Below are 106183 nucleotides of genomic sequence, written 5' to 3'. Positions count from 1 at the left end.
TTTAAAGAAAAATAGTTCTCCTGCTCAAAGGAAGGCAATTGGGGCCAATTTCTGTTGTCTGGATTTGCTATGGTCTGGCACCAGTCAAGTCCCAAGGATGACAGACTAAAGAGTTTTAACCTGTAATTGAACTCATCAAAGGACTTCATTAAAAGTACAACCAAACTTGGATTTACATAGCTGTAATTTTCTTCACACTCAAATAAAGCTTAATGCCCAAATAACCCATTGCTGGGCATGTCATTTCTTTCAGAAGAATTTTTTGGCTCAAGTCCTTGCAGCACAATTTTTCTATACAACATTTTCACATGGGTACCAAGCTTTGCGGTATATATAATGCACTGGTTGGCGTTAGATCAAAATAAATGTAATCCATTAGCTTTAGACTTCCTATAGTTTTTTTTAAACACTAAACTGTTGCTCCTCACCAATAATCAAAATGAAGGATTATTTACAATACATCACTGGGGAGTGTATAATTTAAATTGTTATTTTAATGCATATCTGTCAATACAAAATAGTCCATTACTTGTTTCTAGCGTTCTACATATTGCTGCACTTTGTGGACTTCTGTTAATGAGAGTTGCAAAATAATTGTCGCTGAAATAGTTTGCATGTTTCATTAAGATTCTGAAACCACCCTCAGCATATTACTGTCCTCTTTATCCACTAACAAAAGATTTCAGTAATCTGTGTTAAATAAAAATAGCATCAAAAGAGCAGATTTTGCAGCATGGGAAAAGATCCTTTAAGATTTGCAAGTGCAGTCTTCTCTCTGTTTTAATTATAATGTGGGCTAGAAGCAAAATCTTAAAGGTGATAAAATCAAGTTAAAGAGTACCTTAAGGGAGAGACAGATGTTGATATTGTTAAGGAAATAGGAACATGCATACACCACAGATAGATACCATTTCAGCCCATCGAATCTATTGCAGCCTACAGAACAATTACCCTCTCCATTACTTCCCCTGTAACCTATTCTCCATCCATTCCCATCAATCTCCACCCCCAAATTCACACATTGATAACAAGTATCAATTTTATTTTTATATCATCAGGATGAAATTCTGTCGGTCTGTGATCTTCTCCTGTGATAAACTGTTACAGGTATTGTCATTTATATCCACTTTCTACAACAAGATTTTTTTCTTTTCCCTGCATTACAATTTCTTTTGCTAATTAGGTCACCTTTACATCTGCTCAACCAGTATCTTGATCTCTGTCTTATTCACCTACGAACAGTCATTCAGGGGAATGATGAAACAACAGAGCACCTTCCGGATCTTTGTAACAGAATATAGCAACATCTTCATGTTTAAAAGTGAAAGTTTAAACCCCAGTCAGCCATCACAGGTACCTAACCTCGCAACATCAAAAGAGTGGCAAGAAAAGAGGAAAATTGAACACAGCAATTTAAACATAAAGCTGATAGTTAAAATTAGAGTCATACAACACAGAAACAAGCCCTTCAGCCCAACTGGTCCATGCCAACCCATTCAAGCTAGCGGCCTTTTCCAGCATCTGGTCTACGAGGAGTGATTAATAAGTTCATGGCCTAAGGCAGAAGGAGTCAATTTTAGAAGACATTTATTTTTCAACATAGTCCCCTACTACATGTACACATGTCCAGTGGTCGTGGAGCATACGGATCCCTTCTTTGTAGAAGTAGTCTGCAGGGGTGATTGATAAGTTTGTGGCCTAAGGTAGAAGGAGATGAGTGACACAGCTCTTGTTACATGCACGTGCAGTTCAACTCTTTGAGTGAAAATCAGTAAGTTTGAAGTTAATAACTCATCTGCTTCTACCTTAGGCCACTAACTTATCAATCACCCCTGTTGTAGACCACTTCTGGAGGTCCAAGACATTGACCTCTACAAAGAAGGGATCCGTATGCTCCATGACCGCTGGACTAAGTGTGTAAATGTAGGAAAAATAAATGTGCTAGGTTTTCTAAAATTGACTCCTTCTACCTTAGGCTACGAACTTACCAATCACCCTTCGTATAACCTTCTAAACCTTTCCAATTCACGTCCAACTGTCTTAAAAGTTATTCTTATACTCGTGGCACAGCTACTGAGCCCAGCAGAACCGTTTCTACTGACAGAAGGGGCAATGGCTGGTTACTGGCACATAAGCCAGTTGCTTCAGGAAGAAGAAGCTCGTCAGCCGTGGTTGGTAGTTCATCTAGGAGAAGGAAGACTCTGATTTCAAACATCCACTGCCTTACAGCTATACCCACTTATGGGGAAGGCATCAGGAGTAAACCCCAATGGGAAAATCAGGAGCTGGAGTCCCTAAGGCAGGCCTAACGTTGAGTTCAACGTTGACTGGCAACTACTGTGACGCTGCCGGTGCCAAACTGTTACAGTCTCTATCATCCTTTTATGTTCATCAGTTACGTGGAGAGGGGGCGCCTGTTACATTGGCATCAGCTTGCTCTCCAAACCATATTGCCCTGACTTGTGTATACACAGACAGCTAGGAGCAACAACTGTAAATTTTACTTTTGCATATTCAGTTTTAAGAACAGACAAAATAAATCATGGCAAACTATTATGAAATGATGTTAAATAGTATGCATACATAGAACATAGAAATCTACAGCACATTATAGGCCCTTCAGCCCACAATGCTGTGACCATGTAACCTACTGTACAAACTGCCTAGAATTACCCTACCACATAGCCCTCTATTCTTCTAAGCTCCATGTACTTGTCTGAATCTCTTAAAAGCCCCTATTGTATCCGCCTCCACCACTGTCACTGGCAGTGCATTCCACGCACCCACCACTCTCTGTGTAAAAAACTTACCCTGACATCCCCTCTGTACCTACTTGCAAGCGCCTTAAAACTATGCCTCCTCATGTCAGCCATTTCGGCCCTGGGGAAAAGCCTCTGGCTATCTACACAATCAATGCCTTTCATCATCTTATATACTTCTATCAGGTCACCTCTCATCCTCAGTCACTCCAAGGAGAAAAGGCCAAGTTCACTCAACCTATTCTCATAAGGCACACTCTCCAATCCAGGCAACATCCTTGTAAATCTCCTCTGTACTCTCTCTATAGTATCCACATCCTTCCTGTAGCGAGGTAACCAGAACTCCAAGTGGGGTCTAACCAATGTCTTGTATAGCTGTAACATTACCTCATGGCTCTTGAACTCAATCCCACGGTTAATGAAGGTCAACACACCATACGCCTTCTTAGCAACACTGCTAACCTGTGCATCAGCTTTGAGTGTCCTATGGACGCAGACCACAAGATCTCTTTGATCCTCCGCACTGCCGAGAGTCTTATCATTAACACTAAACCCTGTCTTCAAATTTAACCTACCAAATGAACCACTTCACATTTATCTGGGTTGAATTCCACCTGCCACTTCTCAGCCCAGTTCTGCATCCTACTAATGTTCTGCTGTAACCTCTGACAACCCTCCAGACTATCCATAGCACCCCTAACCTTTGTGTTATCAGCAAATTTACTAACCCACCCTTCCAGGAGGGGTCCCAGAACGGATCCCTGCGGAACACCACTGGTCACCGACCCCCATGCAGAATACGAACCATCTATAATCACCCTTTGCCTTCTGTGGGCAAGCTAATTCTAGATTCACAAAGCAAGGTCTCCTTCCTTTCCGAAGGAGCCTTGCATGAGGAACCTTATCAAACGCCTTACTGAAATCCATATACACTACATCCACTGCTCAACCTTCATCAATGTGTTTTGTTATATCCTCAAAGTATTCAATCAGGCTTGTAAGGCACGACCTGCTCTTGACAAAGCCATGCTGACTATCCCTAATCAGATTATGTCCAAATCTGATCATAAATGCTCCAAATGCTCATAAATGCTCCCTCTCAGGATCTTCTCCAACAAATGGCCCACCACTGAAGTAAGACTCACTGGTCTATAATTTCCTGAGTTATCTCTTCTCCCTTTCTCGAACAAGGGAACATTTGCAACCCTCCAATCCTCCGGTACTTCTCCCGTCCCTATTGATGATGCAAAGATCATCGCCAGAGGTCCCTTCTAGCTCTCCTAATTTCATTCTTAAGCCCCTTCCTGGCAGTCTTGTAATTTTCTATCAGTACCAAGTTTCTTGAACCTTTCATAAGCTTTTCTTTTCTTCTTAACTAGATTTTCCACATCCTTTGTACACCATTGTTCTTTCACCCTACCATCCTTTCCCCGTCCCAACAGAACATACCTATGCAGAACGCCATGCAAATGTTCCCTGAACGTTTGCCACATTTCTGCCGTGCATTTCCCTGAGAATATCTGCTCCCAATTTACGGTCCCAGGTTCCTGCCTAATATCATATTTCCCCTATCCCAATTAAATGTTTTCCCAAATTCTCTGCTTCTATCTCTCTCCAATGCTACAGTCAAGGAGATAGAGTTGTGATCACTACTTCCAAAATGCTCTCCCACCAAGAGATCTGACACCTGACCAGGTTCATTTCCCAACACCAGATATATAAAAAATGTTTATCTATTTATCGACTGCAACAATAAATCCTAGGAGGCTGCATGTAGTGAAAAGACTGCCTTTTGCATCCCTTTAAAGATGTCTCCAAGTGCTTTACAATCAGTGAGATAAACCTGTTTAACTCCTAACCTGTTTCAGTAGCCACTGCAGAACAATCTCACAAAAACAGCGAAATTGCTTAAGTAACACAAAATGCTGGAGGAACTCAGCAGGCCAGGCAGCATCTATGGAGAGGAATCAACAGTCAACATTTCAGTCCAAGATTCTTAATCAGAACTGGAAAGGAAGGGGGCAGAAGCCAGAGTAAGAAGCTGGGAGGTGGGAAAGCAGTACAACCTGAGGAGAGATGCTCCCGACTGAAGAGAGTCCGTGGTTCAAGCAGGATTCTGGAGGGAAATGGGCAGTAACATTTCAGGTCAAACTCCTCCCCTTTAGCGATGAAATTGTTGCTCCAGATTCAAGCATTTCCAGTCCCTTGTGGCTCCTAATAGTCTGAACTGAGTGATGAACTTGCAAGAGGAGTACTTACGTGCTAAGCCACATAAAGACAGAATTCTGCAGCTTAGAGGCCAGGCAGCCTCTCCGCTGTCATAAGATTATTGAGTAGTCCCCTAGTATGATAAAGTGGACTCGAAATCACAATTTGCAATTTGCCTACCGGCACAATCGGTCTACAGTGGATGCAATCTCACTTGCTCTCCACTCGATCTTGGATCACCTGGACAATCGCATTGCCTATGTCAGGTACGGTTTATTGACTACAGCTCAGCATTTAAAGCAATCATACCCTCAGTTCTAATCAACAGGCTCCAAAAACTGAGCATCTGCACTTCCCTCTACAATGGGATTCTTGACATCTCACGGGGATAGCACAGTCTGTGTGGATTGAAAATAACATCTTCACCTCACTGATAATCAACACCAGCACACCTCAAGGTGTATGCTTAGCCCATTGCTCTACACCCATGACTGTGTGGCTAAGCACAGCTCAAACGCCATCTATGAATTTCCCGATGACACAACTATTGTTGACAGAAATTCAAATGGTGACAAGGAGGTGTACAGGAGTGAGACAGATCAGCTGATTGATTGGTTTTCCAAAAACAACTTTGCACTCAATGTCAGTAAGACCAAGGAATTGATTGTGGACTTCAGGAAGGGGGAAAAAGAGGGAACACATAGGTCATCATTGACAGATCAGCAGTGAACAATTTCAAGTTTCCGGGTGTCAACATTTCTGAAGATCTGTCCTGGGCTCAACATATTGACGCAATTACAAATAAGGCACGACAGCGGCTATATTTCATTAGATGTTTGACGATACTTGGTATGTCTTGCAAACTTTTACAAGTGCACTGTGGAGAGCATTCTGGCTGGTTGTATCACTGTCTGGTATGGAGGGGCCTCTGCACAGGATTGGAAAAAGCTATAGAAAGTTGTAAATTCAATCAGCTCCATCATGGGCACTATTCTCCCCAACATCGAGGATACCTTCAAAAGGCAAGGCTTCAAGAAGGCAGCTAGAATCAGTCACCCAGGACGTGCCTTCTTCTCATTGCTACCATCAAAAAGGTACAGGAGCCTGAAGATGCCCATTCAACATTTCAGGAGCAGCATCTTCCCCTCCACCATTAGATTTCTGAATGGACAATGAACCCACCCATGAACACTATCTCACTATTTTGTTTTTGCTCTATTTTTGCACTACTTCCTTTATGTAATATATAAACATATATTTCTTATTCTAATTTTTAAATAAGTAGTGCAAAACAAGAGCAAAAAAACAGAGGTAGTATACGTGGGTTCATTGTCCATTCAGAAATCTGATGGCAATGGAGAAGAAGCTGTTGAGTGCGTGCTTTCAGGCTCATGATGGGGGTCCTTAATGATGGATGCCACCTTTTTGACGCAGAGGATTTTGAAGACATCCTTGATGCTGGGGAGGCGACTGCCCAGGATGGATCTGATGAAATGCCCGCTATGGCTGGCATGCGGCTTGCAAAACAAAGTTTATCACTGAATCTCAGTGCACATGAAAATAATAAACCAGGGACACACACAAAAAAAAATCAACTGCTTTATCTCCTTGAGACTGCTAGACCTGATATGGGTTACCGGTTGTTTGTTTTTATTGCAATTTTAATATTCTGCAGCTTTTGGCATGTCCCCATTGACCCTCACCAATTTTTACAGAGTCACTGCAGGAAGTATCATATCCAGATGAATCACAGGTTGGTACAGCAAGCTCTGTCCAAGAGTTCAAGTTTAATTGTCATTCACCCATGTATTCAGCCAAACGAAACAGCGTTCCTCCAGGACCAAGGTACAAAACACAGCACCAACAGTCATACACAGCACAAGGCACGTATAGCACACACAGGACAGTAGTAACCATAGAGTCACAAAAAATATACAGTCCAAGTCCGTGAAGGTCTGCAGTCCAACACAATACAGTTTGTTTTCTGCTGACTGAACACTGGAGGGCAACACCACCTCCACTGACTCGGACAACTCTCACCTGGACAGGTGCCAACAGGCAACACTGCAGCTTGAGGCCTAGTACTCTCTAAGATCAAGGCTACGCAGCTCCCCCACCGTTGGTGCCACCAATAAACCAGTGAATCAGACTTACAGCATTCCACGTTACAATGTCCAACAGGGTCTTACGACCACAAGAAATCGATTGAGGCTATCACTCATTGTTAGAGTGGATACCACCTCTGAGAACTGACTCTGATGCTTTCCTGTAGCAGGCAGCAACACGGTCTGGACCAAGTCCAGCTCCTTCAGTTTCTCTGCCAGTTAGCATCTCACTGATGGGGCAGACCTGCAGTACTTTAAGTTCTTAATGTAATCTCCTCACCGTAGGTTCGTAGTGGGTTAGCTATTACTGTGAATTCAACCTAGCTGCAATCTAACTCTACAATGCATGGGGAATAATAATGAGGAGGTCATTTCCAATAGTTAAACACGTCCAGGGTAAGTATCATCTGGGTAAACACAACACATAGAAGATTGAATGTTAGGTGGAAGGAGAGGAGAGAGAAACACAAGGTGATAGGTACCAGGAGGGGGAGGGATGAAGTAAAGAACTGGGAAGTTGGTTGGTGAAAGAGATACAGGGCTAGAGAAGGGGAAGTCTGATATAAAAGGACAGAATAGCTTCCCTCTGGTGCTCTTCTCCCCTTCTTTCTTCCATGGCCTTCTGTCCACTTCTATCAGACTCCCGCTTCTCCAGCCCTGTATCTCTTTCACCAATCAACTTCCCAGCTCTTTTCTTCATCCCTTCCCCTTCAGGTTTCACCTACCTATCACCTTGTGTTTCTCTTTCCCTTCCCCCACCTTTTAAATCAGCTTTTTTTTTTCTCCAGTCCTGCCAAAGGGTCTCAGCCCAAAACATTGTACTTTTTTTTCCCCATAGATTTTACCTGGCCTGCTGAGTTCCTCCAGCATTTTGTGTGTGTTGCTTGGATTTCCAGCATCTGCAGATTTTCTCTTGTTTGTGACTGTTGCTTGTATGAATACTGACACACCCATGCAAATTTACTGTTCACCAGGAGGCAACAGTTCAACTCACACCAATATTAGATCAAAATTATAGGCCCTTTTCTTTGTATTATATAGCATTATTTTGTTTGTTATAATTTAAAATATTTTGTCAAAACCATTTTGATCTAATTCTGGTGTATTAAACTATTGCTTCCTGGCGAACAGTAAATTTGCATGGGTGTGTCAGTACATATATATTTATCATATATCTATAATGTGCATGTAATCATTGGAGCTCATTGTTGCGTAATCAATCCAGTTTGCTTCACTTTGTTTATTCATGGTACTGAAACAATTTTGCCTGAAAACTCTCCTTCTTCCATCCCTCGCTCTCTCTAGAAAATGGCTCCCTGTTCTTTTTTCCTGCACTCTCTCTAGAACGTTCCCATGATAAATCCTATTGGCTAATTCAAAAAGCCTAACTAATCAACTGAAATTTTATTTTAAACAGCAAAATGAAATACCCAATTGTATAATTAAAGGAACATATTGCATTTTGAGAAAGTATAATACCCAGCAACATAACTATATTAATATTATTTTAAATCTTAAACCAGGGTGTTACATTAATGTCCAGCAGTCTTGCAATCATAAAAAAAGTTTTAAAAAGCCAGTTAACAGCTTTGGTTGGTTCCTGAGAAGCTGCTGCGTCCGAGCGCGCCGCCATCATACTGCTGACAGCACAGTTGTGGACTTGGCTCAGACTGTCAGGAAAATCTACGAAGTCTATCCACACATTTCTCTCACTCAGTAAAGCACCCAAAATAATCAAAGACCTCACCTACCCAAGTCACTTTCCCTTCTTCCCCTTCCCATCAGGCAGAAGATATAAAAGCTTCAGCACAGACTCAAGGGCAGCTTCTACCCTGCTGTTATCAGACCTCCCATACACTACATGACCGTTTAATCTGCCAGTCTCGCTCAAGGTGGCCCCTGCACGTCAGTTGCCTGCCTGCACTTTATCTGTAATACTTTATTCTGCATTCTGCTATTGTTTTCTTTTGCATTACCTCGGTGCACTGATGCAATAAAATGATCTGTGCGGATGGCTATGCAAAACAGAAGCTTTACACTGTTTCTGGAACATATGGCAGTAATAAACCAGCTTCCAATTGTGCATTTTTATAGATTTCCCCTCCACTATGACCTGCAGCCACCCAGAACTTTGCTGCAAGGGGCTTCCAAGGCTCGGACTGCAGCAACAGGCCTCCTTCGCCAGCCAACCTCTGGAGGACTCCATTTGGCAAAATACAGACCATTCTGACAGGAAAACCAATGGCTCTTTACTTGAAGAAATTTGGAGAATAAACGTGTTCAATTTGTCTCAATTGCGTTTTGATTCCTCGCCGTTTTCTTTTTGTTCGAACCAAAGCTGCCGCCTGTCCCGTGTAATGCTTAGGACTCACTTTTTCCGACTATTGTCATTAATTTGGGGATGTTTGACTTTCAGCACCGCCGGGCTCCCACCTCGCGCCGGCTAACAACACCCCACCGACCCAATTCCCGCCCAAACCCAGCCAGCCAATCAACGGCGGGGTAGGACCTAACCATTAATAGCCAATGGCGATTGGTTAGCTCTAAAGAACGTGGGCAGCTGCGCCGCAATCCTGATGTTTCATTGGATAAGAAGAACATCGCTCAAAGGCAAATCTTATAAGACTGGATAGATGAAATGTCGATTGAGAATGGATTTTATTTCATTTGCTCATTTTATTGCGCTTAACTACCTTTAATCTATATTTTTTGATTAGGTTCGTTAACGGTGGTTTATAAACGTAATCTTTCTTTTATTTGCAAACGCCATTTCATTTAAAGAACTACAAGTGCCAGAAGGCAACGCGATTAATGTGCTAGCGTAGTAACTCATTTCCATGTCAACGTGGCGATTCCTAGCCAATCGGAAACCACTTAGTGAATTCTAAAGATATCGACCAATCGTAGAGACCGTGACATATTTGGGAGCCCAAATACTTAAAGTAACGTAACCTTTAATTGGATTGTTTTTGCAAGCTCTGTTCTATTTGCTGTACAAGTTTATTCAGGAGCGGTGTGTGATAATTCCAACATCTTATCACAATTATTGATAAAACTGGTAAGATTGTTTCTTTCGATTAGACAACGAGAGCTTTTAACGTATTACGAAGGTTTTGGGTTTATTTTCCTCCAGAATTTTGTAGAAAGTTCTGAAGTTTGCAGTATCATTTTTATTTATTAGTATAATTGGGATTATGCTTTTCTATTGATTATGTGAAATTCATTCATTTTCTGAGAGATATCGGGTTTTGATTTTTGTTGTAACTTATAAAGTTCGTGCACAATTCAGTGAACTTGTAGGATGTATATTGATAGTGTTAGTTTTGGTTAAAATTCAAATTAGAGTTCTGGGAGAACGCAGAATTCTTTTCAAAACTTTTCGAAGAGTTGTGTTGTAACGAATTAACTGATTTGTGGTGTTAAAATCGAACTGAGAATTTGCAAAACCCTCCCAAGTTTGCAAAGGCTTCGTTTTTACATACCCCGAGCGTTTGCTCTGAGTAGATGTAGATTTAAGATAACAGATTTTATTATAAAGCCAATGACCTCAGAGTTGGTTAATCGGTTCTCATGAACAGTTATCTTAATTTAAACTGGCAACAATTTTCCCTTATTAATCTTCATGGCCAAGTTTTCAAATCCGAGTGGGTCATAATGACTTTTTAAATGGTCAACCTATTTGCTATATTTAGCAACATTAATGTAGCATTAATTGCAAATTAATGTTATCTGTTTTTAGACTTACATCTCTGTGGACGAGAGGAGAGAGGAGGCGTCTATTGATTATTCTTGTGGGAAGGGCAATCTTAAATTTTGGAATCCAGATTTCTTATTGAATTATATATTCCGTGTTGTTTTTGCGTTAGCAATACAAAGCAAAATTACTACCAGTTACAAGAAAGAAAGAGCTTTGGTGGCAGGTTTTCTGCCGTGTGGACAAGGAGATTGTTAATTCCTTGATATACCTGGTATGGATTTGACATATTGACCTAGTGACATTTAAATCTTTAATCGGGGAGGGGAGAGAAATCTGGACAAATAGCGACAAAATGAGACATTTAATCGTCCCTACTGCAATACAATTTGCAATACAAGCTTTGATTTATTCGTTAAAAGAGCCAAGTATAGGAAAGAGAAGTATATTTTATTATGCATTGGAAGTTGTTGCCTGAAATGTCCAGAGCTTTTAATGGTTTTTTTTAAGTGGCTGTAGTGAATCTCGGGGTAGTATATAGTGACGTAATCTCACTTTTATCATAAATTTACTTTGATTTTGAGTGGAAGCCTCACGGGTGCGTTATCAATAAAGTTGTTGATATTGGCAAAAATGTATCTGTAGAAAATGTAGTGAACTAGGCAGAGGACTGTGACCAAATGGCCATTCTTTGTGATCCGGTGAGGTTTTCAGCCTGGGCTATCTTGTTTCCCGCAGTGATAATGAGGTCCCTGTGTCTGCTGGCGATGTGTGCCGTCGTGGCACTGAGCAAGCCCACGTCGGAGAAGAAGGACCGGGTGCACCACTCCAAGGATCTGGACGAACGGGAACACCAGGATACCAAAGGATTCCAGTTCGATCACGAGGCCTTCCTGGGGAAAGAAGGGGCAAAGACCTTCGACGAGCTGACTCCAGAGGAGAGCAAAGAGAGGCTGGGGTAGGGAGGAACATCGGCGATCCGACCCGTGAACATCGGCTACACGGTCCTGGGGCGACCCCTGAACTTCCTTCCCCCCCCCCTCCACCGTTACAGTCCTGGGGTGACCCCTGAACTTCCTTCCTCTCCCCCCTCCCACCGTTACAGTCCTGGGGCGATCCCTGAACTTCCTTCCTCTCCCCCCTCCCACCGTTACAGTCCTGGGGCGATCCCTGAACTTCCTTCCTCTCCCCCCTCCCACCGTTACAGTCCTGGGGTGACCCCTGAACTTCCTTCCTCTCCCCCCTCCCACCGTTACAGTCCTGGGGTGACCCCTGAACTTCCTTCCTCTCCCCCCTCCCACTGTTACAGTCCTGGGGCGATCCCTGAACTTCCTTCGCCCCCCCCCACCACCACCGTTACAGTCCTGGGGTGACCCCTGAACTTCCTTCCTCTCCCCCCTCCCACCGTTACAGTCCTGGGGTGACCCCTGAACTTCCTTCCCCCCCCCCCCTCCACCGTTACAGTCCTGGGGCGATCCCTGAACTTCCTTCGCCCCCCCCCCACCACCACCGTTACAGTCCCGTGGTGACCCCGAGCCGCTAGCCCCCCACCCACCCCCACCGTTATGGTCCTGGGTGCTCCTACCGCTGGTGTCCAAATCCATAACACATCCCACTACCCCCCCCCACCCTACAACTCTCTGAAGACAGATTGGTTTGATGTACATCGGAACTCACGGTGAGATGCATCGTTTGCGTCAACGACCGACGCAGACCGAAGTTGTGCTGGGCGCAGGCCGCAAGTGTCTTCACCGTTCCAGCACCGACATCGCCTGCCCGCAACTTCCAACCGGTCCGTCTTTGGGAGGAAACCCAGTCAGACACAGAGAAACCGTTCAAACTTGTTACAGCAACAGCCACAAACTCAGCCAGCCAGGCAGCATCTGTGAATGAAGGATCCTGATGAAGAATTTCGGCCCGAAACACCGACTACTGTATTTACTCTTTCCCATAGATGCTGCCTGGCCTCCAGTATTTTGTGGGTGTTGCTTGGATTTCCAGCATCTGCAGGTTTTCTCCGGTCTGTGTAGGCGGCGGGAACTAAACCTGGATCATTGATTGCTGGCACAGGAGACGGTTTTGCTAACCGCAGTGCCAATGTGCCCTCTGAACCACCCCGTCTCTTTCGCAGTTCCCCAACTACCTGCCCTGCAGCACCGTAGGGTAACACTTTGTAGCACCGGAGATCAGCGATCAAGCAATGTCCGTGAGGAGCTTGTGTGTTCACACTGTGACTGCGCGGGTTTCTTCCGGATGCTCCAGTTTCCTCCCGAAGACACACGGGTCAGGGTTTGAGAGATGTCGGCGTGCTATGTCGGTGCCGGAAGCCTGGCAATACTTGCAGGCTGCCCCCAGCTCACCCTCAGACAATGTTGGTCACTGACGCAAACAAACCATGTCACTGAGTGTTTCAATATTTCAATCCACGTTTGGCAAACAAAGCTCATCTTTCATCTTTTCTCTGACTTAGCCAGCTTGCATTCCCACCAGCTCGTTAGTCTACCTCTTTACTAAACAATAAATAGTTGCCGATAACATATATTTGTTTTATGAGGATGTAATGACAACTAATAGCCGTGTTCTTGATTGAGCTGCAGTGCATGATTTCAGTGACTTTTCTGGCATTTTTCAACCCTGTCGCTCCTATACTGAGTGTCACTTTATGTTCACACAAGCAATCTTGTGTATTTATATTTATTGTGTCTGTGTTGAATCAGTTCCGGAGTAACAGTTATTTCGTTCTCCTTTACAGCTTTGAAATGACATTAAACAATCTTGAGCAATCTTGAATTAAACACTGCATCTTCAACGTGCTAAAAGATTGCTTCCCACTGCAATTTCCTACATTGGGAATTGCGACCTTTGTTTTCTACAGAAAGCTAGGAGTTGGCGTCTTCCTGGAGACTTTGTATTAATTCCAAATAATCCCTGGGTGCTTGGGCTAAATCAGCAGCATCTGGTTAATGTGGCCCTCTCCTCCCTTTTCATTGTTCTGTGAACGGGGCTGTTACTTCCTGTCCTTACCCTCCCCGAGCGGAGTTGGTAGTGAGACTGTTCTTCCCACCCCGACTCCCGAACAAACCAGGAGAACGAGAGATGAGGTGTGGCAGGGAAAGGACCCCACCAGGCACGGTGTGGACCAGTCCAGACCAGTAATCTCTTGCGCGTTTCTCCTTAGCTGTTTCTTGCCAACAGCACTGCGCACGCTCTGTTACCTGGAGTGGTTGTGCGTCGTGTCCGCGATGACAGGGAACCTGTGCGGGAGAGTTGCTAAAGTGGAAAAGCCGTTACACTGGGTCAGTTTCACTCTCTCGACCTCAGAAGTCCGGGTCCAGTGGTACGAGTGTTCGTCACAAACTGGGGTCTTCCCTGGTTGCAGTGGATGACCACGACGTCTTCTGTGCCTTGTCATGCCCTTCGCTCTCCTTGGAGCGTTGTAGTTCTGTCTTCCTGGCCGTTGGGGCTTACTGTAGCTCTCATCCTCCCAGCCCGCCAGAGCTGACTTCACAGACATGTCTCCATCTCGCCGGGGTCTGAGGCCACCGGCTACCCTCACCTGGTTTAGCCGGCCTGTCAAAGTGGTGTCCCGGGGTGTCACCGCTGTCTCATGCAAACGGCTACTTGGAGCCACAGCTGAGAACCAAGTGTCCAGTGAGGACCAAAGATGAGGAAGCTGCCCCAGAATGGACATGACAAACCTCTTCACCAGAGGAGCTAACCCTCCCTGGACACCCCAGACACCCAGAGACTGATTTTTAAAATCCCACTGTTTTCCTTGGATTACCAGATACATGCTATATCAATCATTACAGCAGGGTGTAATACTCACTGCGGTGGAGACGCCAGTGTCGTAGGCACTTCCAGCATTTATTATGAATGATTCTAGGAATGAAAGGGTTAAGGTATGAGGCGCACTCACCAAATGCTGGAGGAAGTCAGCAGGCCAGGCAGCGTCTATGGTGGGGGAAGTACAGTCGACATCTTGGTCCGAAACATCAACTGTATTTTTTTTCCACAGTTCCTCCAGCATTTTGCGTGTGTTGCTCGGATTTCCAGCATTTGCAGATTTAGTCTTGTTTGTGAAGGTACGAGGAGCGTTTGATGGCTCTGGGTCGGTACTCACTTGAGTTTAGAAGAATGGGTGGAACCTGTCAAATATTGAAAGGCTAAGATAGAGTGGATGTGGAGAGGTTGTTTCTTATAGTGGGTGAGTCTAGGACCAGAATTCAAGGACGCCCCTTTGGAACTGACATGAGGGATTTCTTTAGCCAGATGGTGAATCTATGGAATTCATTGCCTCAGACGGCTGGTAAACCAAGTCATTGGGTATATTTAAAGTCCGAGCTTGATAGGTTTTTGATTAGTAAGGGTGACAAAAGTTATGGGAGAAGGCGGGAGAATGGGGTTGAGAGGCATAATAAATCAGCCATGATTGAATAGGGAGCAGACTCGATGGGCCGAATGGCCTGTTCTGCTCCTTTGTCTTATTACTTATCTTTAATACCCCGAAGGTGGTGGTGAGCTCCCTGGGAGTGCCAAGTCATTTACACCAATCTCACTGCCCTGAGATTCTGTCTCTCACCTACAGTACACCCTTGACTGTGCTGGTTGACAACACAAATGGTGCATTTCGATGGACTCGTGACCAAGTTGAATCTGAATCACTTGTGCTGTCAGGAGAGGTCTGGACAAAGTAGGTTGTTTTCTCCAGAACAGTGCAGATCAGAGTGACCTGATAGAGCTTTACAAGATTAAGGCTGAGATAGATTAGGCACCAGTATCTCTTTCCCAGCTCAAATCTAGGCGACATGCATTCGAGGTGGTGGGGTAGGTTCAAAGCAGATGTATAGACAGGGTAAATGCAAGCAGGCTTTTTCCGCTGAGGTTGGCTGAGACTAGAACTAGAGGTCATGGGTTAAGGGTGAAAGGTGAAAAGTATAAAGAACATGAAGGGGAACGTCTTCTCTCAGAGGGAGGTGAGTGTGTGGAACGAAATGCCAGAGAAAGTGGTGGATTTGGCTTTAGTCAGCATTTACTGGGGTGGGGGGAGTGCGGTCAGCATTTACTGGGGTGGAGGGCAACGGTCAGCATTTACTGGGGTGGGGGGAGTGCGGTCAGCAATTACTGGGGTGGGGGGAGTGCGGTCAGCATTTACTGGGCTGGGGGGAACGGTCAGCATTTACTGGGGTGGGGGGAGTGCGGTCAGCATTTACTGGGCTGGGGGGAACGGTCAGCATTTACTGGGGTGGGGGGAGTGCGGTCAGCAATTACTGGGGTGGGGGGGAACGGTCAGCATTTACTGGGGTGGGGGGAGTGCGGTCAGCATTTACTGGGCTGGGGGGAACGGTCAGCATTTACTGGGGTGGGGGGAGTGCGGTCAGCAATTACTGGGGTGGGGGGGAACGGTCAGCATTTACTGGGCTGGGGGGAACGGTCAGCATTTACTGGGGTGGGGGGAGTGCGGTCAGCAATTACTGGGGTGGGGGGGAACGGTCAGCATTTACTGGGGTGGGGGGAGTGAGGTCAGCATTTACTGGGGTGGAGGGGAACGGTCAGTATTTTCTGGGCTGGGGGAACGGTCAGCATTTACTGGGGTGGGAGGGGTTTGATCAGCATTTACTGGGGTGGGGGGAATGGTCTGGGTGCTGTTCAATGGGATTAACAGATCGGAACCACTAGAGTTTAGAAGAATGGGTGGAAGAGCCTGATTCTGTAGTGTGCTATGACTGTGGGGTAAGGTTTTTTTTAATGGAGTGGTGGGTCCCTGGGGTGGTGGTGGAGACAAGTGCAACAGAGGCGTTTAAGAGGTTCTTAACTCATGCAGGTCTGTGAATGTGCAGAGAATAGAGGGATATGGACATTGTGAGGAGATTGGTTTAGTTCGGAATGTAATTAGTTTCACACAGCACGCGCTGAAGTGTCTGTTCCATATAACCATAATAACATATAACCATATAACAATTACAGCACGGAAACAGGCCATATCGGCCCTTCTAGACCATGCCAAACTCTTACTCTCACCTAGTCCCACCGACCTGCACTCAGCTCCTAACCCTCCATTCCTTTCCTGTCCATATATCTGTCCAATTTAACTTTAAACGACAACATCGAACCTGCCTCAACCACTTCTGCTGGAAGCTCGTTCCACACAGCTACCAGTCTCTGAGTAAAGAAGTTCCCCCTCATGTTACCCCTAAACTTTTGCCCTTTAACTCTCAACTCATGTCCTCTTGTTTGAATCTCCCCCACTCTCAATGGAAAAAGCCTATCCACGTCAACTCTATCAATCCCCCTCATAATTTTAAACACCTCTATCAAGTTCCCCCTCAACCTTCTATGCTCCAAAGAATAAAGACCTAACTTGTTCAATCTTTCTCTGTAACTTAGGTGATGAAACCCAGGCAACATTTTAGTAAACCTCCTCTGTACTCTTTCAATTTTATTGACATCTTTCCTATAATTCGGTGACCAGAACTGTACACAATACTCCAAATTTGGCCTTACCAATGCCTTATACAATTTCAACATTACATCCCAACTCCTATACTCAATGCTCTGATTAATAAAGGCCAGCATACCAGAAGCTTTCTTCACCACCCTATCCACATGAGATTCCACCTTCAGGGAACTATGCACCATTATTCCTAGATCCCTCTATTCTACAGCATTCTTCAATGCCCTACCATTTACCATGTATGTCCTATTTTGATTAGTCCTACCAAAATGTAGCACCTCACATTTATCAGCATTAAACTCCGTCTGCCATCTTTCAGCCCATTCTTCTAACTGGCCTAAATCTCTCTGCAAGCTTTGAAAACCTACTTTATTATCCACAACTCCACCTATCTTAGTATCATCTGCATACTTACTAATCCAATTTACCACCCCATCATCCAGATCATTAATGTATATGACAAACAACATTGGACCCAGTACAGATCCCTGAGGCACACCGCTACACACCGTCCTCCAACCTGACACACAGTTATCCACCACTACTCTCTGGCATCTCTCATCTAGTCACTGCTGAATCCATTTTACTACTTCGATATTAATGCCTAACGATTGAACCTTCCTAACTAACCTTCCGTGTGAAACCTTGTCAAGACCCTTACTGAAGTCCATATAGACAACATCCACCACTTTACCCTCGTCAACTTTCCTAGTAATCTCTTCAAAAAAATTCAATAAGATTTGTCAAACATGACCTTCCACGCACAAATCCATGTTGACTGTTCCTAATCAGACCCTGTCTATCCAGATAATTATATATACCATCTCTAAGAATACTTTCCATCAATTTACCCAGCACTGACGTCAAACTCACAGGCCGATAATTGCTAGGTTTACTCTTAGAACCCTTTTTTAAACAATGGAACAACATGAGCAATACACCAATCCTCCGGCACCATCCCCGTTTCAAATGACATTTGAAATATTTCTGTCAGAGCCCCTGCTATTTCCACACTAACTTCCCTCAAGGTCCTAGGGAATATCTTGTCCAGACCCGGAGACTTACCCACTTTTACATTCCTTAAAAGCGCCTGTACTTCCTCTTCTTTAATCGTCATACTTTTCATAACTACCCTTCTTGTTTCCTTTACTTTACACAATTCAATATCCTTCTTGTTAGTGAATACCGAAGAAAAGAAATTGTTCAAAATCTCCTCCATCTCTTTTGGCTTCGCACATAGCCATCCACTCTGATTCTCTAAGGGACCAATTTTATCCCTCACTATCCTTTTGCTATTAATATAACTGTAGAAACCCTTTGGATTTATTTTCACCTTACTTGCTAAAGCAGCCTCATATCTTCTTTTAGCTTTTCTAATTTCTTTCTTAAGATTCTTTTTACATTCTTTATATTCCTCGAGCACCTCCAAGCTGCCTATCATTAACTCCAAGCTGCCTATATTTATTGAAGATCCCTCTCTTTTTCCGAACCAAGTTTCCAATATCCCTTGAAAACCATGGCTCTCTCAAACTTTTAATCTTTCCTTCCATCCTGTGTTGTTCTGTGTTCTGCACAGCAGGGGCAATTTACACCGGCCAATGCATGTCTTTGGGATGTGGGTGGAAACTGGAGCATCCATGGTTTAAAACCCATGAGTTGACAGACCCCACACCGGGTTCAGGGACAGTTATTGGCCTCCAACCATCAGGCTGCTGATAACTTCACTCACCTCAACTCTGAACTGATTCCACAACCTGCACACTCTTTACAACCTGTGTTCTCAGCTTTATTCTTTATTTGCACGGTTTGATGTCTTTTGCAGATTGGTTGTTTGTCAGTCTCTGTGTGCAGCTTTTCATTGGTTCTGCTGTATTTCTATATACTGTGAATGCCTGCAAGGAAAGGTAGTATGTGGGGGCAAATGTACTTTGATAGGAGCAGGGCCTTCTGGCCCTTCGACTCTGCTTCACCATTCTGTCATGGCTGATTTCAAAGTTCAAAGTGAAATTTATTATCAGAGTTCATACATGTCACCACATACAACCCTGAGATTCTTTTTCTGCGGGCATACTTAGTTACTGTTCTATAGATTTGCTGTAAGCAGGATCTGTAAACTGTGAACAAACTGTGCAAATGCAGATATAAATAAATAGCAATAAATAATATGCATGAAATAACAATATAACAGTCTTTAAATGAGTGTAGTTATCCCCTTCTGTTCAAGAGCCTGATGGTTGAGGGGTAGTAACTGTTCTTGAACCCAATGGTGTGGGTCCTGAGGCTCCTGTACCACCTTCCTGATGACAGCAGTGAGAAGACAGCATGGCCTGGGTGGTGAGGATCTTTGTCATAGTCATACTTTATTGATCCCGGGGCAAATTGATTTTCGTTACAGTTGCACCATAAATAATAAATAGTAATAGAACCATAAATAGTTAAATAGTTACATGTAAATTATGCCAGTAAATTATGAAGTAAGTCCAGGACCAGCCTATCGGCTCAGGGTGTCTGACCCTCCAAGGGAGGAGTTGTAAAGTTTGATGGCCACAGGCAGGAATGACTTCCTATGACGCTCTGTGCTGCGTCTCGGAGGAATGAGTCTCTGGCTGAATGTACTCCTGTGCCCACCCAGTACATTATGTAGTGGATGGGAGACATTGACCAAGATGGCATGCAACTTGGACAGCATCCTCTTTTCAAACACCACCGTCAGAGAGTCCAGTTCCATCCCCACAACATCACTGGCCTTACGAATAAGTTTGTTGATTCTGTTGGTGTCTACTACCCTCAGCCTGCTGCCCCAGCACACGACAGCAAACATGATAGCACTGGCCACCACAGACTCGTAGAACATCCGCAGCATTGTCCGGCAGATGTTAAAGGACCTCAGTCTCCTCAGGAAATAGAGATGGCTCTGACCCTTCTTGTAGACAGCCTCAGTGTTCTTTGACCAGTCCAGTTTATTGTCAATTCGTATCCCCAGGTATTTGTAATCCTCCACCATGTCCACACTGACCCCCTGGATGGAAACAGGGGTCACCGGTACCTTAGCTCTCCTCAGATCTACCACCAGCTCCTTAGTCTTTTCCAAATTAAGCTGCAGATAATTCTGCTCACACTATGTGACAGAGTTCCCTACTGTAGCCCTGTACTCAACCTCATCTTCCTTGCTGATGCATCCAACTATGACAAAGTCATCCGAAAACTTCTGAAGATGACAAGACTCTGTGCAGCAGTTGAAGTCCGAGGTGTAAATGGTGAAGGGAAAGGGAGACAAGACAGTCCCCTGTGGAGCTCCAGTGCTGCTGATCACTGTCAGGCACACAGTGTTGCAAGCACACGTACTGTGGTCTGCCAGTCAGGTAATCAAGAATCCATGACACCAGGGAAGTATCCACCTGCATCGCTGTCAGCTTCTCCCCCAGCAGAGCAGGGCGGATGGTGTTGAACGCACTGGAGAAGCCAGAAAACATGACCCTCACAGTGCTCGCTGGCTTGTCCAGGTGGGCGTAGACACGGTTCAGCAGGTAGACGATGGCATCCTCAACTCCTAGTCGGGGCTGGTAGGTGAACTGGAGGGGATCTAAGTGTGGCCTGACCATAGGCCGGAGCAGCTCCAGAACAAGTCTCTCCAGTGTCTTCATGATGTGGGAGGTCAATGCCACCGGTCTGCAATCATTGAGGCCACTGGGGCGCAGCGTCTTCGGCACAGGGACGAGGCAGGGCGTCTTCCACAGCACAGGAACCCTCCGGAGCCTCAAGCTCAGGTTGAATACATGGCGAAGTACTCCACATAGCTGAGGGGCACAGGCTTTGAGCACCCTGGTACTGACACCATCCGGTCCTGCAGCCTTGCTTGGGTTGAGACATTTCAGCTGTCTTCTCACCTGTTCAGCCGTGAAGCCCACCATGGTGATTTCATGTGGGGAAGGGGTGTAGTCATGAGAGCAGGGTGGGAGACTGTGAGGAGGGGTAGGAGGGGAGAGTGGAATATGTGTTGGTTGGGGGCCAACAACAGATGGCTCATGTGGGGGATGGGCAGAGGTCACAATGTCAAATCTGTTAAAGAACAGGTTAAGTTCATTGGCCCTGTCCACACTGCCTTCAGCTCCTCTGTTGCTAGTTTGCCGGAACCCAGTGATGGTCCTCATCCCCCTCCAGACCTCTCTCATGTTGGTCTGCTGGAGTTTCCACTCAAGCTTCCTCCTGTACCTGTCTTTAGCCTCCCTGATCCTGGCTTTCAGGTCCCTCTGTATCGCCCTCAGCTCCTCCCTATTTCCATCTTTAAACGCCCTCTTTTTAGCGTTCAGGATGTCCTTAATGTCCTTTGCCACCCATGGCTTGTTATTTGAATAACAAAGGACAGTTCTTGTCGGAACATTGCAGTCCACACAGAAGCTGATGTAATCAGTGATGCATTCTGTGAGCCCATCAATATCCTCTCCATGTGGCTCACAGAATGCCTGCCAGTCTGTCACCTCAAAACAACCCTGGAGCTCCTCGTAAGCCTCCTCTGACCATTTCCTTACTGTCCTCGAGGTTGCAGGTTTACTCTTCACCAGAGGCACTTAGCAGGGTTTTAGATGCACCAGGTTGTGATATGACCTTCCCAGTGGGGAGAGGAGAGAGGAGCTGTATGCATCCTTAACATCAGCGTACATCAAATCCAGAGTCCTCTCCCCTCTGGTTGTACAGCTCACGTACTGCGTGAAGTTGGGCAGTGTTCTAGCCATGGTAACCTGATTGAAGTCACCTAAGATGGTAATGAGGGCACTCGGGTGCTGGGTTTGTAGTCTGGCTATGACAGTGTAAATGATGTTACATGCCAACGTCGGGTTGGCAGAGGGAGGGATGTACACAACAACCACAATTGCATGCGAGATTTCCCTTGGCAAATAATATGGCTGGAGTCCAACAGCAATAAGTTCAATATCCGGGCTATAGACACTTGATCGTAATATGACCAGGATTACACCATCTGTTATTTACCAAAACCGCCAGCCCCCCTCCTTTACGCTTACCGCTCTCAGTGCAATTCCGGTCAGCTCGAACGGTCTGGAAGCCCTCTATGGAAACGCTTTGATTGGGTATGTCCTCGTGCAGCCATGTTTCAGTAAAACACATAACACTGCTCTCCGGAAATGTTCTCTGACTCCTGACAAGCGCCATCAATTCGTCCATTTTATTACCCAGCGATCTCACATTGCCCATGATGAGAGAGGGGAGACACAGCTTATAACTTTTCTTCTCCATAAGCCTCTGTTGTCTTGACCCGGTCCTCTTCCCTCGCCTTTTTGATCCCCCTCTGCATCCACTGTGTGTTTTCCTCCAGATTTCAGCTGGGGTGTCTGCTGCTCTGTTCACTAAACCGGCCAGCATGAGCACAATCAGCTGGTCCCTGGAATAAACAATGTGACCATCCTGCTGCCCTGCTAATGAGACGTGTCCGAATGTAACTATTCCCAGCGCTAAAAACCCAAATAAAACTCTCCACCAGCATGTTAGAGAGGGTGCAGCTTCAACGTGTTACCGTGAGAAAAAAAAATACAACATAGGTTTAAAAGTAAGAAATTACGGAGCAACTGTAACAGGGCGGCATGCAGGGCCGGGGCATGCGCACAATTGAACGCTGCTTTTCTGCAGCAACATTCATGTAGATGTGCTCAGTGATTGGGAGGGTTTTACCTGTGATGCACTGGGCCAAATCCACTGCCTTTGGTAGGATTTTCCACACAAAGGCATCGGTGTTCCCATCCCAGGCTGTCATGCAGCCAGTCAGCACCCTTTCCACCACACATCGATAGAAGTTTGCCAAGGTTTTTGATGACCGGCTGAATCTCCGTAGACTCCTGAGGAAATAGAGGTGCTGTTGTGCTCTCTTCACAATTACATTTATATGATGGGTCCAGGACGAGTTCTCTGAGATAGGAACACTCGGGAATTTGAAGTTACTGACCCTCTCCATCTCTGATCCTCTGATGATTACTGGCTCATGGACCTCTGGTTTCCCTCTCCTAATGTCTACAATCAGTTCCTTGGTCTTATGGACATTGAATGAGAGGTCGTTATTACACCACTCGGCCAAGTTTTCAATCTCCCTCCTGTTTGCTGACTCATCACCACCTTTGATGTATTATCCCTTTCAACCCCATTCTCTTGCCTTCTCCCCGTAACCTTTCGGCGCCTATCAAGTTCCACTTTAAATATACCCAATAACTCTGCCTCCAAGCTAAATGTTGCAATGAATTCCACAGATTCACACCCCTCCCCCTGCCTGACTGGCTTTATCCTAGTCTGTTCATTCACAGCATAACAATAAGTTCTACTTGACGAGATGGTGCTGACAGAGCTGATAACATGGAGACGTGGGGGTCAGGGCAGCACGTAGCGGTTAGCATAACGTTCGCTACTTTATCGCCAGCTGTAGGACCCGGGCTTCGGCCCCTGCTGCCCGTAAGAACTCTGGACGTTCTCTTCAAGGTTATCTGGTTTCCTTCGGGTGCTCTGGTTTCCTCCCACATTCCAAAAGATGTACGGGTTGGGGTTACTAAGTTGTGGGCATGCTATGGTGGCAATACTTGAGGGCTGCCCCCAGCATATACTCGGACTGTGGTTGTTGACACAAACAACACATTTTACTATATGTTTCAATGCCCATCTGGCAATTAAAGCTACCAGGAAGTAGGGAGTGAGGGGAAAGATCGGCCACCTTACCGAATGATGGAGCGGAGAACATGCAAACTCCACACAGACAGTATTGCAGGTCAGAACTGATGCTGCAAGGCAGAGGCTCCACCACCATTGCTGGTCAAATTCAAAGTGCACGTACAACCCTGAGATTCAATTTCTTGCGGGCATTCACAGTAAATACCAAGGAACACAATCAAATCAATGAAAGACCGTACCCAACAGGACGGACAACGACCAGTGTGCAAAACAAGGCGGGAGGAGAGAGAGCAGCGTGCCGCGTGTGCGCAGCCCTCCGGTGAAAAATGATATTGTATCTGTTAAATAGGGGCCGTGGACAATTCTGACTTGATGGAGATGGACGTGAAAGCACAGAGAGAACATCTGGAGAAATTTCTGAAACGCCAGTTTGCTGCTGTTGTTACTGCGCGGTCGGGAATCTTCTGGAGGGCAGGCCTCAAAATCCCCGGCTTTGCCTGCTGTTGGTGACCGAGATTGAGGTCGAATCATTTGGACAGAGATGGTGCTCGGTACTCGGTGTTGGAGAGCTGATCGGAGGCTCCAAGTTTTTGGATGACTCAGAGTCAGACTGTGGTCGGCATGGCAGGGAGAGTTTTTCTTCCTTCTCCCGTCTGCATGAGATGTGGGACATTTGAGAGACTTTGAACTTTTTACTGTGCTCATGGACTTCTTCATCAAGTTATGGTATTGTTGCACTGATGTAACTATAGGTTATAATTATGTGGTTTTGTCAGTTTTTTCAGTCTTGGTCTGTCCTGTGTTTTTGTGATATCACACTGGAGGAATATTGTATCACTTCTTAATGCATGCATTACTAAATGACAATAAAAGAGGACTGTGTGTCCTCATAATCAAAAAGACGACAAACTGCGAATATAAAAAGAAATAATAACAACATGGATGGGAGGCTCTGGGGGTCTATGATCCGGGAGCAGGTCGATGGGACTAAGCAGATTAATAATTTGGCATGGACTAGATGGGCCGAAGGCCTGTTCCTGTGCTGTGGTGTTCTATGATTCTATAATAGTAAATAATCAATAAATATCGGGAACACGAGATGAAGAGTCTGAAAGTGAGTCCATGGGTTGTGGGAGCAGTTCAGTGTTGGGGTGAGTGAAGTTATCCCTGTGTCCCTCGTCTCATCATCAGCCCTCTGTTCCCTCTCCCTGACCCTGACCCTGCAGGAAGATCGTGGACCGGATTGACCAGGACCAGGACGGACTGATCACTGCCGAGGAGCTGACGGCGTGGATCAAACGGGCGCAAAACCGCTATGTCGACGAGAATGTCAATAGACACTGGAAGGACTACGACCTCAACAAGGATGATAAGGTGTCGTGGGACGAGTACAAGAACACGACTTACGGATACTATATCGGTAAGAATGTCACCCCCCACCCCCCATGCCTCTCTCCGCAATGTCCCCGCTTTGCTCTCACTGCTGTGACACCGGTAAGCCAACACACAGAACTCAGCAAGTCGGGCAGCGTCTGTAGAGAGGAGTAACCAGTCAGCGTTTGATCATGAACGGTCTCTGGCTGAAACATCGACTGTTCATTCCTCTCCGTTGCTGCTACCTGACCCCCAGCGTTTCGTGTGTGTCCCTGAGGGCCAAAGGCTGCTCCCCTGTCGGGCCGAGGGGTCAGCTCTGTTTTCCTCCCCCCTGTGATCACTCGGGCCGGCATTCCCATTGGGTGGCCGGTGGCGGGTGTTGCATGTATCTAGTTCTGAGGAAATTGTGAGCTGCTTCCTACGCCTGGTAACCTCTTGTTGTCGGTGTGAGCTCCGAGTTTGTCAGGAACAGCCCCTTTGGCCCACGAGGTCGGTGCTAGCCATAGTGCCTGTATGTCATTATATCCCCCTTTACTGTCCGTTCAGTAAGTGTCTGCTCTGCCGGCGATGTGTTTCAGGCACCTAGTTCTCTCACTGTTTATACAGACCATAGAATAGTACAGCACAGTGCAGGCTCTTTGGCCCACAGTGAGGTGCTAGCCCTTTAACATACTGTAAGACCAATCTAACTCTTCCCTCCCTCCTGCATAACTCCTATTTCTGTCATCTATGTGTGTATCTAAGAGTCTCTTAAAACGTCCCTGATGTATCTGCCTCCACCACCAGCCCTGGAAGGGTGTTCCATGTACCCACCACCGTGTGAGTGTGTGTGTATAAGTAAAACTGCCTCCTGACATTTCTACACCCCCACACACCCCTACTTTCCTCCACTCACCTTAGAAGTAGCCAGTTCCTCCCTAGGAAAAAGTCTCTGGCTGTCCACTTAGGGTATGCCTCTCATCTCGTACACATCTACCAAGTCACCAACTACCCTCCTTTACTCCAGAGAGAAAAGTAAATTTATTATCAAAATGCATATGTCAGTTGGTATAACTTGTAAATCTTTAAGCTTCTCCTCTCCTTATGCCATTGCCCACTTTGTTCTGTCTCAGGACAAACCCCATCTGCAACTCTCAGAAGATAAACCTGATAAACTTGTATCAGATCCCACCCTCAGCCTCTGCCACTCCAGCAGGCTTGTCCAACCTCCCCTCGTAGCTCATGCCCTCTGCAAAGCCCCCACACCCCTCCCGTGCTGCAGTGACCAGAACTGCACGCAACACTCCCAAGTGTGGTGCATCCGAAGTTTTCCGTGAGTCCAGTCCAGCCACTGGGTCGCTGTACTGGTTCACTTATACTTGTGGAGGATTTTGTGAAGGACATGTTTCTTGTCTCTGGTGCTGAGAGAGGTCCATCTCCCAAGCCGGGAGGAGGGAGAGCAAACCCTCAACTCTGCAGAGACTCAACACTCTAGGGACAGATTCTGCCCCTCCATCAGATTTCTGAATGGGCAGTGAACAGTGAACTCACTTTTTTTTTTGCACTACTTGTATATGAGTGAGTGAAGCCTCCGTTGTCAGAGTCAACCATGGATTTTGCATCCTAGCTGTGCAGATACGCAAGCCAGGGCAGTACGATATGCAGAGCAAGCTGTTGCCCGTGTAGCAAGCTCCCCCTCTCCACACAGCTGATGAACCCAAAGGAACGGCAGAGACCGATACAGTTTGGCACCAGCTGTGTCACAGGAGTTGCCAGTCAGCATTGAACTCAATGTAGGACTGCCTTGGGACCCCAACTCCAGATTTTTCCCTCGGGGTTTACTCCCGGCCTTCCCTATGAGTGGGTATAGCCGCAAGGTGGTGGGGGTTTGAAAATGGTTTTCCCTCTCCTAGATGAACTGCCAACCAAGACTGACAAGCCCCATCTGCTCGAAGCGACTGGCTTTAAGGTTGCTTCGAGCTGTGACCCACCTTTGCCCCTTCTCTTGTCGGTAGAAATGGTTTCGCTGGGCTTAGTAGCTAAGCCACATGTGAAGGCCGGGAGCTGGACTTTGGTTGTCAGAGGCTGTTTGAGGCGCGTGCCATTGGGAGCATTTAGTAGGTAGTGGGAGCTTGATCCCTTTACCACCCCTGGCTATAAGAAACCTATATTATATAACATTTTTTATTGTAATTTATAATTTATTATTGTGTATTGCAGCGTACTGCTGCTGCAAAAGAAACATATTTCACAACAGATGCTGGTGATGTTAAACCTCATTCTAATTCTGACTGTGCCGCCGATCCTGGGAATTTACAGTACAATATTGCCCTCTGGTGGCGGATGTCGACATGTGCAACTGGTTTCATTCCAGTTATTATTTGGATAACTTGACTTTTAACTTATTTGTTTTATCTTTTTATTTGGATTTTTAATTAGCAATAAAGTCTCCTTGGCCCAATATTGCCAAAGTCTATCTTAAAAAGGACAAATGATGTTCCTTCTTTGCAAATTCTATTTGTGAATAAGGTAACTGGGAGAATTTTCATTTAGAATGCTTGAACTTTCCAAACTTATCCCCATATCCAAGTTCAAAGTAAATTTATTGTCAAAGTACATGTATGTCACAATATTCATTTTCTTGTGTGCATTCACTGTAAAGACTAGTAACACAATGAACCAGTGAAAGATTGCACCCAGCACATCGGCCAAACCAGTGTGTAAATGACAACAAACTGTGCAAATTCAAAAATAAATAAATAGGAAATAATCATCAAGAACATAAGATGAAGAGTCCTTGAAAGTGAGTCCATAGGTTTTGGGAACATTTCAGTGATGGAGAGAGTGAAATTATTCCCTTGATTCAAGAGCCTGATGATTGAGGGGTAATAACTGTTCCTTTCTCTCTTTTTAAATCTTTTTATTGAATAAGTATACAAAAAGGTAAGCCATATAGGCACTAATACACTGTTAGAATATAATAAAATTACAGAAGATATTAATACAAAAAAAAGATACAAACAATGTAATTTAAACATAACATATCAAGGTAACATAACAGTATACTAATTTTTATATATATCAATAGAGAAAAGGGAAAAAAAACCCCAAAAAAAACCCACCATGCAACTAACTAAAAGCAAAGCAAAGCAATGGGCTAACTTGAAACCAAACAGAGTTAAAAAAAAACAACTTAAAATCACGCCCTCAATCCCGACCTCCATTAAAAACAGTAAAAAAAAACAAGAAGGGTATATATTACATTAAATGAAAATATTGAATAAAAGATCTCCAGGTCTGTTCAAATTTAAATGAGGAGTCATAAAGATTGCTTCTAATTTTCTCCAAATTCAAGCATAATATCGTCTGAGAAAACCAAAAAAAGGTGGTTGGAGCATTAAGCTCTTTCCAATGTTGTAAGATACATCTTTTTGCCATTGAAGTAAGAAATGCAATCATTCTACGGGCTGAAGGAGAAAGATTACTGGAAATTTTAGGTAGTCCAAAGATAGCAGTGATAGGGTGAGGAGAGATATCTATATTCAATACCTTGGAGATAATATTAAAAATGTCTCTCCAAAAAGTTTCCAGAGTAGGACAAGACCAAAACATATGAGTTAAAGAGGCTATCTGCCCCGGACATCTATCACAAGAAGGATTAATATGAGAATAAAGGTGAGCTAATTTATCTTTGGACATATGTGCTCTATGAACAACTTTAAATTGAATTAGGGAATGTTTAGCACAGATAGAGGAAGTATTGACTAATTGTAAGATCTGCCCCCAGTCATCCACGGAAATAATAGATCCCAATTCTTGTTCCCAATCTGACCTAATCTTATCAAATGGAGCTATCCAAAGTTTCATAATAATATTATAAATCATAGCCGATGCACCTTTCTGACATGGATTAAGGTTAATTATAGTATCTAAAATATATCTAGGAGGAAGCATTGGAAAGGAAGAAAGTATAGTACTTAGGAAATTTCTAACTTGTAGATAACTAAAAAAATGTATTCTTGATAAATTATATTTATTAGATAATTGTTCAAAAGACATAAGGGAACCATCTAAAAATAAATCCAAAAACCGTGAAATACCCTTAGTCTTCCAAATTTGAAAAGCACGATCCGTAAAAGAGGGAGGAAAAAATATATTACCTAAAATAGGAATCGCTAACCCAAATTGATTAAGATCAAAAAATTTTCTGAATTGAAACCAAATACGTAAGGTATATTTAACTATCGGGTTAGACACCTGTTTAAGGCGTTTCAAATCAAAAGGAAGAGAGGAACCTAAGATAGAGCCAAGTGTATAACCCTGAACAGATTGTAATTCCAATGCTACCCATTTAGGAATAGATAGTATATCCTGGTCAAGTAACCAAAATTTCATATGTCGAATATTAATTGCCCAATAATAAAATCTAAAGTTAGGTAATGCTAAGCCTCCATCTCTCTTAGCTTTCTGTAAATGTATTTTACCCAGTCTCGGGTTTTTATTTTACCAAATAAATGAAGAAATTTTAGAGTCGACTTTATCAAAAAAAGATTTTGGAACAAAGATTGGTAATGCCTGAAATATATATAAAAATTTTGGCAAAAAAAACATCTTAACTGCATTAATACGACCAATCAAAGTTAAATATAAAGGAAACCATTTAGATGAAAGTTGAATAATATGGTCAATTAATGGTAAAAAGTTAATCTTAAATAAATCTTTGTATTTACAAGTAATTTTAATCCCAAGATATGAAAAATAATTATTAATCAATTTAAATGGAAAGTTATGATACAAGGGAAGTTGTTTATTAATCGGGAAAAGTTCACTCTTACTAAGATTTAATTTATAACCTGAAAAAAGACCAAATTGTGCTAATAGCTCTAAAACAGCAGGGATGGATTTTTGAGGATTAGAAATATATAAAAGTAAGTCATCAGTATAGAGTGATATTTTATGGGACTTTAAGCCCCAAGTTATCCCAGTAATATTTGGAGATTCTCGAATGGCAATTGCAAGAGGTTCTAATGCAATATCAAATAATAAAGGACTAAGAGGACAACCTTGTCGAGTACTTCGAAAAAGAGGGAAAAAAGGTGAACTTAAAGAGTTAGTACGGACCGAGGCCACAGGAGAATGATATAACAGTTTGATCCAGGATATAAATTTCGAGCTAAAATTAAACATTTCAAGCACCTTAAATAAATAAGGCCATTCTACTCTATCAAAAGCTTTCTCAGTATCTAAAGAGATAACACACTCAGGAACATTTTGTGAGGGGGTATAAACAATATTTAACAGTGTGCGAATGTTATAAAAAGAGTAACGACCTTTAATAAAACCCGTTTGGTCTTCCGAAATAATAAAAGGAAGTACTTTTTCTAATCTATTTGCTAATAACTTAGAAAAAACTTTAGAATCAACATTTAATAAAGATATTGGTCTATAAGATGCACATTGAGCAGGATCTTTATCCTTCTTTAATATTAGAGAGATTGATGCTCTATTGAAAGATTCGGGAAGTTTACCAAGTTTTAATGAAGCCTCGAAAACCCTACAGAGCCAAGGGATTAATGAAGGTGCGAAACATTTATAAAATTCTACAGTAAACCCATCAGGGCCAGGAGCTTTCCCCAAATTCATAGAGAAAATAACATTCTTAATCTCATCCGTGGTAATGGGAGTATCTAACATAGAAGACATATCCTGTGAAATCTCAGGGAAGTCTAGATTATCTAAAAAATCATTCATATATTTAGAATCTCAAGGAGACTCTGATTGATATAAGGAAGAATAAAAATCACAGAAGGTTTAATTAATCCCCACGTGATCAAGTATCAGTCGGTCATTTTGGTTATAAATCTGATTAATTTGAGATTTAGCATAATTAGACTTCAGTTGATTAGCCAGCAGTTTGCCAATTTTATCACTGTGTACATAAAATTCACTTCTTGTTTTCTTTAATTGGTTTACAATCGAGGACGAAAGTAATAAACTGTGTTCCATTTGAAGCTCAGTTCTTTGTTTATATAACTCCTCAGAGGGAGCTGTAACATATTTCTTATCAATTTCCTTAATCTTGTCCACAATTACCAACTCCTCCTGCTTCAGCTTCTTCCTCAAAGCAGCAGAATACGAGATAATCTGACCACGAATATAAGCTTTAAAAGTATCCCAAAGAATGTTCACAGAAATATCCTCTGTATAGTTGATTGTAAAAAAAAGATCAATCTGTTCATTCATAAAGTTAACAAAGTCCGAGTCCTGAAGCAACAGCGAATTAAAACGCCATTGTCTATTATTTTGTGTATTGGCCTGAATTTTAATAGAAAGCTTAAGTGGAGCATGATCCGAAATGGTTATAGAGTCATAATCACATTTAATCACTGAAGAAATAAGACGAGAGTCAATAAAGAAATAATCAATTCTTGATTAGGAATGGTGAACATGTGGAAAAAAAAGAAAAATCTTTTTCCTGAGGATGCAAAAAACGCCAAATATCCGTCAACCCAGAATCAGAAAAGAATGAATTAATCAAAGTTGCAGATTTATTAGGTAAGGTCCGTAGAGGAGCCGAACGGTCCAAAGCTGGAGATAAACAGGTATTAAGATCTCCACCCCAGATCAATGAAAACTCATTCAAATTCGGGAACTGATTGAATAATGATTTATAAAATTCTGGACAGTCCATATTAGGAGCATAAACATTAACCAAAACTACCTTTTTATTAAATAGTAGACCACTAACCAATAGAAATCTACCATTCGGATCAGAAATAATATCATGTTGTATAAAAGTAACTGAGGAGTCTATAAAAATAGAGACGCCTCGAATCTTAGCGTTGGAGTTCGAATGAAACTGTTATTACTTCCAGAATTTAAAAAAACGTAGTCTGTCCCCCCTCCGCACATGGGTCTCTTGTAAAAATAAAATTTGTGCTTTAAGTCTCCGGAACACTTTAAAAACTTTTTTCCTTTTAATAGGATGATTAAGACCATTAGTATTCCAGGAGACAAAATTAATAATAGACTCCATAAACCCTAAAGTCAACCCGCAACAAGGAGGATTGACGATAGGCTCGACCCATGAACCCGGAAAGGGAACAGAACAAATAAGAGATACCGGGAAGGAGAACGCAACCAATACTTCAATAGTGTACATAGCCCAAGAAGAAAGAAACTAAAACGTGAAGCCCCTCCCACCACCCCCCACCCCATGAGCCCAAGGCTAAATCTAACACAGACCAGACAGAAAGAAGCAAGCACTAAAACTACCCCCATGACTTCCGGTATACGCTCCCTGAAAAAAGTGTAAATATAAAAAAGATCAGCTAATTATAAAACAGTAAAAAAATAAAAAAAGGTAAATCAATTAAAACAAACACTTAATATAACAGAGAAAAAGCCAGAAACTATTAAAAAAACCGCAACAAACCCCAGACCCTATGAGTAAACAAAAAAAGAAATGAAATTATTAACATAAACTAGTTATGAAAACCTACAAAAAGAAGTAGATTTAAAAACTACAAAATTTAAGGCCTCAAAGGAAATACGTAGAATGACGCTGAGGGAATAACCACCCAGAATCCCCTGGGGAAAAAGAAAGGAATGACGCAGATAGAAAGAAAGTTTAGCAACCATATTAAATAATCAAAAATAAACTTTTCTGCCCATATAGGGCAAAAAAAAATTAAGACTGACAAATTCACAACCTCCGATCAACGGAGATAGTTAAAAATTACGATTAAGATGTTGAGGGTGAAAATTGATCCAGATAACTCTGGGCATCCGATGGAGATTCAAAAAAACGGAGGGCTCCATCCAACGTATGAATCCTTAGACGTGCTGGGTAAAGCAGCGCTGGTTTTAAATCCATCTTGTAGAGTTCCGACATCACAGATCTGTAACGAACCCGTTGATCCCGAATTGGTTTACTGAAATCCTCCATGAATCGGAACTTAAGATCCAAAAAATCAATGTAACCTTTAGATCGAACGAAACGAAACAGTTTCTCCTGGTCTTGAAAGTAATGAAAACGTAATATAACATGTCAAGGTTTATCTGACCTAAGCGAGTATGATGGAACTCTGTGAACACAATCCAATAACGGTGGTTGGTCAGGAAATACAGTAGGAAATGCAACTTTTAAAAGTTGAGAAAAATACTTCATAGGGTTATCAGATTCAACAGCTTCACGCACCCCAATCATTCGAAGATTCTGCCGTTGCATTCTGGATTCTGAGTCAGAGTTTTTAAAGGTCAGAAAGTCGAGTTTCTTCTTCATTACATTAATTGTTTCTTCGATTTTCTCCATCTTGAGCTCACTTTGTTGCGTGGATTTTTGAAGATCAGATATAGCCGACTGATGTTCCGTAATAGATATTTGTATCTTCTCGATTGAATCGGCAATTTTCTGGAAACTACTTGAAGTTTCCTCAGGAATTAGCTCCGATATAGCTTTCAAAGTCACCGGTGGTTCAGTCGGAGGGAAATCGGTACCTTTCGATCTACCCGGAGGTTTGCCATCCTTCCCGTTTTTTCCATTCTTAGACATAGCAGACCTTAAACGCATCCGATTATCGAAGAGCCCAATTTGTTTCAAAGTATTGTAAAAGTTGATGCCTTAATGGTTAATTAAAATATAGCTGATCATAAGAAGAAAAACTCAGAGGTAATGGAGCGAGTCAAGAACACGACTTCACTCCATGAGCGCTACCGGAAGTCCGTAATAACTGTCCCTGAACCTGGTGGTGTGAGTCCTGAGGCTCCTGTACCTTCTTCCTGATGGCAGCAGTGAGAAGAGAGCTTGACCTGGGTGGCGGGGGTCCCTGATGGTGGACACTGCTTTCCTACAACATCATTCCATATAATGTGCTCAATGGTGGCGAGAGCTTTACCCATGATGGTCTGGGCCATATCCACTACTTTTTGTATGATTTTCCATTCATGGGCATTGGTGTTTCCACCATCAGGCTATGATACATCCAGACAGCATGCTCTCCACCGCACATCTACGGAAGTTTGTTAAACTTTTAGATGTTATGCTGAATCTTTGCAAACTTTTAAGGAAGTAGAGGCGCTGCTGTGCCTTCTTCATAATGACGCTTAACATGCAGCGCCTGGGACAAATCCTCTGAAATGGTAACACCAAAGAAGTTAAAGTTTGACCCATTCCACCTCTGCTCCCCTGTTGAGGACTGGCTCATGGACCTCTGGTTTCCTCCTCCTGAAGTCAATAATCAGCTTTTTGGTCTTGCTGACATTGAGTGAGAGGTTGTTGTTGTGGCAACACTCAGCCAGATTTTCAGTCTCCCTCCTATATGCTGATTCGTGATCACCTTTGATCCGGTTAACAACAGAGGTGTCGTCAGCAATGACATTGGAGCTGTGCTCAACCTCACAGTCATAAAGTGCAAAGCGAGTAGAGCAGGGGGTTAAGCACACAGCCTTGGGGTGCATCTGAGCTGATGGAGATTGTGGAGATGTTGTTACCAATCCAAACAGACTGGGGTCTGCAACTGAGGAAATGGAGGATCCAATTGCACAAGGAGGTATTGAAACCAAGACGTTGAAGCTTATTGATTAGTTTGGATGGAATGATAGTATTGAATGCTGAGCTGTAGTTGGTAAAGAGCATCCTGAGGTATGCATCGTTGCTGTCCAGATGTTCCAGGGTGGAGTGAAGAGCCAATGAAATGGCATCCACTGTGGATCTGTTGTGATGGTAGGCAAATCAGAGTGGATCCAAGTCGCTTCTCAGGCAGGAGCTGAGGTATTTCATCACCAACTTCTCAGTGGATGTAAGTGCTACTGGACAATAGTCATTAAGGCAGGGTACCTCAGAGTGCTTAAAGATTTCAGCGAATGCTTCAGTCAGTTGATCAGCACATGGCCAGGTACCCCATCTGGGCCAGATGATTTCTGTGAGTTCTCCTTCCTGAAGGATGCTCTCACATCTGCCTCAGAGACTGAAATCACAGGGTCATCGGGTGCTGTTGGAGTTCATGAAGGTTCCTCCGTGCTTTGTCAGTCAAGGCGAGCAGAGAAGGCATGGAGCTCATCTGGGACCGAAGTCTTCCTGATTTCCCTTTGTAAGTGGTAATAGCATTCAAGCCCAGTCACAGCTGCTAAGTGTCCTTCAGCAAATCAAGTTTGGTCAGAATTATCACCACATGTGAGATGGCTTTCCAGAAATCGTACCTGGACTTCTTGTAACTTTCTTGGTCACCAGACTTGAATATCACTGATCTGACTGTCAGCAGATTGTGGTCCATCCAGGGCCTCTGGTTCAGGAAGACAATGAACTTGTGGGGACACACTGATCTACAACTGTTTTTATAAAGTCTATGACAACTGCAGTGTATTTATTCAGATTTCTCTGAGTCCTTGAACGCTGCCCAGTCTACCAACTCAAAACTACCTCATAGCCACTCCTCTGCCTCCCACGACCACCTCTTTGTTGTCTTCATTCCTGGAGCCTTGCTCTTCAGCCACATCAGAGCATCACATAGACTTGTGCAGACAACAATAAACTAGACTTTCTTCTTCAGAGTGAAGACTTCAGTCTGTCAGCCTGTATCTGGTCAGAGTTAACATTATAGGGTTTCGACCTCCACAGCCCTCCTTGACCCACTATGTTACTCCAGCAGATCATTTGTTGCTCCAGGTTTCGTTCTGTAATATTAACTGTTTCACTCCTTGTAGACCCTGCATGACCCACTGAGTAATGTCAGATCAAAATCAGGTTTATTATCACTGTTGGGAAATCTGTTGTTTCACTGCAGTAGTACAGCCCAATACATAATAAATGTTTAAAATTAAATAATTGGTGGGAAAATCGTGAGGAAGTGTTCATGGGTTCATTGTCCGTTCAGAAATCTGATGGCGGTTGATTATGTGTCTCCAGGGTCTTCCTCCCTGATGTTGGAAATAGGAAGGTCAGATTCAATTTGTATTGTCTATTTAATGGCAATAGTTGGGGTTGATAGAGTCTCTGCTCAATGCTTTGACATATCACTCCAGATTAAACCATTTTCTGTAAGCATTCTCAACTACTGCAGGTGGCACAATTAAACACACCTCCTCATCAACCCAACCCGTCCTCCAACCATCTTGTTTTGCCTTATTCTAGCTCAACGTGCTAGTCAAGCACGTATCACCAGGCTTCTGTCCCGCTGTTGGCAGGGTCTCTCTTGTACGACAAGGAGGACTCCACCTCATTATTGGGCACTGCAGTAGCGTAGCGATTAACACGATGCTATTACAGCTCGGGGCGTCAGGAGTTCAAATCCAGCCTCCTCTGTAAGCATGTTTGAACATTCCTTCCCGTGTGTGTATATCCTCACACAATCCAAGGATTTACCGGTTGGTAGGTTAATCAGTCATTATAAATTGTCCCATGATTAGGCTAGGGTTAAACCAGGGGTTGCTGGGCAGCACAACTCAAAGGGCCGGATGGCTGTATCTCTGAATAATATGGAATAAAAATAAAAGTTATTTTGACCTTTATCATTTACCTGCACAGCACCTTTTCAGTAGCTTTTACACCTTATCCTGCATTGTTATTGTTTCACCTAATTCTAGCTCAGTGATTTGATCTGTTTGAACAATCTGCAAGATGAGCTTTTCACTGTATGCTTGACAATAATAAGCCATTACCTCCAGCCATTCTCTGTCTTCCCCAATTAACTCTGCAGTTTCTTTATTGAGGTTGACCCTGCAGTGATCACAATTGATTCTTTCATAAGCCGTGTTCCTTGCCCGCTCCCTTCTTGCTGAGCAGCTGGTCTGGCTGTCTGGTAGCCACCAGGAAGTGTCGCTCTCCTTGAGGAGTTGTGGATACAGCCTCTGGGATGTACAAATACCTTGAGCGTTTGTTGCCCTCTCTGTTCCACCAGGTGAGGAGTTCAGTGACGTCAGCGATAGCGAGGACAGGGCCAGCTACAAGAAGATGTTGAGGAGGGATGAGCGAAGGTTCAAGAACGCGGACAAAGACGGTGACCTCATCGCCACACGAGAGGAGTTCACTGCTTTCCTTCACCCTGAGGAGTTCAACTACATGAAGTCTGTTGTTGTGACGGTAAGTTGGCACGGGGATGCCAGAAGTAGTTGGGTTGCCCCCTCTCTCTCTGGGATACAGCGTCCTTACTAGGACAGAACCTCGGACAGGTACCTGCACCTATTCCCTCTGAGTGTAAGTGGTGAGTGCAATCCAAAGGAATCCAATCTTCACACCACCCGATGCACCTCCCCCCCCCCCCCCCCCCGGGACTGTTCAATCCAGAGTGATGGACAGGAAGATCAGGCTATACTGAGACAGATTTGGTAATTTGACCAATGCCTGACTGACTAGAAGACATAGGAGTAAAATTAGGCCAGTTGGCCCATCAAGTCTGCTCCACTATTCGATCATGGCTGATTTACTATCCCTTCTGTGTCCTGCCTTCTCCCTGTAACATTTGGCACCCTTGTTAATCAAGAACGGATCAATCTCTTCTTTAAATATACCTGATGATACAGACTGCATAGATTCACCATCCCCTGGCTAAAGAAATTGCTCCACCTGTTCTGAAGGGATGTCCCTCTATTCTGAGGCTGTGTCCTCTGACCCTCGGCTCCCCCATCCTCTCCATTCACTCTCTCTCGGCCTTTCAATATTTGATAGATTTCAATGAGATTCCCCTCCCCCCCCCATTCTTCTAAACTCCAGCATGTACAGGTCCAGAGCTATCAAATGCTCCTCGTGTTGAATGATTCCTGGAATCATTCTTCTGAACTTCCTCTGGACCAGGGGCTCCCAGCCTCTTTCACACCACGGACCAATGCCATTAAACAAAAGGTCTGTGGCCTCCAGGTTGGGAACCCCTGATCGGGACCCTCTCCATGCCAGCACATCTTTTTTTAGATGAGGGGTCCAAAACTACCCCAAATGTGGGCTGACATGTTCATGAGGAGAGGGGATTTGTGGTTAGACATCCAGCCTCTTGAACCTACTCCAGTGTTTGATCATGAAGACCTTCTGACTCAAGTCTGTGACCTTGACTAATCAAGGTGTCCTGTAATAAACTTGTGGACACCAGGGGAATCTAAAGCAGCTTTGAACAGCGCATGCCAAATCCGTGAGGTGGAGTATCATGGGGATGAAGGGGGGGTTAATCTGAGTGAAATCATTAAATCATTACTTAACTTCTCTTTCGGCAGGAAACCATTGAAGATATTGACAAGGACGGTGACGGCAAGGTGGACCTGAATGAATATATTGGTAAGACCAGTGGAATAACATTTCGGATTTGGGACTACTTGCTATGGGGAATAAATCGTCGTTTGCCAGTGGAGTGAATGGGACAGGCAGCTGCTTAGGAAATTAACCATGAATATCCACCCAGTGGATATTTTATTACACACCTGTAGGTAATGAAGTGGCCACTGAGCGTTTGTTCATGGTCTTCTGCTCTTATAGTCCATCCACTTCAAGGTTCAACATGTTCAAAGATGCTGTTCTGCACGCCACTGTTGCCTCCGTCGATCAGGGTCGACAATAGACTTTGTGTCCTAGCTGTCTAGATGTGCAAGCCTGGGCCAATATGTGTCTCATCAGCAAGGACGATGAGTCAGCATTCAGAGGAGATGCTGCAGCTAACGGACTGGTGCAGAGCCAGCAACCTGTCTCTGAACATGAACAAGACAGAAGAGATGGTTGTTGACTTCAGGAGGACACAGAGCGACCACTCTCCGCTGAACATTGACAACTCCTCCGTTGAGATCGTTAAGAGCACCAAATCACCTGGCGGAGAATCTCACCTGGTCCCTCAACACCAGCTCCATAGCAAAGAAAGCCCAGCAGCGCCTCTACTTTCTGCGAAGGCTGAGAAGAGTCCATCTCCCACCCCCCATCCTCACCACATTCTACAGAGGTTGTATTGAGAGCATCCTGAGCAGCTACATCACTGCCTGGTTCAGAAATTGCACTATCTCGGATCGCAAGACCCTGCAGCGGATAGTGAGGTCAGCTGAGAAGATCATCGGGATCTCTCTTCCTGCCATTACAGACATTTACAGCACACGCTGCATCCGTAAAGCAAACAGCATTATGAAGGACCCCACGCACCCCTCATACAACCTCTTCTCCCTCCTGCCATCTGGTAAAAGGCACCAAAGTATTCGGGCTCTCACGACCAGACTATGTAACAGTTTCTTCCCCCAAGCCATCAGACTCCTCAATACCCACAGCCCGGAATGACACCAACCTACTGCCCTCTACAGTGCCTATTGTCTTGTTTATTATTTATTGTAATGCCTGCGCTGTTTTGTGCACTTTATGCAGTCCTGGGTAGGTCTACAGCCTAGTGTAGTTTTATGTCGTTTTTTTACGCAGTTCAGTGTAGTTTTTGTATTGTTCATGTAGCACCATGGTCCTGAAAAACATTGTCTCGTTTTCACTGTGTACTGTACCAGCAGTTATGGTCGAAATGACAATAAAAAGTGACCTGACTTGACTTGATGGAGAGCAAGCTGTTGCTCATGTAGCAAGCTCCCCCTCTCCAAGGGAATGGAGAGACCAATACAGTTGGGTACCAGCAGCACCTCAGGAGTTGCCGGTCAGCATTGAACTCGATGTAGGACTGACTGCCTCAGGGACCCCAGCTCCAGATTTCTCCCTCGGGGTTTACTCCTGAAGCCTTCCCCATGAGTGGGTACAGCCACAAGGCTGCAGAGGTTTAAGATCAGAGTTTTCTTCTAGGTGAGTGGCCAACTACAGCTGACAAGCCCAATCTGCCCCAAGCAACTAATTTTAAGGCCCCAGTAATACGCCTTTGCCCCTTCTCCAGTTAGTAGATAAAGTTCCACTGTGCTTAGTAGCTAAGCCACACATAAAGGCTGGGAGCTGGACTTGGTTGTCAGAGTCTATTTGATGTGCATGCCATTGGGAGCATTTAATAGTTAGAGGGAGCTTATCCCCATTACCAGCCCCGGCTATAACAACCTTAAGGCACCACTGTTGTAATGGATGGTTATTTGAGTTACTGTCGTCTCGAGCCAGTGGCCATTCTCTGACCTCTCTCACTGACAAGGTGTTTTTGCCCACAGAACTGCCGCTCACTGAACATTTCTTTTTTGTTTTTCACACCATTCTCAGTAAACTCTAGAGACCATGGTGCAGGAAAATTCCAGCAGCTTCAGAGATTCTCAAACCACCCCATCTGGCACCAGCAATCACTCCACGGTCAAAATCACTTGGATCACGTTTCTTCCCCATTCTGCTGTTTGGTCTGAACCTCTTGACCATGTCTGCATGCTTTTATGCATTGGGTTGCTGCCACACGATTGGCTGATTAGATATTTACATTAACGAGCTGGTACCTAATAAACTGGCCACTGAGTGTATAACTGGATTAGGAAGTCCCTGCTCTATCAGCGTGTCAGTGTGGTTCAATCCCAAGAAGTACTGCCGACTGCCCACATTAGATTTCCACCTCAAACCAGTTGTCCTGTGGTTAATACTGGAAGAGAGAGGGCTTTGAACTCTCCTCTGGAAATTTTAAGCCCAGATTGATCTGAATTTCAGTCCAGGAAGGTTGGGACCCTGTTGTATTGGACGCCTCTGCACAAGAGTAGACGATTGGCTAGTGTTTCCTGTTCTGCAGTGGTTGCTGATACTGCTGCAAGTGAATCTTCCATGAGTATCACAACCTTGTGCTGGTGCAGAAGCTTCTGAGTTCCTGAGAGCAAAACCGTCTGGAGCTTGGCTCCTGGTAGGGTCACCCGTGGTAGTAAGGTCAACGAGGAGGTTGCAGACAGAGTGATCCAACCAGGATCTCCACTGTGGAGCTGGCAGTAGATAATGATACATCATGAGAGCACTGAAGGCAGAGGAAGGCTTGCATCAGTGCATTCTATGTCACTGATCTGTCAAGGACCATGTGGTGGCTGTCCGTGGATCAGCCTCCCCATGTTAAACAAACTCAGGCACAGGCTTCTCCATTAAGGGAATAACCCCTTTGGAGAACATCATAATCCACTCAAGCGATCGCAATACTGGGGGTGAATGGGGGTGATGCCGAGGAAATAGGTGAGGCCTGTTATCTATGTGGTTTGTAGCAGACATTGCTGGAGTTCATAAAGACCCCTGGCACAGTAGACTGGTAGGGTGGTGTTCAGTCGTAAGGACCCCTGGCACATAGATTGGTAGGGTGGTGTTCAGTCATAAGGACCCCTGGTACAGCAGACTAGTAGGGTGGTAGTTAGGTTCTACTTGCTGTGAAATGGACTGTTGAGAGCAAAGCCAAGGTCTGGCTTATTGGCTGACAGATAGCTGATCAATTTTGGTTGTGCTGACTCTTGTGACTCCTTTCCGACAGGTGATATGTACACTCCGGAAGAAGGCGAGCCCGAACCAGATTGGGTGAAGAACGAGCAGGAACAGTTCAAACAGTTCCGTGACCTCGATAAAGATGGGAAGCTGGACCACAATGAGATCGAGCGTTGGATTCTCCCGGGAGATTACGACCATGCCCTGTCAGAGGCCAAGCATCTGATCCACGAGTCTGATAAAGATGAGGTTAGAGTTCACCTTCCAGTCACTGGTAGCATAGCACCTGACACCCCACATCCTCTTCTAGCTTTATGTCATCTCCCCCTCTGACCCTGCACCATCTTGCTGTGGCCTTTTTGTACATGCACCCTCCTGTCTGTTCCACTGTGTTTTATCCTTTGCCTGGACTTTAATTTAGATTCAGATGTACACTAAAAGGTACGGTGAAATGCACAGTTTGCCTTAATGACCAACACAACCAAGGATGTGCCGGGGTAGCCTGTGAGCACTGGCACACATTCTGGTGCCATCATAGGAAATGGGCATTGCTGTTAGGGCCAGCATTTGTTGTCCTTCTGTTGAAGGTGTCCACATGGTTTTGTTGGGGTGTCCCAGGGTTTAGACCCACAGTGATGATGTATATTTACAGGTTGGCATCCGGGGAGAGGAAGTTCAGGTGGTGGTGATCATGTGTCTGCACTGCCCTTGGCAGGGAAGGTGCTGTTGGACCGTGATGGCTGGAAATAGCAGATCACTTTTATTTTTAACCACTTGATCTTCTAACATACTTGTCCCATTTTGTTCCTTTTCTGTGACCATCCTGCTGATAGCACCAACCTCACTGCTTGGTATGTACCAGCTGTGGTGCTCGTCCCTTCACACCTCGTTGTGGGGCATAGCCCTTAAGCACACAATATTGTACTGACCTTCTAACCTACTCCAAGGTCAATTTAACCCTTTACCCCTCGTTTTCTTTTGTTCATGCGTCTGGGTATAAAACACTATTACAGCAAAGGCTGTTACAATTCCAGTCGCTGTCTGTGAGGAGTTTGTACGTTCTTCCCGTTGCCGCATGGGTTTCCTCCCACATTTCAGACATGTGGATTAGGGTTAGTAAGTAGTGGGCATGCTATGTTGGTGCCCAAAACATGGGGACACTTGCAGACTACCCCAGCACATCATTGATTTGTGTGTGTGACAAATAAATCTAATCTTTCCTTTACGAAATGAAGAAATGCCCCTACTGTATCTGCCATTATGTGCCATTCACTCACCAGTTAGTGCTTGTACCTCTGATGGTGCCCCCCCACCCCAAATACTTTACTCCAGTCACCTTAAAGTCACGTTCTCTCGTATTAGCCATTTCCGTCTTAGGAAAAAGTCTCTGGCTGTTTACTCTGTGCCTCTTATCATCATATGTATCTCTGTCAAGTCACCTCTTGTCCTTCGCTCCAGAGAGAAAAGCCCTCGCTCACTCGATCTTTCCTCGTAGGACATGCTCTCTAATTCAGGCAGCATCTCCTCTGCTCCCTCTCCAGAGCTTCCACATCCTTCCTAATGGGTCAATAACATCATGAGGGATCCCACCCACCCTGCTCATGAACTGCTTGTCCCACTCCTGTCAGGGAGGAAGCTACAAAGTCTCCACACCAGAACCACCAGGCTCAAAAGCAGTTACTCTCCCCAAGCTGTAGGCTGATCAACACCTCCACCCACTAACTCACCCCCACCACCACCACTACTTCATTTCAGCTCAGAGTCATCTTGTATACAGAGGCTCCTGTGCCTAACATCAGTATATAAGCTATCATGTATCTATATTTGTTGTGTTCTTTATCTTTTGTGGGTTTTTTTGTGCTACGTTAGATCCCGAGTAACAATTATTTTGTTCTCCTTCACACTTGTGTACTCGAAATGACGTTAAACAATCTTGAACATTCTGAGGGGGCCAGAATGGAACACAATATTCCAAGGGTGGTCTAACTCAACTAACCTTGCATGTGTAAACAACGTTCTATGTTCCTGCCCATAAATCTCCCCCCATAAAGCATGCTTCATTTACGCAATCAAAATTACAAGGTGCTTGGGGGGTGAGGGGGAAGGAATTTGTTTCATAACTCTGGAGTTGGCAGGGACGCAATGGGTTAGCTGCTTGCTCCAGCTGACGGGATTGTAATCAACAGGAGCACTGGGCTGAGGAAGATTAATTTGGATAAATGGAAAGTGTTGCCTTTTGGTACAAAAAACCAGGGCAGGACCTGCACAGTAGTGAAGCTCTGGGGGTCGTTGTAAATGAGAGAGACCTAGGGGTGCAGGTACAGGGGTAGACAGGGTGGTGAAGAAGGCTCAGGCACTCCTGCCTTCATTGTTTAGATTATTGAGTACGGGAGTCGGGACTCATGTTGCTGCTGTATAAGAGGCTGGCAAGACCATGTTTGGAGAACTGCACACAGTTCTGGTCATCTGGCTATTGGAAGGATATCATTAAACTGGGAAGGGTGTGTTAAGGGTTTCCAAGAATGTTAGTGGGACTGTCCTGATGAAGGGTCGCAGCCTGGTAAACGTCGACTGTTTATTCTTCTCCATAGATGATGCTGAACTGCTGAGTTGTCCCATCATTTTGCATGTGTTGCTCCGGAGGGATTGTGTTTTAACGAAAGGCTGGGTAGGGTAGGACGGGAGGTTGTGGGGGAACCTTTCAGATTTATACTACTCTGAGTGGTATGGTTAATGAGAACAGCCAAAGACTTTATCCCTGTGTATGGGAGCCCAAAACTGGAACACAGATTTAAAAGGGATCTTTTTCCAGAGAGGGTGGTGAGTATATGGAATGAACTGCTAGGAGAAGTGGTAGAGATGGACACAACGTTGACATTTTAAAACAGAAAGCTACATGGATAGGAAAGAGTTAGTGTGGGACTAGCTCAGATGAGTGACTTGCTTGGCACCGGTGAGTTGGGCCGATGGGCATGTTTCTATGCTTTATACCTGATTGCATACCTCCTGCACTGAGGGCCTGGCGCTGTCGTTGGGGTCTGAAGAAGAAACACACCATTCTGTGGCTCTCCACCCGCTGTTTCACTTCCTCGCGTTAATCTCGTCTTCACTGTCTGTTCACAGGACGAGAAGCTGACAAAACAGGAGATCTTAAACAACTGGAATATGTTTGTTGGCAGCCAAGTGACCAATTATGGGGAGGACCTAACACGAAAACACGACGAGCTCTGAGTCGCAAGTCAGAATTTTCAATCAATCCATCCATCGGCACCAATCCCACAGAGATTGCACCAAAAACATTTTTTTTTAACTAACCCAGGATGTGAATAATTTGAAATGTGATCAAAAATGTTAATTGTATTGTTATTCTGCTTCCTTTTAAGTGACTGGGTTTCTATCAAGTGTCCCATCCAGCTTAAGGAGAGAGGATTTCAGTGTTCCGTTGGTGATGTGTTTGATTGGCTCTTCGGTAACGAAGGAGGTGGCCCGGAAATGGATCCACATCTAATTAAACTGTAAATGGGTTAATTTATTCCAGACTTTGGCATTCTTGCTGAAACTGAGCCCCCTCCAGCTTTTAGCATGTCTTTTTTCTTCAATTTTCTTTCAATCTCCTTCTACAAAGGGTTTTTTTTTGAGCATTAATATTTGTCTAGTTTGATGGCTTGTCAGCGGGTAGTCTGCCTTTAGCCACCTCCAATGCACAATCCTGTACAATCTCCAAAATACTGATGCCTTGGGGGCTTGATGGGAACTGTGTCCTCACTGCACCCGAGCAGACGTCTCTGTCCTGGTGGGTGAAGCCCAGTTAACGCACCCTTCCTCCCATTCCCAGCAGCCAGCAAGTTCCAAATGACCCGAGATCATGCAAGGTTGATGATAGGACCTCAGTAACAGGTAACACAGTCGCTAAGCTTGCACGCCCATCAGAGTTGAGAATCTGGTCCGATCAGAAATTTTAATTTAACATGTATTTTAATACAATCTGCTCACCATTTTTGGGAACCTGTTAGTTCCTGTGTACCAGCCCCAATTTAATTCCCATCACTGATAAACTCATAGATCCCTGGTATTGTGCAGCTAATGGCATACAAAGAAATCTCTACTTACGACTAATTTCTGCACACAATCTGAAATTTACTTTAACCCACACAAAGGTCTAAAAGAGAGGCTTAAAACAACAATATTGATTATTTCATAACAGAGAGAGACACGTAAAACCATTGTGAAGAGCCTTTGCAATATGTTACTGAGGACCATCTGTAAATGTCTTTTTTTGAACTGTTAGAATTGTTTGTGGTTTTTGCTATCCCATTTGCTTCTTTGTTAGGATGGCAGACTATCAAAAGAATTTTTGGAGAATTACTGGTAGTTCATAGGAAGTGCTTTAACATTATGGACAGATGATGGTCAAACACGATGAGTTGCAGCCAACACGGTCCCTGTATATTTTTTATATTCCACATCCTCCATTACTTTTTATGAAAGATAATGTCTGGGGTAAGGTGATTCCTTTTTGTGAAAGATTATGTTTGGATAGGAGATGGGTGGAAGATTGGCTGTCTGTATAAATTTAATTCGTTCCTCGCAAGGGGGCAAGGTGTACACATGCTGGAATATGTTTAAATCTGTAAACTTTAGGGCCCAGTCTCTCTCCTCCCTTCCTGTTAGAAACCAGATTTTTGTAATCACTTTCTACTTGGGGGGGAGGGGGGACTCCTTGTTCTAGTTTCCAGTATAGGAGCTAAAATACACTATTGGCAAAGGATAAAAGGATCCAAAGTCAATGTAAAACATGAGATGGGGTAACTGGTACAAAATTGTCTGCATGATCTGTGCATGGATATACCAAATGGCTGCCTCTCAGTTTTCCTCTGAGGAAGCCCCACCAAATAAATGGTTCAAACTAAAAAACTGTACAACTATGTACAGTTAATTTTCCACACCAACCTGCAGTATGGTCCAAATGTTGTGAAGCAGTTTGCCTATTGAGTGAGTGTTCAAGGGCAGCATTTCATGTGCAATGTCCAACCTGTCTGTCAGGTTACCCCTCACCTTTTTACTCTTTGACAATTTACAGCAAACTCAAATCTGTGGAGATGAGCTTGGGAAAATAAATGTAGCACTACCAAACTCCAACCTGTGATCCGCCTGCATGGCCAAAGGGTTCACCTTCTCCTGGGTGTCAGACTCCAGCTCTAGAAACTGGTTTGACTCTAATATTGCTGACTGTGACTGAGCATATTAGAACATAGAAAATTACAGCACGGTACAGGCCCTCCGACCCACCAGGTTGAGATGACCTTTTAACCTATCTAAGGTCAATCCGACCCTTCCCTTTGACATAACTCTTTTTTCTCTCATCCATGTGCCTATCTAAGAGTCTCTTAAATGTCCCTAATGTATCTGTCTCTACCACCATATCTAGCAGAGTGTTCCACATACTCACCACTCTGTTTTTAAAAGAAACACAAACTACCTCTGGCATCCTCCCTTTACTTCCTTAATCAACTTAAAACTATGCCCCATGTATCTGCCATTTTCACCCTAGAAGGAAAACGTTTGACTATCCACTTGATTATGCCTCTTATCTTGTATGGCTCTATCAAATCACCTCTTATCTTCCTCCGCTCCAAAGAAAAGCATTGGCTCGTTCAACCTTTCCTTGTAAGACACGTTCTCTGAGCCAGGCAGCTTCCTCTCCACCCTCGCTAAATTATTCATAGCACCTTTGTATTGCTTCTGCCTACAACAGTTTACCTAGCCAAACACCTTTCTTTAGAATGAAGGCAAGACATTCCCAGCTCGGAATGGGGTAGTGGTGGGTAGGGGGGTTAGAATGTCAGTACTCTCTGTTTCTGCTCTTTAAACTCTACCTTGCAAAGTGAACAAGCAGGGTTCAGCGTGGTATGGGGGTTTTGTTCCAGTTGAATCTTTGAAGAAAATTCCCAAATGCATTCTGGCAGTCAGTACCTCTGGATCTTGACCCAGTGAGATTCAGTATATCAGGATTGAGAAAGAGGGGAGAGAATGCCAAAGCAGATGTGAATGCCATGGGTTTACTAAGTTCGCATGGCCTTGCTCATTACTGCTGGATTTTTTTGGTTCCATGATGAGCATGGGGAAGTTGTCGTGCTGTGTCAATAGCACCTGGCTCTGTATATTTGACAAGAAACCTCAATGTGTCAATAAATCTTTAATATAATGCTGTGTTGTCTGTCCTTTACAAAATAGGTTTATAGAGATTCTGCAGATACTGCAAATCCAAAGAGTGTCTCTCACACACATACACACACAGTATGTTGGAGGAACTCAGCAGGTCAGGCAGCATCTCTGCAGGGGAATAAACAGTCGACATTCAGGCCAAGACCCTTCATCAAGTTAAGGCTCTTGACTGTTCATTCCCCTCCATAGATGCTGCCTGGCCTGTTGAGTTCCTCCGGAATCTTGTTTCCACCCCAAACCCAAAAAAAAGATGTGCATGAAGATTCCAATTTTATATTAGTTATACCAGAGTAACTTGCCTTAGATTATTTCACTCATAGGAAGCTGTATGGCTGAGCATAACTACAAGGTGCTACAGTAGTGTGGCAGTTAACATGATGCTATTACAGCTCTGGGCATTCTGGCATCCTCCGTACATGAGCACGTGGGCTTTCTCTGGGTGTTCTAGTTTCCTCACATAGTCCAAAAGACATATCAGTTAGTTGGTCATTATAACTTGTCCTGTGATTAGGTGAGAGTTAAATAGGTCACTGCGCAGTGTTGCTTGTGGGGCTGAGGGGCCTGTTCCATGCTGTATCTCTAAATAAATAAATATAAACACTCAAGGCATTTTAACATGGATAGGAAAGGTTTAATTGGGCCAAACACAGGCAAATGGGACCAGCTCAGGTTTATAAATTCAGGGCAGTAGAGACAAAACAGTGAGGGCTCACTATTCTTGCAGAGAATAAGAATCGAAGGGACCTCACTTAAACAGTCTCCTTTCTGAAATAGTAGTGTACACAAGGTAATCAGGGATAGAAAGCTGTTTGTATGAGGAGACTGGCACACAGGGTCTGATTTTGCCAGGTGCTGTAACAGCAGGATGCTAACAAAGCCATGTGGGATAGGTTAATTGGACACATGGGTGTAATTGAGCAAAAAGGGCCTGTTATGGTGCTGTATCTAAATAAAATAAAATCAATTCCACAATCAACAGTCTGACAATGTCCACATGATCTGTTTCTGTTGTGTTGAGTAGGTGTTGACCAAGGCACCAGGCGATTTCCCCAGACCTCTTCAAAACAGGCAAGTGGGGTACTCTGCCCCTCCAGAGAGAGCAGATGGGCTCTGGTTTAACTTGGATCAATATATTTCTTATTGTAATATAACTTATTAATTATTATGTACTGCTGCCACAAAACAGCAAATTTCACAAAATATCCAGTGATATTAGACCTGATTCTAATTGGTCATGTGGGTGGCGCAGGCTCTGTGTTACTGTGCTGTACCTCAAAGTCAAATTGGTTCTGCACGCTATGACAGGTCACTGGATAATGAGCAATACTCTTGTCTCCTCCTGTACTCATTTTCCACAAGAAAAAGGTTCCCTTCAAACATCACCAATGTTTATAGTTCCTTTATTCCAAAAGAAAGAGAGAAGACAAAGATTATCTTGTGTTAAATAAGGGACAAATAAAAAGGAAGCAGAGACAGCTCAGCTGTACTAAACCATTGCACCCGGAGTGCTTGATGACCATCAAAATGAGACTTTCCACCCACTTTCCATGGTTTAATTTGCAGCTGGTGGAGAACTAGATGCACCACAGGCTCTGTCACGCCTGCATCACCGGCCTCGACTCCTTTGCTTCCAACTTGATGCCGGATCCTGCAAATCCAGTCCCGCCCTGCAGCCAAAACAGGACAGAAAAGAACTGCAGTCAGTCTGTACGACTTACCATTTCCTTAATTCCATCAATGCAGAGAGGCAAGGGCAGAACACACTACTTTGCTCAAAGTTCAAAGTAAGATTACTATCAAAGCACATAAATATCACCATATACTACCCGAGATTCATTTTCTTGTGGGTGTTCGCAGTAGACCAAACAAATATAATAAACTAAGAACAGAAAATAATTAAAATATTCAGGAGGCTATGCAAAAGCTGTGAGGAGAGACACAGATTTCAGGGCAATGATTTTATAACAGCAGCCATAGTCCTGACAGCTCGTACCACCAGGTTTAAGAACAGTCAACCATTAGGCTCCTGAACAAAAGGGGATAGCTACACTCATTTAAGGACATTGCTATTTCATGCTCGATATTCATTGCTATTTATTTATATCTGAATTTGTACAGTTTGTTTACAGTTGCTGTTTATAGATTTGGTAACTATGCCTGCAGAGAAAGAATCTCAAGGTTTTATGTGGTGACGTGTATGCACTCTGATATTGAATTTTACTTTGAACTTTCAAGCAGGTTCTGGGGCCGAAACAGTAATCTGCCCACTGAAGCTGCAAATACTGTCAAAGTTAAAACAGATTTATTATTGAAGTACATATATGTCACCATATACTACCCTGAGATTCTTTTTCTTGCAAGCATTTATAGGAAAATAAAGAAATACAATAGAATTATGAAAAATTATATAAATAAAGACTTGCAAACAACTGACGTACAAAAGGCAAACTGTGCAGATACAAAATAATAATATAAATGATTTATTTTATTTATAATGAGAGCAAACTGTAAGTTGCAGAGTCCCTGAAAGTGAGTCCATAGGTTGTGGAATCAGTTCAGAGTTGAGGTGAGAATGGAATTGACTTTATTACATCCTTCATAAACACGAGGAGTAAAAATCTTTATGTTACATCTCTGTCTAAATTTGCAATGTGCAATTTATAGTAATTTATAATAAATAAATATTTATTTAATTGACAATAAACTGGACTGGTCTAAGAACACTGAGGCTGTCTACAAGAAGGGTCAGAGCCGTCTCTATTTCCTGAGGAGACTGAGGTCCTTTAACATCTGCCGGACGATGCTGAGGATGTTCTATGAGGCTGTGGTGGCCAGTGCTATCATGTTTGCCGGTGTGTGCTGGGGCAGCAGGCTGAGGGTAGCAGACACCAACAGAATCAACAAACTCATTCATAAGGCCAGTGATGTTGTGGGGATGGAACCAGACTCTCTCATGGTGGTGTCTGAAAAGAGGATGCTGTCTCAGTTGCATGCCATCTTGGTCAATGTCTCCCATCCACTACATAATGTACTGGGTGGGCACAGGATTCAGCCAGAGACTCATTCCACCAAGATGCAACACAGAGTGTCATAGGAAGTCATTCCTGCCTGTGGCCATCAAACCTTACAACTCCTCCCTTGGAGGGTCAGACACCCTGAGCCAATAGGCTCGTCCTGGACTTATTTCATAATTTACTGGCATAATTTACATATTACTATTTAACTATTTATGGTTCTATTACTATTTATTATTTATGGTGCAACCAATGAAAACCAATTTCCCCCAGGATCAATAAAGTATGACTACGACTATAGTACGTACAACAGGATAATCAGTACAACAGAAGTACAGTTGCGTCAGCATGAATTAATCAGTCTGATGTCCTGGTGGAAGAAGCTGTCCTGGAACCTGTTGGTCCTGGCTTTTATGCTGCTGTACCATTTCCCTGATGGTAGCAGCTGGAACAGTTTGAGCTTGGGGTGACTTGGGTCCCTAATAATCCTTTGGGCCCTTTTTACACACCTGTCTTTGTAAATGTCCTGAATAGTGGGAAGTTCACAGCTACAGATGTGTTGGGCTGTCCGCACCACTCTCTGCAGAGTCCTGTGATTGAGGGAAGCACATTTCCCATACCAGGCAATGATGCAGCCAGTCAGGATGCTCTCAGTTGTGCCCCTATAAAAAGTTCTTAGGATTTCTTCAACTGTCTGAGGTGAAAGGGGTGCTGTGGTGCCTTTCTCACCACAGAGCCAGTATGTACAGACCACGTGAGGTCCTCTGTGATGTTTATGCCGAGGAACTTAAAGCTGTTCACCCTCTCAACCCCAGATCCATTGATGTCAATGGGGTTAGCCTGTCTCCATTCCTCCTGTAGTCCACAACCAGCTCCTTTGTTTTTGCAACATTGAGGGAGAGGTTGTTTTCTTGACACCACTGTGTCAGGGTGATGACTTCTTCTCTGTAGACTGCCACATTATTATTTGAGATTAGGCCAATCAGTGTAGTGTCGTCAACAAAGTTAATTAGCAGATTGGAGCTATGGGTGGCGACAGTCATGGGCATACAGAGAGTAAAGGAGGGGACTTAATACACAGCCCCGAGGGGCATCTATGTTGAGGGTCAGAGGAGCAAAGGTGCGGGAGCCCACTCTACCACCTGCCGGCAATCTAACAGGAAGTCCAGGATCCAGCTACACAAGGCAGGGTGAAGACTGAGGTCTCTGAGCTTCTTGTCAAGACTGGAGGGAATTATGGTGTTGAAAACTGAACTGTAGTCCAAGGACAGCATTCTCACATAAACATCCCTCTTCTCCAGATGTGTAAGGACAGTATGTAGAGCTGTGGCTATTGTGACATCTGTTGATTGGTGAGTAAAGTTATCCATACTTTTCTGTACACTGTGTCACAACCGATTATTTTTTCAAAGTTCAAATTAAATTCTTATCAAAGTACATATATACCATTATATACAATCCTGAGATTCATTTTCTTGCAGGCATACTCGATAAATTCATATTAGAATAATAACCATTATAGAATCAATGAAAGACTGCACCAGCTTGGGCCTTCAACTAGTGTGTAAAAGACAACAAACTACAAATACAAAAAGAAATAAATAATATTGAGAACATGAGATGAAAAATCCTTGAAACTGAGTCCATAGGTTGTGGTAACATTTCAATGATGGGGCAAGTTGAGTGAAATTACCCCCTTTGGTTCAAAAAGCCTAATGGTTGAGGGGTAATAACTGTTGCTGAGCTTGGTGGTGAGAGCCCTGAGGTTCCTGTACCTTAGTCCTGATGGCAGCAGTGAGGAGAGAGCATAGCTTGCATTGGGTGTCCCTAATGATAGATGCTGCTTTCCTGTGACAACTTTCTGTGTAGATGTGTCCAGTGGTGGGGAAGGCTTTACCTGTGAGGGACTGGGCCTTATCCACTAATTCTTGTAGGAATTTCCATTCAAGGGCATTGGTGTTTCCATACCAGGCTGTGATACAGCCAGTCAACATCCTCTCCACTACAATCTATAAATGTTTGTCAAAGTTTTAGATGTCATGCCAAATCTTCACAAACTCCCAAGGAGCTAGAAGGGCTGCTGTGCTTTTTTCATAATTGCACTCAAGTGCTGGGCCCAGGACATGTCCTCCAAAATAATAACATGGAGGAATTTAAAGTTGCTGACCCTCTCCACCTCAGTGAGGCCTGGCTCAATAATCAGCTCCTTGGTCTTGCTGACATTGTTATTATGGCACCACTCACTGGACAATAGTCATTGAGGCAGGTTACCACGTTATCTTTGGCTCTGGTACAAATGAAACCTGCCTGAAGCAGGTGGGTGCCACACACTGCCAAAGCAAGAGGTTAAAGATCTGAGTGCACACTCCAGCCAGTTTATCAGCATAGGTCTTTAGTACTTGGCCAGGTACTCCACCTGGGTTGGATAGTTCTCATGGGTTCACCCTCCTGAAGGTTGCGCGTGTTCAGCCCAGAGACTGAAATCACAGGATCAACAAGGCTGTGTGTGGGAGTTTGTGCTGGTTCCCCCATCTTTTGATGGTCAAGCGAGCATAATGAGGATTGAGCTCATCTGGAAGCGAAGCCCTGTTCTCACCTATGTCACTTGATTTAACTTTATAAGAGATGATTGCAGTGTGATTACTTCAAAAGGAGGTATATTATGTGTCACCAGCAGAACATTGCCATGATTCACCAGCGTCATCTTGATGTTTCGCCATGGGGAAAAAGAGCAAACAAGTGGGGCATAACAGTCAGAAGCCTGACGTCTTTAGGTCCAATGGAAGCTGGAGGCCCTGAAGCCCTGTCCTGGGATTGACGGCTGCAAGTCCAAGAGTCCAGTGGAGGCCTGTCTGTGTGTGTGAGTGGGTGGGTATAAAGGGGCTTGTTGTTTTGTTGCTATTGTGGTGTTCTGCTGAACATTGTGGCTGCCCCAGCACTTCCTCAGGCTGTGTTAACATAGATGGTACATTTTACTCTATATTTGGATGTAGATGGGATAAATACCTACAGCAAACAGTAAGGCTGATCAACACCTCTAGCCACTAACCTCCCCTCCACACCCCCAACCACCACTACTTTATCACTTCCTGTCAGTCACCTTTTGTACAGACACTCCTGTGCCTAGTGTCACTTTATGGACATACAATCAATGTATATGAGCCATCTTATGTATCTATATTTATTGTGTTTTTTTCTGTGCTGGATCGGATCTGGAATAATAATTATTTCATTCTTTATACTTGTGTACTGGAAATAATATTAAACAATCTTGAGTCTGAATCTGATTTGCAGTCTGATACAAATGTGTGCCATGTCCACGGTGCTTTGCTCAGGACGACAAGATCTCTCACCCTCTGAATTGGGATGATGTCCTTCTCTGTCAGTTTTTCCCCACTGATTGGATCCACCATGTCCTGTTTGATCAGTTTCTCCACGCACTCCATGGTGACCACAGCTCCTCTGCAAATCAGTTTAAAAAACATATCACACGGAGGAAACTATCCAGTGTCCAAAAGCTCTGAGGGTTCGGTGATGAAACCCCCCACAGAGAAACAACAGGCCCCACTCTAGTTACAGTCAGGCAGCCCTACAATGCACCTGGGTTTTAAGACATTCCACATCATAAAGGAAGTAAATGGGGAAGGAGAGACAAGAAAGGAAATGGGGACACAGCTTTGAATGGCAAGTTCCCAGATCATAATGATAGCATAACAGTTAATGTAACACTATTACAATACCAGCAACCTGGTTTCAATTCCACTGCTGCCTATAAGGAGTTTGTACATTCTCCCAGTGACCATGTGTGGTTTCCTCCCACATTCCAAAGACATACAGAGTAGTAGGTTAACTGGTCGCATATGGGTGTAATTGAGCAGCATCAGTGAAACAGCCAGCATAATCAAAGACCTCACCCACCCAAACATTCTCTCTTCTCCCCTCTCTCATTGGACAGAAGTTACAAAAGCCACCAGGCTCAAGGACAGTTTCTATCCCACCCTTGAACAGACCTCTTGTACAAGATGGACCTCTGGCCTCACAATCTACCTCGTTATCATCCTGCACGTTATTGTTGACCTGCGTTTCACTTTTTTGGTCATTTTTACACTTTATTCTGCATTGTGATTGTTCTACCTTATTTTCAATGCACTGTGTAATGATTTGATTTGTACAAACTGTATGGAAGGCAAGATTTCCACTGTACATGACAACAAACCAATACCAACTTACATGTTCTTGGGATGTGGGAGGACACCAGAGAACTCAGGAAAAATCCACGCAGTCACCAGGAGAAATGCAAACTCCACACAGACAGCACCCATCCAGCTAGGACTGAACCTGGGTCTCTGGCTCTGTGAGGCAGTAGCTTTTCCAGTGTCACCCTGAAGCAATGATCAAACTAAAGCTTTATAAGGCATTGGTCAGACTGCATCTGGAGCATTATGAGCCATTATCTAAAAAAAAAGATGTGCTGGCATTGGAGAGGATCCAGAGGTGGTTTACTCGAATGATCCCAGAAATGAAAGGGTTAACATATGAGGAGCATTTGATGACTCTGGGCCTGTACTCACTGCAGTTTAGAGGAACGAGGGGGGATCTCATTGAAGCTTATCGAATATTGAATAGAGTGGACATGGAGAGGATGCTTCCAATGGTGGGAGAGTAGGCCCAGAGGGCACAACCTCAGAATAGAAGGATGCCCCTTTAGAAAAGAGAAACTTTATCCAGAGGGTGATGAATATATGCAATTTATTGCCACAGATGGCTGTGCAGAGAAAGTCATTGGGTACATTTAAAGTGGAGGTTGATAGGTTCCTAATTAGTAAAGGCAGCAAGGTTACAGGGAGAAGGCAGGTGAATGGGGTTGAGAGGGAAAATAAATCAGCCATGATGAGCAGACTCAATGAGGTGAATGGCCTAATTCTGCTCATACATCTTGTGGTCGAAGTTTTGACTTCAAGTGCCAGCCTGGGATACTGGGATGGTTGACAAAAGATTTGATCCTAGGAGTAGGCTTCAAGGAAGAAACATCTGGAGAAAGGATGCAAGAGCTCTATAGTAGGAGAGGGAGGGAGGGCTGAGAGAGCAGGTTTTTTGCAGAGACCAGAACTGGGAGGCGGAGGTGATAAGTGTTGTAAGACTGAGGAATATCATACAGATAGGAAAGGAGTGAGATCAGGAGTGAAGTAGGCTGTGACATTAAAACACAAACACAGAGACTCTGCAGTTGCTAGAAAACACACACAAAATGCTGGAGGAACTCAGCACATCAAGCAGCATCTATGGAGGGGAATTTTGGATCACAGCCCGAAACATCAACTGTTTATTCTCCTCCTTAGATGCTGCCTGACGTGCTGAGTTCCACCAGTCTTTCGTGGGCATGAGACAGAAATCACCGTTCACTTACGAAGGGCGCAGGACTGCACAGGGCACGGAGTTTCCCAATGCATCCCGGGTTACAGCGCAGATGTAGCGCTCCTGCTTTGTGATGAGCTGAACACGGTCAAGCTTGTCATCCACTGGCAAGAACTTTACCGGGATTAAGTCTTTCATCTTCAGGGGCTTTCCACTCATGGGACAGTAGATCGTCTTGTCCTGCAACAGGGTGAAAGGCAACTTTTAACCAATCAATTAGCTTTACTGTTAGTCGCTGCAACTCCCTCCCATTCCTCACTATATCAATTTCACAAACACTCCAGTCTGCACCATGTTTTTGACCCACTGAGGACACGCAACACATACAGACACAGCCCGAGTGTGTCGATCAATAACCTCCTGAAGCTGTTAGACAGCGAAATCAACACTTTGGCACAAACATTCACCACAAGGAAGGTATGCCAGTGCTATACTCCATTTGAGGTGATTTGGTATGTCACCACAGACTCTAACAAATGTCTACAGATACAGTATACCGTGGAGAACATTCTGGCTGGTATGGAGGGGCCACTGCACAGGATCAGAAAGAGCTGCAGAGGGTTGTAAACTCAACCGGCTCCATCATGGGCACCAGCCTCCCCACCATCGAGGGCACCTTCAAAAGGCATTGCCTCAAGGTGGCATCCAAATTGAAGGACCCTCACTATCCAGGACATGCCCACTCTCATTACTATCATTGCAGAGGTGGTATGGGAGCCGGCAGACACACACTCGACGTTTCAGGAACAGCTTCTTTCCCTCCACTGTCAGATCTCTGAATGGTCCATGAACACTAGCTCACTATTTCGTTCTCTTTTAGCACTACATTTTTTTTTATTTTCCTTAAGGTAACAGTAATTATTTTATGCATTCCACTATACTACTGCCACAAAACAACAATTTCTTGACAAATGTCAGTGATAATAAACCTGATTTTCATTCTAATTTCTCGTCTCAGCAGCACAGCCCAGATTCACTGTCAGAACTCTGTAAGGAACACACTCATGGTTTACAATCTATGTCGATTTCAGGCAGTGTGGGAACAAGAGAAGATTTTTTTTTAAAACAGGCAGGGACCCAATTTCCCAAATATGAATATATAACACAGAAGCTTACCGGTTTGCTTAGGGTTGATGCTTTAGCCTCAGGGGTGAGTGACGGGATCCAGAAACTGGGTAAATGTTTCTCGTTCTCTTGCTGAATAGCTTTTGTTGAGGAGCTGGCCTGGGCTTTGTCTGGAGAATGAAAGGGCAGGTTCAGAGGTAGAATGGAGCATCATAACAGCCGACTAGACAACTGCCTCAGGATGAAGTGGGGACAAGTTGTGGGACGTTACTACTTTCTGATACAGAGTTGTAATGCTCCTGCCACATTTAGCTTTAACAAATGTTCCTTGCAGTTGTTGCAAATGAAGATTACACCTTAACTTTAGGAAAGGTTAGGAAACAGAGGTTTCCTAACCTTTTTTATGCCATGGACCCCCATCATTAACCCAGGGGTCCGTGGACCTCCAGTTGGGAACCCCTGCTCTAGAGTGATGTTATCTTTGGGCCTCAGCACCACGCAGCACGAAAGTTAATACACTTATACTCTTCCCAAAACTGCTGCTGGTGAACTGGGAAAGGAATTCCATGTGAGTGTGGAACGCTAAACTACACACACACACACATTTTAGAAACATAGAAAACCTACAGCACAATGCAGGCCCTTCGGCCCACAAAGTTGTGCCGAACATGCCCCTACTAGGTTTACCTATAGCCCTCTACTTTTCTAAGCCCCATGTACCTATCCAAAAGTCTCTTAAAGGACACTATCGTATCCGCCTCCACCACCATTGCCGGCAGCCCATTCCACGCACTCACCACTCTCTGAGTAAAAAACCTACCCCTGACATCTCCTCTGTACCTACTCCCCAGCACCTTAAACCTGTGTCCTCTTGTGGCAATGATTTCCGCCCTGGGAAAAAGCCTCTGACTATCCACACGATCAATGCCTCTCATCATCTTATACATCTCTATCAGATCACCTTTCATCCTCTGTCACTCCAAGGAGAAAAGGCTGAGTTCACTCAACCTATTCTCATATTTTATAGAGTTGTAAAGTTCCCCAAGGCCAGGCTGAATATTTCCCCATCTACACTAACTCCATTTACCTGTATTTTTAAGTTCAAAGTAAATTTATTGTCCAAGTACAGTTGGAAGAAAAAGTTTGTGAACCCTTTGCAATTACCTGGTTTTCTGCATTAATTATTCATAAAATGTGATCTGATCTTCACCTAAGTCACAATAACAGACAAATACAATCTAAACTAAATACACACAAACAATTGTACTTTTCATGTCCTTATTGAACACATTGTTTAATCATTCACAGTCCAGGCTGGAAACAGTTTGTGAACCCTTGCATGATCAGCCCTCTTCCGGTCAGGCCACAGCATCTCAATTGAGTCATCTCAAAAGATCTAGACTCTGACTTGGCCATCCCAAAACATAAATTTTCTTCTTTTTAAACAATTCTGTTGTTGATTTACTCTTGTGTTTCGGATCATTGTCTTGTTGCATCATCCAACTTCTATTAAACTTCAGGTGACGGACCACTACCCTGACATTTTCCTGTAAAATGTCTTGATACAATTTTGAATTCATTATTCCCTAAACAAATGCAAGCTGTCCAGGCCCTCGGGCAGCAAAGCAACCCTCAAATGATGATGTTCCTTCCACCATGCTTCATAGTTGGGATGAGGTCTTGGAGTTGATGCATAGTGCCCTTTCTCTGCCAAACACAGCAGTGTGCATTTCCGCCAAAAAGTTCAACTTTTGTCTCATCTGTCCACAGATCATTGTCCCAGAAGCATTGTGAAATATCCAGGTGGTCTTTTGCAAACTTGAGACATGCAGCAATGTTTTTTTAAAGAGCAGTGGTTTCCTCGGTGGTGTCCTTCCGTGAACACCATTCTTATTCAGTGTTTTTCCTATAGTGGACACATGAACAGAGACTTTAGCAAGTTCTAGAGATTTCTGCAGGTCTTTTGCTGTTACCCTTGGTTTCTTATTCATGTCCTTCAGCATTGCATGTTGTGTACTTGGTGTGATCTTTGTAGGACACCCACTCCTAGGGAGACTAGCAACAGTACCAAATTTCCTCCATTTGGACAGAATTTCTCTTACTGTGGACTGATGGACACTCAGGTCTTTAGAAATGCTTTTGTTGCCTTTTCCAACTTCATGCATCTCTACAATTCTTCCTTCTAAGGTCCTCTGAAAGTTGTTTTGATCAAGGCATGGTACACATAAACAGACCATTCTTGAGAACAAAGAACAAAGAAATTTACAGCACATTACAGGTTCTTCGGCCCACAATGTTGTGCCGAACATGTAACCTACTCTAGACACTGCCTAGAATTTCCCTAGCACATTGCCCTATATTTTTCTAAGCTCCATGTACCTGTCCAACAGGTTCTTAAAAGACCCTATTGTATCTGCTTCCAGCGCCACTGTAGCTGGCAGTGCATTCCACGCACCCACCACTCTCTGTGTGAAAAACTTACCCCTGACATCCTATTTCCAAGCACCTTAAAACTATGCCCCCTTGTGTTAGTCATTTCAGCCCTGGGAAAAACCCTCTGGCTGTCCATACAGTCAATGCCCCTCATCATCTTATACACCTCAATCAAGTCACCTCTCATCCTCCGTCACTCCAAGGAGAAAAGGCCAAGTACACTCAACCTATTCCCATAAGGTACACTCTCCAATCCAGGCAACATCCTCGTAAATCTCCTCTGCACTCTCTCTATATTATCCACATTCTTCCTGTAGTGAGGTAACCAGAACTGAGCACAGTTCTCCCAGTGGGGTCTGACTAACGTCTTACATAGCTGTAACATTACCTCACGGCTCTTGAACTCGATCCCACGGTTGATGAATGCCAACACACCGTACACCTCCTTAACAACACTGTCAACCTGCACGGCAGCTTTGAGTGTCCTATCGCCATGGACCCTAAGATCTCTCAGATCCTCCACACTGCCAACAGTCTTACCATATTATATTCTGTCTTCAAATTGGACCTACCAAAATGAACCGCTTCACACTTATCTGGGTTGAAGTCCATCTGTCACTTCTCAACCCAGTTTTGCATCCGATCGATGTCCCACTATAACCTCTGACAACCCTCAAATTATCCACATCACCCCTAAACTTTGTGTCATCAGCAAATTTACTAACCCACCCTTCCAGGAGGGGTCCCAGAACAGATCCTTGCGGAACACCACTAGTCACCAACCTCCATGCAGAATATGAACCATCTACAACCACCCTTTGCCTTCTGTGGGCAAGCCAATTCTGGATCCACAAAGCAAGGTCTCCTTGGATCCCATGCCTCCTTACTTTCTGAAGCAGCCTGGCATGGGGAACCTTATCAAATGCCTTACTGAAATCCATATACACTGCATCTACTGCTCGACGTTCATCAATGTGTTTTGTTACATCCTCAAAGAATTCAATCACGCTTGTAAGGCATGGCCTGCCCTTGACAAGGCCATGCTGACTATTCCTAATCAGATTATGTCTTTCCAAATGCTCATAAATCCTGCCTCTCAGGATCTTCTCCACTAACTTGCCCACCACTGAAATAACACTCACTGGTCCATAATTTCCTGGGTTATCTCTATTCTCTTTCTTGAACAAGGGAACAACATTTGCAACCCTCCAATCCTCTGGTACTTCTCCCGTCCCTATTGATGGTGCTAAGATCATCACAAGAGGCTCAGCAATCTCCTCTCCCGCTTCCCACAATAGCCTGGGGGTATATCTCATCCAGTCCCAGTGACTTATCTAACTTAATGCTTTTCAAGAGCCCCAGCACATCCTCTTTCTTAATGTCTACATGCTCAAGTATTTCCATCCACTGTAAGTCATCCCCACAGTTGCCAAGATCTTTTTCCCGGGTGAAGGTACCTCTGCTACCTCCTCCGATTCCATGCACACATTTCCATTATTGCACCTGATTGGTCCTATTCTCACAAGGCTCATCCTCTTGTTCTTCACATACTTGTAGAATGCCTTGGGGTTTTCCTTAATCCTACTCGCCAAGGCCTCCTCATGGCCCCTTCTGGATCTCCTAATTCCATCCTTAAGCTCCTTCCTAGCAACCTTGTAATTTTCTAGATCTCTAACAGTACCTAGTTTCTTGAACCTTTCGTAAGCTTTTCTTTTCTTCTTAACCAGATTTTCCACATCTGTTGTACACCATGGTTCTTTAACCCTACCATCCTCTCCCTGCCTCAATGGAACACACCTATGCAGAACTCCATGCAAATATTCCCTGAACAGTTGCCACATTTCTGCTGTGCATTTCCCTGAGAACATCTGCTCCAAATTTATGCTTCCAAGTTCCTGCCTAATAGCATCATATTTCCCCCTACCCCAATTAAATGTTTTCCTAAATTGTCTGCTCCTATCCCTCTCCAGCATTATGATGGAGATAGAGTTGTGGTCACTACCTCCAAAAATGCTCTCCCACGGAGATCTGACACCTGACCAGGTTCATTTCCCAAAAACACATCAAGAACAGCCTCTCCTCCAGTTGGCTTATCTACATATTGCGTCAGGAAACCTTCCTGAACACACCTAACAAACTCCACCCCAACTAAACCCCTTGTGCTAAGGAGATGCCAATCAATACTAGGAAAGTTAAAATCTCCCATCACAAAAACCCTATTATTATTGCCCTGTTCCACAATTTGCCTCCCTATCTGCTCCTCGATATCCCTGTTACTATTGGAGGTCTATAAAAAACACCCAGTAGAGTTATAGTCATAGTCATACTTTATTAATCCCGGGGGAAATTGGTTTTTGTTACAGTTGCTCCATAAATAATAAATAGTAATAGAACCATAAATAGTTAAATAGTTACATGTAAATTATGCCAGTAAATTATGAAGTAAGTCCAGGACCAGCCTATTGGCTCAGGATGTCTGACCCTCTAAGGGAGGAGTTGTAAAGTTTGATGGCCACAGGCAGGAATGACTTCCTATGACGCTCAGTGTTGCATCTCAGTGGAATGAGTCTCTGGCTGAATGTACTCCTGTGCCCAACCAGTACATTATGTAGTGGATGGGAGACATTGACCAAGATGGCATGCAACTTAGACAGCATCCTCTTTTCAGACACCACCGTGAGAGAGTCCAGTTCCATCCCCACAACATCACTGGCCTTACGAATGATTATTGCCCCTTTCCTGTTTCTAACTTCCACCCACACTGACTCAGTAATCATTCCTCCTTTTCTGCAGCTGTGACACTATCCCTAATTAGCAATGCCATGCCCCCACCTCTTTTGCCTCCCTCCCTGTTCTTTTTGAAACATCTAAAGCCTGGCACACTGAGCAGCCATTCCTGCTCCTGAGAATCCAAGTCTCTGTAATGGCCACAACATCACAGTTCCACGTATTGATCCATGCTCTAAGTTCACCCGTCCTGTTTATGATACTCCTTGCATTAAAATAAACACATCTCAAACCAGGCTCTGTCAGTAACCTGACTTTGTGTCTTCTTTATAGGGCAGAGCACCTCCACAACCCACACCTCCAATCTTATCTCATTGACTGGAACACCTGACTCCAAAGAGTTTTTGTAGAAGGCATTAGTACAGTGGTTCACATACTTTTTTGAACCTAGACTGCGATTGTTTAAATGGTGTCTACTCAGTATTGACGAAAAGAAGAACAATTGTTTGTGTGTTGTTAGTTTAGGCAGTTTGTGACTTAGATGAAGATTTTACCACATTTCATGAGTAATTAATGCAGAGATCCAGGTAATTGCAAAGGGTTCACAAACGTTTTCTTGCAACTGTACATATACGTCACTATATACAACTCTGAGATTCATTTTCTTGCTGGCATTCACAGTAAACCATAATAGAATCAATGAAAAAAAAAATTCACGCAGGATGAACAAATAACCAGTGTGCAAAAGACAGCAAACTGTACAAATACAAAAAGACAAAAAACAAAAAATACCAATAAATAAGAATTGAATATTGAGAACAGGAGATGACGAGTTCTTGAAAGTGAGTCTATAGGTGGTGGGAACAGTTCTGTGTGCAACAAGAAGGGAAAATGGCCTGGATGGTGGGGGTCCTTGATGATGGACGTTGCTTTCCTGCAACAGCGCTCCATGCTAATGTGCTCAGTGATATCCTATGCCTTGCCTATTCACATTCCTGTCAAACTGCCTCACAAATGTTGTATCCAATTCCACCACCACCTCTGACAACACACTCCTGATATCAGCCTCTCTCTGCACCTTTTAAAAATCCCCCCTCTCAGCTTGATGCTATGCCTTCTTATTTCTGATAAGTCTACCATGACCTGGTAAGGAAATACCAATTCCCAGGAATGGAAAAGTCCACTGAAAGTGGTGGATACAGCCCAGTCCTCCCCACCATTGAGCACATTCACAAGGGCATTGCCACAAGAAAGCAGCATCCATTATCAAGGACCCCCACCACCCAGGACACATACTCCTGTTGCTGCTGCTATCGGGAAGCAGGTACAGGAGCCTCAGGACCCACAACACCAGGTTCAGGAACAGTAATTACCTTCAACCATCAGGCTTATGAACCAGCGCGGATAACCTGAACTCTGAATTGATTCCACAACCTACAGACTCACCTTCAAAGACTCTAAACTCATGTCAATATTATTTATTTTTAAATTTGCTTAACTTGTCATCTTTTGTACATTGGTTATCGTCAGTCTTTATGTAATTCTGCTATATTTCTTTGTTTAGCCTTCAGAAGATCAATCTCAAGGTTGTATATGGTGGTATACTGCATATGTACATTGATAATTACTTTGACATGGGAAGAATATTCTATCAACCCTGACAATAGCTCATAATTTTATATACTTCTATAGGATCACCCTTTGGCCTCCTTTCCTCCAGGGAAAATGAACCCAGCCTATATCATCTCTTCCTATAACTAAATTCCTTCACCAGAGGAGTCCTGGTGAACCTCCTCTGCTCCTCTTCTGTCATGTAATAAATCAAAGTTAAATTTATTATCAAAGTACCCGCACCAATCAGATGGGACCAGCTTTTCAGTGTACCTTGGTACTTGTGACAAAAATAAGCCAAAGCTCACAGGCTCAGAGACCCAGGTTTGATCCTGAACTCCAATGCTGTCCATTTGCAGTTTACACAAAGTTCAAAGTAGATTTATTATCAAAATACATATATGTCACCATATACTATCTTGAGATTGATTTTCTTGCAGATAAAAAAAACAATAGAATTTATGAAAAACTATACACAAAGACTGATAATCATCCAATATGCCAAAGGCAAACTGTGCAAAAAAAATATCACTGAGAACATGAGTTGTAGAGTTTGTAGGTTGTGGAATCAGTTCAGAGTTAAGGTAAACATGTTATCCATGCTGGTTCAGAAACCTGATGGGTAATAACTGTTCCTGAACCTGATTATGTGGCCACTATGGCTTCTATACTTCCTGCCTAATCCGTACAATCAAAACCACACACAATACTCCAAGTGTGGTCTAACCAACACTAATGTTGTGGAGAAAATAGTCTTTTAAGATTGTTGGACAGTAAGGCTCAATTACTGTCTGCCTTGAACTAACTAATCTCAAGTAGGGAAATCACAAACTATCTGATGAATGGTCTCAATCTGAAATGTCGACTGTTTACTTCTTCCCAATGATGTTGCCTGGCCTGCTGAGTTCCTCCAGCATTTTGTGTGATGCTCTGGATTTCTGGCATTTGCAGAATCTCTTGTGTTTAGAGCAATAAAGAGGCAGTCACTAGAAGTGCAAGCCATTTCTGCAGCACATTTCATAAGCTAAGTATGTTCCAAAGTTTCACAGATTGAGTACTATGAAGAGCAGATACCTCTATAATGCAGCAGTTTGCCACAGAAAGCTCCAACAAACAACAGTGAGTAAACAAACAGGTCAACTGCCTCAGTGCCTTACAGATAACATATTAAATCACCCTGCCAGCATAAGTGGATTTAAGTGACCCCCATGGTGCTGACCTAAATAAAAGTAAGTTTTCTCACACACTACCAGCGAATACATATTTGGCAACCGATACCACAAAAACAGGATGTTGCGTTCTGTTTGTGGGATATCGTTTTGCACAATATCACTGCAGCATTTCCTCCAGAAGTCTGTAAAAGAATATAATCCATCTCATAAAGAACAATGGGATGGTGTTAAGTGTCCTCACCAATTAACTGGATGCAGAGAATTCGCACTCATTCCTCAATCACTCTTGTCCACAAGGAGAACAACATGGCCCATCACCACACTGTTCTGAAGTCTGAATATTTGTATATGAAACTGACTAGCAGTTAGGCACATTATCTATTTGGTAAACTGTGTATGTTTGGATTCCTTACTTGCAAGATCAATCAGCATTTACAATAGAGGTGTTAAGAGTCAATGGAAGCTACAAGCTGACAACTGATGATACTTTGAAGTTAGCAAAGCAATTGTCCCTCATTTGTGTGTGTTTTGCAGCATTCTGCTACATTATCTTGTGTGTAGTAAGCAAAATGGCTCAGTAACCTGTTAGTCAAAGGGAAGCTATGCCCTTCAAAAAAAATGTCTTGCCTGTGCTGACTACACTCTATGTCAATCGACCCTTGCCTGGTCATTACATTCCCCCAACTTCCAATGTGGAATGGGCACTCTCAATTGACATACCCCATTTTCCACTACAGTTGTCTGGTGAATTGTAGAACACCTTACCTTCTTTGGAGCTGAAGGGATTCAGGGGCTTGCTCACAATGGTCGACTCTTTCTCCAGAAACACTTTGACCTTGCTTTCCCTCTCTGCTTTCGCCAGCTCCGCCATCTCCACCTTCTCCACATTCTTCTGCTTTTCATAAGCCTGGAAGATAGACAATGAGTGGAATGGAGGAAGTGTGAGATGCGCACACGTATACACACACACACGCACACACACAGCTTTGACCAGCGGACAATCCAAACATCAGAAGTTTGGAGAGGATGGGACTTAATTCAGGTCCATTGCCCGAGGATAAAAGGCAGGAGCGGGTCACAGCAACGTAACAGAGCTTTGACTAGCGACCAATCGGCGTTTGGGATTGATTAGTAAGAGCAAATTAAAGGAAGGCAGGGGTAAGCGCAGCAGCTGTCATCTGAGTGGACCTAGTCAGAGAGGTGATCTTAAGGCTTTAGTTCCTCAGGCTTCAGCAAAAAAAGGCTTCAGTCAGAGAAAGCAAAGGAAAGAAAAGCTCAGGTTTTTTCTTTTGGATCTCCCCCTCCCCCTTTCAAAGCTCTTACTAGCTCTTCCTTCAGTTAGTCCTGACGAAGGGTCTCGGCCTGAAACGTCGACTGTACGTCTTCCTAGAGATGCTGCCTGGCCTGCTGCGTTCACCAGCAACTTTGATGTGTGCTGCCCAAGTTTTTTCCTTGTCTTCTTTTTATCTGCTCAGCTAGGCCAGTACATTTGACAGACAGGATAGTGCAATGCTCCTCTTGAGAAATGTGGGAAGGAAGGGAGACCTCCAGTGTCCATGACGACTACAACTGCGAGAAGTGCATCCAGCTGCAGCTTCTAATAAACCATGTACAGAGTTGCAGCTGGAACTGAATGAACTCTGGATCATTCAGGAGGCTGAAAGGGTGATAGGTTAGAGACGTAGGGAGGTAGTTACATCCGAGGTGTATGACACAGGAAACTGGGTGACAGTCAGGAAGGGAAAAGGGGTTAAAGAGCCATTGCAGAGTACCCCTGTGGCCATACTCCTCAACAACAGGTATATCACTTTGGGTACTATCGGGGAGATGACCTAGTTGAGGAAAGCCATGGTGGTCGGGATAGCTGGCACCGTCGGCCTCTGTGGCTTGGAAGGGAAGGGGCGGGGGAAGAAGTGGCACGCTACAGTGATGGGGGACTCGTTAGTCAGACAGGAAGCTCTGTGGGCGAGAATGAGATTCCCAGATGGCAAGTTGACTTCCAGGTGCCAGGGTCAGGGATATCCTGGAAAGAGTCCTCTGCATTCTGAACTGAGACGGTGAAGAGCCAGAGATCGTGATCCATGTAGGTACCAATGATATGGGGAGGATGAGCGACAAGGTTCTGCATTGGGAGTTCAGGGAGTTAGGTGCTAAGTTAAAGGGCAGGGCCTCCAGTGCGATCTCAGGATTGCTACCTGTGCCACGTGCTACTGAGGCCAGAACTGGGAAGATTATACAGTTTAATATGTGGCTAAGGAGTTAGTGTAGGAGGGAGGACATAAGATTTTTGGATCATTGGGCTCTCTTCCAGGGAAGGTGGGACCCGTACAGAAGGGACTATTTGCACCTGAATTGGAAGGGGACTAATATTCTAGTGGGAAGGTTTGCTGGTGCTGCATGGAAGGATTTAAACTAGAGTTGCAGGGGGTTGGGAACCAGAGTGCTAGAACTGCTAGTGGAGAGATTGTGGAGGCAGATGTTGGTAAGATCTCAGACAAAGTTAGGAATCAAAAGGTTGAACATGGTGCAACTAGTGTCCTGAGTTGCCTATACTTAAAAGCTAGAATTATGGTTGGAAAGGCAGATAATAATACTGAAGATGAGGTAGCTGGTTTACAGAGGCAATGTGTAGTGAGGAGTGGCTGTTGATAGGGCAAAATTGCAGTAAACAGGATGAGTTACAACGTAAAAAGGTGGACTAAATCGAAAAGAGTGACTACAGGACTGAAGATGTTGTATCTGAGTGCATGCAGTGTACAGAATAAGATAGATGAACTTGCAGCTCAGTTGCTGATTGGCATGTATGATGTTGTAAACATCACTGAATCATGGCTGAAAGAAGATTATAGCTGGGAGCCTAATGTCCCAGGATACACATTGTATCGAAAGGATAGGCAAGAAGGCAAAGGGGGTAACATTGCTCTGATGGTAAAAAAATAAAAAATCATTAGAAAGAGGTGATATAGAGTCAGAAGGTGTTGAATTGTTGTGGGTAGGACTAAGGAACTGCAAGGGTAAAAAGACCCTGATGGCAGTTGTATACAAACCTCCAGACAGCAGGAAGGACGTGGCCTACCAATTACAATGTGCGATAGAAATTGCTGCCAAAAGGGCAATGTCATGGGGGCTTCAATATGCAGGTAGATTGGGAACATCAGGCTGGTGCTGGATTACAGGAGGGGAAATTTCTAGAATGCCTATGAGATGCTTTTTAGAGCAGCTCGTGGTTGAGTCCTCCAGAGATCAGCTATTCTGGATTGGGTGTTGTGTAATGAACCAGAATGGATTAGAGAGCTTAAGGCTAAAGAACCCTTAGGGCCATGTGATCATAATACTTTATACTTTATTGTCGCCAAACAATTGGTACTAGAACGTACAATCATCACAGCGATATTTGATTCTGCGCTTCACACTCCCTGGATTACAAATATTAAATATTTAAAATAATAAAAATAGTTAAAATTAGTAAATATTAAAAATTTAAATTATAAATCATAAATAGAAAATAGAAAAATGGGAAGTAAGGTAGTGCAGAAAAACTGAGAGGCAGGTCCGGATACTTGGAGGGTACGGCCCAGATCCGGGTCAGGATCCGTTCAGCAGTCTTATCACAGTTGGAAAGAAGCTGTTCCCAAATCTGGCCGTACGAGTATTCAAGCTCCTGAACCTTCTCCCGGAGGGAAGAGGGACGAAAGGTGTGTTGGCCGGGTGGGTCGTGTCCTTGATTATCCTGGCAGCACTGCTCCGACAGCGTGTGGTGTAAAGTGAGTCCACGGACGGAAGATTGGTTTCTGTGATGTGCTGCGCCATGTTCACGATCTTCTGCAGCTTCTTTCGGTCTTGGACAGGACAACTTCCATACCAGGTTGTGATGCACCCTAGGAGAATGCTTTCTACGGTGCATCTATAAAAATTAGTGAGGGTTTTAGGGGACATGCCAAATTTCTTTAGTTTTCTCAGGAAGTAAAGGCACTGGTGGGCCTTCTTGGCAGTGAACTCTGCTTGTTTGGACCAAGCATGATTGAATTCACCCTGAAATGTGAGAAGGAGAAGCTAAAGTCAGACGTATCAGTATTACAATGGAGTAAAGGGAATTACAGAGGCACGAAAGAGAAGTTGGCCAGAAATGATTGGAAAAGAACACTGGCAGGGATGACGGCAGAGAACCAATGGCTGGAATTTCTGGGAGCAATTCAGAAGGCACAGGATATATATACCCTAAAGAGGAAGAAGTATTCTAAAGGAAAGATGACACAACTGTGGCTAACAAGAAAAGTCAAAGCCAACATAAAAGCCAAAGAGAGGGCATAAAATCGAGCAAAAATAAGTGGGAAGTTAGAGGATTGGGAAGCTTTAAAAAACTAACAGCAGGCAACTAAAAAAGGTCATTAAGATAAAGATGGAATACGAGAGTAAGCTAGCCAATAATATTAAAGAGGATACCAAAAGTTTCTTCAGACACATAGTGTAAAAGAAAGGCAAGAGTGGCTATCAGACCATTGGAAAACGATGCTGGAGAGGTAGTAATGAGGGACAACTAAATAGCAGATGAACTGAATAAGTATTTTCCATCAATCTTCACTGTTGAAGACACTAGTAGTATGGTGGAAGTTCCAGGTGTCAGGAGGCATGAAATGTCTCAAGTTACCGTAACTAGAGAGAAGGTTCTTGGGAACTGAAAGGTCTGAAGGTAGATAAGTCACTGGACCAGATGGTGTACACCCCAGAGTTCTGAAAGAGGAGGCCAAGAGATCATAGACGCCGTTAATAATTATCTTTCAAGGTTCACTAGATTCTAGAACGGTTCCGGAAAACAGGAAAATTGCAAATGTCACTCAAGATGGGAGAGAGGCAGAAGGAAGGAAACTATTGGCTAGTTAGTCTGACCTCAGTGGTTGGGAAGAATTTGGGGTCGATTATTAAGGTCATGGTTTTGGGGTACTTGGAGGCGCATGATAAAATAGGCCATAGTCAGCAAGGTTTCCTCAAGGGAAATTCTTGACTGATAAACCTATTGGAATTATTTGAAGTAACAAGCAGGATAGACAAAGGAGAATTCGTTTAAGTGTACTTGGATTTTCAGAAGGCTTTTGACAAGGTGCTACACATGAGGCTGCTGAACAATCTACAAGCCCATGGTACTACAGCCAACATTCTAGCATGGATAAAGCAGTGGGTTATTGGCAGGAGGCAAAAAGTGGGAATAAAGGGAGCCTTTTCTGACTGGTTGCCGGTGGTCAGTGTTGTTTCACAGAGGTCTGTGTCGGGACCAATTCTTTTTACATTACATGTCAATGATTTGGATGATGGAATTGATGGCTTTGTTTCAAAGTTTGCAGACAATATGAAGATAGGTGGATGGGCAGGTAGTTTTGAGGAAGTAGAGAGGCTACAGAAGGCCTCTACTAGACAGATAAGTAGAATGGGCAAAGAAATGGCAGTTGGAATACAGTGTCAGGAAATGTATGATCATGCACTTCGGTAGAAGAAATGAAAGGGTTGACTCATTCCTAAATGGAGAGAAAATACAAAAAACTGGGGTGCAAAGGGATTTGGGAGTCCTTGTGCACAATTCTCTAAAGTTAATTTGCAGGTTAAGGCTGTGGTGAGGATGGCAAAAGCAATATTAGCATTCATTTCAAGATAATTAGAATATAAAAGCAAGGATGTAATGTTGAGACTTTATAAAGAACTGATGAGGCCTCAATTGGAGTATTGTGAGCAGATTTGGGCCCCTTATCTTAGAAAGGATATTTTGAAACTGGAGAGGGTTCAATGGAGGTTCACAACAATGATTCCAGGATTGAATGGCTCATCATATGAAGAGCGTTTGATGTCTCTGCGACTCTATTCACTAGAATTCAGAAGAATGAGGGCTGCCTCATTGAAACCTATGGAATGGTGAAAGGCCTTGATAGAGTGGATGTGAAGAAGATGTTTCATAAGGTGGGAGAGTCAAAGACCAAAGGATAGAGGGGCCTCAGGGTAGAGGGGCGTCCTTTTAGAATGGAGATGAGAAGAAATTTCTTTAGCCAGAGAGTGGTGAATCTGTGGAATTCTTTGCCACAGGCAGCTGTGGAGGCCAAGGCTTTACGTATATTTAAGGCAGAGGTTGATATTTTTGATTGGTCAGGGCACGAAGGGATATTGGGAGAAGGCAAGAGATTGGGGCTGAAAGGGAAATGGATCAGTCACGATGAAATGGCAGAGCAGATTCGATGGGTCAAATGGCTATGTCTTATGGTCTTAGGAGAGATGGGAACTGAGAAAGCTGTAGACACAGCTGAGAAACGGAGTTTGACAGCAAGCCAATGTACAACATCTCAGTGCTCTGCTGGTATTTTTTTGCACCCAAGGTAGTTTCTTCTGCCACAAACGGCAGGATCTCCCGGTGGCCACTCATTGTAATTCCACCTCCCACTGCCATTCTGACATCAGTCTATGGCCTCCTGTGTGAGTGTCACAATGAGGCCAGTCTCAGGCTGAAGGAACAACACCTCATATTCTTTCTGGGTAGCCTCCAACCTGATGGCAGGATCATTGATTTCTCTAACTTCCTGTAATTTCTCCCCCCACTCCATCTTCTTTTTCCATTCTGGTTCCCCTCTCACCCCTTCTCTTCTCCTTACCTGCCCACCACCTCCCTCTATAGTGCCCCTCCTCCTTCCCTTTCTCCTATGATCCATTCTGCTTTCCTCTTATTCCTTCCTTGTAATTTAATTTTCTTATGTTTGTCTGTGTAGGTGGCGGGGTGGAGATACGTCTCTACAAAGGAGATGCAAGGCGTCAGCCTGAAGGTCACCCTTGGGCAGGTGTAGCACCTGCTTAGCCTCCTGATCAGGACATGAACTCATGGGTACAGGTGGTGGATGGTTGTATGAACAGCTGGTGCATATCACGTCCTGGTTATGCAACCAGTGATGCCAGGCAGACTATCTCTGAAGAGTATTGATAATGGTTGGGGGGGGGGGGGTCACCCATCTTGTAAAGACTCTGCCCAGAAGAAGGCAATGGCAAACCACTTCTACAGAAAAATATGCCAAGAACAATCATAGTTGTGGAAAGACCGTGATCACCTACAGCATACGACACGGCATGTAACGAATGGACGATGCTTGTTTATATCTTTATATAATCACCTGTATATATGTAATTGTTTAGTGAGTTATCCTGTGGTTACAGTTGACTGTATTTTTCTGGAAAATTCTTGCTTTCGGTGACAGATTGCACATTACTTGACTCTGGCTATCTTATTGTCTAACTGTTGTCAATGGAATTCTGTTGGAATTTCTGTTCTCTCTGGTCTGGTATGAGAAGACCACAACTACTCTTTAGTCTTTTTCTCTCCCCATGCTTCTTCTCACTTCTTCCTGTAACACTTAATATGACTGTAAGCAACGGGTTTTATGCCTTATTTTTGACTTCTGAAGAACCTTTGGATGGCAAAAGCATCAGGAACCAAGACTACCGTACTGAGGGAACTCCAGCCTTTCTCACTCCTAGAAGTGAGAAAGAATGATATCCCAAGGGAGTTGGGGATGCAGAGAACAGCGGTGGCACTATCACAGCTCGGGACGTCGGAATTTGGGGTTCAATTCCAGCACCATCTGTATGGAGTTTGCATGTGCTCCCCAAGAACCCTGTGGGTTTCCTCCCACAGACCAAAGGCATACTGGTTAGTAGGTTAATTGGTCTTTGTAAATCATCCTGTGATTAGGCTAGGGTTAAACAGGTGGGTTGCCGGGCAGCACGGCTCATTGGGCTGGAAGGGCCTGGTCCGCTTCACCTACAAATAAATTTTAAAATGAGATTAGGAAGGGAAATCTACCTTTATCTTTTTGGCAATTTCAGTTTTCTGATGCAAGATGTACTCAAGAATTGCTTCTTTTTCATATATGTAGCCATCGGGTCTACAGAACAGAAATAAAGATTCATTAGTATGACTAAGTACGTTGCACAGGTATTTACTGATAGTTATCACTATTCAAAGGAGGCTTTTCAATTCGGAAGTGCACACAGGGGCAATACCTGACCAGTGCCAAATTTGCAATTGTGGGTTTGTGAAGAGACTGAAGATGCAAAGGCCTGTGTTCCGGTTCACCCCGAGCAGCCGTGAGACAGGAAACCCTTTCATCTACAAGCTGTTCCCAGGGATACACAAGGAGGTGATATCAGGTGCTGCTGGAAGCTCATCAACTCAGTGAACGACAATCTTTGGTCTTCCCAAAACTCCGAAACTGTTGATCTGCCAACAAATCAAGATGCCCATTGAGGAATGCCGCCAACTGGTACAGTCCGGGGTGCAGGAGCACGTTTTGAGGATGAACTGAAGCTCAGTGCGACCACCACAAGGGCTTGGTGGGGAAGGACCACAGTGTAGGGTTCTTCTGCTACTGGAGAGGGTGAGGCCAGATCAGATGAGGAAGCCCGTCAATCATTGTAGTAGTGAACCACCCCAGGGGTCACATGAGAGGCAACAGTCCAACTGGATTTAAGGAATGCAATAAAACAGTGCTAACACATTGACTGTGAACACAAGAATAAAAGGGTTTTGCAGGGTTTATTAGAACGTAGAAAAGTACAGCATCAGTACAGAGCCATGAGCCCCAATGTTATGCTGAAGCAATTAAATTAGCAAACAAATGATTAACCAAGCTAATCTCTTCTTCCTATACAACGTCTATATCTCTCTCCATTTCCCTCACATTCATGTGACTATCTAAACATCTCTTTAAAGTCCCTATAGAACATAGAACAGTACAATTCAAAGCCATTATTGACAAAAATATACGTCATTTTTTTTAAACAACCTTTGGGGATCAGGTAGGGAAAGGGTGAAGCCATTAGATTGGCTGCAGCAGGTTCAAGGGGACCGAATAGCCAACTCTTGCACATTCCCCCCTAATGTGTGATGATTTGGCATGTCATATTAAAGGAAGTGAATACTTATGCAATCAACTATTTTGTGTTTTATATCTGTAATTAATTTAGATCACTTTGTAGGGATCTGTTTCCACTTTGACAAAAAAAGTTCTTTTCTGTTGAATAGTGTCAAAAAATGTGGGCACATGGCTAAGTGGTTAAGGCATTCCACTAGCGACCTGAAGGTCGTGAGTTCGAGCCCCAGCCAAGGCAGCGTGTTGCGTCCTTGAGCAAGGCACTGAACCACACACTGACAACGACACTGATGCCAAGCTGTATCGGCCCTTGCCCTTCCCTTGGACAACATCGGTGTCGTGGAGAGGGGAGAGGGGAGACTTGCAGCATGGGCAACTGCCGGTCTTCCATACAACCTTGCCCAGGCCTGCGCCCTGGAGAGTGAAGACTTCCAGGCGTAGATCCATGGTCTCGCAACACTAACAGATGCCTTTGGCGTCAAAAAAGGCCAATTTAAATCCAGTGTTTCAATCTTGCAAAACAATAAAACATGAAAACTTCCAAGTGGGGTGAATACATTTTATAGGCAGTGTAGTTACCTATATATATGTAACTGTTCGGTGTGCCCCCTAGTGGTCACAGTATGTATACATAATTGTTCAGTGTGCCCCCTAGTGATCACAGTATGTATATGCAATTATTCAGTGTGTTCCCTTAACAAGAGAAAATCTGCAGATGCTGGAAATTGGAACATCACACACAAGATGCTGGAGGAACTCAGCAGGCCAGGCAGCATCTGTAGAAAAAAGTATAGTCAACATTTTGGGCCAAAACCCTTTTACAGGACTGGAGAAAAAAAAGCTGAGGAGTAGGTTTAAAAGGTGAGGGGAGGGGAGAGAGATACACAAGGTGACAGGTGAAACCTGGAGGGGGAGGGATGAAGTAAAGAGCTGGGTACTTGATTGGTGAAAGAGACAGAAGGCCATGGAAGAAAGATAAAGGGGGTGGGGCACCAGAGGGAAGGAGGTAAAGTGAGAGAGGGAAAAGGGAATGAGAAATGGTGAAGGGGGGTGGCATTACCAGAAGTTTGAGAAATCGATGTTCGTGCCATCAGTTTGGAGGCCACCCAAATGGAATATAAGGTGTTGTCATGCCATCAGGTTGGAGGCTACATAAACACTTCATATTATTGTAGTAGTGAACCACCCCAGGGGTCACATGAGGAGCAACAGTCCAATTGGATTTAAGGAATGCAATAAAACAATACTAACGCGTTGACTGTAAACACAAGAATAAAAGGGTTTTGCAGGGTTTATTAGGGGATAGAAAAGTAAAGCATCAGTACAGAGCCATGGGCCCCAATGTTGTGCTGAAGCAATTACATTAGCAAACAAATGACTCACTCTTTGTGAGTGTTACTCTACATCAAGGGTTCCCAACCTGGGGTTCACAAAACCCTTGCTTAATGATATTGGTTCATGGCATTAAAGAGGTTGGGAACCCCTAGTTTGGGGTGAGGATAGGAAGTATCAAGAGGGATTGGAGGAAGAATTTTCTCACACAGAGAGGGTTGGAGTGTTGAAAGCACAAACTGAGCTGATGGTGAAAAGCAGACACTGTGACAATATTGACACAGTACCTGGCTGAGGCACAAAAGACCAAATGCTGGTAAAACCACCAGTTTATGCTCTCTACATCTCTAATCTGAAAGCAACAAATGATTGTTGGCATGATGTGGAGCCTGTACTTAGGGCTCTACATCTGATCCCGACTGAGGGGGCAGATGGAATAAGGGAAAACAACTGGAGCAGGGAGAAGGAAAGTAGGGTGTGGAATTGGGGGAGTGGGCCCCAGAGTCCACAACCTACAGTAATAGGGAGAGAAGACAAAGAATAGAAAATTAGGGAGACTTACGTTATGACAGGATCCCTGCAGGGCTGCAAGGACAGACAACAGCAATCAAAGTCCTTGATGGAATCCTTGCTAAGACGCAAGGACTGTGTCCCATAGCCGGAAACAGCTGGGTGAGGAAGAAAGGAACATTCTCAGTCACTAGGACCACAGCAGAATCCCTGCAGCATCATTACCCCTGACCTTTTCCCTTTATCAGTATCTTTCAAATAACAAAAACCCATCAGTCTGAGATTTTAAATTAATAAGAGTCCGGTAACTGTCGTGGAATTACAGGAGCACTGGATTCCTAACCCCTATTGACATCAACGGATCTGGGATTGAGAGAGTGAACAGCTTTAAGTTCCTCTGCATACACATCACCGAGGATCTCACATGGTCTGCATATTACGGCTGTGTGATGAAAAAAAGCACAACAGTGCCACTTTCACCTCAGACAGTTGAAGACATTTGGTATGGGCCCCCAAATCCTAAGAACTTTCTACGGGGCACAATTGAGAGCATTCTGACTGACTGCATCACTGCCTCGTATGGGAACTGTGCTTCCCTCAATTGCAGGGCTCTGCAGAGAGTGGTGCGGATAGCCCAGCGCATCTGTAGATGTGAACTTCTCAGTATTCAGGACATTTACAAAGACAGGTGTGTAAAAAGGGCCCATAGGATCATTGGGGACCGGAGTCATCCCAATCATAAACTGTTCCAGCTACCACTATCCAGGAAACGGTACCGCAGCATAAAAGCCAGGCCCAAGAAGCTCTGGACCAGCTTCTTCCACTGGGCCATCAGACTGATTAATTCCTGCTGATACAACTGTATTTCTATATTATATTGACTATCCTGTTGTACATAACACTTATTATAAATTACTATAAATTACCTTTACAATTGAATTGACTTTATTTCTTACATCCTACATATACATGAGTAAAAATCTTTACATTACATCTTTGTCTAAATGTGCAATGTGCAATCATAGTAATTTATAATAAAATATGATAAATAGTCAATGTAACATAGAAATGCACTCAAATCAGTGTGAGTCTCTGTGAAAATAAAAAATAAAAACATCTACAGGGGGTGTTGTAGACAAAGGGCCCAAATATTGTTGAAGGTCCCCACCACCCATCCGACAACCTCTTTGATGCACTATTGTCAGGGAGGTGGTACGGGAACATCAGGACGAGAACCACCAGACTGGGTAATGGCTAATAAATACCCTGCCACCACTGAGGTCTCCTCACTAGGACAGCAAGCTGTTTACTTTCCACACACTATAAGAAATTTTAAATTGTATTTTGTGAACTAATTTATGGTAATATTTTGTCTTGTGTAGTGGGTTTGTGGGTGCACCGTGGTCTGGAGGAATGTTGTTTTGTTTGGTTGTGTGTGCGAGTGTGTACATATATTTACACACACACATTTGAACTTGAAATGAATCTCAGAGTAATATTTGATGACATATGCTTACATAATGAAATTTACTTTGAACACAGATCACCTCTTATTTCATTCTTAAACCCCCCCCCCCGCCCGACCCTTTTGCTGTGGTCAAGTACCTGTATCTTTCTTCTTCTCGTAGTATGTGTACACAGCCCCAGCTGTACAGTTCTTGCCATGTCTTGTCATCACTCACAACCGGCCTGGGGGTTTAGCCAGAAAAGGTACATTTGCAAAGATAGCAATGGAACAATCAGTCCATTCAGCCCCTCTCCAATCATGCCAGCACGTCCTTCAACTGATCCAATCATGCAGCAGAGTTCTCTTTTCCCGTGTTTTCCACTCTCCAGGCAATTTGACCCAAACACTCCTATAGGTACCAAATTAGGACAAAGTTCTCCCCAATTCCTGATTCAATTTATTTAAAAACACTTGCATTTAAAGAGAGAAATTTGCTTTGTCACGTGTACACCAAGACGTACAGCGAAAAGTATCGTTTCGGTCAAATCAAATCAGCGACCATTCCTTTACTTCCACAAATACTACCCAATTGACCGTGTTCCTTCAGCTATTATGTTTTGTTCCAGACCCAAACATCTGCAGTCTCTTGTGATGCAAGAGCTATAGCCTATTCCAACACAGGGAATGTCTTATACTCCACAAACACCTCATTCCTTCATACCTGCTGTGCACCTCCTTTTTTTTAAACTTTACCAGCATTTCATTCTCTCTCAAAATCCAAGATTCCCTAACCCTGTTATTCTGACAGGCACATACAAGTTTTGTACTCTCAAAATTTCATTTTTGAAGGCCTCCCACTTACCAAGTACACCTCTGCCAGAAAGCAGCTCATCCCAATCCACACTTTCCAGATCCCTCCTGACACCATTGAAACTGGCCTTTCTCCAATTTAGTATCTCAACCTGAGGGCCACAACTATCCTTTCCCATTACCACCTGGAAGCTAACAGCATTAAGATCACTAGATACAAGTGTTCCCCTACACAAATTTCAGTCACCTGTCCTGTCTCATTCCCTAAAAGGAGATTGCACTCCCTCTAATTGGGACTTCTATGTATCGATTAAGAAACTGTCCTGAACACATTTGACAAAGTCTATCCTATCTAGTCCTTTTAAGTATGGGATCCCAGTCGATATGTGGAAAGTTAAAATCACCTATCACAATTTTCTGTTTCTTGCAGTAGTCTGCGATTTGTTCCTCAAAATTCTGCAACTGTTGGCTGATCTACAATACAACCCCTTTAATGTTGTTATGCCTTTCTTATTCCTCAGTTCCAATCATAAAGCTTCACTAGACGAGTTCTCCAGTCAGTCCTGACTGAGCACTGCCGTGACGTCTTCCCTGACTAGTAAAGCCACCCCTTCCCCTTTAATCCCACCCCCCCGCCACTCTATCACGCCTAAAACAGAACTCCAGAATACTGAGTTGCCAGCTCTGCCCCTCCTTGCAACAGTCTCACTAATGAAACTTTGTTGACTAAGGTTGACTCTGTGGTTAAGAAGGTGTACGGTGTGTTGGCCTTCATCAATCGTGGGATTGAGTTTAGGAGCTGAGAGGTAATGAGGCAGCTATATAGGACCCTGGTCAGACCCCACTTGGAGTACTGTCCTCAGTTCTGGTCGCCTCACTACAGCAAGGATGTGGAAGCCATAGAAAGGGTGCAGAGGAGATTTACAAGGATGTTGCCTGGATTGGGGAGTATGCCTTATGAGAATAGGTTGAGCAAACTCGGCCTTTTCTCCTTGGAGTGACGGAGGATGAGAGGTGACCTAATAGAGGTGTATAAGATGATGATTGATGAAAGCATTGATCATGTGGATAGTCAGAGGCTTTTTCCCAGGGCGGAAATGGTTGCCACAACAGAACACAGGTTTAAGGTGCTGGGGAGTAGGTACAGAGGAGATGTCAGGGGTAAGTTTTTTACTCAGAGAGTGGTGAGTGCGTGGAATGGGCTGCTGGCAACGGTGGTGGAGGCGGATACAATAAGGTCTTTTAAGAGACTTTTGGATAGGTACATGTAGCTTAGAAAAATGGAGGGCTATGGGTAAGCCTAGTAATTTCTAAGGTAGGGACATGTTCGGCACAACTTTGTGGGCCGGAGGGTCTGTATTGTGCTGTATTAAACTTCGCGGAGTTTATCTCAAAACTTAAACAGAATATATAAAGTTGGAAAACCCTACCTCTGTCCATGATTGGTTGTATAAATTCAATTAAAATGGTTTCCCTTCCTAGGTTTCTCTATCTCTGTCAAAATCTCCCCATTTTTCTTACATCAGCCTTCTTTAAAGAGTTGGACTCCACAATTTTGTCTTACATCTGGAATTAAAAGAACCACAGGATTTCGAAAATTCATTTGCAAAAGCCCAAGTCTGAAGGAGGGCTGGAATTACCTGTATTCAGACACTATTACTGGGCTGTCAATGTTAGGGCTCTAGATAACGTAACCCCTGGGGCCCCCTTGCGGCTATATATGGAGTCTGACTCTTGTCAACTCCTCCTTGCCAGCCATGCTGTTCTCTAAGTTAGAAAAGCCTGGGACTTCAAAAAGTCTAAGTTTCGTTTTGAAAATCTCCGTCAGAATTCTAAATCAGATTAGGAGTGTTCTGAATCTACCAGAGACCTCTGTACAAACACAAATCTGATTCAATCACTCCTTTCTACCCTCATGGTCAGACAAAACCTACCATGCATGGAGGGAGAAGGAGCTAGTTTTTATCGAAGACGATAGGATCATAGAGGGACAGCTTGCAACATTTAGTCTGCTGAAAGAGAAATTTGAGCTGCCTTATTCACTTTTTCTTGTTACTTACAAATTAGACTCTACATCCAATCCAAGATTTGTAATTTTGAAATCCTTCCAGGGAAGCATATATTTTTTGATATCTTAAAGAACTCTCCTGACTCCAGGCATCTTGTTTCTAAGTTTGTACGTTTGTTTGATGGTTGTGCTATAGCCTCTACTGTGAAGATCAGGGAAGCCTGGAGAGGGGAATTGGGCATTGAACTATCTGAAGCTGTCTGGGACAAGAGTTTGTCTATGATACAGGCTTGCTCTGTTAACAGCAGACACCAACTGATCCAACGTCTTCACTATTCTAAACTCAGGTTGCACAGGATTTACCCTTCTGTCTAGCCAATGTGTGACAGAGGTCAAGGGACGGAGGCCACATTGTCACACACCTTTTGGTTTTGCCCTTCACTGACTGGATTTTGGTCCAAAATATTCCACTGGTACTCAAAGGCCTATAAAAGATCCTAGCCCTTGGAAGCTGGTCTCGCCATCTTTGGCTGTTCGCAATCCACCTATGCTTCCCTACAGCCATACAACAGTCTCTGATGCTGGGGATGACTGTTGCCAAAAGACTTATCTTGAGGGAATGGAAATCACCCTCTTCCCCTTCCTTCCGGAGATGGATGGCTGACATGATCTCAGTCATACAGATGGAGACACTCAGGTTCTTGAGAACCAATTCAACTATAAAATTTTCAGCTGTCTGAGATCCATTTCTTGCCTCCCTAGACGAGGCCGGGGGGCAGATGAACAATTCCCCTTCCCCCAGTTAATCTCTCACGGCCCTCATTCGAGACTTAATGTTTAGCACTTTTGAGCGCTCTGTACAACAGGCATCCCTCTAATGTTATGTCCCTTTTTTTTTTGCTTATTTTATTTTTACACGTCTGAGCTTATATGTCCTTGATGATTTTATTGTTTTTTGAAAATTTCCAAAATAAAGTATTTTAAGAAAAGAGACTTTTGGATAGGTACATGTAGCTTAGAAAAATAGAGGGCTGTGGGTAAGCCTAGTAATTTCTAAGGTAGGGACATGTTCGGCACAACTTTGTGGGCCGAAGGGCCAGTATTGTGCTGTAGGTTTTCTATGTTTCTGATGACAACAACAGCATAATTCCACGTACTGATCCATGCCCTGAGCTCATCTGCCTTTCTACAATTATCCTTATGTCACATGTACATGAAAAACAGATAGTGAGAGGTGTTGTTTGTGTTCATGGATATTGACACAAGTGTCACCCTGCTTCCAGCGCAATGTAGCATGCTCACAATTTACTACCCCTAACCTGAAGAGCTTCACCTAGAGATTCAACTCAGCTCCTTTCCCACTGCCAACAGGTCCCTGAACTGCCCTGAACAACTCTAACACTGTCTTGGACTATATTTCTTTATCCCTTTCTCAACTTTCACGAGTGGTGTAATGTTTTATTTCGTTGAGTACCTTAATTTAGTGTTATGTTTAACACGTTTGTAATGTACCGACCTACCACCGTAATCCTTTTTCCCTCTAGATTATGACGAATCCTCATTTAAAATCATCACTGAAATTATATTCTGGAGGGGGAAACACGCTATAAATCCCCCCGATCATAATTTTAAGCAGTTTATTTAGATGAAATCAGTGATTTTAACCAAGTGTCGTACTCACCCCGAGCAAAACTCTCCAGACCGGAAGTCAGTTCGGAGACGACCGAAGGAAAACACTGACGTCACCAGAAGGCGGTCGTTGATGCTACGCATGCGCATACATCGTGCTCGGCATTTTCGGGCGGTAAAAATGTCAATTAATTAACTAGATTACGGGATTTTATGCAGAAAGAGAATCTTAAATGTGAGCTCGTGTCGTCGAAGGGGTGTAACTGGAGTGAAGGAAGGTAGGAAGGTAGAAAATAGTACGTTGCATAGTGAACTGTACGCCCCCTGCAGGATGGGAGGACCAGTGACTCCCACAAAAGAGCCTGTCTGCACCCTGTGGGATGGGAGGACCAGTGACTCCCACCAGCTCCTTCAGAACCTATTTCCCTTTGCTTTTACATATTCTATTTTATTTAGTGCAGAATAGGCCCTTCCAGCCCTTCAAGCCGCACCGCCCCAGCAACTCAGGCAAACACGATTAATCCTAACTTAACCACGGGACAATTTACAATGACCGATTAACCTGTGGGAGGAAACCGTAGGGCACAGGGAAGCCCACACATTCCATGAAGGGGACTACAGAGATTCCTTATACAATGGCTCTGGAATTGAACTCTGAAATCCGGAATTACCCAAGCTGTAATGGCGTTGCACTAACTGATTTATCAATCAGAATCAAACACAAACCATGCCAGACTTGCCAGCAAGAGGCAAATGTCTTTAAGTTACCAGCTTCCACAGTTTTGAGTTTTCTCAGGAATTCCGGTTTAAGATGGCGCCACTGAAGGCATGCAACAGCTTAAGGTGGTTTGAAAGGCAAGAAATTCGACTAAAAACATAATTATTAACATCTTTTCTGAAGTAAATTGTGGTAGACTATCACCACAAACAATGAAGAGGTGAGCGAATTCGAGGGATGAGCTGTGATGGTGCGTTGCATAATCAATGCAGGTGGAGTTGGAGTGAGCGATTTGGAGAGGAGGAGTCGAGGGAGTGGAGTTTGGATGCCCGTCCAACTAACCTGGGCGCGAGGTTGGGTCGCTCTAAGTACTGAGCCAATTTAGAAAGGTCAAGAACAGCTGTAGGCTGGGCGACGAGGTCTAGACCCAGAGCAAATCACTGGGTGGCGTGGTCTAGGCCCAGAATGTTTTACCGTGGTGGGTCCTGGGTCCTAATGCTAGGTATGATACACTGTTTGGACACTTTAAATGCCGGCCCTGATAGACTGGAAAGGCAGGGTGTCGGGACCAGAGTCAGGCTGGTCTCACTCGTTCTCCCGCGATGTTCACTCCTCTCTCCGAGACTGTCCTGGCTGCTGTGCTTCGTGTCTGCGAGCTATGCGGGAATTTCTCCTGCTAATATGATGAACTGAGACTGAGGCTCTGGGCCTACTCCAGGCTGCTCCAGGGATTCGGGTCTATGGATTCAGTTTGGTTCGGAATGCTGTAGCTCACCTCTATTGTTTACATGATTTGTGTTTCTGACTTTCTCTGCACCTTGTGTGGTCTTTTTTATCAATTGGGTTCTTTTGGGTTTCTTGCTTTGTGTCTGCCAGCAAGCAGACAAATCTCAGCGTGTATAATTTATACCTTATACTTTATTGTCGCCAAACAATTTGATACTAGAACGTACAATCATTACAGCAATATTTGATACTGTGCTTCCCGTTCCCTGGATTACAAATCAATAGTAAATATTAAAAATTTAAATTATAAATCATAAATAGAAAGTAGAAAAATGGAAAGTAATTTATACATTCTTTAATAATAAATGAACTTTGAATCTTTTGTGATCAGGTACCCGTTGAATTGTTATGTATTCACCTTGGTAATGCTAAAATAGCTGCCTGTGCCTTTAAGAGAAAATGACGATGTCATTTTGCACTGGTGGAGTAGAACGAAGAGTTGTCATGTTCTAGAAAGGACGACGTTCGAATGCTTTTCCCAGGTTTGGTGAGGAAAGATTTTCACAAGTAAATTGATCAGCGCTCGATAGCCTGATTGTGAAATTCCTTAATTGGCCTACTAGCATGAGTGAGGAGAACTCATTTCAAGGTCTAGCCTATATGTGTTTAGAAGTTAAGCATATGTGTGCCAAATAATTGCCACTACCCTATTGGTTTGGTATATTTTGTTTTAGCCTTTTTTATACTGCATATGTAACAAGCGTGTGGTTCGAAGTTAAACTGAGATTGTAATAGCGGGAATTGTTTCCTTTTAATTTACTTTGTCGTTTTTATTTTGAAACCCTCTTCCTGCAATATAACATCTAAAACAGATAAAGGAACTTAAGACCCGAAAAAGTATTTGTTGTCCTGCGTGTGTATTTTTCCCCAGGCTACAAAACTTTGAATCTTGAATCTTGATTTGTTATTTCTCTGAAATTCCAACAACCACCTGAAACAAACTGGTTAGCGGGTCAGACAGCATTTATGTAGCATGATATAGAGTTGAGCAAGGGCAGGTGCTGGAGATCTGGAGGAACTCAGCGGGTCGGGCAGCTTCTAAGGAGAGGAGTAAACATCTGATGAACTGGATGGACATTGGATTTTCCACTTGCCTCCTTAGAACTTACCATAGTGATGGTCTTTCACCAGAAGTATTATTTTCTTTTCTTTTTTTTTTGGCGTGTGCCTGCGTGTGTGCAAGTCTCTGCGTGTGCGTCTGTGTGTGCATGCGTGCGTGTCTGTGCGTGTGCATCTGCGTGTCCATGTGCGTCCGTGATGATGTCTTTTTCATGGCTTTTACAAGGCACGGAGTGAGAGAGAGACTGTGTGGCGCGCCACCCCTCACACAGACATTTTCACAGTATTTTCCCTTTATTTTACGAGGTCGAGTTGCGGTCTCGACACTCAACCCGGCACGGATGGAAAGCGTACTTGGGAGCAGACCCGACTAGTCTCGAACCCGGGAACCCCCATTCCCGAGTCCGGCGCAGATGTCGTTGCACCACCAGCCGGCCCTATTATTTTCTTTTCAAACACCCTTCTCTGTTGTTAGAGTTTTAAAATTCGTACATTGGATATGCGGGTGGCAGGGTGGAGATATGTCAGGAGGTGACAAAGGAGGTGTCAGGAGCTCATTCCCTCTGCTAGCCTGCAGGTCACCCTTGGGCAAGGTGTAGCACCTGCTTAGCCCCCGATCAGGGTCACGTGAAGCCATGGGAGCTGGTGGTGGATGGTCATATGACACTGACACCAGGCAGACAATCTATGTGGAGTATTGATCATGGCTGGAGTCAACCGTCTTGTAAAGACACTGCCCAGAAGAAGGCATTTATGTAGAAATATTCGCCAAGAACAGAGAGCATAACCGCCCATGACATTGGACACAGTGCAGAATGAATATAACACTGAACATGGTCATCGCTGGCAAAGTCTGTTGTTTTAAACAACTCTGGTTGCATTTGAGAAAATGATGATCATAGAATTCACATCGGTATGATACCCCTTACAACCTCACTATTTTTAAAATTTCAATAATACTTTACTCTTACTAGAGACACTGTAAATACTGTGGGCACTACACTTATTGCACCATTAAACCAAGCCGATGTTTCACAACTCGTATGTCCTCAATCAAAAATGCAAAGTGTTTCAGGGACTTACCAAGGTTCAAGATAGTTTAATGCCATTTCCAGTACACAAGTGTAAAGGAAAACAAAATAATTGTTACACCGGTTCCAATGCAGCACAAAAACATGAGATAAAGAACTCAATAATTATTTTAAAAAAGCACAATAAATATAAGCACATAAGATAGCCTATATACTGAGATTATTTATACGAGGGGTGATTGATAAGTTCATTGCCTAAGGTAGAAGGAGTCAGTTTTAGAAAACCTAGCATGTTTATTTTTCAACATAGTCCCCTCCTACATTTGCACACTTAGTCCAGCGGTCGTGGAGCATACGGATCTTGGACCTCCAGAAAGTGTCCACAGCAGGGATGATTGATAAGTTCATGGCCTAAGGGAGAAGGAAATGAGTTATACAGCTCCCGTTACATGCATGTGCAGTTCAACACTTTGAGTGATTATGCAAAAGGTTTGAAGTTAATAACTCATCTCCTACCTTAGGCCACAAACCTATTAATAACCCCTGCTGTGGACACTTTCTGGAGGTCCAAGATCCGTATGCTCTACGACCACTGGACTAAGTGTGCACATATAGGAGGGGGAGGGGACTATGTTGAAAAATAAATGTGCTAGGTTTTCTAAAATTGACTCCTTCTGCCTTAGGCCACGAACTTATCAATCACCCCTCGTATGTCCATAAAGTGACACTAAGCTCAGGAGTATCTGTACATACAACCATAGAAACCATAGAAAAACTACAGCACAGAAACAGGCCTTTTGGCCCTTCTTGGCTGTGCGGAACCATTTTCTGCCTAGTCCTGCTGACCTGCACACAGACCATATCCCTCCATACACCTCTCATCCATGTATCTATCCAATCTATCCTTAAATGTTAAAAAAGAACCCACATTTACCACCTCATCTGGCAGCTCATTCCATACTCCCACCACTCTCTGTGTGAAGAAACCCTGCCTAATGTTCCCTTTAACCCTTAACCCATGTCCTCTGGTTTTTTTCTCCCTTTGCCTCAGTGGAAAAAGCCTGCTTGCATTCACTCTATCTATACCCATCATAATTTTATATACCTCTATCAAGTCTCCCTTCATTCTTCTACGCTCCAGGGAATAAAGTCCTAACCTATTCAACCTTTCTCTGTAACTGAGTTTCTCAAGTCCCGGCAACATCCTTGTAAACCTTCTCTGCACTCTTTCAACCTTATTTATATCCTTCCTGTAATTTGGTGACCAAAACTGAACACAATACTCCAGATTCGGCCTCACCAATGCCTTATACCTCATCATAACATTCCAGCTCTTATACTCAATACTTTGATTAATAAAAGCCAATGTACCAAAAGCTCTCTTTACGACCCTATCTACCTGTGACGCCACTTTTAGGGAATTTTGTACCTGTATTCCCAGATCCCTCTGTTCTACTGCACTCCTCAGTGCCTTACCATTAACCCTGTATGTTCTACCTTGGTTTGTCCTTCCAATGTGCAATACCTCACACTTGTCTGTATTAAACTCCATCTGCCATTTTTCAGCCCAGTTTTCCAGCTGGTCCAAGTCCCTCTGCAGGCTCTGAAAACCTTCCTCACTGTCTACTACACCTCCAATCATTGTATCATCAGCAAATTTGCTGATCCAATTTACCACATTATCATCCAGATCATTGATATAGATGAGAAATAACAATGGACCCAGCACTGATCCCTGTGGCACACCACTAGTCACAGGCCTCCACTCAAAGAAGCAATTCTCTACTACCACTCTTTGGCTTCTTCCATTGAGCCAATGTCTAATCCAATTTACCACCTCTCCATGTATACCTAGCAACTGAAGTTTCCTAACTAACCTCCCATGCTGGACCTTGTCAAAGGCCTTACTGAAGTCCATGTAGACAATATCCACTGCCTTCCCTTCATCCACTTTCCTGGTAACCTCCTCGAAAAACTCCAATGGATTGGTCAAACATGACGTACCACGCACAAAGCCATGTTGACTCTCCCTAATAAGTCCCTGTCTATCCAAATGCTTGTAGATTCTGTCTCTTAGTACTCCCTCCAATAACTTACCTACTACCGACGTTAAACTTACCGGCCTATAATTTCCCGGATTACTTTTCGATCCTTTTTTAAACAACGGAACAACATGAGCCACTCTCCAATCCTCCGGCACCTCGACAGCGACATATTAAATATTTCTGCCAGGGCCCCTGCAATTTCAACACTAGTCTCCTTCAAGGTCCGAGGGAACACCCTGTCAGGTCCCAGGGATTTATCCACTTTAATTTTCCTCAAGACAGCAAGCACCTCCTCCTTTTCAATCTGTACATTTTCCATGATCTCACTACTTGTTTCCCTTAATTCCATAGACTTCATGCCAGCTTCTTTAGTAAGTACAGACGCAAAAAATCTACTTAAGATCTCCCCCATTTCCTTTGGTTCCGCACATAGCTGACCACTCTGATCTTCAAGAGGACCAATTTTATCCCTTACAATCCTTTTGCTCTTAATATACCTGTAAAAGCTCTTTGGATTATCCTTCACTTTGACTGCCCAGGCAACCTCATGTCTTCTTTTAGCCCTCCTGATTTCTTTCTTAAGTATTTTCTTGCACTTCTTATACTCCTCAAGCACCTTATTTACTCCCTGTTTCCTATACATGTCATACAACTCCCTCTTCTTCTTTATCAGAGTTGCAATATCCCTTGAGAACCAAGGTTCCTTATTCCTATTCACCTTGCCTTTAATCCTGACAGGAACATACAAACATGAGGAGACTCTGACAGGAAATGAAAAAGTAATGGTGGGGGGGTGTTGGGTGGAAGTGGCGATCAGCCTTTCTGCTCGGGGGAAGTCACTGTTTTTGAGTCTAGTGGTCCAGGTGGGATCCTACATAGCATCCTCCCTGATGGCAGTGGGACAAACAGTCCATGAGCAGGGTGGGTGGTCCATTTGTGATCTTGCTGGCCGTTTTCTGGCACCTTTCTGCATATAGAATCGTCAAAAAGTACAGCACAGAAACAGGCCCTTCAGCCCATCTAGTCCTTGCTGAGCCATTTAACCTGCCTACTCCTATCGACCTGCACCGGGACCATACCCCTACCATCCATGTACCTATCCAAGCTTCTTTTAAACCTTGAAATTGAGCTTGCATGCATCAGTTGCACTGGCCGCTTGTTCCACACTCTCTGACCCTCAGAGTGAAGAGGTTTCTCCTCATATTCCCCTTAAACATTTCACCTTTCACCCTTAACCCATGACTTCTAGTTCCAGTCCCACCCAACCTCAGTGGAAAAAGGCTGCTTGCATTTATCCTATCAATACCCCACATAAGTTTTGCATGCCTCTATCAAATCTCTTCTCAATCTTCTGCGTTCCAAGGAATAAAGTCCTAACCTATTCAAATTTTCCTTACAGATCAGATCTGCCAGACACAGCAACATCCTTGTAAATTTTCTCTGTACTGTTTCAACCTTGTTTACAACTTTCTTGTAGATAGGTGACCAAAATTGCACACAATACTCCAAATTAGGTCTCACCAATATCTTAAACAGTTCAACTTAACATCCCATTTCCAGTACTCAATACTTTGATTTATGAACACCAATGTGCCAAAAGCACTCTTTACAACCCTATCTACTTGTGATGCCATCTTCAATGAATTATGGACCTACATTTCCAGACCCCTTTATTCTACCACACTCATCAGTGCCCTACCATTCACTGTGAAAGTCCTAACCTGGCTGATCCTATCAAAGTGCAACACCTCACACTTATCTGCATTAAATTCCATCTGCCATTTTCAGCCCATTTTACCAGCTGGTCCAGATCCCACTGCAAGCCATGATAGACTCCCTCACTGTCCACTACACCCCCAATCTTGGTGTCATCCACAAATTTACTGATCCAATAAACCACATTATCATCCAAATCATTGATATGGATAACAAGCAACAATGGACCCAATACCAATCCCTGCGGCACTCCACTGGTTACAAGCCTCCAATCAGAGAGGCAATCCTCTATTACCACTCTCTGGTTTCTCCCACAAAGTCAATGTCTAATCCAGTTTACTACCTCATCTTGAATGCTAAGTGACTGAACCTTCCTGACCAACCTCCCATGCAGGACCTGGTTAAATGCCTTGCCAGAGTCCATGTAGACAACATCCACTGCCTCGCCTTCATCCACTTTACTGGTAACTTCCTTGACAAACTCCATAATATTGGGTTAGACATGACTTACCACACACAAAGCCATGCTGACTATCCCTAATCTGTCCATGTCTATTCAAACACTCATATATCTGGTCCCTTAGAATACCTTGCAATAACTTTCCCACACTGATGTCAGGCTCACCAGTCTATAATCTCCTGGTTTCTGTTTAGAGACTTTGTTAAACAGTGGAACAGTATTGGCTATCCGCCAATCCTCTGGTACCTCTCATGTCGCTAAGGATGACTTAAATATCTCTGCTTGGACCCCAACAATTTCTGCACTTGCCTCCTGTAGGGTCCAAGGGAACACCCTGTCAGACCCTAATTTGCCTCAAGACAGCAAACACCTCCTTCTCTGTAATCTATATAGGTTCCATAGCCTCTCTGCTGCTTTGCCTCACTTCTATAGACTCTGTGTTTTGTCTCCTGAGTAAATACAGAATCTATTTAAGGTTTCCCCCATCTCTTTTGGCTCCACACATGGATTATCACTCCAATCTTCCAGGGCACCAATTTTCTCCCTTGCAATCCTTCTGCTCTTAACATATCTGCAGAATCCCTTCAGATTCTCCTTCACCTTGTCCGCTAGGGCAACCTCATGCCTTCTTTTAGCCTCCTAATTTCTTTCCTAAGTGTCTGCTTGCATTTCTTGTACTTCATAAGCACCTCATTTGTTCCTACTTGCTTTTACCTGCAGGCAGGAACTTTTTTTTTCTTGACCAGTGTCTCAATATCTCTTGAAAACCAAGGGTTCCCTAAACGTCTTATCTTTACCTTTTATTCTGACAGCCACATACAAGGGTTGTACTCTCAAAATTTCACTTTTGAAGGCCTCCCACTTTCCAAGTACACCTTTGCCAGAAAACAGTCTGTTCCAATCTACACTTGTCAGATCCTTTCTGATACCATTAAAATTGGCCTTTCTCCAATTTAGAATCAAATCTATCTTTTTCCATATTTACTTTGAAACTAACGGTATTATGATACTGAGTCCTCCAACAAAGGACTCAGCTCCGAGACTGTGTCCTTCACTGCAGAGCCTAATGACTAATGCATGGCCGAACCCTAGGCTTGTATAGTTTATTCTGATAGGCTCAGGGATGCTGTGTTAATTGTATTATTTGAGTGGATGTCTGATTAGCACTGATTGCAGGGTCCTAGTTTTGAGAATGTGACGTCTCACGGTGACACTCGCCCGAGCCACCGATGTTCTTTTGTAATTATTATGAATAAACTCTCTTTGCTGTTTCCACATCAGAGTCTGTCTTTCCTCTACACTTGTGTTCCGATGTTGCCAGCTCACAGCATGACAGATTCAGATTTAGGTTTGTATTTCTGCATCATATGAACATCGAAAAACAGAGTGAAATGTGTGTTTGCGTTAGCAACCAACACATATGGAGGGATGTGCTGGGGACAGTCTGCATGTGTTGCTATACATTCTGGCGCCAACACAGCATGCCCATGATGTTTGGCAGAACAACACAGAACGTAACAAACAACAAAACAACAACAGCAAAACAAACCCCTCTCCTCCCTCCCACCCAACCCCACACACACACACACACACACAGGCCTCCAAGCTCCAGTTGTTGGACTTCTGATTGGCCTTTGGCTTCTATTCTTCACTATTGATCCCTGGACTAACTAATGTCAGGACCCCAAACTCCATAGGAAATCCTGCCTTGAACTTCAGACATTCCAACTGACTGGTCCTCACGCTCCCGGTCCAATGGCCTTTGAGTGCAAAACAGAAGCTTGGACTACAGATGCTCTTCATCAATCACCTGTCCACATTGGAGTCCTGGAGGCCTGACGGACTTGTGGTCAAAGTTGTTATACTACACAGCATCTAGTATAGCAGCATCTAAGGCTGTGGAACATTACCCAGCAACAATGCCAGGAGTATCCTTGCAATACCAGGGACAGATAGAACCTCAGAACGTAGTGACCCTTGGAGTTGGCATAATCTGTTTTTACTCACAGCCTCACACCGTCACGGACAGCGGAGGCCACCAGTCAGACAGCAATGTTGGGTACGTTATCCACTCCCAACCGCACCCCCGTTTCTGGAGACTTGCACTTTGCAACCCATGGGACAGGGTCCATTGAGCAGAAGATGACTCGATGACCACCTTGGTGAAGGAGCAGGAAATGGATCACATCAGGACCATGTACAGTGACGTGGAGAGCAGATCAGATTCAGAATCAAGTTCAATATCACTGGAATTCGTCACGAAATTTGTTGTTTTGCAGCAGTAGTACATAATAATTTTAAAAATCTATAAGTTACAAAAATAACTATATTTTTAAATTACATTAAGTGAGTAGGCAAAAGATAGAAAAAATACTGAGTTAGTGTTCATGGGTTCATTGCCCATTCGGAAATCTGATGTCAGTGGGGAAGAAGCTTTTCCTGAATCATTGAGTGTGTGTCCTCAGGGTCCTATACCTCCTCCTTGATGATAGCAATGAGAAGAGGACATGCCCTGGGTGGTGGGATTCCTTAATGATGGATTTCAGCTTTTTGAGACATCATCTTTTGAAGATCTCCTGGATGCTGGAGAGGCTGGTACCCATGATGGAGCTGGCTGAGTTTGCAACTTTCCTCAGCTTTTTCTAATCCTGTGCAGTGTCGTCCCCCCCCCAACCCCCATACCAGACGGTGATGCAACCAGTTAGAATGCCCTCAGTGGTAAATCTGTAGAAATTTGCAAGATAATCTTTGGTGTCTTATCAAATATCCTCAAACTCCAAATGAAATACAGCTGCTGTTGTGCCTTCTTTGTAATTGCATCAATATGTTGGGTCCAGAATAGATCCTCAGAGATGCTGACACCCAGAGACTTGAAACTACTCTCTCTTTCCACTGCTAATCCCTCAATGAGGATTGGTATGTGTTCCCTTGTCTTCCTCTTCCTGAAGTCCACAATCAGTTCTTTGGTCTTAATGACATACGTATTGTTGTGTATTTAATATTTCAATACTACTTGAGTAACATTTTTAAAAGCAGCATGGTACATGTTCTTCAGAAGGGAAGACATGATCAAGTTTTTTTAAGAAGTCAGAAAAACTTTGCTAAGTACATTGGGTTTAAAAGCATACAGTTTGCTTTGAAGTTTGACTGTTCCAGCCAAACCAACAGAGATTAACTTTGCTGATATTGTGAACATAATGCAGGAGCACTTAGAACCAAAACCATTGTTGATTACAGAACGCCTTAGATTTCATAAGTGGAATCAAAAGGGAGGGGAATTCCTTTCAGCGTACTTGGCTGAATTGAAGAGAATTCCTGAGCATTGTCAGTTCAATGATGGGCTTAATAGTATTGTAAGAGATACTTTAGTTTGTGGAATCTTACAAAAAAGCATTCAAAACTGGCTCCCAACTGAAGCACAACTTATATTCAAAAGAGCAGTTGAAATCACTGTTTCAATGGAAACCACAGATAGATGTCAGGAATGAAAAAGAGCATGAACAAAATTGTAGCTTCTAAACAAAAACAAGCCTGGCCGAACAAATTGTGTTACCGTTGTGACAAGGGCTCATTTGCACCAAGCAAATGCAGATTTAAAGGCTAAACTGACAGAAAATGCAACAAAGTAGGACACATACAAAGAGCATGTTGGACAGACAACAATAAATGGACTGAACAGAGATATAAAGTCAAGTTGCAGTTTCAAAAAGAGCATTAATCTGCATGCTGTTGGTGTGAAGTCTGATAATGATGAGAGTGACACAGGTCTGGCTTGCCTTGAAATTTACAGCATGAAAATTAACACTAGACAAGCAATATCGCTTATGCCAGAAGTGAACGGCAAATTAATTAAAATAGAATTGGACACTGGTTCAGCTCTTACAGTCATTCCATAAAATTAGTTTGAACAGCGTTTTAAAGATACTGAACTAAAGCCAGCAGATATCCAACTAAGAACTTACATTGAAGAAAAGATAACTCCTGTAGGAATGACATGTGTAACAGTGAAATACAACAATCAACAAGCCACATTGAGCTTGTATGAGGTAAAAACAGGAGGACCAGCAATGTGGGGGTGTGAGTGGCTGAGACAACCACAACTTGGTTGGAGATCCATCCACCATTTGCATTCCACATTACTAACAATAAAGTCAACTGAAAGCTAATTAAGAAATGTACTGGATGATGCCACAACTGACCATACCAAACACCATGAACCCTTGCCCAACAGAGGGCAAACAGGTGTTGGTACCAACTTCCATGCCTATTTCAATGTCGTCCTTTACCAGGCAGTCCCAAAAGCCATTGGCACGGCACAGTAGTTTTGTGCCATTGAAGTCAATCCTATGGCCATTACGAATGCAGTGTTCTGCTACCACCGATTTCTCTGGGTAACACAAACGGATACACTTCCTGTGCTCCTTGATGCGGGTTTCCACCAGGTGTCCTGTCTGGTTAATATACGTTGCTCCGCATTCACGGAGAATCCTGTAAACACCAGCCGTCCTGAGTCCCAGGTCATCTTTGACCCACATAAGCTGCAATTCAAGCTTCTTTTGGCTTTGTGGATGCTATTAATCTGGTATTTCTTCAGGATCCTGGCGATCCTTCCAAAAACCATGGAAATATAGGGAAGACAGGCGGTAGCGATGGATTCCTCCTCATTGTTAGGTTTCCTGGTTTTCCCGTTGGCCATTTTAAGGGCCCGATTGATCTCCTCTGCCTTGTAGCCTGGTGAAGGAAGTCATTGGAATTAAATCAGAGGAAAAAGAATTTTAACAAAGACAAAGGTCTCACTCTTAAGTGAGAAGTGGAATTCGATTGTAAACTTGATTGGTTGAGGACTAACCAATCAGGAGGGATGAATGACGGGGGGTATAAATACCACCGGACTAGACATGCCTAGGCATCATCCCTGATGAAGATGGCAGAGTTTGTTATCGAAATGTTGGTTAAAAAAAAAATCGATACCTGTACCTGGCTTGTACCCTGAGAAGAGTTTATTCGTCATATACGCCAGGAAAGCGCTAGATTCTTTTTCATATCTGAGAAAGCTTCTGATATGGGAATCAGGCAGCTACATGCAACATGTGGCTTGGTCTTAAACTGGAAGAGAGTTTAAGGATCTTCAGGGAAGTTGCAAGCATTCAGCTTTTGTGGGTATAATAAAAACTCCACATGCATTCGGTTTATTGCATGAACTTCAAGTGGGAGACAAAAAGCTGCTTGTAAAAATAGATACAAAGACAAAAGCCCCAAGGCAAAAAAGAAAGGAGTCAATGGAGATAAGAAAATAGAGGATTTGTCAGATGATGTTGTAGTTGAGGAAACCAAGAGGACAGATTGGATTGTACAGGGAGCAATAGAAGAACTAGTAGAGGATACTCCAGTGAACTAAATGCACCTTCCCAAGATCAAGATGCACAAACTAGAAGAAAAAAGGAAGAAGAAGAAAGATGGCTACTACTGACAGAGCCACTTCCTACAGTCCCAGAGTCAACTCCTGCGACCACCACGGAGAAGTCCCCAGAACCTGAGACTGTTTCACAGCCACAAGTCTCGCCTGCTGAGCAGAGTGATCCCCCTTGTCCACAAGAGTTAAAAATTCCCCACAGTGATTAAATCTTTAAGCCTGAATGGGACAATTTAACATTTACTATGCTGTGGTTGTGTATATAGTAGTTGTGTTATATAGTACACTGTGTATATAGCTGAGGTCAATTCTCTATTGAGTTGAGTTTATAGCTAAGCAGGGAGGATGGTTGTGTTCAGTAATCTGGTACATATGCTTTTTTAAAAAATTTGTTACAGGTTATATGTATGGGTGTGTGAAATACGTATGTCATCACGCTACCATGTAAACTAAACTCGAAATTAGACCACAGCAGCAGCGGCCTTTCGGATCTGGTGCTACTTTAATTTAGTTTTTAAATTTAATTTAAGGCACAATTTTTTTTCTGATTAGGGAAATGGATAACAGAGCGACTATCAACCATTGCCAGATACTGCTACAATACAGAGATTGCCCAAAAACAAACCTTCATGAAGATCTGCTGGTTAAATTGCACAACCTCGGCATGCTGAGGGGATCGGGCCCGCAGTCCTCGGAGTCGCCTGATGCTGGTGGCTGGAGTTGGAGACATCGTAAGCGGTGTGTGAGGAAGCGGAAGCGAGGCGAGCGGACAGGAGTCCATGCCAGGAAAAAAGCAAGCCCTAGCCGGCCGGCTCTCCCATCCATTCTGCTCTCCAATGGACATTCGCTGAGGGAATCGGGCCCACAGTCCTCGGAGTCGCCTGATGCCGGTGGCCAGAGTTGGAGACATCGTAAGCGGTGTGTGAGGAAGCGGAAGCGAGGCGAGCGGACAGGAGTCCGTGCCAGGAAAAGAGCAAGCCCTAGCCGGCCGGCTGTCCCATGCATTCTGCTCTACAATGGACATTAAATTGGACCACATCCGACTCCAACGAAATACTCGATGGGAGTACAGAAACAGACGTGATCCCGGACGCCGCCGTTCAGCTGTTTATTTATGTAACAGTTTTCCCCCCAAGCCATCGGACTACCAACCTACTGCCCTCCGCTGTGCCTATTGTCTTGTTTATTATTTATTGTAATGCCTGCACTGTTCTGTGTGCTTTATGCAGTCCTGGGTAGGTCTGTAGTCTAGTGTAGTTTTTGTGTTGTTTTATGTAGTTCAGTGTAGTTTCTGTATTGTTTCATGTAGCACCATGGTCCTGAAAAACGTTGTTTCGTTTTTACTGTGTATTGTACCAGCAGTTATGGTTGAAATGACAATAAAAAGTGACTTGACTTGACTTGACACTTTGGACTCCCGTGTCTTCATTTGAATTAATTTAATATTTGAAGAGACAAGACATAACACTTACTTACTGATCACACCCAGATTTAATCCTGGCCTCTGTGTGGAGTTTGCACATTCTCCCTGTCATCCATTTGGTTTCCCCGGGTGCTCCATTTTCCTCCCACATCCCAAAAGTGAATGTAGGAGTGGCTGACACAGTGTTCAGTGATGGCCCAAGTGGTTTATAGTGTAGGTGATGACCCAATTGGTTTATAGTGTAGGTGATGACCCAATTGGTTTATAGTGTAAGTGATGACCCAATTAGTTTATAGTGTAGGTTGTGGCCCAATTGATTTATAGCGTAGGTGTTGACCGGAGTGGTTTATAGGTTAGGTGATGACCCAATTGGTGTATAGTGTAGTGATGACCCAATTAGTTTATAGTGTAGGTGTTGACCCAATTGGTTTATAGTGTGATGACCCAATTGGTTTAAAGTGTAGGTGATGACCCAATTGGTTTACAGTGTAGGTGTTGACCCGAGTGGTTTATAGAGTGATGGCCCAATTGGTTTATAGCGTAGGTGTTGACCCGAGTGGTTTATAGTGTAGGTCAGGGGTCCCCAACCTTTTTTGCACTGCGGACCGGTTTATTATTGACAATATTCTTGCGGACCGGCCGACTGGGGAGGGGGTGGTTGGTAGGGTTGCCAACGGACAAGAGTAGCAGTCAAATACGTTGTGTTTACCCTGAGGAAGACTACAATTACCATGAAGCCTTGCACAGGCACCAGTGCGCATGCGTGACATGCCAATTTTTTCCCAACAAATCGTTTCTGGCGATTCTGTTCGGGGGGGTGTTAATCACGACCAGAATATAGGTGATAAGTGGCTAATACACTCAATTTCATTTCTAAAAGGGTTTATCTAATGAATTTAATATTAAACACACAGCGCATATTATCCTCGCATGAATATAGCGATAAGTCAATTATCAGGGGAGGACAGGGGAGCTTGAAGTAAGTGTTGAACGAACTTCCAGTAGAAGTGGTAGAGGCAGGTTCAATATTATCATTTAAAGAAAAATTGGATAGGTACATGGACAGGAAAGGAATGGAGAGTTATGGGCTGAGTGCAGGTCGGTGGGACTAGGTGAGAGTAGCGTTCAGCATGGACTAGAAGGGCCGAGATCGCCTGTTTCCGTGCTGTAATTGTTATATGGTTATATAGGTCACTTACAAGTCAATAGCATCATAGTCATAGTCATACTTTATTGATCCCGGGGGAAATTGGTTTTCGTTACAGTTGCACCATAAATAATAACTAGTAATAGAACCATAAATAGTTAAATAGTAATATGTAAATTATGCCAGTAAATTATGAAATGCCCAGGAACAGCCTAGCGGCTCAGGGTGTCTGACCCTCCAAGGGAGGAGTTGTGAAGTTTGATGGCCACAGGCAGGAATGACTTCCTATGACGCTCTGTGCTGCATCTTGGAGGAATGAGTCTCTGGCTGAATGTACTCCTGTGCCCAACCAGTACATTATGTAGTGGATGGGAGACATTGACCAAGATGGCATGCAACTTAGACAGCATCCTCTTTTCAGACACCACCGTGAGAGAGTCCATTTCCGTCCCTACAACATCACTGGCCTTACGAATCAGTTTGTTGATTCTGTTGGTGTCTGCTACCTTCAGCCTGCTGCCCCAGCACACGACAGCAGACATGATAGCACTGGCCACCACAGACTCGTAGAACATCCTCAGCATCGTCCAGCAGATGTTAAACGACCTCAGTCTCCTCAGGAAATAGAGACAGCTCTGACCCTTCAAGTAACGTTTGGATATTAAACACACAGCACATATTTTCCCGGTATGAACACATAAAATCATTGCAACACACCAATATCGCTGAATCAGTGGGAGCCCTGGGCTTGTTTCCTTGCAACAAGACAGTCCCATTGAGGGGTGATGGGAGACAGCGATACTCGAAGGGGGTTCCTTATGTCCAGTCTATTCCGCAATGTAGTTTCCGTTGCATTCATTGCAGAGATATGTTGGAAATGGAAGCAACGTTTTCAGTGCTTTCGTGGCTATCTCAGGATATTTAGCCTTGACTTTGATCTGGAATGCCGACAGAGATGTTATGTCAAACATACTTTTCAGCCCGCCGTCATTTGCAAGCTCGAGGAGTTGATCTCCTTCCCATGCTGACATGGATGACGCATGCGTAATGACCTCGCGTGCGTTCAAGCTCAACAGTGTCCGTGACAGAGAATAAGGAAAGGTGCAGCTGACTCATATCGCCAAATCATATCATTTCCTCGCGGCCCGGTAGCACATGCTTTGCGGCATGGTGGTTGGGCACTGCTGGTGTTAGGTGATGACCCAGTTGGTTTATAGTGTAGGTGTTGACCCAATTGGTTTATAGTGTAGGTGTTGACCCGAGTGGTTTATAGTGTAGGTGTTGACCCGAGTGGTTTATAGTGTAGGTGATGATGTAATTGGTTTATAGTGTAGGTGTTGACCCGAGTGGTTTATAGTGTAGGTGATGACCCAATTGGTTTATAGTGTAGGTGTTGACCCGAGTGGTTTATAGTGTAGGTGATGACCCAATTGGTTTATAGTGTAGGTGATGACCCAATTGGTTTATAGTGTAGGTGTTGATGTAATTGGTTTATAGTGTAGGTGATGACCCAATTGGTTTATAGTGTAGGTGTTGACCCGAGTGGTTTATAGTGTAGGTGTTGATGTAATTGGTTTATAGTGTAGGTGTTGACCCGAGTGGTTTATAGTGTAGGTGATGACCCAATTGGTTTATAGTGTAGGTGATGACCCAATTGGTTTATAGTGTAGGTGTTGATGTAATTGGTTTATAGTGTAGGTGATGACCCAATTGGTTTATAGTGTAGGTGTTGATGTAATTGGTTTATAGTGTAGGTGTTGACCCGAGTGGTTTATAGTGTAGGTGATGACCCAATTGGTTTATAGTGTAGGTGTTGACCCGAGTGGTTTATAGTGTAGGTGATGACCCAATTGGTTTATAGTGTAGGTGATGACCCAATTGGTTTATAGTGTAGGTGTTGATGTAATTGGTTTATAGTGTAGGTGATGACCCGAGTGGTTTATAGTGTAGGTGTTGACCCAATTGGTTTATAGTGTAGGTGTTGATGTAATTGGTTTATAGTGTAGGTGTTGACCCGAGTGGTTTATAGTGTAGGTGTTGATGTAATTGGTTTATAGTGTAGGTGATGACCCAATTGGTTTATAGTGTAGGTGTTGATGTAATTGGTTTATAGTGTAGGTGTTGACCCAATTGGTTTATAGTGTAGGTGATGACCCAATTGGTTTATAGTGTAGGTGATGACCCAATTGGTTTATAGTGTAGGTGTTGACCCAATTGGTTTATAGTGTAGGTGATGATGTAATTGGTTTATAGTGTAGGTGATGACCCAATTGGTTTATAGTATAGGTCAGGGGTGGCCAACCTTTTACATTCCATGCATCAATTTTTTCACGCACGAGTTCTATATTAACATATTTTTACAAGACTCTCACAACTACCTGGACTATTCCTCTTCCCATCCTATCTCTTGCAAAAATGCCATCCCCTTCTCGCAATTCCTCTGTCTCCACCGCATCTGCTCTCAGGATGAGGCTTTTCATTCCAGGACGAAGGAGGTGTCTTCCTTTTTTAAAGAAAGGGGCTTCCCTTCCTCCACCATCAACTCTGCTCTCAAACGCATCTCCCCCATTTCACGGACATCTGCTCTCACCCCATCCTCCCGCCACCCCACTAGGGATAGAGTTCCCCTTGTCCTCACCTACCACCCCACCAGCCTCCGGGTCCAACGTATAATTCTCCGTAACTTCCGCCACCTCCAATGGGATCCCACCGCCAAGCACATCTTTCCCTCCCCCCTGCTTTCTGCAGGGATCACTTCCTACGCGACTCCCTTGTCCATTGGTCCCCCCATCCCTTCCCACCGATCTCCCTCCCAGCACTTGTCCTTGTAAGAGGAACAAATACTACACATGCCCTTACGCTCCCTCACCACCATTCAGGACCACAGACAGTCCTTCACCTGTGAGTCAGCTGGTGTGATATACTGCATCTGGTGCTCCCAGTGCGACCTTCTATATATTGGTGAGACCTGACACAGTGTGGGAGACCTACACTCTGGTTTCGCTGAACACCTACACTCTGTCCACCAGAGAAAGCAGGATCTCCCAGTGGCAACACATTTTAATTCCACGTCCCATTCCCATTCTGATATGTCTATCCACGGCTTCCTCTGCTGTCAAGATGAAGCCACGCTCAGGTTGGAGGAACAACACCTTATATTCTGTCTGGGTAGCCTCCAACCTGGTGGCATGAACATTGACTTCTCTAATTTCTGTTAATGCCCCTCCCCACTTCTTACCCCATCCCTTAATTTATTTATTTATCCCCCCCCTTTCTTTCTCTCTTTTTTCTCCCTCTGTCCCTCTCACTATATCTTCCTCTGATGCTCTCCTCCCCCTTTCTTTCTCCCTAGGCCTACCATCCCATGATTCTCTCCCTTCTCCAGCCTGGTATCCCTTTTGCCAATCAACTTTCCAGCTCTTGGCTCCATCTCTCCCCCTCCTGTCTTCTCCTATCATTTTGATCTCCCACTCCCACTCCCACTCCCACTTTCAAATCTCTTACTAGCTCTTCTTTCAGTTAGTCCTGACGAAGGGTCTTGGCCCGAAACATCGACTGTGCCTCTTCCTATAGATGCTGCCTGGCCTGCTGCGTTCACCAGCATTTTATGTGTGTTTTGGAAATGATATCCCAAGAGCAAGCTGAACTCCAGCCTGGAGGTGTGGAACCAGTCAGTGCTGATTCATGTAAATGGAAATGGAACTTTGGAGGGTAGTATTTTGAATGGTGCCATTGACAGATGCAGGGAAGTGGGTGAGACAAGCCATTGCCTGACTGACTGGAATTGTGAAATTCAGGGAACAGTGAAAGCACACACCGGGCTATTCACACCTACTAGTCAATGGAGCAATGCTATCAAAGTCAAAGTGGAGTTTATCTGCACAACTCCATGTGTGCAGAGGTGCAATCAATGTAAAACTAACTTGCAGCAGCATCACAGGTACAGAGCAACAGAGAAGCAGCATTCACACAAAAACAGATTCTCACTTCTCCCCCACTCCACTCCACTCCACTCCACTCCACTCCACTCCACTCCACTCCACTCCACTCCACTCCACTCCACTCCACTCCACTCCACTCCACTCCACTCCACTCCACTCCACTCCACTCCACTCCACTCCACTCCACTCCACTCCACTCCACTCCACTCCACTCCACTCCACTCCACTCCACTCCACTCCCTCCGCTCTCCCGAAGAGAGCTCGGCGCCTTTAAAATTCCCGGGCAGACGGACGTTTCGCGATGACGTCAGACGTACATCCGGAGGCGGAAGGGGAGGAGCCTGGAGGAGCGCGGGACGGGGCCGCCAACTCTCCCTGGGATCCTCCTGTGCCCTCACCAGAACGGGGCTGCTTGGGGGGTTAAAAGGTCGGAATGGGATGAAATCGTAATGTTGTACTGCTCCACCTCCAACAAAATAATTAAACCTGGGCTGTTGTATTGGGACCACGGAGGGGTGGGAAGGGGAGGGAGATGGGGGAGTGGAGGGGCGGGAAGGGGAGGGAGATGGGGGAGTGGAGGGGTGGGAAGGGGAGGGAGATGGGGGAGTGGAGGGGTGGGGAGGGAGGGAGATGGGGGAGTGGAGGGGTGGGGAGGGGAAGGAGATGAGGGAGTGGAGGGGCGGGAAGGGGAGGGAGATGGGGGAGTGGAGGGGTGGGGAGGGGAAGGAGATGGGGGAGTGGAGGGGCGGGAAGGGGAGGGAGATGGGGGAGTGGAGGGGTGGGAAGGGGAGGGAGATGGGGGAGTGGAGGGGAGGGGAAGGAGATGGGGGAGTGGAGGGGCGGGAAGGGGAGGGAGATGGGGGAGTGGAGGGGTGGGAAGGGGAGGGAGATGGGGGAGTGGAGGGGTGGGGAGGGAGATGGGGGAGTGGAGGGGTGGGAAGAGGAGGGAGATGGGGGAGTGGAGGGGTGGGGAGGGGAGGGAGATGGGGAGTGGAGGAGTGGGGAGGGGAGGGAGATGGGGGAGTGGAGGGGTGGGGAGGGGAAGGAGATGGGGGAGTGGAGGGGTGGGGAGGGAGATGGGGGAGTGGAGGGGTGGGAAGGGGAGGGAGATGGGGAGTGGAGGGGTGGGGAGGGGAGGGAGATGGGGGAGTGGAGGGGTGGGGAGGGGAGGGAGATGGGGGAGTGGAGGGGTGGGGAGGGAAGGAGATGGGGAGTGGAGGGGTGGGGAGGGGAAGGAGATGGGGGAGTGGAGGGGTGGGGAGGGGAAGGAGATGGGGGAGTGGAGGGGTGGGGAGGGAGATGGGGAGTGGAGGGGTGGGAAGGGGAGGGAGATGGGGGAGTGGAGGGGTGGGGAGGGGAGGGAGATGGGGGAGTGGAGGGGTGGGGAGGGAAGGAGATGGGGGAGTGGAGGGGTGGGGAGGGGAAGGAGATGGGGGAGTGGAGGGGTGGGGAGGGAGATGGGGGAGTGGAGGGGTGGGAAGGGGAGGGAGATGGGGGAGTGGAGGGGTGGGAAGGGGAGGGAGATGGGGGAGTGGAGGGGTGGGAAGGGGAGGGAGATGGGGGAGTGGAGGGGTGGGAAGGGGAGGGAGATGGCGGAGTGGAGGGGTGGGAAGGGGCGGGAGATGGGGGAGTGGAGGGGTGGGAAGGGGAGGGAGATGGGGGAGTGGAGGGGAGGGAAGGGGAGGGAGATGGCGGAGTGGAGGGGTGGGAAGGGGCGGGAGATGGGGGAGTGGAGGGGTGGGAAGAGGAGGGAGATGGAGTGGAGGGGTGGGAAGAGGAGGGAGATGGAGTGGAGGGGTGGGAAGAGGAGGGAGATGGGGAGTGGAGGGGTGGGGAGGGGAAGGAGATGGAGTGGAGGGGTGGGGAGGGAGGGAGATGGGGGAGTGGAGGGGTGGGGAGGGAGATGGGGGAGTGGAGGGGTGGGAAGAGGAGGGAGATGGGGGAGTGGAGGGGTGGGAAGGGGAGGGAGATGGGGGAGTGGAGGGGTGGGAAGGGGAGGGAGATGGGGGAGTGGAGGGGTGGGGAGGGAGATGGGGGAGTGGAGGGGTGGGAAGGGGAGGGAGATGGCGGAGTGGAGGGGTGGGAAGGGGAGGGAGATGGCGGAGTGGAGGGGTGGGAAGGGGCGGGAGATGGGGGAGTGGAGGGGTGGGAAGGGGAGGGAGATGGGGGAGTGGAGGGGAGGGAAGGGGAGGGAGATGGCGGAGTGGAGGGGTGGGAAGGGGCGGGAGATGGGGGAGTGGAGGGGTGGGAAGGGGAGGGAGATGGGGGAGTGGAGGGGAGGGAGATGGATTGAGTCATGGAGATGAGACGTGATCATGTCAAATCTGTGAAAATTGACTGAATCTCCCCCTTCTCACCCTCCTCCACCTCCACCCCCACCCCCTTCTCTCTCACCCTCCCCTCCCCTCTCTCCCTTCCCTTCTCCCACCCTCCTCCACCTCTACCCTCTCTTTCTGTCCCCCTCCCAACCATAGGTAGATCCCCTGCTCCATGTTCCTGCGCCTCCGCCCCTTCCTCACCAGTGTCCGCCCTTGCGTGACCTCCCTCTGCCGCTCCCTCTCCTCCCGGACCCCCCTCTCTGCTTCCATGGACCTGCAGGAGGTGGTGATCCTCCTTGAGAAGCTGGCACCCCCCAGCCTGGCCGCTAGCTGGGATAACGTGGGACTCTTGCTCGCACCGGCCTCTCCTCTCCGCGTCCGCTCTGCCCTTCTAGCCGTGGACCTGACCGAGGATGTACTGAGGGAGGCAATCGAACTGCCGGCCCAGCTCCTGATCTGCTATCACCCTCCCATTTTCCACCCCCTCCGACGCCTTACCCCTGCCGACTGGAAAGGCCGGATCCTGACTGGAGCGCTGGAAAACTGCATCGCCGTGTACTCCCCGCACACTGCCCTTGACGCAGTCCCTGGTGGTGTCAACGATTGGCTGGCTGAGGGTCTGGGTGAGTGCTCACTCACTGAGCAGGGTTCCCTCTGCACTCTCCCGTTATACACTCTCGGATCAGACACACAGTGAAACTCCCTCTACACTGTCCCATCACACACTCCCGGGGTCAGACACAGAGTGAAGCTCCCTCCACACCGTCCCATCACACACTCCCGGGGTCAGACACAGAATGAAGCTCCCTCCACACCGTCCCATCATACACTCCCGGGGTCAGACACAGAGTGAAGCTCCCTCCACACCGTCCCAGCACACACTCCCGGGGTCAGACACAGACTGAGGCTCCTTCTGACTCTCCGTATCTCTCCCTGTCCTTCCATCCCCAGGTGAATGCACCACTCGGCCTCTGACCGAATCTGTGAGTGACTCCTTCCCCAGCGCTACCTCCCACCGCCTTGAGGTGACTATTCCTGAGGGGTTTAACTCGGAGACTGTTCTCACTCGCCTTCGGGAGCAGGAGGGAGTCTGGGTACCTGCAGAGACCCCCAGGTAAGGGGTGTGGTCCATGGAGTGGTGGGTAACCTGGGAGAGAGAGGAGATTGCATGGGATATGAACACATCCGCCTCCCTCTCCTCTCTCACACTCTTCTATCTCTTTCTGTCCTCTCTCTGTCTCTTCCCCTCTCTAACGCCCTTTTCTCACCTGCGCCCCCTTTCTCCCCTCTTCTGCCCTCTCACACCTCTCTCTCTTTCTCAAACCCCACTTCTCTGACTCCCACTCATACATGCTCCCTCTTGCTCTCCCCCCCACACCCCCTCTCTCATCACCCCTCTCTCACCTCCTCGCTCACACCCCTCTCACTCTGACACAGGGCTGGGTGCCGACTCTCGCTGACCTGTGTCCACTCGGGGCTGGTGGGAGCCATTCGGATCATTGGAGCCTACAGGGAACTGAGACAGAGTCTGGAACTAACTCGCCTGGAGAAGGTGGGTAAGGGGACGGGGAAGAGGGAGTGGGGTACAGGGTGCGGCAAGGCAGTAGTCGGAGGGAGGTGGGGTTGAGGGGAAGTCAGAGGGAGGGAGATGTGGCCATGGGAGGGGGAGAGAATATAGTCCTCCCTACTGTCTCCTGGTCCCTCAGTGTCCTCTCTCTCTCTCTCTCTCACCCCACAGCCTCCCCTGCCAGACACAGGGATGGGACGCTTGTGCCAACTGCAGACCCCCACCCCCATCAAAACCCTGGTGCAGAGGGTGAAACAGCACCTGGGGGTACCCCACTTGCGCCTGGCTCTGGGATCTGGTCAAAGTTTGGGTAAGTGAGATACTTCCTTCCCCCCTCAACCCCCACCCCTCTCTCTCTCCTCCTACTGCACTGTGGCCCTTCCACCATTCCCCCCTCCCCTGCCTCCCTGTTCCCCCTTCCTTCCCCCAGCACTTTATTCCATATTCAGACCATCCTCTGGGTGAAAGAGTTGGCCCTCAGGTTCCTATGAAATCTCCCTCCCCTCTCACATTAAGCCTGGTTCTTTATTCCACAACCCTGGGGAAAAGACTATGCACATTCATCCTCTCTCTGTCTCTGTGATTCTATACATCTCTAAGGTCAGTCCTCAGTCTCCTACGCTCCAGGGAATAAAATGCCAACCTGCCCAATCTCTCTCCATAACTTAGTCCTGCCAGTTCAGGAAATATGCTTGTAAACCACCTCTGCACTCTTT

At 44.7% G+C, this 106183-nt stretch overlaps 3 protein-coding genes across 5 annotated transcripts in view; 2 read left to right on the top strand and 1 right to left on the bottom strand.

The window, feature by feature from the left end:
• Positions 1-10046: 10046 nt before the first annotated feature.
• On the top strand, positions 10047-47750 carry rcn3 (reticulocalbin 3, EF-hand calcium binding domain). Its single transcript, XM_072272062.1, has 7 exons — positions 10047-10130; positions 11505-11724; positions 25113-25306; positions 37137-37318; positions 38440-38500; positions 41598-41797; positions 44672-47750. Exons 2-7 carry the CDS (start codon positions 11510-11512, stop codon positions 44777-44779), a joined length of 960 nt encoding a protein of 319 aa, XP_072128163.1. The 5' UTR covers positions 10047-10130; positions 11505-11509; the 3' UTR covers positions 44780-47750.
• A 1406-nt stretch (positions 47751-49156) lies between these two features.
• Positions 49157-81999, bottom strand: nosip (nitric oxide synthase interacting protein). Of its 2 annotated transcripts, none has more exons than XM_072272064.1 (9): positions 81896-81999; positions 77555-77638; positions 76002-76107; positions 73039-73120; positions 65976-66117; positions 57319-57437; positions 56195-56382; positions 54141-54249; positions 49157-49440 (listed from the first exon to the last, which is right to left on the bottom strand). In XM_072272064.1, the coding sequence occupies exons 2-9, from the start codon at positions 77622-77624 to the stop codon at positions 49369-49371; spliced, it is 888 nt and encodes a 295-aa protein (XP_072128165.1). In that variant the 5' UTR covers positions 77625-77638; positions 81896-81999; the 3' UTR covers positions 49157-49368. The 2 variants fall into 2 exon arrangements, with proteins under 2 accessions (XP_072128165.1, XP_072128166.1); XM_072272065.1 differs by lacking the exon at positions 81896-81999 and adding an exon at positions 79637-79751.
• A 19920-nt stretch (positions 82000-101919) lies between these two features.
• The window catches only part of nif3l1 (NIF3 NGG1 interacting factor 3-like 1 (S. cerevisiae)), a 12975-nt gene continuing 8711 nt past the window's right edge, over positions 101920-106183 (top strand). For both annotated transcript variants that reach the window (XM_072272060.1, XM_072272061.1), the window contains exons 1-5: positions 101920-102009; positions 104057-104523; positions 104852-105014; positions 105338-105452; positions 105639-105777. In XM_072272060.1, the coding sequence (XP_072128161.1) occupies positions 104073-104523; positions 104852-105014; positions 105338-105452; positions 105639-105777 (868 nt within the window). In that variant the 5' untranslated portion in view covers positions 101920-102009; positions 104057-104072. The remainder of the gene's footprint in view (positions 102010-104056; positions 104524-104851; positions 105015-105337; positions 105453-105638; positions 105778-106183) is intronic.

Source organism: Mobula birostris, chromosome 11 (assembly GCF_030028105.1).
Source record: "Mobula birostris isolate sMobBir1 chromosome 11, sMobBir1.hap1, whole genome shotgun sequence".
Lineage (NCBI taxonomy): Eukaryota > Metazoa > Chordata > Chondrichthyes > Myliobatiformes > Myliobatidae > Mobula > Mobula birostris.
This window is presented reverse-complemented; position numbering and strand designations above follow the sequence as displayed.

Coding starts and splice junctions, on each gene's coding strand:
- rcn3 (XM_072272062.1), top strand. CDS start 11,510: ATGAGGTCCCTGTGTCTGCTGGCGATGTGTGCCGTCGTGGCACTGAGC. Junction 11,725..25,112: donor GAGAGCAAAGAGAGGCTGGG/GTAGGGAGGAAC, acceptor CTGACCCTGCAG/GAAGATCGTGGACCGGATTG. Junction 25,307..37,136: donor GACTTACGGATACTATATCG/GTAAGAATGTCA, acceptor CTGTTCCACCAG/GTGAGGAGTTCAGTGACGTC.
- nosip (XM_072272064.1), bottom strand. CDS start 77,624: ATGACAAGACATGGCAAGAACTGTACAGCTGGGGCTGTGTACACATAC. Junction 66,118..73,038: donor AAATTGCCAAAAAGATAAAG/GTAGATTTCCCT, acceptor TCTATCTTCCAG/GCTTATGAAAAGCAGAAGAA. Junction 49,441..54,140: donor ACATCATCCCAATTCAGAGG/GTGAGAGATCTT, acceptor TTTTGGCTGCAG/GGCGGGACTGGATTTGCAGG.